General features: G+C 43.4%; 1 protein-coding gene across 1 annotated transcript; it reads right to left on the reverse strand.

Moving 5' to 3' along the window:
• Positions 1 to 2,866: 2,866 nt before the first annotated feature.
• Positions 2,867 to 104,129, reverse strand: STOX2 (storkhead box 2). The gene is made up of 4 exons (XM_068972063.1): positions 103,964 to 104,129; positions 16,897 to 17,049; positions 8,219 to 10,484; positions 2,867 to 3,062 (listed from the first exon to the last, which is right to left on the reverse strand). Exons 1-4 carry the CDS (start codon positions 104,127 to 104,129, stop codon positions 2,867 to 2,869), a joined length of 2,781 nt encoding a protein of 926 aa, XP_068828164.1.
• Positions 104,130 to 144,179: the final 40,050 nt, after the last annotated feature.

Below are 144,179 nucleotides of genomic sequence, written 5' to 3' on the forward strand. Positions count from 1 at the left end.
GGCCGCTTCATCAAATTTATGGAGGTAGTTATATGTAAAAATAAAAATTACCATAAAGTAATATGCTGTATCATAATAATACATAAGTGTGCAAAATGCCGACAGATGGGTTGACCCTTTAAAGTTGAACGCTACACAGAGATTCAACCAGATTCAGTTTTGTAAACCTTTCAGTTGATAAACTCTAAGTGAAGTCTAGGTAAGCAGCCGTGGGCCACAAAGCGATCGTTTCACCGGAGGAAAAGGACGCGGGCAAAGGTTGGAGCGGGTTACTGAGAACATCACCGCAGACCATCTGGGGTCGTACTCGTAACGTGCTTCCAGCCCCCTCTTCTCCCCCATTCATTCAGGCATCCCAATTCGATTCAGACGGGTATGCATCTGCATGGAATGTCTGCTCACACCATATCCTCCTTGAAGTCCATCGTTTCTATGCTACTGGCTGCTGGCCTAAGGGAGTTTGTTTTTTTTTTCCCCTAAATCATGTACCCCATAGCATCGGGCAAAGAGTGTACACATTTTATTCAAATGTCTTCTGTAAACCTATTTCTTGTGAAATATTGATAAATTCATATTTTAAAGCTTCTCTGTAAAGGTAATGCTTTTCTCTCCTGTTCACACAGTATTTGATTATTCTAATGGCTACTTTAGGAGGATCAACTAGAGGCTGATGTATTGTTTCAATGGTTCTACTATTTATGAACTGATTGTATGATTCACGCTGGAGGGTAGGTTTAGGGGCAAAAAAAAGAGAATTTAGACAGAAGAATTTAGTAACTGTGTGGTATACAACTCCCCAAGGACACAGACTCTGTGTATAGTCTATTGGATACGTTATCATTTCTTCTGGACAAATTTAAGCAGTGAGACCAGAGTGCATTTCTAAGCAATCAAGGCATGCCTTGGAGGAAATAAAGCGTGAGACTGAAAGCCAACTGACAGAAGCATTTTAAAGGTGTGGGAGTTTGCCAAGAAACGTGCTCACGTTTCACTATAAGCACAAAGAAAGGAAACTATACTAAACCTGACCAGTCCAGTTTGACCCAATGAAACTTCCAGCTATCTGAAAAAGCATGAGTCTCTAAATGTTTCAAGAAACAGCCCAACTGTGTCTATTTAAAGACTCTACTCTTTAAACAGATGGCTAGTGACTCAACCTAATACTGAAGCAGAAGTGTTTTGCCAATTTATGCCAATTCCTGAAATCCGAGGTGCAAATATTTTAGATTTATTTTGGGGTATTTATTTTATGGTATATGGCTCCAAACATCACATGCCACTCAGCTAAATAAAACTGTTGGTCAGACCATTTACTGGTATCAAATGAAATCCTTTTGTGAATAAATTTCCATTATCTACAGATTTATTCCATGGTTCTCCTAAAATAAGACACGGGAACTTTGGAGACATCTCTTTCCTAGAGAAATGAATCTTGATTATTTGTAATCCCTTTGTTGCTGAGAACCTTCTCTGTAGTCATCATGACATTGTAAACCAAAACCAAATGTAATTAACAAATCATCCTGAAATAGACTGGGCTAAAAACTATACATCCACCTAAAAATGCCTCCTGAAATTGGTTACCAAGTTTCTGTAAACATTACTCTGGCATAGTTCATGTATGCATAATTGTTATTCTGATAAATTTAGGGGGCATGCCGTTAGGGTTCCACCACACTTGCAGAATGATCACATTCTGTTGTTAATTACATGGGCACATGTATATTTCTAATCAAAAAGTATTTTAAAGTTTTCTCTATAGATATCTTCCCAGGAATAAAAGGCCTGAAGTTCAACTCTCCCTAAATTTGCTCTTTCCTATAACCACTAAAAATTATCTCCCACAGCCTAATTTAGGCATTCTATTTAAAACTACATAAAATAGATTTATGTCCTTCCATTAGAAAGAATAACGTCCCCAGGCCATAGTCTTCATTTGTATCACAAAGAACATTTTGCTTTTAAACAAACTAATTATCGTTTATCTCTGATAGTAAGATAGCATCACCCTTAAGTCTCACAAGGAAGAAATGCTCTTCCTTCACTATCTGATGAACACCTTTTTAAAAGTCCGCATTAGCTCTCCCATCACTCAGTGCTGTGCCCCAGCCAGGCTGGGGGACCCTTCCTTTGTCCATTTCAGAATCAAAGGCCTATATTCCTGTTTGTGACGATGGAAGGTTAAACATATCAGACAAGCATCCGTGACACTTAAAAAACAAAATCCTGAAAACAAACACTCCCAGTATTTGGATCACGACCCCTTCTGACACACTTCCATGGGCTCCTACAAAATCGTGTCAAAAAACTCACAGTGCAAAATGACTGGGGCCTCAATGATTCACACACAAAGGGCTGGGGTCCCTTTCAGTCAGTTTGGCATCAATTTCCCTCAAGGTAGACCCTTGCATTTGACATTTTATGGTGGCTTAGCTGTTTATCTTTTTTTTTGCTTTTGGAAGTGTCAAGGATCAGTTCTGTGGCACCATCTGGCACAGACTGGGAGCAACACGCATCTGTGGCATTTTAAAATGGACTTGGCAACTGCAAGACATCGAAAATGCATATTACACTTACAGTGTCTAGACTTCCCTATGTGTGCTCAGTTACAATTAGTGAAGCAAAAGTATACATATCACCCTACTGCTATTCTTGTTGCTACAGAGCCATAAATGTGAAAAGCAATACTCTGAAATAAAGATTTTTTCGGTTGTTGTTTTTTGCCCTAGCCTACTTAGCAGCACAGTTTAAGTCAACACAAAAACTGCCGTTGAGATGCTTGTCTTTCCAAAGATGTAAACACCAGCCACAGCGTCGTAAACTTGGCTGTATCGAATGAGACGGGAGGTCGGAGGCAGGATGACTATCACACACTAGTAACAGAAGCTTGCAAGCAGTTGGAAGGTTTCTGTAATTTCTCAGCTTCGTTGGTGGGGGGGTCTGTACTTGCTCGGAAACTGAAGGCTGGGCCAGCTCCGCCGTGGGCCGGGCTCCAGGTAGGGTTCTGACGACGGTTACTTTCAACAATGCTCGATGTGTTGGAAGCCAGGCTCTCCCGAGTGCTACAAGAGTAAAAAGGTTTTGTTTGGTTTGGTTTTTAACATAAATAATTATATATTGAGCCCTAGAGGAAGAGCAAATGATGGAGTTAATGGATTTCTTCTGGCAGTTTATCATGTCATGTACAGAGCATCTCATACTGATTATTCACATATGCTCCAGCAACTTGGACTCCAGAAGCTTTTCACAAGACATGTTATCATCAGCAGCACACTGAGTAAAGGGTTTTCATACAACTAAATATATGTCTTTCCTAGACTTTCACATTCAAGGAAACGCCTTCAAAATCTGATGTGATAGATGGCTCTCGTGTTCCTTTTTTAAAAAAGACTAAAGACTTTAAAAAGACTTTGTAAGTTATACAAAGGTAATGATTTCATTTCAGGCTCAAAATTCATGGATAGAATTGCTCCTGAATCAACTGCATACTTTTATCCTAATGATTCTGTTTTCATTCTTGCTTAGTAGATTTTTGACTCTGGATGTGAACTTTAAGCAGGACACTAGCCAATTTGCAGCAGTGATGGGAATAACATTCTTTTTTACAGACGTCATACCTCTGCTTTAAATACGTAACACTTTAGTTAATGTACATTCTATTTTCAGGTAAGGAATCTAAGGTTTTCTCTATTCGCATTTATTTCCTCCCTTCTTCCACTTTGGTAGAAATATTTAACTTTTTAAAGGAATCTTTAGAGGTGATTTTAGAGCTTTAGTATTTCGATTTCTCTTTTTTCTAATTTAGAAATACTTAAATCTATTTTATTGTCCCAAGAGGTTTACAACATTTAACATGTCAAATGTGTAGGACAATGACAGATGTAAGATTACTTGGCCTGACTGATGGGAACTGAGTGGGTTTCATGTTCTAGGTCCTCAAAAGGGTAATGCGAAACTTACCAGCTCACAAAGAGGTAGAAGAAACCATAATGATGCTCAAAACATCCACCCTATTGGATAGATTGAAGGTTTATAAAATATTCTTCCATGTTGGTCCCCATCACTGATTTAAAGTTAAACCACCCAGTGGACATCCTCACCACCTGGCTTTCATTCTCATCCGAAACCCATAGCAAGTCTGTCTGAACATTATACCTTGGCAGCCATGCCTGACAGGGTATTTCATCCTGACCCTTTGTGGCCTTAAGCTTGCTTCTCATCAAAAAGCCAAGAGTTAGTTGTTTACAAGGGAGTTTGTTTACCGACTACCAAAAAAGACAACTGAATGCTTCCTGACTGCAGAGGGTACCTCCAGAGCGTTCATACATTCATAGAAGTAAATCATGTTCTTTCATGATGCTTACGGTCAATCTAGGCATATCTAAGGAATCCTCCAAAATATCATCATTAAGTGATGGAAAAACACTAGACTTACCTACTTACCTGCCTTACACCTCCTCTAAGAAAATCCATCAGTGTTTTTCCAGGACTACAACTGAGAGTCAGGTGGAGGAAGGAAAAAGGACAAGAAACATGTAGAACCCCAGAGAGGTTGTGACACGCTCCTTGGGTTGCATTCGTAATCACAATAGCAACTTTTTAGGGCATTTGACTTCCTCATCTTTAAAACAGGTCGAGTTTTGTGCTGTACCTACTCAGTGAGTGACTCAGAAGAAGAAATAAGCAACCAGGAAAGATCTGTACACCCAAAAGCTAGACAAATGTGAGTTACTTCTGTTGTACATCTGGCATCGCATGAAAAAAACCAGTCACTGTGGGGAGGCTTGGAAACCTATGTATTACTAGTGACTTTTTTTTCCTATGGGAAAATGCATTTTGAGGTCCAAGGAATTCACTTCTCAACCAGTTTTTGAGGTGGGAATTTAACTTATCAAGTCCCTACTGTACGTCAGGTACCATCAACAAACATTGTAACAGATGGCCTAAGGTGGGAGCTACACGTGCTCTAAGATACCTCGGACTACCTTTGACCACGGCCAACATAATAATAGTGGTAAACACAACAGGGCATTCCAGTGTCTCCAAAGGATATATCTCATTACTACTGCGACAGTGAGTACAGTGTTTGACAGTCATATGGAAGGCGGTGGATATGACAATGAAACAATTCATGGAGATGGAGGGTAAGCAGTAACAATAGTCATCACATTTAAAATGTCACACTTTTCTAAAGAGAGCTAATGGAGCGCAATCTCTACAAATCTATAAAACCTATAAAATCTCAGAATTTTATAGGCAGAAGAACTGGACCAAGAGGCCCTGCTGTTCCGTGCCCTGCGTGCACTCCCCTTGGGCCAGCACCTGGACAGCACAGGACGCATCAGACACGTGCTGGGCAGCCTGGAGCCCTCTGATTCTCATATTGTGTTTATCAACAGGTTTTCAGCCTCGACTCTGGAAAAGCAGGCTTTGCACGACAGGAGTCTTCATTTGCAGCTTTCGATCTCATGGCATAGTTTAAATTTCTACCTCGTTTCCTTCTCTCAACGCACTTTGAAGTGAAAGTGTTAGTCGCTCAGTCTTGTCTGACTCTTTGTGACCCCACGGACTGTAGCCCACCAGGCTCCTCTGTCCGTGAGATTTCCCAGGCGAGAATACTGGAGTGGGTTGCCATTCGCTTCTCCAGAGGATCTTCCTGACTAAAGGGGACTAAAGAATTTTGGAAATGTGGCCGAACATGACTTCTGAGTCAGCACTGAAGACTTGACAGTGTGGAGATCACCTTTTTTTTTGGCAGGGGCAGTGGGGTGGTGGTGCAGGTTGGATCTTTGTTGCTCAGTGAGCTCTTTCACCGAAAGATCTGAATAAATGGCCCCTGAAGGTTCCTGTATCTGTAATGGTGGAGCCGTGTCAGCATGATAACGCTATTTGGCTAAAAGACTCCTTACACTGGAGAGTAAAACCCCCTGTAACTCAAATATTCTCCTTCACAGACAACCCTCATGCATCCGAAAGGTAACTTAGTAAATTTATCGAAGTAGAGGGGAAATATAATTTTAAAATAAATATCAAAAATAAGTTTGTCACTCAGGTTCTAACCAAAGGATATGAAAAACAAAAGGGGTGCGATCAGGAATTGTTCTGTAGATTGTCTAACTGCATGACATTTATGGGTGATCTACATATTTCCATAAAGAAAATTCTACCTAATAAGAGAGGGAAGATAGCTCCTGAGTGAAGACAGACTCCTCAGGACGACCTACCAGGACAGCACATTTGACCCTGAGTACACTATTAAAGCTATGCAAATAAGCTTTGTTCAAGAAATGATCCTGTTCATCAATTCCATAATCTGTACTCCTAATTTAGAGACAATAAAATATATTCTGTGGAGAGACTGGTTCAACAATTCCATGAACATTTCTGTTTACCTACCCCCATAACAAAAAACGTTCAATATTATGCAGTGGTCAGGTTTTGAGTCAGAACCCATTAACCTCTCAATGTCCCTCTTGCAACTATCTCTGGAGCATGGTGGTTTTCCCTCTGTGGAGGTCTAGGGGCCAAGCGTGCCCCGTGAAGAGCTGGAAACTGGTGTGGAGAAGCATCGAGCAGGGAGAGCCCATAGACTAAGAAACAGCAGAGCCGGAGGTCCAGGGCAATAACCCACACCTTCCACAAGCAATGGTAGTGAACGTCTACCGCCAATGGCAGACTTTTAGTTACGCTTATGTGCTATCCCCTACTAGGAAATCAAGAGGAAAAACGAGAGTAGAAGAGGGAAGCAGAGAGAAAAGAATATGTAAAACAACTGGTGTATAAATTAAGATTTCATTTGGGATTAAAAAACATTTAGCAAAAATTATTTCTGAGCAAAGTCACTTAACAGGCCAGTAGTCTGCTGACTGAGTGCCATGGCCCCCTGAGGTTTTAATGTCCCTGAGGGTGGACAGAGGAGACCTGGAGCTCCTGGCTTCCACGTTAACCAGGGTGCCATCTCTGTGGTTTGTTTAGACATCAGACTTCCACACGTGTTAACTCAGAAAAGAAACGTTACTTGACAATAATAATAATGGTAATGAAGAACTAGCCCTTTAAGAAATAACCAAGGTCTAATATGAGACAAACAGATGCATGATTCCCAGTTCTGGTTTTGGGATGCTCTGTCTTCAAATTACCCAGAGACAGAGTCAAAGGATTACAATGCAACTAATTTTAATTCTTAAAATTAAAATAAATATAAGAAATATGTATTCGTATCTTGGACTTGTTCAAATACAAACTACTATAAAAAGTTGGGAATCACAACTAATGGGAGATGTCAATCTCTCAACAGTATTTCTGCATCTCAGAGTCACCAATCTGGAGTAGAATTCAGAAGGAGAGTCAGGTCCCAAGTCGCTCTTGGAAGAGAAGGAAGAATTAAGGAGAAAAAAAGGAAAGTGGCATAGACTCCCTTTTGCTTCCTAACCCTCTGAACCACTTCAGTGCCCTGGCTGTGGCCATTGGGCACTGCACACTCAGCTGTTAACCCTCTGCTGAATTACCAGCACCTACCAAAAAGAAGGCACCACGATCGGCGTGCCTACAAAGTGCCAATTCTGCAGGAGGAGAAAAGAAAGTGCTGGCATGCATTTCGATCTAACAGAGCACAGGCCCTCAGTCTTCCTGGGACGGGACCAGTTCCATGTGCGTGCAGACTTTTGAGTGGTGAGAGGAAGGTGTATGAGAGCAAGGGGTGCAGGCTGCACAGAAAGTCAGGGTTGAGATGATTACAAGCTTCTAGATCCACTGCAGAGGTTGTGAGATGAGCTATTATATTCTCACTAGATGGATTCCCCATCTTTGAGTCAATCAAGTTATTCCCAACCCCTACCTCCCACCATCACACTGACTACTCATTTTACTCAAAAAGCTACTATTTTTTGAAAGACCTAAAGAAAAAAACAAAACAAAACACACAACCCTTCCTTTATCAGCATGGTGGCAATATCATCGAAATACTGGGAAATGTTGGTCTTAGATTGGACGGGAAGGAGCCAACCCACCAGTCCAGATTGGTGATCTCTACAGCTGCAGAAACATTTGTTTCAATTCCTGAAAAAGAAGTCAGAAACAGGCTGTTAACAATACAACTCGCACAACTCTTCACCCTCTTTCACAGAACTGAGATTGAAATTAGAAACTCTGAGTTAACCTGCATAAAGCCCCAGGCCCCGGTGGACGTATGTGTGTGTGCACAGACGCTGCTCCCTACCGTGGGGAGTTGAATCCACTATCCACTGTGATGCTGCTGCTGTCCATGCTGTCTAGTCGTGCCGAATGGGTGGCCCTCTGGTTGCTGCTGCTGTCGGCTTCCTTTGGGGCGAGCAGGGTGAGGTTCTTCTCAAATTTCCTCTGCAAGTCTCTTTCCTTTTCCCTCTCCAGGAGCCACTGCATGGTACCTACATCGTCTCTGTTTTTCTCCTCCTCTGCGTTCTTGTTGGCCCCTTCCTCAGACTCGTCGTCATCAGAGACGTTGTAATAGTCGAAAGAGGCCTCCTGGTTCCCCACGGACTCCTGCTGACGCTGGGAGGCTGGCAGGGCAGGGGCGGCCGAGGTCCCCAGGGACGGCTCTGGTTTCTCGCCTCGGCCTGGCAGTGTGTCGGCAGGGGACTTCGGGTGCGATTTGAGGAGGGACAGGGTTGATTTGTGATAGCTGTTTACAGACAAGGTGCTGTGAAGAGGTTTGAACAGTGTGTCTTTGCTGAAGATCTCTTTCCTCTTGTCCAGGGTGCTGGGCTCGGCGCCGTGGTGCTGGGTGAGACGTCCGTTGGCAAGGCCTTCGACTACTGCGCCTGGAGTGATTGGGCCCCCGCCCGGCCCCTTTGGTGACTCCTCCTTGTGCCCTGCAGGCTCCCTGGAGGAATGAGGGGCCTGCCTGTCTGACAGAGGCAGCTTTTTCACCCCTTCCACCAGAGTCAGAGTGTCGTGGTCCTCTTTGTTCTTCCCCAGAGGTGACGGCGCTGTGAGCACCGTCTCACTGGAGGTGTTGCACTGGAAATAGTCATCTGCAGCTGTCTTTGTTGGACAAGAGTTGAGTTCACCAAAGGATGGCAAACTCTCTGGCGCTTTGCCTGGCTCCAAGAGGCTGCAAGCGCTGGGCGGTTCCTTGCTGCCACTGACTATTTCTGGAATACACACCTCTTTATAGCTTGCAGACGAAACGTGAGCCCTTTGATGACCGACAGTCTGTGCAGGCCTTAAAGTACTGTCGTCAATGTAGGACTGGCTGGGGGTCTGGTCATCTTGGCTACAGCCTTCGGCCAGGTCTTCAGGCGTCCCCAGAGAAGAAGCACCCAGAGGGCCTTTAGAGTTATCCATTGATCTGGACCTCTCCTTGGCCTTGTTGGATCTCTCGTTCCTGGACCTTCGGTCCTGGGTATGGCTGTGGCTTCGGTGCACTTTTGAGTGGGAGCTTCCCCTGGAAGGCTCAGGAAAAGGCATCTCAGTCCTCCTTTTGGCCAGTTCCCCAGACACGTCCCATTCTGGGGTCATGGGGAAATGAGACTCGATCACGTTCGGGTTGCTATGCATGATGAAGTTATCCCCTTTGTGTTCGATGATGAAGCAGCCCTCCCGGGGGGCCCTGGTAAGAGGATCGCAAAAGTCATACTCCCTCTCGCCCGGGATATCCAGATGGGAACCATCGGACGGGTCTCCCTTGGACACTCGTGTCTTGCTGTGCGACCGAGACTTTCCATGGGACTTGCGGTGAGTCCGGCTCTTTTTGCTTCTTCCGCTGTGGTGGGCGGAGGACCCGGCTTTACTCCGGTGCGCCTTCTCTTCTTCAAGTTTCTTCATCAGGGCAGTGTGCCGCATGACGTTTTCCACGGTCAAGTCCGGGTTAATACGCCTGATGATCTCCATCTCCACCTCCCGAGGGATGGTGGTCGGCGTGTCCTCGTCTCGCAGGGGCCACTCTTCGGGAGGAAACTGGGCGGAGAAGTTGGCTAGCTGCTTGGTCTTGTCCTTCTTAAAGCTGAGCCGGAATAACTTGAGCCCGAATTTCTTGGACTGCTTTTCACCGTCCTTCGGTTTGGAGAGGGTTTCCGTTTTGTATGAGAAGTTGACAGTACTTTTGCTCTTTTCAGTGGCTGGCACCTGGCAGAGGGAAGGAGGGCAGTAAGGGTCTTTGCAGTCCTTGGCGGGCTTCCTCTGCAGGGTGGCCGCGTGCAGGCCATGCACGTCTTCCCTGCAGCAGTGGCAGGAGTCGCAGTGGTTCCTGGGCAATGTTCTTTCCCTGACGCAGCCTGAGGCGGAGGGCGTGATGGTCCCCGGCTGCGGAGAGGTACACTGAGACCGGTCAGGTATCCTCTCGTCCAGGTGGTACCATTTACTGTTAGTTCTTATGAGGGAAGGAGTTATGAAATAAGTCTGCGGGGTGACGATGAAGTAGCCATCAGGAGTCGGGTAGATCTTCCTCTCCCGGACCAGCGTGTTCAGAGTGTGCCGGAGAATTTCTTGGCTTGGGGTGGGAACACCTGAAACCAAAGGACACACTCATGAGAATGGAAGGAGAGCAGTGTGGTTGATCCTGGAGTGTTTTGAGTCTGCTTATGGACTGAATGGTGCCCCCCGCCAAAACTGATCCCCATGTTCAAGCCCTAATCCCCAGGGTGATGCTACTAAGAGGTGGGAGTTTTGGGGAGGTGATTAGGCTCAGATGAGTTAATGAACTTGCAGCCTCCGTGATGTGCCTTTATGAGGAAAGGAAGAGACTAGAGCTCTCTCTCCGTGATGTGAGGGTATGGCTGTTTGCCAACCAGGAAGGACGCTCTCACCAGACACCAAATCTGCAGGTGCCTTGATCTTGGATTTCTTGGTCCCAGAACTGTGAGAAATAAATGTCTTTTGTTTCAGCCGCCCAGTCCATGGTATTCTGTTATAGCAGTCCACGTAGACTAAGACAGAATCTTGTTAATTTTGCCCAGCTTCTAAGTCTCATCATAGAGCAACCTAGCAGGATTCAAAGGTGTTCATTAAGTTTAACATGAATCCTGGTTTTCTCTGATAACTCATGGAATTGTACTACCAACAGAACAGGAAAAGATAGAAGCTGGAAAGAGAAAAATGGATGCTAGATGGAGTTAAGTGGTTACTGTTGTTATAAACCTTTACTAAACTGAATTGCTCAAGACAGAATTTTTTTTTTGGCTGCCCTGCAAGGCATGAGGGATTTTAGTTCGCCTACCAGGGACTGAACCCGAGACCCCCAGCAATGGAAGTGCAGAGTCCTAACCACTGGACAGCCAGAGATGTCCCAAAGACAGAGTATCCTTAAATGAAGAAAAAACATTTTCAGTATCTTGTAAGTTTACAGAAAAGACTTTCAATAAAAGCAACTAGGAAGTCACGGTTGAGAGAGCCATCCTGGTATTGAAAAGAAATCTAATATATATAGAGGCTACCACATTCGCTTGAAGCTGCTCCATACTCTCATTCCAAGATTGAGTTTATTTAATAAACTTAATTTTATAAATTATATAAAAGGGCAACTAGACTTGACCACTGTTTAGGATGTACTCTCCAATTTTGAAATCATCATCTTCAAATTCAAATGTGATTATAGCACTGGTGATAGTTAGGTGAGACCTTCCTCCTTCTTGTCATAAGCCAGCAAAAGGAAGGTGGCAGCAAAGTGAATTTTTCAAATTCATAGGCAGAGAGCTCTAATAAACACACCAGTGACAGCTTAGAGGCTCTTACATCCATCTGATCGCTGAGTCTCAAGCCGCTGTATTTGCAAGAATAGATGTTCCAGAAGAAAATCACAGATGCTCTTTTGTACACTGACTGTTTTCAGACTTTTTGCTGTATTTGCTAGAATAGATGTTCCAGAAGAAAATCACAGAAGCTCTTTTTGTACACTGACTGTGTGCCCATTTAAGTGCTGTCTTAACGCGCTTAAAGAGACTATTAAGAACATACATTCTTCACAGAGTATAAATTCTCCAGGCTGTAGCGCGTTTAATTTCTTTAATGTTCTCCTTTCCTCAGTGCCACAAATCAAGGGTGATCATATTTCTAAGACTGACCTGAATGATATAATTTGGAAATAGGTCAGGTGGAATCATCCTGGCAGTACGCAACGGTGTCTGACCCACAAAAATGGCAATTTCAGGGGAGACCAAACGCTCGGGCTCCTGGGTCAGACTGCACGGATCCAAATTCCAGCTTCACCACTGGTAGCTGACGTTACTGGCTGAATTAAGTGTGAGTCCCTCTGCCCCCCATATTCCTATGTAAGTCCTAATCCCCAGTAGCCTAGAATGTCACCTTATTTGGACATGGGGTCTTTACAGAGACAACCAAGTTAAACTGAGGTCATTAGAGTGAGCCCTGATGCACACTATGTCTGGTGTTCTTCTACAAAGGGGAACCGTGGACACAGAGATATCACACTGAGAAGAGGAACTGGTAGAAGGCAGAGAACTACTAGCCCCAGGGAGAGGCTGGGACAGATTCTTCTCTCGCAGCCCTCAGAAGACACCAACCAACCCTGCCAATATGTTGATCTTGGAATTGTAGCATCCAATAGATGTCTGTACTTTGTTAAGACTGCTCTAGAGAACTACTACAGCTGGTATCTCCTTAGGCAGCTTGCTTAACGACTCTGAGCCTCGACTTAGTGTCACAAAATGTAGACAATAACAGTCTGTGTGTGCTTAGTTGCTTAGTCATGTCCAGCTCTTTGCAACCCCATGCACTGTAGCCCACCAGGCTCCTCTGTCCCTGGGATTCTCCAGGCAAGAATACTAGAGTGGGTAGCCACTCCCTTCTCCAGGGGTCTTCAAGACCCAGGAATAGAACCCAGGTCTCCCGTACTGCAGACAGATTCTTTACTGTCTGAGCCACCAGGGAAGCAGGACAGCAATAGTACCTGTCTTCAGGGGGATGATGTGAGTTTAAGTGAGTTTAATGTGTGTAGAATAGTGCCTGACACAGGGAGTGCTCACAAATATTAGCTACCAGTAGTCTCAACTTTGGGTCAGGACCCATGGAAAGGGATTACCTTCAAAGAGCATTGTGTAACTGCCTAGAATAACCGGGTAAGCTGAGAGGTTTAGGCTCCCCCAGTCCTTCCAAAACTATAAAAGTAAAATACAAAAACACTAGAAATGGCCTGCAGTTCTCAAGGGGAGAGAGTCCATGTACGATGGAATCTACATATTCAGAGACGTAACAGATGCAAGTTCCATCTCTGGGTCAGGAAGACCCCCTGGAGAAGGGAATGGCTACCCATTCCAGTATTCTTGCCTGGAATCCCATGGACAGAGGAGCCTGGTGGGCTACAGTTCATGGGGTGGCAAAGAGTTGGAGATGACTGAAGCAACTTAGTACACACCCATGCTTCAGAAGTCACCGTTCGTGACCAAGGCAGAAAAGGTTTAACAGTACTTCTGAATGATGTATCGTTTAACATAATTATTTAATTTTTGAGCAGCATGGTTTCCTTTTTGTTTAAGGCTCTACTCTTGAGAAATGTATGTTGTTTTTTATGCAAATGTATGTTGGTTATTAAGGCTGATATAATATCAAAAAATTTTTAAAACATTGTATGGTAGTTCATGGTAAATAGATGGGGAAACAGTGAAACAGTGTCAGACTTTTTTTGAGGGGGCTCCAAATTCACTGCAGATGGTGATTGCAGCCATGAAATTAAAAGACGCTTACTCCTTGGAAGGAAAGTTATGACCAACCTTGATAGCATATTAAAAAACAGAGACATTACTTTGCCAACAAAGGTCCATTTAGTCAAGGCTATGGTTTTTCCAGTGGTCATGTATGGATGTGAGAGTTGGACTGTGAAGAAAGCTCAGCACCAAAGAATTGATGCTTTTGAACTGTGGTGTTGGAGAAGACTCTTGAGAGTCCCTGGCACTGCAAGGAGATCCAACCAGTCCATCCTAAAGGAGATCAGTCCTGGGTGTTCATTGGAAGGACTGATGCTAAAGCTGAAACTTCAATACTTTGGCCACCTCATGCGAAGAGCTGACTCACTGGAAAAGACTTTGATGCTGGGAGGGATTGGAGGCAGGAGGAGAAGGGGATGACACAGCATGAGATGTCTGGATAGCATCACCAACTCGATGAACATGAGTTTGGGTAAACTTCAGGAGTTGGAGATGGACAGGGAGGCCTGGTGTGCTGCGATTCATGGGGTCGCAAAGAGTCGGACACGACTGAGCGACTGAACTGAACTGAACTGATGATAGTTTCTGTTCAAAACAAGAATGAGTTTCAACTGAATTGGGTTGTAACCCAAGCCATATATTTGCAATTTGTGAGAGCCAAAATACAACAGAAGATGAACAACTTAGCTTCTCTGCCCTGTGAGTAGCCCTACAAACTATTCTAGTTCGGCTGAACAACTTCAGGGGGCAGCAGCTACACAGAATACAACTTTCAGGATAAGACATTATTCACATTAGAGTCTCACAAACGACAACCACTAGAGCTGTGAACCACAGCACTCAGATGACAAACTCATATTTGAAACTGACTCTGTCCTACATGGTAGTGTACTTTTGATTAACATTGTTAACGGAAGTTTTTCAAAAACGGTAAGCCTTATTTAGAAGAATTCAAGATTGACAAGTTACTACGCTATTACAATAAAGGAAAGCTGAAGGGTCATTCATAAAAACAGCTATTATAACAAAAATAGCTATAGCTATTATAGCTATAAGACAAAAATTTCATTGTATTATAGAATCTGCTGATTGGAGGTCTTCAAAGTGCTGATCTTAGAAAACTCAGGAAACTACACGAAATCATGACTACAATGTAATCATGTCTACTCATCAGGAAGAACACGCTTTCTGGTTGTTCACAAATGAAGGAATAAGAGTTTCCAGAGAGAATTTACAGTAAAGTTTTGATGTGGATTTTCAAGTATACCAATCAAATAATGTTTATTTTTTTTTCTTTTTTTTTTTTGACTTTTTTAAAAAATTATTTATTTATTTATTTATTTTTTAAATTTTAAAATCTTTAATTATTGGAAAAGACCAAGTAGAAACATTCCTTGTCCAGTCTGTTTTCCATACCCTTAACTGGGAGTTTTCAAAGCTTTAGCTGAAAGTCACTGATATCTATGATTTTTATTTTACTATTAAGCCTCAGTATAATGACAGATATTTCCAATTGTCTGTGAAGTTCAGGGTTCCACTAGAAATCTGCAGGGCTCACTTGTAAAGGGATGGCTGTGATGGAGACTGTCAAGGTTTGCATATTCCATCACGTCCAGATTCCAGTCCCGAAGTTCATCATGAGTTCAGATTCTGTTGGTGTAAGGAGCAAAGGTAAGCTCTATATTAATATAGGGCTGGAATCTGACCTTTCTCCTTGCCCATATCTTTCCATCTCCCAAAGCAAAAATAGCTATTTAAATATACTGCATGCCGATGGGAGGTTATTTAGACATATATTGCTTTAATCTTGCAAATCTGACAAACTGCTGACACACGTGCTCATGTTCTGTATGGTAAGAACTTTAGACTGAAAACTTAATGGGTTTCCTCGGATGATTTCTTTGTGTTCGTGAAGGACACTGACCGAGGGAGAATTCAGTAGAAGCGATTTAAGGGGATGAATTGGAGACAGAGTACAGCACAGATCATGCCAACAGTCTCCAGCAAACTCCAAAGCCAATGGCAAGTCCGTAAGCAGTCACTTTCCTCCCAGGAAGATCCATGTGTAACAACTTAACATGTACTGGTCTGATTTAACTGATCATTCTGGAGGGATAAGGACCTATTTACTTATTCTTAATAAAAGTTTGGTTGATTTACAATGTTGCACTAATTCCTGCTCTATGGCAAAGTGATTCAGTTACACACATATATATATATATATATATGTATATATTCTTTTTTATATTCACTCCCATTATGGTTTATCACAGGAGACTAAATACAGTTTCTGGTGCTATACAGTATGACTTTGTTGCTTACCCACTCTACATATAATAGTATGCAGACCTATTTAGAAGGCTGAAAAGCAACAATTATTCTTTTCAGATCCTTTTAAAAATATCCATATTTCTGTAATGTGAACTGGTATATAAAAGTTGTTTTCAAAAATTCAAGCAATACAGAAGCATGATAAAAGGGCTTAAGTATCAGCCTACAGATATTTTCACTAGAAAACTTCTTACTAAAAACTCTTTAGAATGTGAATGTCCAAAACAGGAATAGAGGTCAAAATCTAGACTATTTTTTCGACTTTTATGCATTAAAAATAAAGTTCGAATATTTTAATAATATTCAGTTAGACTTCAAAACTTTATTATCAAATAGTAAACTATGAAAAAGTAAGTAGTCTTAGCTTTAAAAAACAAAAATATAAATATGATAGCTAAATCCTTCCAAACTTTTAGAACTGTCATTGAAATGAATTTTTCAAATAGAATTTGAAGAGTATTAAGCTTTCTAAACTGTTCTCTTCTGAAGTAGTTTAAATGACACCAAAAGAAAAGCAGAAAATCAAAGGAAGGAAAGAAAAAAGAAGGGAGATAAGAAAGGAAGAAAAGAAAGCAAGCAGGCAGGAAACAAAACTTGCATTGAATCAAGATGCTCATGTACTTTAGGAAGGTTGAGCTGTAAAGGTTAAATGGAATTGTGGTAGTTTTTACAGACTTCTTTGTGGATTCTGATTTAGTTTCTTGCCCTCAGTGCCAATGAAAAATTATCAGAAGGTGGCAAATTATTTTTGAAGTAACACTGATGCCTTGATTTTTAATTGCGGAGCTAAGAAAAGTCACTGGTTGGTTTTGGCAAAGACTTTTTTTTTTCCTATTGAATTTAATCATGGGATGAAGTGTCCATATAAAGTCCCAGGTCAGCCAGAGTGCGCATCCATCTGGAAAGTACATCACCCTTTTCCTGTTACCTGGAAAACAGGTGGTCAGGTGCTCCATCAGTGCTTCTTGGGTGACAGGTTTTCTTGCCGAGTTCATTGCGGAGATGGCCAAGCAAAGGATTTCCCCAAGTGGGATAAACTGAGATTGACTGATGGGAGACATACTGATTGGTGATACATCACCTGTAGGAAGACAATTACCAAGTAAGCAGTTCGTTAAGACCCAGCCACTTGTCACACACACACACCTTCAAACACACACACACACACACACACACACACACACACACACACACACACACACCCCTCCCGTGACTCTCACCTATTCCCTGTGCTGCAAATACAGTCAACCCTCAACCCTGAAATGTGTTACTGCCCCAGCCACGTGCAGACGTGGAAAGGCTTGCACAGAACAGCGGAAGCTTCAGCTGCCTCCACAAAGAAAACTTGCCTTTAAAACCTGAGCTCTCGTTGGAAGAGACTTACTACTGCAAGGCGTGCAACTGTGAAGCTTTTTTTCCAATGACCTGTTTTTTTTTTTAAACTTGGAGCTGATTTGTTTAATAACTGTCATTCACATCTCGACAAGTGCACTTGCGGTAACTTGAAGATTCATTCATTCAAACTCTGGGTGCCCTCTGCACATCAGCATCTTCTGGGGGCTTGAGAAGCACCTGGGAGAGTGAATAAGCTCCCTCCCACCAACATCTCTGCCCTCAAGCAGTTTCTATGTAAGTGGAGGAAACAGACGAAAAGTTCCCTATGCAGAAGGCTGAACAATAATCTGGGGCAGAAGAGGAGAGTGATGTACACACCTGGAGGTGAGGATGGGACTGAGAAGCAGGAAGTGAGAGAAGGTTTTTCCGAGGTCGTGTAGCCTGAATCTGGTGCTGAAGTGGGAGTATGCCAGCAGCCTGCGAGGTGCAGGGCTATTTTCTGGGGAGCCGCAGAGAAGGGGGACAGGTATGGAGGGACAACTATGAGCAAAGAACTGAGTGCCCAAGGGCTTCATCCTGAGGGAATTCAAGGAGAGAGAGTCAGACGTGCATTTCAGGAAGACACGCCGGTGGCCACGTGGAGGATGCGCCTACCATCCAGCAGGGCCTGTGGCCTCCCACACACATTTGGATCTGAAAGAGCAGGAAGGGCAGGGTGCAGAGCCAGCAGCGAGGGGCCCCACACGGTTCTCGGGGAGGTGGCAACATTCGGTGCATGGAACTGGCTCCCTTGCTGCAATCTTGTATCACAGTGTGATTTTCAAGTCGTGTTCTGAGAAAGGATCCCCCAGAGAGGCTTCTGGGGGCAGGCAGGGGAGCCCCCCGCAGAGGGAGAGGTGGAGGGCAGGGAAATCCCTCCTGACATCTGGGGACCACCTGTTCCCACCTGGGGTTCTGTAAGGTCTCGCTTGAGAAAGGCCGTTCAGAAAGGGGGTGAGGCTCTCCGGAGAGTATCTGTGAGCTTTGAAGCTTCTTTTTCACATGGATTTACATAATCTCTCCTCCTCTGCTTCCAAGTAGGATCTCACCCTTGTTATAAATCACCCTAACGCACCAAAGCTGGACTCAGGCCAGCCTGTGCACTGAGCAACCCCCCTCCACTGCCCGGCAGTGTCCGGGTGCCCTGGGGTGGACCACCTCCTGTGTCCAGACACGACCTCTAGCTTGACTGGGGCAGGAGGAGTCTCGAGGGCCTTTGGGAAAGAACATGAACCTTGCTCTGATGGACTGGATGGTTTGATGGATGGAACCAGGCAACAGCGCCTGGGGATGAAAACCACGAGGTGAGAGAGTAAGTCTAAGAGGTGCACCAGATGAAGCAGCGGGACCCCAGGTCGAAGGCTGAAGCCTGACGCCCCCGACCTCGCCCCCAAGCCCAGCTCGGCCCAGTGCTCCCCTCTCCCCGGCATCCCTCGGGCTCCAATCAGCTCTGCTGTGGCTCCATTCTCTGTAAGACGGGTCTGAGAAGAGGGAGACATTTCCCCTACAACCAGGGGCAGTGCCCAGGTCCAGAACAGCAGGTTGCCAATGGAGATAAAAGCCAGCAGAAACCAGGAACTGAACCCACAAACTGCCAGGGCCTGTGGCATATATGTCTCACAGATGGACAGACAGACCTTGGAGAGATTCTGGCAAATATCTGGCGGGGTAGCAGTGGGCAGAAGCTGGAAGACTGAATTTCGGGCTGTTCTCAGGATCTGAGTTTCACTCACTGGCTAGTGAAGCTCAGTTCATATCAATGACTCAAAAATGACAGAATCATGTGGGCCGGGACCATCTCCGTGGGCAAGCTTGCTACTGCCTAGAAGACTGTATTTAAGTCTTCAAAAGACTGTTGTACCCTTCACTCAAACACAACCTTATTCCAAAGGCTTCTGTGTGAAAGATGAATGACTGGTGGTGCTGAGATGCAGTGGAGTTGAAGGGTGGGGCCGCGTTTGGAGCGACTGATGTTCAAACCCCCCTCCCCACGGTGGCCCCGTAGCTCAGTCATAGATACTCTAATGATCTCTCCCGTGCATTCTTCTCTCTCCTTCCGCCTTCCACAGAAGAGGATGAGGGCAGTGAGGCAGGTTTCTTGATGATTTGCTAGGTTGGCCACATGGGGTGATTTTATAAGTCAGATGAAAACAACAATGGGGTCAGCTGACAAAGGATGGGGAGATCAAAGCGCCTTCCAAGCGTATCAGTGTATCGCTCGGGAGGCTAACCCCTTCCAGAATTTGCCTATCATAATTATCGTAGTCTCAGAAGACTAAAGATCCAAAAATACTACATATTTTCTTTTAAATGTGGGTCTATTTTCTGATTTTGTATAGGTGAAAGGGAACTTGAGTTTTCCGTAAAAAAGGAGTGACCACTAGCAAAACCAACTGGTTTAGGTCATGCTAGTCCTTACGCTTTTAGCAGAAATTATTTAGTTTAACTAACAAAGGTCGAACATTTAGCAGTCTTCTCAGTTAATTTCTTTGCAGCCAATTGTAAGAGGCAAGGAAGCCTTAAGTGTCCGAAATGCATTTATATTGAAAAAGCTCAGTTTCACTTTAAGGCTGAATATGTGGAATGACTTTAAACTCATGATAGAGAACCAAATGAAATGTGGATGCTCTGAATAACTCTTCCACATCGTCTTTGTTTTTATCCTGCACTAAGTACTTGGATGCGATCTCAAAACTGACAGAATGATCTCTATTCGTTTCCAAGGCAAACCATTCAATATCACAGTAATCCAAGCCTATGCCCCAACCAGTAACACTGAAGAAGCTGAAGTTGAATGGTTCTGTGAAGACCTACAAGACCCTTTAGAACTAACATCCAAAAAAGATGTCCTTTTCATTATAGGGGACTGGAATGCAAAAGTAGGAAGTTAAGAAATACCTGGGGTAACAGGCAAATTTGGCCTTGGAATACGGAATGAAGCAGGGCAAAGGCTAATAGAGTTTTGCCAAGAAAATGCACCGGTCATAGCAAACACCCTCTTCCAACAACACAAGAGAAGACTCTACACATGGACATCCCCAGATAGTCAACACCAAAATCAGACTGATTATATTCTTTGCAGCCAAAGATGGAGAGGCTCTATACAGTCAGCAAAAACAAGACCAGGAGGTGACTCTGGCTCAGATCATGAACTCCTTATTGCCAAATGCAGACTTAGATTGAAGAAAGGAGGGAAAACCGCTAGACCATTCAGGTATGACCTAAATCAAATCCATGATGACTATACAGTGGAAGTGAGAAATAGATTTAAGGGACTAGATATGATAGCGTGCCTGATGAATTATGGACGGAAGTTCGTGACATTGTACAGGAGACAGGGATCAAGACCATCCTCATGGAAAAGAAATGCAAACAAGCAAAATGGCTGTCTGGGGAGGACTTACAAATAGCTGTGAAAAGAAGACAAGCTAAAAGCAAAGGAGAAAAGGAAAGATATAAGCATCTGAATGCAGAGTTCCAAAGAATAGCAAGGAGAGATAAGAAAGCTTTCCTCAGCAATCAGTGCAAAGAAATAGAGGAAAACAACAGAATGGGAAAGACTAGAGAGCTCTTCAAGAAAATTAGAGATATCAAGGGAACATTTCATGCAAAGATGGGCTCGATAAAGGACAGAAATGGTATGGGCCTAACAGAAGCAGAAGGTATTAAGAAGAGGTGGCAAGAATACACAGAAGAACTGTACAAAAAAGATCTTCAAGACCAAGATAATCATGATGGTGTTATCACTCACCTAGAGCCAGACATCCTGGAATGTGAAGTCAAGTGGGCCTTAGAAAGCATCACTACAAACAAAGCTAGTGGAGGTGATGGAATTCTAGTTGAGCTGTTTCAAATCCTGGAAGATGATGCTGTGAAAGTGCTGCACTCAACATGCCAGCAAATTTGGAAAACTCAGCAGTGGCCACAGGACTGGAAAAGGTCAGTTTTCATTCCAATCCCAAAGAATGCTCAAACTACCGCACAATTGCACTCATCTCACACACTAGTAAAGTAATGCTCAAAATTCTCCAAGCCAGGCTTCAGCAATACGTGAACCGTGAACTTCCTGATGTTCAAGCTGGTTTGAGAAAAGGCGGAGGAACCAGAGATCAAATTGCCAACATCTGCTGGATCATCGAAAAAGCAAGAGAGTTCCAGAAAAACATCTATTTATGCTTTATTGACTATGCCAAAGCCTTTGACTGTGTGGATCACAATAAACTGTGGAAAATTCTGAAAGTGATGGGAATCCCAGACCACCTGACCTGCCTCTTAAGAAACCTATATGCAGGTCAGGAAGCAACAGTTAGAACTGGACATGGAACAACAGACTGGGTCCAAATAGGAAAAGGAGTACGTCAAGGCTGTATATTGTCACCCTGCTTATTTCACTTATATGCAGAGTACATCATGAGAAACGCTGGGCTGGAAGAAGCACAAGCTGGAATCAAGATTGCTGGGAGAAATATCAATAAGCTCAGATATGCAGATGATACCACTCTTATGGCAGAAAGTCAAGAGGAACTAAAAAGCCTCTTAATGAAAGGGAAAGAGGAGAGTGAAAAAGTTGGCTTAAAGCTCAACATTCAGAAAACTAAGATCATGGCATCTGGTCTCATCACTTCATGGGAAATAGATGGGGAAAGAGTGGAAATAGTGTCAGACTTATTTTTTGCGGTTCCAAAATCACTGCAGATGGTGACTGCAGCCATGAAATTAAAAGACACTTACTGCTTGGAAGGAAAGTTATGACCAACCTAGATAGCATATTCAAAAGCAGAGACATTACTTTGCCAACAAAGGTCCATCTAGTCAAGGCCACGGTTTTTCCAGTGATCATGTATGGATGTGAGAGTTGGACTGTGAAGAAAGCTGAGCGCTGAAGAATTGATGCTTTTGAACTGTGGTGTTGGAGAAGATTCTTGAGAGTCCCTTGGACTGCAAGGAGATCCAACCAGTCCATTCTGAAGGAGATCAGCCCTGGGATTTCTTTGGAAGGAATGATGCTAAAGCTGAAACTCCAATACTTTGGCCACCTCATGGGAAGAGTTGACTCATTGGAAAAGACCCAGATGCTAGGAGGGATTGGAGGCAGGAGGAGAAGGGGACGACAGAGGATGAGATGGCTGGATGGCACCACCGACTCGATGGATGTGAGTTTGAGTGAACTCCGGGAGATGGTGATGGACAAGGAGGCCTGGCGTGCTGCGATTCATGGGGTCGCAAAGAGTCGGACACGACTGAGTAACTGAACTGAACTGAAGATAAAGCATGTCCTGCTCCGGTCCCACCCCCAGCCCCATCAGCCACCCGATACCCACTGTGCCCACGTGTTTCTCTTCTCTCCAATCCATCTCCAGTGTGACCCCTACCCCAGGCCTCTGTGCCCTCTCAGCTGGTCCATCACAATAGCTTGATGATTCCTAGCCCTCCCTCCTGCTGCACACTCCCTTCTCTGCAGAGCAGCCAGGTCTTCTTAGAAAAACTGAAAACACGCTGCTTCCCTGCCTGAAATTCTCCACTGCCTGCTGTGCCTAGGAGGCGGGGACTCCAGCCAGGTCTACACTGGCCTTTAGCCCGTCCACCCACCTCTGCGAGCATCCCCCACGCCCTCCTCACCTCCGCCTTGCAAAGGGCTCACCACCGCCGTTGTTCTTTGAACTCACTCACCTTCCCCCAACTCACAGCCTCTGTCTTTGTTGAGCCCCGATCTGGGGGGCTCCTGGCACTTCTCTCCAGACGGGCTGCTTCTCCTTGAGGAGCCCTGCCCAGGGCACCAGATCTAATGCTATCTTAAAACCACAGCACACTCCCTCTCATGTTACCCAATACTACGGTTTATAATAAGAAATAATTGTTTGGTCTTCGTCCTCAAGTCTGACACAGAGCTCCTAAAACCTGTGCAATTTCCTATGTGATGAGAGAGACCAGGGTATCTTTGTTGGAGAACCAACCACGTGGTTGTATGTGCATGCTAAGTCGCTTCAGTCGTGTCCGATTCTTTGCAACCCTATGGAGTATAGCCCGCCAGTCTCCTTGGTCCATGGGATTCTCCAGGCAAGAATACTGGAGTGGGTTGCCATTCCCTTCTCCAGGGGCTCTTCCCAACCAGGGATCGAACCGGCATCTCTTTATGTCTCTTGCATTGGCAGGTGGGTTCTTTACCACTAGCGCCACCTGGAAGCCCAACTGCGTGGTTAGAGGGCTGGAACTTTCAGCCCCGCCCCCGGCCTCCAGGGAGGAGACAGGCGCTAAAGGTTGAATCAATCCCCAATGGCCAATGACTTAATCAAACACGCTTATGTTATGAAGCCTCCATGAAAACCCAAAGGATGGGGTCCAGAGAGCTTCTAAGATTGCTGAACATGTGGCAGCTGGGGCAGGGGTGGACCTGGGGAGGGCATGGAGCTCCATATCCTTTCTTTACACCCTGCACTGTGCATCTCTCCCATCTGGCTCTTCCTGAAGTGCATTCTTTTACAATCTTCTTGTTTTAAACTATTACTGTAGTAACTGAAAGGTTTCTCCCCGTAGGCTGCTCCAGCAAAGTAACTGAACCCAAGGAGGGGGTCATGGACGCCTCCAATCTACTGCCTGGTCTTTCAGAAGCACAGGCCACAATCTGGACTTGCCACTGGTATCTGAAGTCGGGGATGGGGTGAGCTGGGGTGAGGGCAGTCTGTGGACCGAGGCCTGAACCCGTGGGATCTGATGCTTTCAGACAGATGGTGTTGTAATTGCAGTGAACTGTAGGATACTCAGCTGGTGTCGCAGACTTGCTGGTATAGTGGAAGCGCCCCCCCAACACACACACACACACACACACACACACACACACACACACACACACACAGAGGAATTGGCACCAGGGCCTTACCAAGCCCCGTCTTCACTTTCTGAATGCATGCAAGAGTGCTTTTGCGTACCAGTTCACTGTCTGTCTCACCCCCTAGAACACAAGCTCTGTGGCAGAAGGAAAGGTGAACCCCACATTCCCACTACGCTCTCAGTGCCTAGAATAAAGCAGAGCCCACACTAGACACCCAGGACATGTGTGCTGAATGAATGAATTTCCATTTATAACAAAATCTGAAGGAACGCTCAGGGTACTTAAAGGGTTTTGATTTTACTCAAATATTTTGCTGAATAATTTGCAAAACAAACACAAAATTTAATGAGAGCCCAAATGTACTTAACCATGCAATTTCTAAGATTCTCCCTGTTAATTTCTCCCCCAAAACATAGCAGTTGCCAGAGAAAAAATAACTATATATCATGTGAGGATTAAGACATGCACTTAAGGAATAAAAGGAATTATAGGTATCGATCAACCCAACATAACACATTATTCAAGGTTACCATGATTTTCTTTGGCTTTTAAGTCAAACCTACTTAAGGAGCCAACTAGTCACTCTTAAAACATACTACTAGAAAATTCTTCCAATAGGTGGACCACATTTATGGTCAAAGAAGAAAACAAGGGAATATAAATACTACTATAATGTTACTGGTCACCATAATCTACAGAAACAACCACATTTTGCATAAACGATGAATTGTTACTTGTCTAATTTATAGGATGGATTTTTCTACTGCCAGAAGTAGTTCTGAACATATTCATAGAGACAACTCCTGTAAAAGCTCACAGCTACTTTGTGGGCTAGCCAATTCTTTCTAAACTGCTATAATGCTGTCCTATTGTTCTAGAAAGCGGGGATAAATAGGTTTTATTTCAGCTTTATTTTCTTACAAACATCCACTTAAGTACAGTCCTCAGGGGACATTTGTCAAATCCAGGATTGTTCAGATCAAACCAAGCACAGTGCCTTGGACTGAGTGAGCGTTGAGCAAACTTCTGTGAAATGAATTTAAAATGTGAGAAGGTGTGGCAATATTACAATTCTAAGTACACGTCTTCGATTTTAAAAGCATTTCACATTCAATTTCAAATATCTCCATGAATATGTGGCCACTGCTTTCATGTAAGGTCAGCTGAGAAGCATGAGAGTGGAGATAAACGCATCCATGGTAACGGGAGAAGGAATGATGGAGGGGCTGGACCAGAGGCAGGAGTGAGCATGCGTAAGGCTGAGCTGGGGAGCTGGGGGTGTCCTCTGGCACAGCTGGAGCAGGCTGGGGGTTGAGATGGAGAGAACTGTAGGAGCCAGATCCTGGGTGACCAGAAGGCTGAGACTTTACCCCTGATGCTGATGGGAACTCTGATATTTATACAGAGGAATTATCTATACATGACATGTTTGTGTTAGAAAATCAACTCTGGTGCAACTGTGGGGAACAAACCGGTGACCGTTACCATCACTGAGAAATTGACAAGGAGGGTCTGGGACAACAGGCAGAAATCACCCACATGCCAACTTCCTCTTTCATCTTCTACAGCTGGTGACTTATACCTCAGAAATATAAGGAAAAATGCACGTGCATTTTTACTATTTAACTCTATCTATTCTCCCTTCCAACTTCAGGCCAGTTACTTTAGCTGGAATTATTTTTTTTAAATCCTCTCTCACATAATTCATCCTTTCAAGAAATCTATTTGAGTGTGCCTCTTAAATACCCCAAACCTCTGGGCACTCGAGTTCCAAAATTATTCCTATCTTGGTTCTTTTTGTAGGGAAAAAAAAAAGAGCTATAATAAAGCTCAGTTCTCTATGAATGCCATTTTCCCCCCAGTTGCTATCTGAGGTTCTCTGGGCTCCACAACCTTTGCATATGGTGGGGACACAGCTAAGAAGGCGTGACTTCCATGGCAACTTACATTTGTCCCTTCCCAGATGACACTCACAGCTTTCCAAAAGATACCTACCAGAAAAGCAAACTTAAATCTATTTCCTTTCATCTTAAAGAACCCATGTTCACGCAACTGTACATGAAAAGGAAAGCCATAATTTTTCCAGGTGGATCACATCACAATGAACTGCAACCCTGCAAGTGCCCTGAAGTCCATCTTCTATCTTAGCCTTCTTTAAACAATCTCCCCCCAACAAATACCAGCATTCCCTTGGAATTATCCTGTTTTCCTGTTTATTTTTAAGTGCTGTTTTCCATTGTAAATGTCAACTCATTCTGTACTTAGGATTCAAAAGTTACCTTTGACCCTAATGAAGTTCATGAAACAAAGCAACCTCCTTGTAAATGTAGTTCTCAAACTGTATTAATTTATCATTAGGAAATTGCCAATAAAAAAGGCTTTCAGGAGGTACTGTTAAGTGCCTAGGCTCTTTTAACAAAATGCAATTATCCACTCTGAGTCTATTTCCTCTCTGTAAGATGAGGGTTTGGATGACACGGTTTCAAAGATTCCTTCAGACTCAAATTTGATTCTCTGTCAACGCAGCAGAATTCTGGCATAAAAGCATAATACAATACTGCTGCTGCTGCTGCTGCTAAGTCACTTCAGTTGTGTCCGACTCTGTGTGACCCCATAGACGGCAGCCCACTAGGCTACCCCGACCCTGGGATTCTCTATTTCCATCTTGTCGGAGAAAACGATTTTAATGCCCATCCAACCTGAAAAAGTAGGATTTAATTTTTTTAAATGACAGAAAAATAGGTTGGCTCTGAATTTTTTCCTTGTAATAAAGACTTCAGAATTTACTCTTTCCTAATTCAAGTCATGCTCCTTAGAACCAAAGGGTGCCTGTTTTTGTTCTCTGGACTGCCAAAATTAACACTAAAGTTAAAATTATAGATGCCAATAAAATTACCACATGCAGTAGATACCATGACTCATAAAAACAGTCAAACATGCCTGTAAAATGTATGGTGGGTATAGCGATAATACAAGTCTATTCCTTTAACAAGCTGTTCAGAGGACGCAGAATGTTGCCAAGGTTTATCTTCCATACCCTTGGGCCTGAGGAAATCATAAGCTCTCTGAGGTTAAGTGAACAGCTTCTCAAAAGCAGAACATCACACAAATCTTAGTGTTTTACAATTAAGTTTAATTTATTAACCCTGATTTTATGTATACATGTTGTTTTTGGGTCTTTTAACAGATGGTTCTCTTTTTTTTAAGCCATTCTAAAAAAAAAAAACACATACAGCCCCTTCCTATACACCCTCCTGCAGACAGAAATACCCTTTCAGCAGGGCAGAACATATAAGCATCATCAACTTACATGACGCTTCATTTTAAGCAGCTTTCCCTAGAAATCAAATTACGGTACTTGACTTTCAAATGTCTGTATCGGAAATTTAAAAGGAAACTGGCACTGAAAAAGGCTCTTTTACCAGTTTACTGCATGTCTGGCTTAATGCCATTGATGTCAGAAATTTAAGGTTGAATCTCAATTGCAATCATCAATGGCACTGACAATAAAAATTTTAAAAAAATATTTAGAAACTCTCTAAATTCTTTTGAAAGCTCCCTGGTACTTTATTTCAAGTCTTGATGGAGTTCTCGTAAAAAAGGTCTAATTCCTAAGCTATTAATTGAATAACTTGTTTTAATTCAAAAGAGAATGTAAATAAGAAGCTCTCATTAATAATACTACAGTTAATGGTGTTGATCAGATATGACTTACTAAGAAACTTCTGCTGCTGCTGCTGCTAAGTCAGTTCAGTTGTGTCCGACTCTGTGCGACCCCAGAAACGGCAGCCCACCAAGCTCCCCCATCCCTGGGATTCTCTGGGCAAGAACACTGGAGTGGGTTGCCATTTCCTCCTTCAATGCATGAAAGTGAAAAGTGAAAGTGAAGTCACTCAGTTGTGTCCGACCCTCAGCGACCCCATGGACTGTAGCCTACTAGGCTCCTCCATCCATGGGATTTTTCCAGGCAAGAGTACTGGAGTGGGGTGCCATTGCCTTCTCTGAAGAAAATTCTAATGAGAGTTAAATAAGAGTGGTCACAGTGGCAGATGGCACATGTGCACAAATACAAATGGGTTAGTGTCCACTGTTATCACCTATTTAGCAGTCCGTCTAATGCAGAGATGCACTAGGTAGGTCTAATGCAAATCAGCTGCTTCACTGGCTTGCAGAAGAAACCTGTTATCTTCCCCAAGCTACAAGCTTTCATTAGTCATATTAGCTAACACTCTCATTACTGAGATTGGACTACTGATAAAAATAAATAAATAAACTGTCTGAAGATAAGCAGAGATGGACAAACCACAAAGGGTGGAGAATCAGATAGAGAAGACAATCGATGGACAGGGAGAAGTGAGAGCTCCCTGGTTCAGGAGCTGTCTTCACCATCAGCAAGGATGATGACTGACATCTCTGACCACAAAGACAGAACACGTGTGGACCACGCCACTAGTGCAATAGTTTGTGAGCTGAAAAGTCAGGATGGAAAGAAGAGCCATTGGGCCACCAATTTATCTGTTTCTATAATTCACAAACCTTTGCTAAGAAGTCTCCACATCAACCCACGTGGTGTGTATATTTAGGCACTACAGAATAAACCTATTGATATGTCAAGGCACTCAAATGCTGTCGAGCAAATACGTACTACATATATAGTTGAGGCAAGGTAAGACCCAGCTAGCCAGTGAGATAGGGCAAGGAGATGGCAACCCACTCAAGCATTTTTGCCTGGGAAATCCCATGGGCAGAGGAGCCTGGAGGGTTACAGTTCCCAGGGTGGCCAAGAGTTGGACACGACTTAGCCACTAAACAACAACAACCACTGAGATGTTTTCCATCAGCAGTCTCCTCGCTCTCTAGTCCCTCACCCAGAGCTAGGTTAAGGCCGCTTACCCCCAGCAATAAAATCACAACGAAATATCCGTCCCAGATGACCACAGGGAATAAGAGCTCTCAGATGTCATGCAATTCTGTAAGTGAAAGTTGCTCAGTCGTGTCCGACTCTTTGCAACCCCATGGACTATACCGCCCATGGAACTCTCCAGGCCAGAATACTGGAGTCGGTAGCCTTTCCCTTCTCCAGGGGATCTTCCCAATCTAGGAATCAAATCTGGGTTTCCTGCATTGCAGGCAGATTCTTTACCCACCGAGCTATCAGGGAAGCCCCAATTCTGTAAGGCACTTGGCTAACCAGAGTCGTGTTTTCCTTTTCTTCGTTATAAGCACGTCACATAGGACAGCATCTAAATTTCTATTTTAAGCTACTTCTCTTCCGTCTCCATTCTGGATGGGAACCTAGCCTGACAACAGAGACACAGTAGATGCTCCAAAATCCATGGATGCTACTTCTCAGCTATAGTTCAATATAAATCAATCTAAAATTTCCAGAGTCACTCTTTCACTCTTTGTAAGTTAGAATCACTATAGCTAATTCTCAACCTTTGTAGTCTTTGCTTAATCTGTTTAGGTCCTAACTACACTGTGACCAACTTCTATAAAATACAATCATAATGGAACAATTAAATATAGTTCAAAAATATATGTTGATAATTCCCAAATTAAAATCAAATCATACAGAATGACTACAACCAACTCCCCAAGGACTGCACATCTATCACCCCTTCCAACTGTTATTGAAAGAACTATAGACAGGTACACAGGGACGAGAGAATACAAAAAGCCAGACACATATGCATACACACAGAGGAAACTCCCAACTCACTGTACCAGAAGTAACTTTTCTTTCAAAAGTATGGCATTACAAGACAGTGGTAGAGGCCACGGACTTTGTTAGCCAAAACTTTTAAGTTCAGAGCCCAGTTCTGTTCCTCATTAGCTGTGTCATTTGGAGCAAATTAATTCTTTTTTTTTTTTTTTTGAGTCTCACTGTCTTTTTTCCTAAGGTATACACTGTGATGCTCACCTAATAGAGTTATGGAAGGGATTAAATGAGATAATGGATGCTGAGTGCTGACATGGTCCTTGAGACATAACAGATATTTAATAAGTAGTAGTTAGTATTAAAATGATCATCACCAAGCTCACCTAAATGTATTCAATTTACTCTTCTATGATGTTTGAATTTCTACTAATAAAAAATAATTTGATCCTTTAAAAAAAGCTTGTAAGAAGTAATCTAAGGCATCAGTGAGAAACAGAGGGGGCAATAGTCATTCTCACTCTGGCATGAATTAGACTGATTAGATTGCTCACCTCTTGATTCTTACCTGTGAGCATGGGCACTGAGTGAATGGAATATTTTGCCTGGAAGGCAGAAAATTTATGATATAACCTATTATAACATATAGCATTTATAATATTAGGATGTATTATTGGGCTGGAAAGGATTGGGAAATATCCATTACACAGGGATTTTGGAAATAGAAAAACACTAAAAGATGGGAAATTGTTTGGCCAGAGTCACAGGGATATAGAGAAAGCTGGCCTATTTTAAGATTTTTGGCTGGGCCGATCTTTTACCTAAGAAAGGGAAAGGAAACTCAGCACTTCAGTACCCTTATGTGCTGAAGATCAGTGATGCTAGGAGTTAAATAATTTCTAATGGAATCTGGGATGCAAAGAGTCACCATGATCATTTCCTCTAAGGAAAACATCCCACAGAATTGAAACAAGTGACTGCCATACAAAACATCAAAACTCTTTGCAACCCTATGGACCTTAGCCTGCCAGGCTCCTCTGCCCATGGAATTCTTCACACAAGAACACTGGAGTGGGTTGCCATTTCCTTCTCAAGGGGATCTTCCCGACCCAGGGATCCAACACAGGTCTCCTGCATTGCAGGCAGATTCTTTACCATCTGAGCCACCATGGAAGCTTACTCCCTACTTAAGAACAGTTTGTGCAAGAATATTATTCTTCCTATTCAAGTAAATCATAACCAGTGTCCATATTTAAGGGACCCACCTTCACATCTGGTCTTAACAACAATCCTTTACCAGCAGTGTAAGGCGCTGTCTGTAAACATACCTCAAGGTAAGAACAATTTCTAGAGTTACACTTAACTCCTGAGGTCTACCTCAGCATTAACCCATCCCGAAGAAGGCTGTTTAAATGAACAAACAGCATTCTCACCCTCTATGACAAATGAATGCTTTTTGAACCATCTCTGTTCTTAATCAACTACTTACTGCCTGCTTTCCATGTGTAGGCAACTGCTAGGAGAAATGAATTGTAGAGGAAAGCACAAAGCTTGATCTTTGCCTTCAGCGGGCTTACAATTTATATGGGGAAACATGATATAAATGTGTAAAAATACAAGCAATTACAATATGTTCGAATTACTGTTTTAAACATCCTTAGAAGAGATATACAAAGAAAATACTTGAATAGCTAGCAGATTAACTCCCATAATAGCAATCTGGTCTAATTACATCCATCCATCTATCTATCTAGAGAAGTTAATTCTATAATAGGACTAAGAAATGACCTCCTACAATCAGAGAAACCCTTCTGTGGGAAGCAGATTTTGAATAAGGTCTTTAAGAATGAGCAGAATTGATAGGTGTGGGGACATTATATTCTCAATACGGTATGACGTGACCAAACATCCTTTGAAACTGACTCAACATCCTCAACTTTGCTTTGACGATGCCAAGTATTAGTCACAAGGAAGACACAACTTCACAATGAAGAAGGGAACGAGCATTCTTTCCTTCAGTGAAAGGGTGAACTATGGGGGTGGATATGAGAGCAAAGAGATGTCCAAGGGGCCTGCCCAAGGTAGGGTTTGTACTATTTTAAAATGTTCTAGTTATTATCACAAATTGCACTTATGACTCTCAGAAATATTTTTTACTAGAAAGTGCTAAAACCATCAATTTGATGAGATAATAAAACCATGCTTCCAGATTTGCCAAGTTTCAATTTGGTACCTTTGAGAACCAAATTTTACAGTCTCACTGTTTTTTTTTTTTTAAAAAAGAGCTTTTGTGTGAAAAGTCCATGGATGTCGTAAGAAAACAGCCCTGTAATCACCTGGATCCTAAAACAGATGATGATGAGATATGCTTACTTCCTGAGCAGTTAATAGCAACCTCTGTCTAATGTTAGTGCTGGAAACAGCTCCTGCACATATAAATCAGGGTTTCTGGGACTTCAGTGCATCGCATACAGGTTAAGAGGCCAAATAACACACGAACATTATTTAGGGATGATATCGAGAAGAAACAGTTTGCAAATAATGTTTACTGAATGCCTCCATCAGAGGGGTAAAAGAGATATACCACAGCTGATGGAAATGTGGAGCTGTTTAATTGTTTACAATTCACATATCCTGCAGTTGACTCTGGTTTCTGATGTGAGGCTGGGATGCATCAGGCTGCGGAGGTGGCATCTCGTGGTCACCTCCACGGGGCCCCTCTCCTGCCTGAGACTGACACTGCAGAGGAATTATCACAGCAAGATCACGTTTCAGGGGACAGGACACCCTTATCCAAGGGGCTGCAGACATTTGACCGTGTTTCTTTGCACACAACCACTCTTGAAAGAAAACGAGGGGAGACCTACCTGGCCCTTTCTGGACTGGCTCCATCCCCCAGGTAGCTCTGGCGCTAAAGCCTGGTGCATGCTAGAGGTTAGCATTCAGGCACAAGAAGGAGCCAGTAACAGAAACGGACGTCCTAGAATCTGGAATAAGAAGAGAGAGTAAACTTTCCAGTCATAATATTCTAAATGAGCATTTTAGAAGGGCTACCGAGGGCCCATGGACCCCACAGGGATCTGGCACTTCACCCGAGTACATCTACTTGAAAAAATAAATAAGTTCCAGAACTCTCAGCTCTTCTGACAGTTCAGGTCTGGAGATATTGGCCCAAGTTCAGTTTAAAAGCTTGGCACAAAAAGCACCTTGAAAAGGCTTTGTGAATGGACTTTTACCGGTCATGATTTTAGGGGGAAAAATAATCCTCCTTCCCCTTCTCCCCTCCTGTTTGCCCAGACAGCTGGCATCCCAGCCCATGCCCAACCCCATCCATCACTGGCCCCTGGGGGCCCTGAGCCGACAGCCCACGGCAGTGCCTTGGGAATCTGCAGTGTCACTCCCCTGCTGCCTGTCCTCTGCAAAGTGAAGTCATAGGCGTGCATCAGCCAACCTGACTCTTCACTACCCTGCCCAGAATCCTTTGTGAGCTGAAATGAGTCATCACTCCAAGAAAAGCTACAGCCTCCGCCTGTCAGTATGGGGTCCTTTGTCTGTGCGGTGCAGAGACTTTGGGGCTGGGATCGCACCCCCAGCAACGCTCCCCCGGGGTGGGGGGGCTGGGGGCGGGTGGGGGGGCTGGGGGCAGCCAGGGGCGCATGGTTCTCTCCAAGGGTGGCCCAGGCCCCCTCCCATGCACTGAGCACCAATGCAGATCTTTTCATCATAAAAACAGGAAAAAGGGCAGATGCCTCCGGACTTGGAGAAAACACGCACACATGAACATTGATCTGGCAACGTATACTCACCAGTTCGTAATTATAAACCTGACACACGCGCGCTCTTTTTTTTTTTTTTGGTTCCTTTTTTTTTTTTTTCCTAAGGCTGGCTTTTCATGGCAGAGGAGGACGTGTCTCCCTCCTGTGTGTAACAGGCGGTGCGACCCCGTACCCTGGATCGAAGTTTAGCTGCAGTGAGCTCTTTTGTCATAAATTCCAGTTGCCGGGCAAGTCCTCGCAAGCCCGGGTCGCATCATTCCGGACGCGGTGCCAGCGGCCTTGCGGCAGAGGCGGCCGGGGAGCCGGCGCGGCTTCCGCCGCCAGGAGGGCGGCGTGGGGAATGAGGTCACTGTGTCAAGAGCTCGTTCCTGGCGTGCGGAGCCCCCTGGCTCCCACTGCCACCGGAATTGCACGAGGTGGGATGAGTGCATACGATTTCTTTTACAGCGCTGCTCTCTCTGCTTTTTTCTCTTTTCCTTTTAAGAATCGCTGTGCTTCAGATCGGGAAGGCGCGCGTACACACACACACACACACACACACACACACACACACGCACACACACGCACACACACACACGATCCCTTCCGGATCTGTGCCGCACCACACGCGCGGATGAGCCCCACGCCGAGCCCCTCGGGCACAGGCACGTGTGCACACTGTATTTACACACCCACAGACACACATACACGGGGAGGAACTCGTTAGACAGGACCGTGGAGAAGAATGATTCATCTCTATTTACAAGAAACGACACAGAGATGGCTGGAGAAGGAAAAGAGGGTGGGAGGGGGGAGGAGAGGAAGAGAGGGGAGGGGAGGAGAGAAACGCTGACCATCACGTTAAAACCAGAGAAAAATGGAGTCCAAGAGGAACGGAATAATTAAGAGCGACCTGAATGAGGGTGTGTTAATTCCTCCAAACAAAATAATACCCAGGCAGGCACCTCTCACTAGCTCCATTCAGAAACCAAAGAGATGTTGATAAAGATAAATTATCCCCTACTCGGAATGGAAGTAGATTTGGGTAGCCAAGGATGCCTGCACCACAAATTCTCCCCCATCCTCTCCAGTAGCTAACCAACAGTAAGGATGAAGCACAGGATGAGACTGGAGTTGGGAAGTACAAAAATGTCATGCATCTCTCAGTAAGACTATCCCGCAGCCCTGAGTTAGAAAGATCACCAGGCTAAAGCCTCAACAGCATCACGTCATCTCTTCACTCCTGTGATTTAGCCTGTCTTTAAAATTTCTATTTGCTTATTTTTTGGCTCGGCTCCATGGCATGTGGGATCTTAGTTCCCCAACAGGGATGGAACCCACACCCCTGCAGTGCAAGCACAGAGTCCTGACCACTGGACCAACAGGGAATCACCTAGCCCATCTTCAAGGACCACTTTCCATAGAGCTCGGGCCCTGTCCAAGTCATTCACATCCTCTGGTGAAGGCTTTCCCCACGAACTGAGTTCTGTAACCCCACACAGCAGTTCCCATCCTGCTCTTGGAAAACTAAACAATGTAGAAATCTGACAACGCATCCAATGGCTACAAACAATAATCCCATCCCTACATTCCAAGCCATCTCCTCGCTCACTGCCCACCGTCTGGGACACCATAGTAAGTACACACAGTCTATGTGCATGTACGGGTCCACTGGTACTTGTGATCTCAACATGGTTAAACAAAGCTTCTTCAGCTCCTTCTTCAGCGGATCCTTCGCAAACTCTCTGCCCTCACGGCTGCTGCCTTTGCTCCCGCTCAGGCATGTCAGTCTTCCTGTAAAGCTGTATGAAGACTCAGGTAGACTTTAGCTGTGTCTCCCCCCCAGGCCCCCTCAACTCCCCCACTCTGGACTCTATGTACACTTGGTCTGAGACAGTGGTAGGCTTTCAGCTATTGTCATACTGTCAACCCCCAGATAACTTTTCTACATTATCTGTGTTTAAATGAGGTCTCATTGATCCAATTAAAAAAAAAAGAAAAGAAAACCTCATCAATGATGCCGTAGACATCAGATATGGTCTGATGGTAATTTTCCCTTCCAGGAGGTATTAATTCCCCTTATTGGACATGTGCCCAGGGCTCTATCTGTGACAATGACTCAGCCTGCAACCCACCACCACCAAGGCAGGTCACTTTTACTCAACTGTCTCCGAGCTTGGTTCTGCTGGTGGTCATTATAAATCCACCAAAATCCATCTAACTCAGCCCATTCCTCTTAGGCACAGTCTGATCACTATAAGGTCCAAGAGTGTTGTGTTAGTCGCTTAGTTGTGTCCGACTCTGTGACCCCAAGGGCTGTAGCCCACAAGGCTCCTCAGTCCATGGGATTCTCTAGGCAAGAATACTGCAGGGGGTTGCCATTCCCTTCTCCAGGGGATCTTCCTGACCCAGGGATCAAATCCAGGTCTCCCGAATTTCAGGCAGATTCTCTACTAAGTCACCAGGGAAGCCCATAAGGCCCAAAGCCATGCCTAATAAATAAACCCTGCACTTAAGAAAGCGATGACATACTGAGTAAAAGTTAAGATCTAAATTGAGCTATTGTGATCTCTGCCATTTAAGAGCATCTTGGGAAGAAGTTCGAGACACTGGACCACCTCTTGATTGCTAAAAACTCAAGTTTCCTCTAGGACACAGACAAGGTCGAATAAATGCATAAAGAAAACAACAACAACAACAACAACAACAACAACAAATGTTCAAAGAAAAGGGATAGAAAATTACCACTAAAAATATATTCAGATTTTCTAATACCAAACATGTATATTTCCATCTCTATGTGGGCCTACTCTGCCCATGTATAGATATTCATCCAGACTTTACAAGGACCCAATAAGGTAAGTACTGTTACTTAAAAAAAAAATTTAGATTGTGAATCTTTATTAATCTTTTTAATAATACTTTCCACCTTGTTTATTGGCATATAGTTGCTTCACAATGTTGTGTTAGTTTCGGCTGTGCAGCAGAGTCAATCAGCCACACATATACATATACATATATCCCTTTTTTGGGAAGATAAATATTGTTGTTATAGCCATTCTTTAAACTTTATTTTCTAGTGCATTCTTTAAAAAAAAAAAAAATGTTTGGCCTCATTTTGAGGCATATGGAATCTCAGTTCCCGAATCAGATCAAACCCATGACCCTTGCATTGGAAGCTTGGAATCTTAACCACTGGACCACCAGGGAAGTCTCTATAATCACCATTTCAAAAAAAAAGATTAATTGCCTTCCTCAAGCTTCCACAACTGATTAAGTGCAGAGACTAGATTTGAACCTAGGGCAGGAGACCTTAGAGTCTGCCTCTCAACTATTATAATAAAATAACCACTGGAAACAAATTTTTTTAAAAAAATCCTTAAATTTTTACCTTTAAAGGGAAGCCAGCTCACCTCATTAGCACATGAGACCCGCAGGGTGAGGCCCCTGGGCTGGCTCCCTTTAGCAGCGGTTGCCTCTGCTCAGTCTTCCAGCACCCTGATGGAGTGTGTTCCAGCCTCAGCTGCAGACTGCCCAATGCCATGCAAAGGAGCGTAACTGACCTACCAAAACCACAACCACAAGCTCACTCCATAGTCCTACTAGTAAGAAGTCGAGTTTATGATGGACACGCGTTCGCCTCAACTCAGAACAAACAACTGAGGCTAATGCGAAGTCAAGGCACTCTGTTGTCTCGTGTGCCAGTCTCTGATGGAGAGAGGAATGCGAGCATCTCCTGCAGACATAATTAGCACTCCTTCTCCTCTGCCTCTTGCTCCTTTGAATAATAGCTTCGGTGTTACGGTAATGATTTACAAACATCATATAGAATATCACACAGGTGATTTCGTTGGTGGATGAGATGTGGGCAGAGGCTTTGCTGGGCATGTGACTGGTTCCTCAGCAGAGGGTTAAGTAGCATCACTAGTCCTGATTCAGACTCAGGATCCTTCAAAAACACTGATGACTAATGGTAGAGCGTGGTCTTATGGCGACTGTACTTGATAAAGCAGAGAGTACTGGACGTTCTCAAATCTATTAAAGATACTTTTTGGAGAAGGAAATGGCAACCCACTCCAGTATTCCTGCCAGGAGAATCCCATGGACAGAGGAGCCTGGTCCAAGAGGTCGCACAGAATCGGACACAACTGAAGTGACTTAGCACGCACACATGCAATGAATATATTCATGAGTACACAAACCTTTTCATGAACAGATGACATGGTCTCCACTCTCAAGAAACTTCTAGTGCACTCGAGGAGCTAAGATAGTCACATATAAAAAATACCAAGAATACAACAGTGTGTTCCAAAGGGAGGAACAGGTAGCAAATGGGTACCTCTAAAAATCTGGGAGATCTGCGTCTCTTTTGCTGTCTTGCATACAGGGTCATTGTTACCATCTTTCTAAATTCCATATATATGCGTTAATATACTGTACTGCTGTTTTTCTTTCTGACTTACTTCACTCTGTATAATAGGCTCCAGTTTCATCCACCTCATTAGAACTGATTCAAATGCATTCTTTTTAACAGCTGAGTAATATTCCATTGTGTATATGTACCACAGCTTTCTTATCCATTCCATCTGGACTCTGTGGGAGAAGGCGAGGGTGGATGATTTGAGAGAATAGCACTGAAACATGTATATTACCATATGTGAAACAGATCGCCAGTCCAGGTTTGATGCATGAGACAGGGTGCTCAGAGCTGGTGCACCGGGATGACCCTGAGGGATGGGATGGGGAGGGAGGTGGGAGGGGGGTTTAGGATGGGGGACACATGTACACTCGTGGCTGATTCATGTAATGTATGGCAAAAAACACTACAATATTGTAAAGTAATTAGCCTCCACTTAAAATAAATAAATTTTTTTTTTTTTTAATCTGGGAGAAAGAACCTGGGCTGACACAGTCAGGAATGGCTTCAAGGGAGGGGCCAGCTCATCCTAGAATCTGGACAACGGGGAAAGGGCTACCATCAGGGAGAACATGAGCTCCGTGAAAAGAAGGATTTTTGCATCCTCTGTTTTTTTACAGACACATTCTTTTTCTAAAATTGAAGTTTAGTTGACTTACAGTTTTGTGCCAACCTTTGCTGTATGGCAAAATGACTCAATTATACACATATAGACATTCTTTTTAAATATTCTTTTTCATTACGGTTTACCATAGGATATTGACTACAATGCTTTGTGCTATACAGTTGGAATTTGTTGTTTATCTGTCCTACGTATAACAGTTTACATCCGCTAGTCCCACACTCCCCGTCCAAATGCTAGTCTATAGCTGCTGCTGCTGCTAAGTCGCTTCAGTCGTGTCCGACTCTGTGTGACCCCATAGACGGCAGCCCGCCAGGCTCCTCCATCCCTGGGATCCTCCAGGAAAAAACACTGGAGTGGGTTGCCATTTCCTTCTCTAATGCATGAAAGTGAAAAGTGAAAGTGAAGTTGCTCAGTCGTGTCGATTCTTTGCGACTCCATGGACTGCAGCCTACCAGGCTCCTCCGTCCATGGGATTTTCCAGGCAAGAGTACTGGAGGGGGGTGCCATTGCCTTCTCCCTAGCCTATAGCAATACTATATTAAACCTACCCTCATTCAACATAATTAACTCAACAGACATTTATGAAATACAATGTGTCAAACATTTATGAAATACCATGTGTAAGCCTCTCTGCTTGTCGCGAGGTCAGTACAAAGTTGAAGAAGTTGCAGCTCCTCTCCTCACAGCTTTGCACCAACGTCTGAGCCATTCTAGGCAAAGAGGGACAGAATACCACGAGAACAAAGAAAGATGGCTATTTCTGATACAGGAGAAAGATGGCAAGGAAGCACGGTGGCAATTGGGCAGCGCTTCAGGAAGGAGGCAGCAGGTAAGGGACTTGGAAGATGGGTAAGGACGGGAGAAGGAAGAGAGAAGTCAAGGATGCCTTTCCAAGGAGTGAAGCAGTGAGCAGGGTGATGACGTGAAGGAGGTTTTGGAGCACGGCCAAAGGTCTGTCTGGCATGGCTGGCACAGGAGGATTCATGGAGGAGACCGGTAGAGATGAACCTGAATGGTGGGTCGGGCTAGGTAAGATTTTGAAGAACATGAAATTCTAAGAGAAAGTCATTAAAGGTTTATACAGGTGAGTGATGCTACTGATGCTGAAAAGTTTAGGTTACTCTGGCAACAGGGTATGGGATGCGTCCAAAGAGAGAAGATAATTCATTCCTGAAACAAGGGAAGAGCCTGTGATGAGAGGCCAAATAAGATGCAAAGAGGGCTTAGAGGCACAGAGACGCAACATACTTCCCTGTTCCACAGAAGGACCTGTCCAAAACATCCAGCGAGAAATATCAGAACACCATCAGAAACACATTGCTAGAAGTGCTGTGCACACCTAACACCACTTGCCCAGAATCTACCCAACTGTGTGCACTACGGTCTGCCCTATGGTCTGGAGCAGAGTCCAGGGTAAAACAGTAGCTCAAACTGAGAAATAAAGGGAAAAGACAGAACCCTCTAGACAAAATCCTCTGGGTACCGATAAGAGCTCAGACTTTGCTGGTTGGCTGAAAGCTGGGGAACAGGCACAAATTAAAACTTCAGCGAAAGTGGTTTCAGAAACAGAACGCTCCAAAGTTTTCAAAGCCTTTATAGCCCTGGGTTTACTAAGTTATGGGCTTTTTATTAGGGTAGAAGAAACAATTTCAATTGAAGTTGGATTCGATGCAGCACGGTACAGGCAAGGAAACTAAATATTTAAAGAACAAATACACTTGGTATCCCTACAAGTGTTAGCGAGCACCAATATCCACACAAGGTGAAGAGCGTGGCCAATCTACATAACTTATAATTTTCAAAAGTCTCTGGATCAGTCACTTCTCATAGGATTCTTTGTCTGTTCAGTCACTAAGTCATATCCGATTCTTTGTGACCCCACGGACAGCAGCATGCCAGGCTTCCCTGTCCTTCACTATCTCCTGGGAGTTTGCTCAAACTCACGGCCATTGAGTCGGTAATGCCATCCAACCATCTCACCCTCTGCTGCCCTCTTCTCCTTTTACCTTCCATCTTTCCCAGCATCAGGAACACAGAATAATGGCATTTTCGAGCTGGAGAAGACAGAAAGTCATCTAGTACATAATCATTTGACTAAAGGTAACCTGAGGGTTCAAGTAGGGAAGATGACTTGCCCAAGGTCACACAGAGTTGGTAGTAAAGTTAGGATTAGTATCTGGACCGCCTGAGCCTCAGTGCAGACATCTCTCTCTTATTCCCCAACATCCTGTACAATCTATTCAAAGAAAATTAAATTCTAAGTCTTCTCCAGATCACTCTGGCTGTGACACTATAAATTACGGAGGCAGATGTGCAATTTTCCATACTGCACTGTGGGATGGATTGTTTTTCTGCCCGCAGTTCTTCTCATCAATGTCCAAAGAAGGCAAGGAAGGAAAAAGATAAGAGTAAAGTGAGAAAAACTGAGAGCCTGTGAGTCTTCCATTTAGAAGACAAGAGTTGAAATATGATGTCTTGACATTAACTGGTAAGAAAACTATGGAGAAGCGAGGGGAAAATGAGAGGTTACCTTTCTCAAAATTATGTTTTTTCTTTTATTACAACAGCATTTGGATTTGTAGACTGTTCATTTCTAATGCACCTGAAAGCATCTCAGACATTTCTACATCATATTTTCCATCGCACAGGAGTGACGGGATGCCCAGAAAAGTTTTCAAAACACAGGAAAAAAGTCATTGTCTTGAAGTCTCCCTGAAATTCACACAAGCTATGGATTATACTCTCTAATAGACTGCTTCTGTCTTAACAATAAAAATTATAAAAACTGTTATCCATTGAACACCATTCAACATTACTTCCCCAAATGTACAGGTGAACTCACCCTCTGGGAAGACTGTCCATGATGGTGTTGAAGTTGTAGAAACCTTCAGTAAAGGCCCTGGTCCCTGGAGGCAAATATGCCTCCAATTTGAGAAGCAACAACTACGTTTGAAAATACATCTGAAAGGGTATCTCCCAATTAGCTTTCAAAGTTATCCTCAGCGTTTCTGTTGCTTTAAAGAGATACCATTATTGAGTCCTAGAGCTCTTTTCACTGGAATTAGTTAGAAGGTCAAAGAGCTGAAAACTGAATTACTTTAGCACTGCGTTATTTAATTACGACTGAGTTATCCTTCCTCCTCTGTAAGATGGAATCAGGGGAAAAAAAATATGAAAGTCGCAAAAGCTGCCATATTTTTTCAAAGGAGACATATCTGCAGAACTAACCTCTGACCTCAAGGTGCTTCCAATTAACTAAGGAATGAAACGTAAACACACATGAAAAGAAGGCATCACCATACTTCCCCACGAAATCCATGAATAAGAGAGGAAAATGACTGAAACCAGGTCCAGATGACGGGCAAGCAAAGGAACACCGGCCAAAGCTTCCCCTCATGCAGCTGAGCTCCGCATGCTCGGTTATATGCATATTTCCCACTGGCTCCCATAGGACCCGGCAGAAAGGGTGAGCGGCTAAACCAACCCAGGCTTCAGAGAACTCGAGTCTTTCCATAGACTGCTTTCCTGACATTTCAGTATGCCCTGCTGCTGCTGCTGCTGCTGCTGCTGCTAAGTCGCCTCAGTCGTGTCTGACTCTGTGTGACCCCAGAGACGGCAGCCCACCAGGCTCCCCCGTCCCTGGGATTCTCCAGGCAAGAACACTGGAGTGGGTTGCCATTTCCTTCTCCAATGCATGAAAGTGAAAAGTGAAAGTGAAGTCGCTCAGTCGTGTCCGACTCTTAGTGACTCCATGCACTGCAGCCTACCAGGCTCCTCTGTCCATGGGATTTTCCAGGCAAGAGTACTGGAGTGGGATGCCATCGCCTTCTTCGTCAGTATGCCCTGAGCTGACTGCTAATGGCTCCTCAATCCCTATTCCTAGAATGAGAACATGGTTCAGACTGTATATGCAGGAGCCCCAACAGTGGTTGAAAATAGTAGTTTCAGCCTTTAAAATGACCAATAGTTTTTGACTGAAGAAAAAAAACATTATTTGCGTTCATTACCACAAACTTCTCATTTCCTCTAACCTCTTCTGCTGACCTCAACTCTTAGGGTTATCTCCATACAGTCTCATAGAAGTTAGATTACACACCTTTATTATTAATAAAGTGTTTATGTGAGCTCAGTCATGTCCAATTCTTTTGTGACCCCACAAACTGTATACCACTAGGCTTCTCTGTCCATGAGATTCTCCAGGCAAGAATACTGGAGTGGGTTGCCATGCCCTCCTCAAGGGGATCTCACTGACCCAGGGATCGAACCAGCAACTCTTTTATCTCCTGCACTGGCAGGCAGGTTCTTTACCACTAAGCCACCTTCTTTTTCTTTCTTAAGGAATTTTTAAAGGAATTCCAGCAAAATGCTGAATAGGATATTGCTTTTGTTCCCAGACTTAAGGGGAAAGTATTCTCTCTATTAAGAATGATTTTACTGCAGTTTTGTTTTTATCAGACTAATGTAGTTGTCTGCTATTCTTAGATTAGGTGTTTTTTCATCAGGAATGGATACTGAATTTCAACTGCTTTTTCTGAATCAATTGATATTATCCAATAACTTTTCTTCTTTAGTCTGTTAATAGGGTGGATTACACGGATTGATTTTCAAATGTCTTGCATTCCAGGGCTATTCCCAACCTGGTCATGGTTTATCATTTTTATAAACTGCTGGATTCAATTTGCTAATATTTTGTGGAGGATTTTCCCATCTATGTTTATGAGGCACACTGGTCTGCAGTTTTCTTTTATTATACTATCTTTGTCTAGTTTTGGCATAAAGATAACACTGGTTTCATAAAATGAGCTATGAAGTTTTGCCTTCTCCTCTATTTTTAGGGAAAGACCATGTAGAATTGGTGGTATTTTCCCCATGAATGTCAGGTAGAATTCACAATTCTATCTGAACCTGTTTCGGGGCTTTGGTTTCAGGGGTCGGGTAAAAATTTTAACTATAAATTTAATGTATTTAAAGGATACATGACTGAACTTCCCAGGTGGTCCAGTGATTGGGAATCCACCTGCCAACGCAAGGGACATGGGTTCAATCCCTGGTCTGGGAGGATCCCACATGCCACGAGCCAGCCAAGCCTGTGCACCATAACTACGAGCCTACATGCTGTAACTACTGATGCCTGCGTACCTAAAGCTGTGCTCTGAAACTAGAGAAGACCCCACTCGCTGCAACTAGAGAAAGCCTGCACCCAGCGAGGAAGACAAGGCTTAGCCAAAAGTAAACAAACAATTAAAATAAAAGGCTACAGGACCATTCAGGTCATTTATTTCTTCCTGACTGAGTTCTGAAAGGATGTTCCTCCTTTTAGAAAGAACATTTCTTTCCATTTCATCCAATTGCTAAATTTAAGTGCACAGAGCTGTCTAGCAGTTGCGTCTCATACTTCCAATGTCTGTGGGGTCTGCAGTGACACATCCTCTTTCATGCCTCCTATTGACAATGTGTGGCTTATTTGTTTGTTCATCTCGATTTTATTGCTATTTTTAAAGAAGCCGCTTTCGACTTCATTGGTTTTCTCCGTTAGTTTTGTTTTCCAGTTCGTTGACACCTACTCTCTATTACGTCTTTCCTTCTGCTTGCTTTAGACTCACTTTGCTCTTCTTTTCCTAGCTCCTTTAGCGGAAGCTTAGGTTGTTCATTATAGATCTTGTCTTTTTGAACACGAGCATTTAGTCTTTTTATTTCCTGCTGAGCCCTGCTTTGTGTGCTTCATAGGAATTGTGATATGATTTATTTTTATTTTCGTTCACCTCAAAACACCTATTTTCCCTGAGGTTTCCTCTCTGGCCTACAGATTACTTCAAAGTACATGGTTTAATTTCCTAGTATTGGGAGACTTCTCAGTTATCTTTCTGTTATAGATTTCTTGTTGAACTCCATTATGATAAAATAACATACTTTGAATTATTTAAATTCTTTTAACTGCTTTTAGGTTTCCTTTTCTGTCTCAGGTTAGCAGCTATCTTTGTGAATGTTCTCTGAGGATTTGAAAGGAATGTATATTTTGCTATTTTGAAGGACACCTTATAAACGTCAGGTAGATCGAGTTGCCTAATGGTATTGTTCAATTTTTCTATATCCTTCCTGCTTTTCTATTTATTTGTTCAATTACTGAGAGAATGGCTGAATCCCCAGCTATAACCATCCATGTCTCCTTTCAGTTTTATTTTGCCGTATTCACCCCGAATCTCCATTGTTAGGTCTGTACACATGTAATGTACTGTTTAAAAAAAAAACAAAAAACAATTATTTTGATGAGAACACTTAACATGAGATCATTCTCTTAACAGATTTTAAAGTGGACGATAGTGTACGATACTGTATTGTCCTCTATGGGCACAAAGTCGTACATGAAGTCTCTGGCATTTACTCACCCTGCATTACTGAAATTTCACACCCCCGTTTCCCCATTCCTCCAGCCCCTGGCAACCACCGCTCTACTGCTTGCCTTCATGACTTTGAGTTGTCTTTTATTTATATTTATTTATTTATATATTTTATATATATTTATTTATTCATTTCAGTGAAATGGCTCTTCACTGCTGCACAAGGGCCTTCTCTAGCTGCGGTGAGCCGGGCCCCCTCCCCGCCAGGTGCGGTGTGCAGGCTTCTCGTTGCAGTGGCTTCTCCTGTGGAGCGTGGGAGTTCAGGCTTCAGCAGTTGCCACACATGGGCTCAGTAGCTGTGGCACATGGGCTTAGTTGCCCCAGAGCATAAGGGATCTTCCCAGACCAGGAATCAAACCAGTGTCCCCTGCATTACCAGGCAGATTCTTAACCAATGGCCTACCAGGGAAGCCCCAGACTTTGACTGTTTTAAATAATTCATGTAAGTGAAATCGTGCAGCATTCATCCTTCTGTGACTGGCTTATTTCACTTAGCATAATGTCCTTCTGGTTCATCTATGTTGTTGCATATTGTACAATTTCTTTCTTATTTAAATAAGGCTGAATAATATTCCATTGTATGTAAGTACCACATCTTCTTTATCCACTCATCTGCTGATGGACACTTCGATTGTTCCATGTATCTTGCCTGCTGTGAATAATGTTGCAAGGAACACGGGAGTGTCAATATCTTTTCAAGATTCTGCTTTAAGTTCCTTTGGATAAAAACGCAGAAGTGGAATTGCTGGCTCATACGGTAGTTCTGTTTTTAATTTTTTGAGGAAAATTCACACTGTTTTCCATAGCAGCTGCATCATCTTACATTCCCACCAACAGTGCACAAGATCTGCAACTTCTCCTATCTTTGCCAATGTTTTTGCTTTTCTGAAAATAGCTATCCCAACAGGTATGAGGTGATATTGTGGTTTTTATTTGGACTTTCTGATGACTAGCGATGTTGAGCATCTGTCCATATACCTGTGGGCTATTTGTATATTTTCTTTGGAGAAATGTCTATTTAAGCCTTCAGTTGTTCAGTTACTAGCTTGTTTCTTTGTCTGCTATTAAATTACAGGAGTTCCTCACATATTTTGGAAATTAACTCCTTATCAGACATGTACGTGGTTTACAAATATTTCCTCCTGTTCTGTGGGTTGCCTGCCTTTTATTTTAGTTGATTGTTTCCTTCGCTGTGCAGAGCTTTTTAGTTTCAGTATGGTCCTACTTGTTTAACTTCGCTTTTGTCATCTGTACATTGGGTATAATTTCTAACTATAATCACTGAAATCATTCAATGACAATCATTGCCTAAGACCAACATCATAGACAATCATTGCCTAAGACCAACATCATAAAGCTTTGCCTCTGTTCTTCCTCCAAGAGTTCTGTAGCTTCAGGTCTGACATTTAAACCTTTATTCAAATTTGAGTTTATGTTTGTATAGGGTGTATGAGGTACATATACTTTTTAATGACATATTGGTGAATTTATCTATTTATTTTTATGCAATGTTCTTTGGTAATTTTCCTTGCTCTAAAGTCTACTTTTCCTGACATTGATAGGTCCACTCCAGCTTTCTTTCTTTTTTTTTTTAACTAGCCTGGATTAATCTGATTAATCCATTTCATGTAATATTAACTTCCATTTATTTAATTTTTATTAATATTTTCATGGTGTATCTTTTAACCTTTAAACCTACTCATGTCATTATATTTAAAATATATTCAGTTCAGTTCAGTTGCTCAGTCATGTCCAACTCTTTGCAACCCCATGGACTGCAGCACGCCAGGCTTCCCTGTCCATTACCAACTCCTGGAGCCTACTCAAACTCATGTCCATCGAGTTGGTGATGCCATCCAACCATCTCATCCTCTGTCATCCCCTTTTCATCCCGCCTTCAATCTTTCCCAGCATCAGGGTCTTTTCCAATGAGTCAGTTACTAACCAAAGTAGTCTTTGATCATTTTTTTAAAAACCCATTCTAACAATTTCTGCTATTTATTTGGTAGTTTATACTATTTATATTTGATGCAGTGAACGCTTTTATAGTGTTTATTAATAGCTAAATAATCATGTAATTATTCTATTTTATCTACTGAGCTTTTACTATATTTCTTTGTATAGTATTTTTAGTTATTGTTTTATGCTTTTTCAGTTGTTGTTATCCAGTCAGTAAGTCATGTCTGACTCTTTGTGATCTCATAGACTGTGTAGCCTGCCGGGCTCCTCTGTCCATGGAATTTTCCAGGCAAGAATACTGGAGTGGGTTGCCATTCCCTTCTCAGGAGAATCTTCCCAACCCAGGGTTGAACCTGGGTCTCCTGTACTGCAGGCAGATTCTTTACAGTCTGAGCCACCAGGAAAGCCCCAGAGAATCCCATGGACAGTATGAAAAGGCAAAAAGCTTTCCATACACGTACTTAACTTCACAATCTACTTAGATGTAATATTTTTACCACTTCGGGTGACCAACCTTACCACCACGTTGGTTTCTTTACCCTTCTCCCTTTATATGTCATAGTTGCCCTATGTATTACATCTATATATACTGAAAACTCCATCGGTGCCTATATCTGTTTTCCATCATCATATATATTTTAAAAAACTTAAGAATGGTTATAACTACATTTATCCAAATATTTACCATTATTGCTTTTCTGTCATTCCTGATGTTTCAAGTTTTCCTCTGGTTTTTTTTGGTCATGAGGCATGTGGGATCTTAAGCTCCCCAACCAGGGATCAAACCCACGCCCTGTGCATTGGAAGGCAGTCTTAAACACTGGACCACTAGGGAAGTCCCTCCCTCTGGTATTATTTCCTGTCCTTCACCATTTCATTTAGACCAGGTCTTCTGGAAGTGAATGCTTTGGTTTTCTTTTAACTGAAAATGTCATTACTTCACCTTCATATCTGCAGGATATGTTCGCTGGATCTTTTCAAAATAATAGTCCACTTCATTCTGGGCTTTGTGGTTTCAAATGAAAAATCTCCAGTCTTTTCTACTTGTTGTTCTAGTATGTGTTGTTTTTCTCTAAATGCTTTCATTTTTCTCTTTTTAGTTTTTAGCAGTTTACCATATTTCTGAACATAGGTATCTTTCCACTTATCCTGTTTAGGATGTTAGGCTTCTTGAATCTGAAAGTTTATGTCTTTTACCAAATTGAACAGCGTTTGGTCACTATTTCTTCAAACTTTTTTTTTTTCAAATCACACCACAACTTTGATGACACAAAAACTTCAGCCTCAAAAAGGTAACCATTTCAGCTCATCTATCTGCCAACAATACCAAAGAGTTCCCCCTCCCCAGCTCCATGAGAAGAGCAGATGGACATGGCAACTAGAGCTGACTTCCTTTTTGGTGGTCCTGGCCTCTTCGGCACCATATTTGCTTTAGACTCACTAATGAGCAAGCTGAAGTGATGGACGTGGGTGCCGTGCTCTCGCTCACCAAGTCCACGTCTGGCACGAGGACTAATGGGCTTGGTCTTCCGTGTCAGACAGACCGGGAGAAACGAGACGTGGATGCTGCCCACAAAGCAGACCGTTAGCATCAGATGCGATTATTGCCCCGCTCCCCCCCGACCCCTGTCTTTCATCTCCAGCGCACAGAGAGGAGCAGTGGGTTCTTCAAAGACGCCCCACTCAGCCCTGGCAGAGGCCGTGCTGCTGAGACGGGAGACAGGTGTGGCCTGAGGTTTCCACTCAAGTATGGCTAGTCCTCCTGCTGCTACTTCAAACTCTTGGCGTCTGGGGGCTTCCCAGGTGGCGCTAGCGATAAAGAACCCGCCCGCCCATACAGGAGACACAAGGGGTGCAGGCTCCATCCCTGGGTCGGGAAGATTCCCCTGGAGGAGGGCGTGGCAATCCACGCCAGTATTCTTGCCTCGAGAGTCTCGGGGACAGAGGAGCCTGAGAGGCTACAGTCCGTGGGGGCGCCAAGAGTTGAACACGACTGAAGTGACTTAGCAGCTTGGCGTTTGGGGCCCCCAGAAGCGTGCCACTCCAACTGGTTCCTATCTGAGCCCGAGCAGCTTCTGCCCTCTATCAGCTCAAAACATTGCACCAAAAGTAAAACTCTCAGACATTACCTCTCAACAATTATACCCCCAGCCACAAATAACTTGACCCTCAAACTAATGGTCTCCTCCCAGGGGGATACCATGCAATGGTTTCATTAGAAAGAGCTCTGTGACCCAGAGGAGTGGGTTGGGGGTGGGTGGGAGAGAGGCTCAACAGGGAAGGTATGTATGTGTGGCGGTGGTGGTTTAGTCTCTAAGTCGTGTCCAACTCTTATGACCCCACGGACTGTAGCCCTCAAGGTTCCCCTGTCCATGGGATTCTCCAGGCAAGAATACTGGAGTGGGTTGCCATTTCCTTCTCCAGAGGATCTTCCCAACCCAGGAATCGAACTGGGGTCTCCTGCATGCCAGGCAGATTCTTTACCTACTGAGCTATCAGGGAAGCCCGTTAATCTATGCTTTATTGACAGTCTACAGGTACCAAGCATTATCAAGGAGGCTTTCCATATCCCTTTTCATTTACCTGTCACAAGCATCTTTTGAAATAAATCCTATTATCTCCAAGTTATGCATGAAATCTAGGAGAGGTGGGTAACCTCTAGGGACCCAGTCAATAAACAGCTTAATGACAGATAGTCATGGTAACTATGATATTGACACAGTTATATCAACAGAAAGGGAAAGGTTTTAAGCAAAATTCAACAAAGGAACAATCTGCTTCTTTTAATAGCTCTCAAAAGTACTTAGCAGACTAAGTTACCATTTCCACATAACCTAGATCATCCCCTCTAATGATAAACTTATGTGCTCACATTGAAGATGGCCAACAACTATTTTTAATTCTGTGTTTCAATGTTAGTCTTTAGCGTCTTCCATCCTCCACAGCCATCTGTAATCCTTTTATTTCATGAACCGAACTGTGTGGTTTGGCCTGAGCACACAACCTCTGCTGAGCATAGCTTCTAGAGAGACTGGGTTCCTGCAAGGGGTGCAGCGTGATGAAACGGTGAGGTCGCTGATGGACTCACAAGACCCATCAGTCTGTCAGTCAAACGCAGAAGAGCTGACTTAGATGACGGTGGTTCGTTCCACCTTTGGCTTTGCAGTTCCAAACAGTGGACTTATCAATTTCTTTGGGGGAAACCAGTCATGTGTAAATCATTAAAGGGAAATCTGGACTCTAAATTCACGTCTAGGGTCTGAGTTTCCTTTGGCTGCTTCTAGAAAGGAGGGCTCGCCAGGGCGCCAACCTTCACCCCCCTCTCTGCCCTCGCTACTCCCCTACGAAGGGAGGCCCACCCACGATCCCTCCCTGGCTGTAACCCTCAGATCCACAGAGGTGATGGGGGCCAGCCCTCTCTCTTTGGTCCTAAAACTCTCCCTAGCCTCCTGACTCATCTCTCTCTCCTCTGTCATCACCGGACAACTAATGGCCCCAGCGCCTCAAACTCAACATGTCCAGAACTGAGTGTATGATCTTTCCCATAAACCCTGGGGTCTCCTAGTCCAGATTATAGCACCGCCGTCGATGCAGACACGTGACCATGAATGCAAGACTCCTGTTTTCTCGGCACTGACCATCCCTCACCAGCTCCATAACCTAAAGAGCGTCAGTCTACTCACTGTCTGGATGTGTCTAAACCTGCCACTTCTCTCCCGCTTTGCTGTTAGACAGATCGCTGCCTCACTGGACCACCAGAAACCCACCTTTGCCGGTTTCTTCCACCCACCCTAAATACACTTGAGTGCCAGAATACACTTCCTGTCTGATGTTCCTGCATTTATCTAGCATGCCTGGTTTCATACGCTTGAATGTAGGGATGTTATCAATATCAAAGACTCTAAATACACTGATATCAATGACATCCCTGATTTCAAGTGGATAAAACCAAGGATCAACACAACTGATAAAATTTTCTTATCCTATCAGAAAGATATCCCTCTAGAATAACGGATCAGAGTTGAACAACAAATCATTTTTTTCTCCTATTCCAGCAGGGACGATATCCCAGGAAGGCCAAAAGAATTTGGTCACTGGAGCAATGAAATGCCAACAGGATATAAAGTGTACTGGCATTTATTGAGCAGCTCCTACACAGCAGGGACAATGTAGCAGGCACTTTATGTGGGTAAACATAACCAATACAACCCTGTGATGCAGGGATAATCTTCATTTAAAGAGCTAAGACTAAGTAATCTGTTCCCTGTCTCCAGGAAGTAAGTGGTACAACCATGATTCAAATGGGGTTCTGTCTAGTATTCCAAAGCTCTACACCTCCATACCTGCTCTTCCCAAGAAAATGCCAAAGCTTACAAGAGCCATGTGTAGATGACAGATTTCTATACATGGTATAACTGCTTACATTTAATTCAACCATAATACTTCCTTTCTCACTGAAACTTCACATTTCGGGAACAGAAGGCTGGTGCGTTGACTGAAGGAGGAACTAGGTAGAGATGAGAACTGTTGCTGATAAGGAAATTCAACAGACAACACAGCTAAGGTTTCAGAGATCCCTTGCATCTCCTGTGATGAAGTCAAGAGTCACCTTTCCAACAACCTAAATGTCCATCAACAGATGAACAGATAAGGAAGACATGGTACATATATACAATGAAATACTACTCAGCTATAAAAAGGGATGAAATGATGTCATTTGTAGCAATGTGGATGGACCGAAAGAGTGTCATACTGAGTGAAGTAAGTTAGAAAGAGAAAGACAAATACCATATGATACCACTTATATGTGGAGTTTAAAATATGACACAAAATTCGATCATAGTTATGAAACAGAAACAGACTCACAGACACAGAAACCAGACATGTGATTGCCAGGGGGGCAGAGGGGTGGAGTGGGCGTTTGGGGTTAGCAGAAACGAACTCGTGTACACAGAATGGATAAGTAACAAGGTCCTACTGTATAGCACAGGGAGCTATATTCAATATCCTGTGATAAACCATAATGGAAAAGAATATTTAAAAAATGCATATTTATGCATAACTGAATCACTCTGCTGTACAGCAGAAATTAACACAATATTGTAAATCAACTACACCTTCATTTAAAAAGAGCAACTTTTGACATAAAAACCCATCAATTTTTTTTAGCAACCTGATAAGATATATGTAACAGTACCTACTTCATACTTAGCACTAGACCAAGCATTAGGAGGACAAAAGGAAAATAAAGACATGGTTCAATTCAGTTCACTTCAGTTGCTCGGTACCGTCCACCATGGAAACGATCAACTCGGGTGCCAAGATAAACATACAGTAATTGATAAAGGCAGCCTTTTCCAGGTCACTCAGTGGTAAAAAGAATCTGCCTGCAATGCAGGAGACTCGGGTTCAATCCCTGGGTCAGGAACATTCCCTGGAGAAGAAAATGGCAACCCACTCCCTCCAGTATTCTTACTTGGGAAAGCCCATGGACAGAGGAGCTGGGAGGGCTACAGTCCATAGGGTCAGAAAAGTGCTGGATATGACTTACCAATTAAACAACAACTGTCCGCCTCCAAGTGAATAATCTACTCAAGGATGCCAAGATAAACATACAGTAATTCATAAAGGCAGCATCTGCTATTCCACCATTATAACATTAGATATTACATACAACTTTACCATGTGGTCAATCTAAATAAGAGCTCCAAATACAAAAGGATTTGACATATTAAAATCATACACATAGGTAAATTACCCATCATGAAGGAGATTCTATATCCTAAAGACCTGAAAAGTTGTCCTTTCTAAACATGACATTTGAATATTAATTAATAATCCATCTGAAGAACTGATCTAAAGCAGGTCCTCTCCCTTGAGTATTCTCCAGTGCTGTTAACTCAACTAGAAAACCCTCTCTTCATGAATGGAGGAGAAGTACTTTTCATACTGGCCCATGTTTCAATTTTTAACATATCAAATTAGCATGCTGTAAATTGCTAAGGTTTTATTTTTATCATATTAGAAAGAACATAACATTTCTAAATGGATGAAATCAACATGTAACACTGAGTTCCCTTTACAAGAAATTGTGTCAGTTACAACCATTACTTTAATGGCACTTGATTAATGAAGTTAAGCGTTGTACAGATGCAACTTTCTGATGTCATAATAAAGTCCATAAGAACAGAGACCATGTTTTTCTCAGCTGAGGATAAGAGTTTCTACCTCCTCATGTTTCCATTGGAAAGAACTTCCCTTAGAATAAAGATCTGGGTGTGTACATGGGTCCCCTCCTTCTGACCTCTGGGAGGCAGTGACTTTTGTGACCAGCGGACAAGGGAGAAGGATCAACTTAGGATAAGTAACCAAAAGTCACACTGAAGGAAAGGAGAACAATTAGGACTTTGTCTAAATCCAAAACCCTAAGACTTTTGATATTCTATCTGGCAGAGGCCCTAATTTATTCTCCTTCTTTGTTTTTCCTGCCAAAACTTCCACTTCCACTGCTCAATAAATCCCATTTTCTAACTATGGTGGGCATGTGAAACATTTGTAAAGGGTGGATTTTTAAGGAAAAGTATTTTTAAACCTCTTGAGTCCGTCAAATTATCTAAATACATATTTTTCCCTCTGGATTTGCCCAAAGGATCATATTTTTGAAAACTTCACAAACCATCAGTATTATCAATCACATGTTCCTTTTGAACAAAGCCCTTGGCTAAGCCACTAGCTTCATTTGATAATATTAGCGATGCAAGGGAGGCCCTGCAATGCTGTATCTGCCATTAATCTCTAAGCATCGGGCTTCACACCCATCAGAAGTCATTTACTGTGGAGCCCGTCACAGGATGTAATGACTCATACTAGTTGCAACTTGCCATTCCTCCTCTTCAAGAGGGCTTTCCGAACTAGCAAAAAGCTTATGAGACACTAAATTAAACAGCAAGTTTCTTGACTTTTCATTTCATTGTTAACATGGTAATTTTGGACGTGAAATGCTCTAACATGACTTAATAACGAAGGTTTCACAATATCATAATCTGATCCACAGAGACACACGAAATCCCCTAAATAAAAGAGATTCGAATTTTATTACTCGATGAAGGGAACCAAATTAGCATACAATCCACAAAAGAAAGATGCCTTCTCCTAAAGGATGAATAAATATGATTTCTGAATTTTAAAGTATGGATCTCTCACAGCCTGCAAGATAACACGGGGTTACAAATTCTGCCAGTCACAGCCGGACCATATTCCAGAGTATCCAATTCTCTGAAAACTCTGAATCATTAATGAATTTAAAAAACAGTTTCAATTAGCAAGGCATGCCTGAGATTTGAAGCTGCATAAGTAACATAACCCCAAAGAAATGAAGGAAAGGGAACATCAAATTTTTCATAAGAGAAAAAGTGCCTGTTTATCAACAGGTGGATTTTTCTTGCACGCTTCACGGGGTCACTGCATTCTGCTTTGTTTTAGACAAAGACTCCAGCATCCATCCAGGGCCTCCCCATCTAAGGTGTAAAGGCAGGCTGCTCAGCTGCAGCATTTGAGCCACGAGACAGAATCAACATGTTGGCAAAAAGTCACAACCCAAGATTCTATTGGTGCCACAAGTATTTTGAACCCATTTATTTAAAACCTAGATACACTCTTCACATTTATTTATCCTTGGCTCTGTGTATAAGTCTTTGTTTACTTTACTTCTAAACAGAAACCATCCAGAAGAGTAAAATGAAGGCAGACTTTAAAAGCTTGGAAAGAAGAAAGCAAGCGTGGTTTGCAGCAAGACCAGATCCTGACTCGGATTCCATGAATGGTGATGGTGGGGCTGGAGAATCATCGGGTTTCAACCACATGCCCGTGGCCTGACCTCATATAAAGCGAGGGAGCTGGCAGAGTTCACTGCATTATGCAGGAGCAGCAGAAACCATTTGTTACCGTTAAGGTTTTTACTCTTTTTTTTTTTTATCCATTTAAAGGCTTATAAATTTTTATGAACTCTTTGTGAGGTAAATACAACAGGGTGGCAATACGACAGCTCAGCCCAGCAGCCAGCTCACCACCTTTCCATCTGTGACGTGCTGGATCAGGTCATTCACTTGGCTTCTCCAGGTTATACCCACAGCCTTGGGAGATGCTGCCCTAACCTCTCCAGGGCACTAGGTTACTGTTTATGAATGTGATTAAAAAAAAAAAAAAAAAAACAGTCTCTCTAACCACCCGAAAAAACCCTGGCGAGAATCCAAGTCACATATCATTGAGGACCAGAATCAGGGCTTAGGATTTTAGCTCATGTGTCTGTCAGACCAGCACCTTGATGTATTTGTTTCACAAGCCGGCCATAAACATTTCTAAATCTTTGCATCTGTAAATAGAGCTCCCCTTTAGAGCTTAAGTTTCAACTGTCAGACCATTATTCAGCATATAACTGTGGAGCAGTCCGATGTTACTTTCAATTAGTAAAGGAAAAAAAAAAACTGTATCAGATATATTAGGGTACAAACCAACTTATTTCAAGGAATCTAAAATGAACCACACACCTCCTGATCAAGCAAAGCCAACACTCTGTACAACCCCCTTCACATCTATTAAAAGACTTAAAATAAATAAAAGACTTCAGAAAGTAATCAACGCCAAAATAGTCTCTAGAAATGAACAAGTTTGCTTACCCAACATAAATGCACCTTAATACATCATTTATCCATCAATAGGTATTGCCACTGATGCCAGCAATCAAAAGAAATGTTGACTCTAAGCAGAATGACTAACATGGAGGGTTATCTCTTTTTTTTAGAATACGCTTGAGATTCTATATGCAACATACACACGTGTTATCTATAATATACACATGCACGTATAAAAGAATGAATAAAAGCAGCTGTAAAACTTCTTAACATGGTATAGTCGGTCATTAAGGCAAATAGGAATGAAAACACTGGAGACTGCAGTCTTTTGGAGGCAGGAGCTCATAATCCCCAAAGATTCAGAAGCATTACCTCATTGCAGCCTTGAGACAAGCTGAGCATTCACTGTAGGTCTTACCCAGCATCCCCTGGTTCACACAAAGACAACAGAGGCGTGACCAATCACATTGTGGCTAGCAGGCACTGTTTCAAAGCCCTCTCCCAATATTACCCATTGACATGCTCGCTGGCAGCCTGCTGAACTTGTCGTCATGGCAACACATCCCAGCTGCTCACCGAGGCTTGTTATATTACTTTCCCTTTTCACCACTCACTTAGCTAATTAAAAATTTAGGACTATGTTTTGCATGTTGGACCCAAACTGAAACAATGCAGGGTCCTTTCTCCTTTTCTCTCTCGCCCTCTCTTTTCCCCCTCCCCCCAATGGAGCTTTTAAAAATGCTGGGAAAAGCGATTTGAAGGACACTCCCATGAAGTCCCAATATAACCAATCAATAGAGAGACTGCATGGAGCTTCAGCCAGATGGAATTTGTCGCTAAACCTAGTCTGCAGCAAAGCAAAACCAAAACGTGAACGTCGCGAAGGATGGTCTTCCTGTTTGGAAAGAGGCAAGGATGATTTACGTGGAAATGTTCGCAAGCTTCTCAGCCAAAAACGTTCTTTAAAAATATTTTTTTTAATTTCTTTTTTGATTCTGATTTAAAGCAGCCTTTTACCCAGAATTCCACAATGCAAGCAGAGTGAATAAATACAGCTCAGATGAAAAGACCCTATAGAAACTGCCACTACGGCAAGCGCCAGAAGAGGGTCTCAGCAAAGAGGCATGCCAGTGACTGTGCCATATATTTCAGATTTGCCCACCAAAATGTGCCACCATGGGGGCAGGATGAAAACAGCACCTCCACAGTTGAAAACCCATGGAAAGAGAAATGCCAGCTTTTGTTCACCAAAGCTCAGCGAGATAAACTAAACCTCCCAAACTCTTTCAGAGAGGATGGGTGCCTCACAGAGATGGCCTTTTAGAAACTCCCATTCTATTTCCAGTTACACCTCATAACTAGAGTTGATACCATAGGCATTCTTGGAATTCTAAGGTCAAAATTCTCTTGCTCTTTCAGTGTTCCACTTAACACATTTAATAAAGGAGAAATTACTGGAATGGATTGCCAGTCCCTTCTCCAGGGGAATCTTCCTGACCCAGGGATGGAACCCGGGTCTCCTGCATTGCAGGCAGATTCTTTATGGTCTGAGCCAGGAAGGCCCTTAACAAAGGAGAAAGAACATTAAAATGTGAGCCTGTGTTCACTGTGAAGAAGCAGAGACAACAGATATGAAAGTGGTTTTGAAAACTCCAGTGTTAGAGTTTATAGGAAAAGTCTGCACTTGTTTCAATTAAATGGGGAAAATCAAGATATCAACATCAGACCTGGGTAAGTGGCTTGGCTTCCTCGCAGGAAGGTCAACTCCTTTCTCTGTCTGAAGTCATCCAGGGCTGCCTGACTGGTGGTACTGAGCCCACCAGGCACAACGCGAACACAGAGTCAGAGAGGCAGGCCACATCTTTTCCAGTATCGTCCACGCCTCTTTTCAGGTCTACGAACGTTTCCCATGAGAAAGAAGTCCCGCCCACTGAGATGGTTAGAAATAGAAACCTTGAGAAAGCTGTGCAGAATTCTAATTTATCTGGAGGGCTATGGGAAGAACGTCAGCTGTGAAAGTGAAGGAGAGATGACTGGCAGGGCCGTTTCAGGTCTCATCAAAGGTAAATATTGTCTCCTTTCTCCCTCCAAGCAACCAACAGATGGACCATCTCTGATGAGGCTCTTGGTTAAACATGGTAGACTGTCAACAGTAGCTCCCAGCTCCCACTACAACGACAGGAAGAGGAACAAGAGAGAAGGAGAGAGAAGACGAAAGCAGATGTCACCCTCAAATAATTCTGGAAGCTGGACAAGCAGATGGATGAGAGGTAGCTGAATTAAGAGAGTGAAGAAAGTTTAAATATAATACAAGAGGGGAAAAAAACAAACCGCGGATGGTGGTGTGGGTGTCATCATTATGAAACAACTTTGTGTGTGTGGTGAGACTGAGAAAATTCGTAAATACATTGTGGGAGAAGGCATACACAAATATGCAGTGGGGAAAGGAGAGAAAGAGCTCTGTGATGTGTAAGTGTGTGATGCGTATCTCTGTGTGTGTTTTCCCCCCTAGCTTTGTCCACTGAAATCCCCAGAGGCAATGTTACGCAAGCACCAATGAGCCAACCTAGTCTTCACGATCCTGGATTCTAAATACTATTCCCCATTACAAGGAAAAAAGGTTCCTTAGAGAAACGATTAACCTCCCCCGTGCCCCCAGGTCTGAGTCAGGAAATGCTTCAGTGCATCAGGGACATTTTTTTGCGCCAGAAAGCAGGAAAAAGGCTCAAAAACTGATGGTGACACCTCAAGTGATTCAGGGACCAAGTTGAAAGGGTTTTCATGGCTAAATCAGTCAAACAGCATGTATCCAAAAGACAATAACACAGTGAATAAAAAAGAATCCAAGAGTTCACTGTGATTAAAAAACAAAAAATTACAGAGTGTGCAGAAAAACAGAGTGCTTAGAAAAAAAAAAAAAGTGAATGCCAATTCATAGCCTCAGAAGGTATTATAGAACCAGAGTTGGCAATGATCAACACCACTGCAATAAAAGTAATCCCTGCAAGAAGTACTGATGCCTGGTAAAGCCACAGGTTAAAAGGTTGTTAGAGATTCCCAGTCTCAGAACTGTGAACGGAACAACAGAACAATAAACAGATAACTTTTTAATTACAAATGAAACCAAGCAGACACCACTGTAGCCAAATGATCAGACAGTATCACCAATGACACAGAGCCACCATGCCTGCTAATGCCACAGACTGAAAACCACAGCACAACCTATGAAGGATTCTGGTTCCCCTCTTCTGCTGGCTCATGCTCTCGGTCGTGTCTGACTCTTCGTGACCCTTTGGACTGGAGTCTACCAGGCTTCTCTGTCCATGGGATTTTTTAAGCAAGAGTACTGGAGTGGGTTGCTATTTTCTGACCTGGAGATCGAACTCACGTCTCATGTGTCTCTTACATTGCAGATGGGTTCTTTACCTGCTGAACCATTGGGGAAGCCCCTTTCTTGCCCCCACCCCCACCACAGGTGTTTAAGTCTAATTGAAATAATCAGACAACTTCATATTGAGGAACGTTCTGCAACACCACCAGCCTGGAACGTTCAAAAAGGTTAACATCATGTCTGGTAGCTCAGTTGGTAAAGAATCCACCTGCAATGCAGGAGACCCTGGTTCAATTCCTGGGTCAGGAAGATCCCCTGGAGAAGGGCTAGGCTACCCACTCCAGTATTCTTGGGCTTCCCTTCTGGGTCAGTTGGTAAAGAATCTCCCTGCAATGTGGGAGACCTGGGTTCGATGCCTGGGTTGGGAAGATCCCCTGGAGAAGAGAAAAGCTACCCACTCCAGTGTTCTGGCCTGGAGAATTCCATGGACTATATAGTCCATGGGGTCGGAAAGAGTAGGATACAACTGAACGACTTTAACTTTCACCGTCATGTAAGCCAAGAAGAGCTAGAAAACTCTTTTAGATTAAAATACTGGAGACATGCAATCAATGCTTCATGTGATGACTGACGAGAGCTTGTAATCTAAAAATAAGATTAAAAACAGCTATAGAGAACATTATTGGGATCATAGGAACCATTTAAATAAGATCTGTAGACTAGATAGTATTTTAGCAATGATCCACTTTCTGAATTTGGTAATTCTAGCTTCATTATGAAAAAGAACATCTTTGCTCTTAAGAAACAAGAAAGGATGAAATGTCATGTTATTTATGAGTGCCATGATATTTGGAACTACTCTCTAACGGTCATAAGCTAGATACATAATAGCTGGGTGGATGGATAGACAAAGTTGTATAAAAAAGTAAATGTATTCCTACAATTCTTGGTGCTTCAGAGAATGAAAGTTATATAGCCATCATACCATGAACATTGATTATTGATTTTATCTTTGAATTCCTATGTAACTGCACTGGGAGGATAAGGGGATGGGAAGTCAGTATGTAAGGACACTAAATTTTCATTTACCCTATTTTTAGATAAAAATTTTAACTTAAAAAGCAAAACACAGCATCACAAGCACATTGTTTAGAAACCTGAATAAATACCAAAGAAACAACTAAAAGAGTCAAAAGGGAGTGCCCCTGGAAAGTGAGAATTAGAAATGGTGGGAAATGGAGGGTGACAGGTGACTGTATTTTTCATTTGGAACCTATGAGGAGTTGGGGGTATTTCAGGATGACCGAAGATACCAAAATCCAAGGATGCGCAAGTACCTTACATATCAGTTCAGTTCAGTCGCTCAGTCATGTCCGACTCTTTGCAACCCCATGGACTGCAGCACACCAGGCTTCCCTGCCCATCGCCAACTCCCAAAACTTACTCAAACTCATGTCCATTGAGTCGGTGATGCCATCCAACTATCCCACCCTCTGTCATCCCCTTCTCCTCCCGCCTTCAATCTTTCCCAGCATCAGGGTCTTTTCCAGTGAGTCGGCTCTTCACATCAGGTGGCCAAAGTACTGGAGTTTCAGCTTCAGCATCAGTCCTTCCCATAAATATTCAGGACTGATTTCCTTTATGATTGAGTGGTTGGATTTCCTTGCAGTCCTAGGGAGTTTTCTCCAAGTCTTCTCCACCACCACAGTTCAAAAGCATCAATTCTTCAGTGTTCAGCTTTCTTTATAGTCCAACTCTCACATCCATACATGACCACTGGAAAAACCATAGCCTTGACTAGAAGGACCTTTGTCGGCACATATACAAAATGGCATAATATTTGCATTTAACCTTTACACATCTTCCCATATATTTAAATCATCTCTACATTACTTCCAATACCTAATATTAATATAATGCAAACGCTATGTAAACAGTTGTCAGCGCAAGGCAAATTCGAGTTGCTTTTTGGAACTTTCTGGAAATTTTTAAAAAATATTTTCTATCCACAGTTGTTTGAACCCACATTTGCAAAACCTGCAGACACAGAGGACCGACTGTACTGGACAGGGGAGACAGTGTGAATGTGCTTACTGCTTGTAAGCATGCCTTGCACTGCAAGGAGATCCAAACAGTCCATCCTAAAGGAGATCAGTCCTGAATATTCATTGGAAAGGCTGATGCTGAAGCTGAAACTCCAATATCTGGCCACCTGATGCTAAGAAGTGATTCATTGGAAAAGACCCTGATGCTGGGAAAGATTGAAGGCGGGAGGAGAAGGGAACGACAGAGGATGAGATGGTTGGATGGCATCACCGACTCAATGGACATGAGTCTGAGTAAACTCCGGGGGTTGGTGACGGACAGAGAGGCCTGGCTGTGCTGCAGTCCATGGGGTCGCAAAGAGTTGGACACAACTGAGCGACTGAACTGACTGACTGTAACAGTTGTTGTCTGACTGTATACATAACTGCCTATGTGAAAGTAAAAATTAAATTATTATAAAAACAAAACTGACGAACAGCACAGGCTCAGGTACAGCAGATGTCAATCTGTCAGTCACACCTTGACCGAGCACATCCCATGTGCCCAGCACTTCTTACCTGTGTGACTTTACAAAAGTTTTTAACCTCCTGGGGTCTTGGTTTCCTCATTGGTAATGTGAATACAGGGAATTCCCTGGTGGTCCAGTGATTGGGACCCACCATTTTCAATGCCAGGGCTCAGGTCAAGGAATTAAGATTCTGAAAGCCATGTGGCGCAGTGCCGCGCCCCTGCACCCCCCCCCCCCGCCCCCACCACCGCCAAATGAGTACAATAAAAATACATATCTCATTAACAGTACCTGGCACAGGAAAAAAACACTGAATCAAGTCACCTATGACTCAGACTGTTGTAAGTGGGGTCCTGGGCTTGCCCGGGGAATGAACAAGAGACAGTCCATCAGTGGGCAGAGTAAACAGGCACTCTCCGTGCAAGGCTGAAGAGGGAACAGGTGTGGGGTTAGGAACCACATCCCTGTACCTCACTTTATCTTGGCACACCCGCAAGACAGATTAGCATTTCCAAAGGAAGTTCCAGGAAACACTACTCCCAGAAAGCACTTCTTTTAAAAAACTTTTGTGGTCAAATCCATCTGGGAAGCACATTATACCTGGCTGGGGAGAGTCACCACTCACATTAGCATCTTTAGCACTCCAAGCATAATGACAAGAGGTGAACTTTGTTTAATCCAGTGTTTCTCAGACCAGCTTGCCCATGGAACTCTGTTTTTAATCAAAAGACCTGACTGTTCCTCCACTGGCATGTTCTGGAGCCACTGCCATAGACTTTAAGGCTGTCCAGATGGAGGAATACTCCTAAAATACGCCCCCTCCTATTTCATAGTCCTTTAAATTCCCTCGGGTTTACCCCCAATTATTTTGAAAATTTTACAAACTTCCCAATTTTTAAAGCGGCGAACATATTACTTAATAGAAACCCCCCTAACTATGCGACTTTTATAAAAAGGAACCTAATACATATTGAAGAAATCTGTATATACTTTTGACCATACAGCCAGTTTCGAATAATTTAGAGCCAAGGAAAAGCTCCAATGAAGCTTTTAGAACAAAGGTAGAATCAGTGATAGATTCTTTACTCTTACGTTTAGAAGAAAACTCTGAATCGTGGTTAATTTGTGAAATGGTGCATGTTACGGTTTCTGAGGTATATAGAACAAACCTCCCTCCTAAGCCCTCTGCTAAAATACCTTTTATATAAAGGCACATGTGGCAGCAGTTTTCCTGTTTTGAAATATGCATGACTTGGATTATTTTACAGTCACTCTCTTTCTTGTCTTTTGAGAAAACTCATACACACTTTCTTTCTGTGCTGAAGGTTTTTGAGAAAGGGAGACTAGAAATCCAGTGCTGTTCATTGCATAGAAAACAAAACCACTTTAACAGATAAGAACTAAAAAGAGTTAGAGGGAAAGCATGGGATAGTGAGAATGGTCCATCACCTACCTTTAAAAAAACTGGATGAGAGACGATCTTTTTCTAAGTCACCGACGGGAATCTCAGGGAAGAGGAAGCTATGGGATTTCCCTTTCTGGGTCTTGCTTCTGTTCCCTGACCTGTCACCCCAGGCCCTCTCTCCACACTGCAGGAAAGGGGGCTTTGCAACATGTCTCAGTGTGGTCGCATCACTTCCCTGATACGCCTTTAACCGCTCCGGTTCGCTCTTGTTCAGTCGCTCAGCCATGTCCAACTCTTCAACCTCAGGGACTGCAGCATGCCAGGCTTCTCTGTCCTTCACTATCTCCCGGAGTTTGCTCAAATTCAGCCGGTGATGCCATCCAACCATCTCATCCTCTGTCGTCCCCTTCTCCTCCCACCTGCAATCTTTCCCAGCATCAGGGTCTTTTCCAATGAGTCAGTTCTTTGCATCAGGTGGCCGAAGTATTAGAGTTTCAGCTTCAGCATCAGTCCTTCTAATGATTATTCAGGATTGATTTCCTTTAGGATGGACTCATTTGATCTCCTTGCAGTCTAAAGGACTCTAAAGAGTCTTCTCCAGAACCACAGTTCAAAAGCATCAGTTCGGCTTTATGAGGCCACCTGCTTGATGGAGGCGGCTGAGGGTGTCCCGTGGTCCTCAGGGTCTTCTCCACCACTGCCTCAGGAGCCTCAGCCACAATGGAGTCCCCACTGATTTCTGCGGCGCAGCACTCTCCCTCCAGGTCCTTGCCTGGGTCAGAGTCCCTGCTTCTCAATTTCCTGTCCGCCAGTTTCATTCCCCTCCTGGTCTGTTCTCTCTGTCGGTCCGAAGGTCCATGAGGCCTCTGCTCACCAGCATAGAGCCTCAGATAAATGCCCAGCAGCATCTAGACCTTGGCCAGGCCCACAATCAACGTGCACTGAGTATAGGGATGAATTAATTTTTAAGTGATTTAGTCTACCCGGAGAAATAAAAGCTAAAAGAATTTCAGCTACCCTTTCTAGGAAATAACAATGTAATTTAATACATGTCGTGCAGTTAGCACATTAATCAAATATAATAAAAAATCCTGTACAATGGAGAGAATAGCAGGCCTAAAAGGAAAATTTTACGATTTTTAATTCAAGTTATTACCTATCTCTGGGAGACCTTAAACCCTCTCGGAGGTACATACATGATGGGAGAAAAGTTCAGAAAGGTAACGTGGCCAGAGGTGGAGGGTAAATGCTCAATAAAATTGAAAATTTTATTTTTCAATATAAATAAGTGAAAACACACAATATAGAGTATAATTAAGAAAAATTCCTAGAACTGTAAGACCCTCTCAGCCTGAAAAAACAACTCATAAATAAACGTGACTAAAAATTATAAAAATATTTGATGAAAATCTGAAATAGTAAACTGAAGAAAGTACAGCAAATTGTAAGTCCAAAGTATCAGGACTATAAAGGCAGCTTCTGGAAATTAAAGATACAGGAGAAAAGAAGGACAGTGATAACTTTGAATTCCCATGCGTAAAGAATCAATACCGTGATTCTTTTAAAGCCTGCCTATTTATTTCTTTGGGCTTCCCAAATGGCTCAATGGTAAGGAATCCACCAGCCGATGCAGAAGATGAGGGAGACACAGGTTTGATTCCTGAGTCAGGAAGATCCCCCTGGAAGCGGAAATGGCAACCCACTCCAGCATTCTTGCCTGGAGAATGCCGTGGACAGAGAAACCTGGTGGGCACAGTCCATGGGGTCACAAAGAGTCGGACACGACCTAATGACTAAGCACGCACACGTTTATTTGTTCGGTTTGGCTTCCGAGTTTTTACGACTCGAGGTCATTTCTGAGCCCGCCCTCTCTCCTGTATACTGTATTTATGCTTCTTTCTTTCTTGCCTGACCTTTCTGTCCAGTGAGTGGCTGTGAACACTGTAAACACTCTCCCCGACTCTGATGGCAACAGCTTCAATTTCCCCACTAGGACATTAAAAACATCAAAATGAGAACACGACCACTGTGTGGAACTTGAGTAAACAGGTAACACATACTCTTTTCCTCCCGATCTATAAACATGAGTATGGATAAACTGAGCAGGGAGAAGAAAGGGTCTAAGATTTCCTGAGCACCACCAAAGAACCGAGAGCAGGATTTTACATCATCTCTCATGTAATCCTAACAGCAACACAGTTAAGCTAGGACTCATCACCTCAATTTAAAAAATAAAGCATTAATGAGTTAATAGCTTTTCCAAAGGCAACACAGTCTCTAGAGTCACAGGCCTGGGTGCACCCGAGTATCTGCCTGGTGATAATTCCCCAAACTCTGTGTGAAACCACCAGTGCTGAGGCTCTAAATTGGAAAACATTCCAGCTGCCCATTTTGAAATGCTACATACCAGCTCAAGAACAAATTATAAATGTGCATTGTAAAAACAGTCCATTTGTTGGCTTTTACTTTTGAAAGTAAAGAAAGCTCCATGTCCTTGTCAAGCATTGCTCTCAATTTTACCCTTACGTAAAAACTTGCTACAACAGAGTCTTGTTTTAACTTAGGAGAGCACAGAATCAAGTGAAAAGACAACTAATTGCAATTCAATGCACCGGACGCAATATTGTTGTGTACAAAATGGTGCTGGGACGCACAAGCAGGAACATCAGGCTCTGCTTGGGAGCACCCCAAAACATGCAGCAGAGGAGGTGAGCAGCAAGGAGTCTTCACTAAGAATAGGGGCAGAGAGGAACTTCAAGAAAGAAATATAATGCCCCCAAAGAGAGCAAACATGTACTGAGTGCTGAAGAGTAAGCAACTATCACTTTACTTCATCCTCACAATTCAGTGAGGTCGTCCTCTTGTTGGCCCCTTTTACACACAGGGAAACAGGCGCAGGAAGAGACTTTATTTTAGATTTTTTAAAACCCTGGAACACTTTGAAAGTCTTTATTTTCTGTTTTGTGTTTTGGTTTTTCTGGCCGTGAGGCACGTGGGATATCTCAGGGGCTGAACTGTATCCCCCTGCACTGGACACCACTGGACCACCAAGGAAGTCCCACGAAGAGATTAAATAACATATACAGCCAGAGGAAGAGTTGAATTCTTTGTATACTCAAAGGATGGAAGCAACAGGGCACATCTGGGGATGTACACTGCATGAAAAGCAAAAGACAGATCGGCCCCGCAAACAACACAATTAATACACCAGTAAATGCAGGAGATGGAAGCACTGGCAGATTTCCTCTTCTTGGGCTCTAAAATCACTGCAGCCAGGAAATCAGAAGACTACTGCTTCTTGGCAGGAAAGCTATGGCAAACCTAGACAGTGTTTTTGAAAGCAGAGACATTACTCTGCTGACAAAGATCCGTATAGTCAAGGCTATGGTTTTCCCAGTGGTCACGTATGGTTGTGAGAGCTGGACCATCAAGTAGGCACAGCACCAGAGAATTGAGGCCTTTGAACTGTGGTGTTGGAGAAGACTCCTGAAAGTCCCTTGGACAGCAAGGATATCAAACCAGTCAATCTTAAGGGAAACCAACCCTGAATACTCCTTGGAAGGACTGATGCTGAAGCTGAAGCTCCAGTACTGTGGTCACCTGATACGAAGAACAGACTCATTGGAAAAGTCTCTCATGCTGGGAAAGATTGAGGGCAGGAGGAGAAGGGGATGGCAGAGGATGAGATGGCTAGATGGCATCACCAATGCAATGGACATGAACTTGGGGGCAAACTTCAGAAGATGGTGAGGGACAGAGACACCTGGCGTGCTGCAGTCCATGGGGTCACGAAGACTGGGACATGACTGGGTGCCTGAACAACAACAACAAATGCAGGAGATGCAAGAGGTGGGGGTTTGATATGGGTGGGGAAGATCCCCTGGAGCAGGACATGGCAACACACTCCAGTACTCTTGCCTGGAAAATCCCATGGACAGAGGAGCCTGGGAGGCTACAGTCCATGGGTCACAAAGAACTGGACATGACTGAGCATGCACATACATAAATGCTGAGGCAAACAGTTAAATATTAGTTACTATTACCTTCTTGCTATGTGCTTGGCACTTTTCACATACATAATCCCACTTAATCCTCACATCAATCATCTCTGAAGTAGTTAGTCTTATGACAGCAAATTAAGGCTAAGAAAAGGTATATAATTGGCCTGATATCACACAGCAAATAAATGCTGGACTCAGAATGGGAAATCAAGTCAGTCTGACAACAAAAGTCCACCATGATTTTAACCACTAGGCACCCTGCTCTTTTATTAAACACAAGAGGTCATCTGCAACAGTCAAAAATCGTTTGTGACCTCAAATCCAGCAAATACCTCACATGTGTTTTAGAATGAAACCAGTTATACCTTGAAAAGATGACTGCATGCTTATCAAAATACTTACATCCCGAGTGCCCATTTGCATAGGAAATATTTTAAATTGTTCCATTTAAAAAACTGGCATCCTAAGGGAGCTATGTAGCTACATTCAAAATGTATTATTCAGATTTAGAACATTAAGCATTTTGTGAGTGAAGCTTTTTAAAGAGCTTAAAGAAATACATTCTGAAAGGAGGATAAGATGACTACAGTTCTTAGCAAGGACAGAGGAGATGACGCATCCTAAGAAAACAAACCAAAGATGAAAGAATATATTGAACAAAGCACAAGGGATCATTTCCAGAAGTCTTAGTCAAATCCTAAATTACAGAGTCCCTGTTGTTGTTTAGTTGCTAAGTCGTGCCCGACTCCTCTTGATCCCATGAAACGCAGCCTACCAGGCTCCTCTGTCCATGGGATTTCCCAGGCAAGAACACTGGAGTGGGTAGCCATGCCCTCTTCCAGGGGATCTTCCTGACCCACAGATTGAACCTGTCTCCTGCGACTCCTGCACTGCCGGTGGATTGTCACTGAGCCAACGGGGAAGCCCTGAGTTGCCACTAAAATGGTGTGCTTTGGCTTCAGGAATGTAAAACAACTTCACTACACATGGTTTTCCTCAACCTTCTGCATCATTTATCATCTTCCAAGAAAACTGAACCTTTTTGTTTTCACAAAACTTTTTCTCCAGAGAAAGGCCAGGGCTCCCATTTCTAAATGTACTTCTAATAGGCACTCAGAGAACCTTGCTCCCATCAGAACCAATGCGAGCGCTACTAACATTTGTTTAAAATGCACATGCAACCTGGAAATGATCTCTACAATCTAAAGGACAAAAATAATTTATTAGAGCGGGGGTTCCCTTGTAGCTCAGTTGGTAAAGAATCTGCCTGCAATGCAAGAGGCCTGGGTTTAATCCCTGGGTCAGGGAGATCCCCTGGAGAAGGAAACAACAACCCACTCCAGTATTCCTGCCTGAAGAATTCCATGGACAGAGGAGCCTGGAAGGCTACAGTCCATGGGGCTCTCAAGAGTCGGACATGACTTAGCGACTAAACCACCAAATAAAGAAACATGCTATAATCAAATAAGTCAGTTTGCTTTCTCACCAATGAATGGCTGTCCTATGACAGCTCTGCCCTCTGCTAAAAGGAGATCTGTCTCCCGTAACTCCCACCTCCAAATTCTGCAACTATGAAATAAATAGTTGCCTTACTCTTTCATACTCAGTACATATCATAAGGGCTTCCCTTGTGGCTTAGAGGGTAAAGAACCTGCCTGCAATGCGGGAGACCTGGGTTCAATTCCTGGGTTGGGAAGATCCCCTGGAAAAGAAAATAGCAACCCACTGCAATACTCTTGCCTAGGAAATGCCATGGATAGAGTAGCTTGGAGGGCTATAGTCCATGGGGTCACCAAGAGTCGGACACGACTTAGCAACTGAACATGCACATTATCATAAAACTTAAGAATAATTTCTATGCTTCCATTTCTCCTCATATATTTTAAATGCTCAATAGCTTTATTTCTTCATATTTTTATTCTAAAAACATTTTTAACATGGAAAATTCTAAACACTCAAAAGTTGACAGATGAATATACTGAATACTCTTATCAACCCATTTTCATCCTTTTTTACAGAAACCCAAACTGGAAATTATAGACAGTGTTTTATGGGTATGATTTTCATAAGAAAAACTGTGCATACTCATATGCAAATAGGAGTCCTTAGCCTTACATAAAAAAGGTATTTTCAGCTGAAATAAAATATTTCCAATTAAAAAGAAAAAAATGACTCCCTGCATCAGCTAAGTTTACCAATGGAAAGACTGAATTACTACTCCTGCTCATGGACAGAGGGTTCCTGGATTGTCAGCTTTGCAAACACAAGGTCATTGCCCCATAACATCCTATACCAACAATTAACGTACTTAAATGATTAAATGTGTTTAAAAATGAAGGGCTGGTGTTGTCTTGCAGCCTAAACTTCCATCTGGAATAATGAAAAGTGAAAGTGAAGTCACTCAGTCGTGTCCGACTCTTTTCGACCCCGTGGACTGTAGGCCACCAGGCTCCTGCGTCCATGGGATTTCCCAGGCAAGAACACTGGAGTGGGTTGCCGTTCCCTTCTCCAGGAGATCTTCCCGACCCAGGGATCAAACCTGGGTCTCCCGCGTTGTAGGCAGAGGCTTTAACCTCTGAGCCACCAGGGAAGCCCAAACCTTATTAAATTTAAGGATCTCTCAGCTTCTTTTGTATGCCACTCTGAAAGCTGAGCGCATCCCAGAATCATGTTTTTCTAGACAAGCTTTAACTCCTCACTGTCAGAATTGGAACTCAATGTCCCAGCAGTTGGATGAACCAACCTGTAATACTAAATAGCAACACAAAGGCCAATGCCTATTTCTTTATGACTGCTGCTACTGCTGCTGCTAATTTGCTTCAGTTGTGTCCGACTCTGTGCGACCCCATAGACGGCAGCCCATCAGGTCCCCCGTCCCTGGGATTCTCCAGGCAAGAACACTGGAGTGGGTTGCCATTTCCTTCTAAAATGCATGAAAGTGAAAAGTGAAAGTAAAGTCGCTCAGTTATGTCTGACTCTTAGTGACCCCATGGACTGCAGCCTTCCAGGCTCCTCCATCCATGGGATTTTCCAGGCAAGAGTACCAGAGTGGGGTGCCATTGCCTTTTCCGTTCTTTATGACTAGGATAATGCTAAAAAATAACTTCATGTCAATAAGAGTGCTTTCAAAAGGAAACCAACTTTTAAAAAATGAGTGTTAAAAAAAAACATGATAGAGAAAAGTCTTTATAAACATCACCTATCTCTCCATCTGAGCCTGCACTAGACTTGCAGTTCTATAAAGGTCCTGCCATCTGTTTTCTCAGGTTGAAACAACAGTTGGCCCACGTTTTACAAATAGAGAGCTTTTTTCTTCTCTTTCTGGAGTTCCCGAGAAGTAGATTTACCAATTCAATTACGCAACGTGAAATTTTTTTTAAAAAGGGGAAGAATACGATTAAAAGGGAGCTGGAGAACTATGAAAAATAAAAATTAAAGAAGGAGGTGGAAGGATTACATAGGTATGAGCTCAGAAGAATCAGAAGCCTGTTAGTGACCCTTCAGCAAATGCCTGAGACCAGATCTAAGACCTCAGGTCTTAGTACGATGGAGTACTAAGGAGTACCAGACCTTAGACCTTAGGTCTGGTATGATGGAGTGAGTCATGAATGTTCCATAATTATCTAAGGGTTTTTGGTTTGTTTTGCTGTTTTTTGCAAGCAAGAAGCTTTGCACATATGTGCATCACAAATGCATGAGAAAAGTGCCGAACAAATGTCTAAACTAAAACAAAATTAGCTGGTTGATCGATCAACAGCAAATTGGATTGTGTTCAACTGCTCTCAGTGTCAAAGTTTATTTCATTGTTGGCTGCTGATCTGTTAACATCAAAATTACACTGATTGAGCCCAAATCAAAGATTCCTCTGCTGTTTACACATTAGGCATGAAGGCTAACTACTTACTAATCCTTGAGGGTTTTAGACACTTTTGATGTACTACATACCCCTGACGACCACGCATATTTTCTAATGGGTTGAGGACAGATCCGTCAACACATGTGCAATCTAATAACTGACGAGCAGTAGTCGGCCGCCGGGCACAAAGAAGGGACGAACGTCCCCAGGAGGCTCATCAGGTCTGTTAGCACAGAGAAGTCCCCCATTCTCTCTCCAGCCAACGTCTAGAACAAAAAATTCACAATCTATTGTAGGACATCCCTGTGCTCCTTCTGGTGGAGCTTTCTAACGCACAATACGTGAACTTGATAATATTAATACGAATTTTATCTACTGGTTGCTAATAACTTATTATGTGCCAGCACTGGGCTAAGTGTTTTGTGTATATCACGTGATGTCCACCTTGCTTATCATCATATGCTCAGCAGGCTGATGCTGAACAGATCCCAGTACACAAATACTGGGGTGCTCAAGACATTTTTTTTTTTTTTTGAGAATTTATTTATTTGGCTGCACTGGGTCTTAGTTGAGGCATGTGGGACCTGAGGATCAAACTTGGCCCTTTGCATTGGGAGTGCAGAGTCTTAACCACTGGACCACCAGGGAAGTCCCAAGAAGTATTTTTTGAATAAATGAAAGAACCGAGGAGTAGGAGGAGAGCCAAAAGAATGGGTGAGAATGACTATTATGAACCAATGCATATTACTCAAAGACTCCATCTGTACACTGACCTCAGAGTTCAGGATGGTCATCTCCTAGAGTAATTAACTTGGTTCATAAAAAGATAAACTGAAGATGACTAATGCTTTTTCAAATACTAACTCATCATCCTCATCTCTGGCCTAGGCAAAAGAAGCTAGATGAGTGCTTGCTTCTTTAAAAATGTCTGGTTAGCTGTAACAGATCAAAACCCAAACAATCTGACACCAAGCTCTGTGTCTTCTGAATGTTTCCTCTCGGTGTTATCATAAATGAAACCTGGGCTTCCCTGGTGGCTCAGACGGTAAAGAATCTGCCTGCAATGCTGGAGACCCAGGTTTGATCCCTGAGTCGGGAAGATTCCCCTGGAGAAGGGAATGGCTACCCACTCCAGTATTCTTGCCTGGAGAATCCCATGGACAGAGGAGCCTGCCAGGCTGCAGTCCATAGGGTAGCAAAGAATTGGACATGACTGAGTGACTAACACTTTCACACTATACTTTAAATGAAAACTAGTTTATTTGACACAAGTTTCTTCAACATGCATTTACTGAACAACTACTTTATGCAAATAGAAAACAAAATTTTGAAGCATTAAAATAAATGGGGTTGGAAATGTACAAAGGCAATTTATGTTTAGAATAAAATATAGGGTGCCAATTATTTAAGATAATGAAGAAGAAGACATTCTTACATCCAGGCTTTTATGTTGCTGATTAGGAAGTAAATTTAGTATCACCAAATTAGAAAACATGATGACCTCTCTCGGACATCACACCAACAACCAGCTGGTGTTATCTCATGGTTTCAAATTGGATTGTGCTACATTCTCGCTGACAGCAATGCCTCTGAAGAGCTGGCTCTAGGGTAGTTACTTTGATCAAAAGCACCGTTATGCAGAAATTGGCGTGGAGTATGAATAAGGGTGACAGTGTCCAATCTCCTTCCCAGGTCTGAGAAGCTATGCAGTGCTGAGCATGTGCACGCATCTCCTTAGTAGGTTACTGGAGTTAATTAAGAATCAAAGGGGGAAAAAAAGTTTTCAAATTGCCACTAAACTGTTAGGACTTCATTTAAACACTTCTTTAGTCCTTTGGACCTAACTAATTTGTAAACACAGCAATGAGGTTAGAAAACATTAGGCATGGATGGGACTGTGAATTCACGAAGTCAGGGAAACAGTGAATGTTGAGGCACCTTGATTTCAGAAATATAAAAAAGTGCATCTTCAAATGAGGGACCACCGTATTTGAAATTATGATCACCATCGACATAGCTATCACACATGGAGAATGTTCAGGCATACTGCATCTGCGCACCAGGTCACTGCAGAGGAGGAAGGTGAGGTGCAAAGAAACTGAAAAACAGGCCCCCAGGTCACAGAGCTAGGAGATTACCAGAACCTGAAACCAGACCCAGGGCTACCAACCCCCACAATCAGCCCTTCTCACTCTACCACAGCTCACATGCCTCCAGAAACCACTGCAGCACATCAGCAGGTGCTCAGTAATTATAAGAAGATCTGTTACCATCCGTAATGGATTGAGTGGTGACCCTCAAAACCAGCAATTGAGACCCTATTAAAGAAAAAAGCCTTTGTAGGAAATTCCTGAGCTGTCTTGAGGTTAGGATCCTCATTTTCACTGCCAGAGGTTCAGGTTCAATCCCTGGTCGGGGAAGCTAAGACCCTGCAGCAGCAAGGCGCGGTCAGCAGTGGGGAGGTCTTTGTAGACGTGATAAATTGAGGATCTCAAGATAAGATCATCCTGGATTAGCTGCTCAGTGCTCAGTGTTAGTCGCTCAGTCGTGCCCAATTCTTTGCAATCTCATGGACTACAGCCCAGCAGGCTCCTCTGTCCATGGGATTTCCCCGGCACGAATACTGCAGTGGGTTGCCATTTCCCTCTCCAGGGGATCTTCCCAACCCAGGGACTGAACCCGGGTCTCCTGCACTGCAGGCGGATTCTTTACCGACGGAGTCACCAGGGAAGCTCTGGATTGGCTGGGTGGGCCCTACATCCAATGATGAGCATCCTTACCAGGGACAGAGGAGAAGACGCAGAGCAGAGGAGAGGCGGTGTGTAGACAGAGGCAGAGATTGGAGTGATGTAGCCACGATACAAGGACAGCCTGAAGCCACCAGACACTGCAAGAGGGTGACAAAGACTCCCTCCTGAGACTCTTGCAGGGAGTCAGCCCTGACAACCCCACCTTGGTTCCAGACTTCTGGCCTCCAGAACTATAAGAGAATATATTTCTGTGGCTGTGAATCACCTAATTTATGGCACGTTGCTATAGCAACCCAAGGAAACCAATACACCATCCTTAGGCCCAAGGTACCAAATGACTGCTATAAATCACTTAAAAATCCAAATTACCTGGTTAACTCTGAAAACCTTTATACGTCCAAAATCTGAAAACTGTCTTCTTATCCTATATATACCAAGGAGCTGACTCTACTTTATCACAATGGCTCTCGTTTTAAAAACAATTCATTCAAATAAAAAATATCTATAATGAGTAACCTATTAAAAGAGCATTTTAAATCAGAGCTGACTGATGTTACCATTCAGGGCTAGGAAAAAAAAATCTGAAATGCGTTTCAAAACATCCTAAAATTAGGTAGAATGTGATCTCCAAAGTCACAAAGAGTTATGGAGACCAAAGGTATCACACAGAAGCTATAGCAGTTCAAAGAGCAAACTCTGGTAATAAAATCTTACTGTATACAAAGTGATGGGAAATTAACTTGAACGAAAACACTATCATTCTTTTAAAAGAATAGGGAAAAAATGATATGATAAAAACCCTGCATGTCACAGGAAAATCACAATGTATATGCATTTCTAAAAAGTTCCCAGATAAAGGAGTGTTTCTAAGATGTGCTTACAAACCAAATGTCTGCTTGCTACCTCAACTTCAGATGGATTAATTATAACAGCACTTCTCAAACTATCTGTGGCAAAAGATACTTTTGCAAATACAATAAAAATGAATTCTTGGGGGAAAACGATATGAGAGACAAATTGCTTTTTAAAAAAATTTTTTTTTTGATGTGGACCATTTTTAAAGTCTTTATTTGAATTGCTCCTATTTTATGTTTTGGTTTTTTGGCCCCAAGGCATGTGGATCTTAGCTCCCCAACCAAGGATCAAACCTGCACCCTCTGCAAATGGAAGGCGAAGTCTTAACCCCTGGATCACCAGAGAAGTCAAAAGCAAGCCCAATTTTTTTTCTCTTTTTCCTAAATTTTTATCATGATACGCAGACATAAAATTACATCTCAATAAATATCATCAGAACAACTAAATCATAGGAAAAAAGACAAATATTAGGTATTGTTTGCTGAAAGTGTGTTCACAGACAATTCATTTACAGAAATGCTACTACACTTGTAATTCTCTTTTTGTAATTGTGATGAGACAAAATTTATGGAAGAAACAGTATTCCCCATATTAAATGTCCATACGCATACCCTGAACAAAACCAAGCATATCAATAAACCTTTTAATGTGACAAATGAGCTTGCTTCTTGCTTGTTAATTTTCTAATCTAAACTGGATGGATGGCAGCACTACTTAACAGGAGATAATACATCTCCAAAACGCTTCTGAGTTTTGTTTTAATAACAGTCATAGTAGAGACTTTTTCCAGTGATCATGTATGGATGTGAGCGTTGGACTGTGAAGAAAGCTGAGTGCCGAAGAATTGATGCTTTTGAACTGTGGTGTTAGAGAAGACTCTTGACAGTCCCTGGGACTGCAAGGAGATCCAACCAGTCCATCCTAAAGGAGATCAGTCCTGGGGGTTCACTGGAAGGACTAATGCTAAAGCTGAAACTCCAGTACTTTGGCCACCTCATGAGAAGAGTTGACTCATTGGAAAAGACCCTGATGCTTGGAGGGATTGGGGGCAGGAGGAGAAAGGCACGACAGAGGATGAGATGGCTGGATGGCATCACCGACTCAATGGACGTGAGTCTGAGTGAACTCCGGGAGTTGGTGATGGACAGGGAGGCCTGGCGTGCTGCGGTTCGTGGGGTCACAAGGAGTCGGACACGACTGAGCGACTGAACTGACTGACCGATAGTAGAGAAACCAGTCTCATAAAAGGTATGTTAGAGGGAATGGAGATTTTTTTTTTTTTTAATTCAACAAGGTTGGGATTTTTTAAAAACTTTACTCAAAGCCAGAGATGCCATACTTTCAAAATTCATCTTTAATGCTCCATCGAGAGTCAATGCCAACAATTTATCCAGTAAAGTTAGAGAGAAGTTTAAATCATCTAGCAACAAAATAAATGGTTTTCAGCCATTTGCATTACAGAAACTAGTCCTTCCAAAGAGGTGTCCACTGAAGACACACCATTTGTAGCTCAGACCACGCCCGAACTCACAAGTCAGGCCTTGGATCCCACTGAAACATCAAACTGCCATCAGCTTTCAGATGCTGCTCTCGCTTTTTAAAATATATTTTAGACCACTTTATTGAGGTAAGACTGACATACAAAAGGCTGTACATGTTTGATGTACACAACTTGATAACTTTGGGGATAAGTGTATACCCGTGGAGCCAAATAACATCCGCAGTTAACTATATTGAGTATATTTAAAATTTGCCAACAGGGTAGATCCTATGTTATGTGTTCTCATCCCCACCCCACCCCCCAACACACATTATAATAAATTAAAAGGGCAGGAGGATGCCGGAGGATGATGGATATTTAAAAATTTTATCACATAGCCTTTCAGGCATGTATCTCGATATTATGTGGCAGCCTGGATCAGAGGGGAGAATTCTGGATTAATACTTTTTTTTAAAAAGACAGGTTTTTAATCTCAGCTGAACCATCACACACATTAAATGCTTTCAATGTGCTTGGGATTTTCTTTGCATATAAGACACTTACTCCTTGGAAGAAAAGTTATGACCAACCTAGACAGCATATTTAAAAGCAGAGACATTACTTTGCCAACAAAGGTCCGTCTAGTCAAGGCTATGGTTTTTCCAGTGGTCATGTATGGATGTGAGAGTTGGACAGTGAAGAAGGCTGCTGCAATTCATGGGGTGGCAAAGAGTCACGACTGAGCGACTGAACTGAACTGAAGCTTTCTTTTGGGCTTCCCAGGGGGCGCTAGTGGTAAAGAACCTGCCTGCCAGTGCAGGAGACATAAGAGATATACATGTTCCATCCCTGGGTGGGGAAGATCCCCTAGAGGAGGGCATGGCAACCCACTTCAGTATTCTTGGCGGAAGAATCCCATGGACAGAGAAGCCGGGCGAGCTACAGTCCACCGGGTTACAAAAACTCGGACACAACTGAAGGAATTTAGCACGCAGAGCAACTTTTCTCTTAGGCAGGGAGTGACCCACAGAAAGAGAAACGCATCAAACGGAATGGAAAAAAAAGTCCATCAAATGAAATGGAAATCACCACAGTCCCCATTAGCGGATGCTTTACCTGGGCATCTGATACCCATGCAGTGTTTTGGAGTTCATTAAAATACATACAAATGTAAATTCAAGATACTGTCATGATTACTTCCCTCCTTACTCAAGATGCCTAGTTCAGAAACTGTTAAAATTAATAAGATAATACCTTTGTAATTAATAAAAAGAAGTCATCATATCTACAGCATCAATCCTTTGGCTAAAAAATTGCATCTCTAGATGTTTTAGAGGATTGTCCATTCTTATAAAACCCTTATTTCAATCATTAATTATAATGGAAATAAAGTGATACAGCATTTACAGGACACACAAGTGGTTATAACAGATAATAACTGCATGAAGTTTGAAATAAAGACAAAAAAGTCACATGTCACCAATCTTTTACAACACCTCCAAGAGTACAAGCAGGCTGGTAATTCTAAATAACAATTCCATGCACCTGCATTTTGCCCTTATATAAGTTTATTTATGATTAAATGTACTCCAAAAGCTCTTGGTTTTTCACAATCTGGTTTTTGGTCTTTTTTTTTTTTTTACTTTCGGTCTTCCAACACAGTTCTGTCTACAAAATATTCCTGTATAATCACAATATCAATGCCGTGGTCTGTATTTTTCATTTTGAGCAACTTTCTTATACAAAAACAGCACCACTACCATAGGCACTTAGAAGGTGAAATAACTGTTACACTAAAATAAAACCGTGTATTCAATAAACTCATGATCCACCGTGAAAGAAACAAAAACATGTAAAACCCTTACAGGAGAAATGTAAAAAGATATACATCAATCACAGCAGACACAGAGAAGCCAGGCTGAAGTGATAAGTGGAATCAGGTGGACACTTTATACAAGGATGACTCCAGCAGGTCAGGTAAGAAAGTTTCGAAAAGACAGCACAGAAGGACTCCAGAAGGAAGAACAGCCTTTGCCAAAACCAGGAGGAAGGCTGAAGGAGTAACAAGTTTAAATTCTACTACAGGGACTTTCTTGGAGGTCCCAGGGTGTGAGTTCAGTCCCTGGTTGGGGGAACTAAGATCCTGCATGCTGCTTGGTATGGCCTAAAAATAAAATAAATAAAACAACAACAGTGTGAAAACTGTACAAATCTTAATTATGTTGAATTGGTTCACAGTGCTTTTCAGGTATACTATATCCTTCTGCTTCCCTGCATAGTCATTGTATTAATTTTTGAGAGTTTCACATTGAAACTACTACTAAAAATCTTAATTTTTCTACTTAAAAAATAATTAGAATATATAACGAAACTATATGTAAGCTTGTTCTGTATTTTCCAAGTCTCTAAATATGAAATTATCATATTTCATAATTTAAAAAATAAAAAGAGAAAAAGAAAAAGTAAAACAATAATAAAACACCATGAAACAATTAAAAAAGAATTTAAAAATTCTATTATAGTAATCAGAAGTCAGATTGGAGTGATAAGACTTCAGGTTTAAGTTTATTTACAAGGGTAATATTTGAAGTTCCTACAACAAAATATTTCTTTTGTGATTTAAAAAAAAAATTCTTTTTTCTCCAAGAAATGTTTTGAAAAGTAAACTCCACATCTAAAATACAGAGGCTCTGTTTCAACCAAAACTCAGGATGCTTCAGTGTACATAATGTACCATCTACAGTATCAGGTTTTCTACCTCAAAAATTAAGAACCAAAAAATTAAGCACCTAGAAAAATTGCAGGGAACAAGTATTCATACGTTCCCCCTCCTGGAAATGCAAACAGCATTATTATAAACCTCTGCAGCAGATGGTGATTGCAGCCATGAAATTAAAAGACGCCTACTCCTTGGAAGAAAAGCTATGACCAACCTAGACAGCTTATTAAAAAGCAGAGAGATTACTTTGCCAACAAAGGTCTGTCTAGTCTAAGCTACAGTTTTTCCAGTAGTCATGGATGGATATGAGAGTTGGACCATAAAGAAGACTGAGGGCCGAAGAACTGATGCTTTTGAACTGTGGTGTTGGAGAAGACCCTTCAGAGTCCCTTGGACTGCAAGGAGATCCAACCAGTCCATCCTGAAGGAAATTAGTCCTGAATATTCATTGGAAGGACCGATGCTGAGGCTGAAACTCCAATACTTTGGCCACCTGATATGAAGAATTGACTCACTGGAAAAGACTCTGATGCTGGGAAAGACTGAAGGCAGTAGGAGAAGGGGACGGCAGAGGATGAGATGGTTGGACGGCATCAGTGACTCAATGGACATGAGTTTGAGTAAACTCCAGGAGTTGGTGATGGACAGGGAAGCCTGGAGTGCAGACACGACTGACTGACTGAACCAAACTGAACTGAACTGCAGGAGGGGGCAGAGGAAGCCTGCAGATCTTAAGTACAATCTGGGTCCCAGGCACAATGTCAATGACTGCAATATATTATCATCCTATGAATTCCCATATTAACCCTATAAATGAGGCATAAGTGCTCATGTGGCAGGTGAAGAAAGAGACTAAAAGAGTTTGAAAGGGTTTTTCCAGATCAGGCAGCTACCAAGTACACCAAGGATTCAGTCTGGGTTGACTTCTCGGGAGCTACCAAACTGCTCTGCCCTTTCCACGCCCCACCTGTGACTGCTCATCTCACCTTTCACGCCTCACCCCTCAATTTCCCTTCTATTTTTCTGGAACAGGTAGACAGACTTATCTACTCTAGATCTATTCACTCCTACAGTTCTCTAGGGAGTTGATCTTCAAATGCCACATTCCAGGTCTAAGGCAAAGGCAGCCCTGAACGTGAACTCGTTAATACCTTTCTCCATCTTTTTGCTTCTGCTTCCACAGGGTGGAACCCACGAGAGAAGGCCGGGACATTCGTGCGGCTGTTTTGTGTGCCACCGGGCCTGAGAGAGTGTCTCTGCGGTTCGGAGGGGGAGGTTCCCGTTTGCTCACATGCTGCAGTGCCCAGAGCAGACCCCCAGAACACGTGTTCCCCTCGTGTACCTCCCAGTGTTCACGGTGGGGGAGGGGGATATCCAAGCTGCTAAACGTTTATTTGTAATTATCTGCGCCTAGAACAGAACTCCATTCTATATGTTAACACAAAGCTGCTTCCTGAGGTTTTAATAAATGTTGACTTTTCCAGGATTACGACTGGACATGGAACAAACTTTGCTTTGTTTGAAATGTTGCCTTGAGTTAGTCCTCCTTTCAGGAAACTGTCCGCAACTGGTCATGGGGATTACAGTTTGAGCCCCGAGTGCAGGACACCTGGCTCAGCTGCCTTTGCACCTGTGACTGTTCTGGAAGGAGCAGGCATCTGACAACTCCATCAGGGCTTCTGGAGGGCCCTTTCCAAGCATATGAAAATTTTTGTGATCGACAAACTACTATTTTATTATAAATTACCTTCTAATTCCCACTTATTTTTACAATGAGGTAACAAATCGATTCTTTTGAAATTATGTGTATAGGTAAGTTTATATTTCTGGTTAGGAACAGAAGCATCACCAAAGTATTTGCAGTTAAAAAAAAAAGGAAGTCTATGAAGGCTAAGACAACTATTACGAGGCTGACAACTACTTCTCTAAATTAAGGAACTGTTGAATAAAAGAATCTGGATAGCTGTTTTAATTAACTCTGGCACTGCATGCCTAGTTGCTTCAGTCGTGTCCGACTCTTGAGACCCTATGGACTGCAGCCCACCAGGCTCCTCTGTCCATGGGATTTCCCAGGCAAGAATACTGGAGGCGGTTGACATTTCCTCCTCCGGGGGATCTTCCCAATCCAGGGATCAAACCCGAGTCTCTTATCTCTCCTGCATTGCAGGCAGATTCTTTACTCACTGAGACACCAGGGAAGCCCATAGATAGGCGATACGAAAATAAAAGATGACTATACACTTAGATCAAAGTGTCAAATAAGCCTGGTCCTGATTTAAGAGAATGGGGATAGGGCAGGGCATTCAGGAAGGAGGAGCAGTGATTGTTCACTGAAGTGCCCTCTTTATATTTAACCTTTAAATACGATGCAATTTCTTGTCGCTTCCAGTAACTACATTATCTCTGTGTGAGTTAAGACATCCTACCTTTACTTTACTTCTCCACTTTTATTTTTTCTCCCTGTGTCCATTTACTTAATATTTAAAATCATATTATATTAAAAATCTCCCTAAGACATTTCAAATACTTCAGGGGGAGGGAGAATGAGATGGAACATAAACAAATAATAAATGCTTTTCCAAACAGAAGATACTACCATTTAACTACCGTGTTCGAAATTGAAATTGTTAGGAATACCCAAGTTGGGCACAATGTATTATGACATAAAACTCCCCTGTTTTTTAAAGCTTTTTATGTAATCGCTTTGATTTTAATACAATTAAACATACTTTAAAAAAGTCATCCTCAATTATGTCTTTTGCTAAATCTACAACATCAAATTTAAAATTAATCACTATTATCTAAAATGCAATGGGGAAAGGTGTGATATTTCTGGCCACAAATTCAAATACATGTTGGATGCAAAATGGACACGTTGGATGGAAAATTCTGCTTCTGAAATCTTCTGGGATCTTACGGAGAAACCTTTATATTGATGCCCACTAAAAATATACATATTTGGAGAATATAAACATTAACCAAGTCATATTTATCATTGTCATTTATAACATGAATTCCGCCTCTTGCCAGCTTCCCGTGTATGTTCTAAGGACATATGGAAAAATAAGGGCAAGCTCTTTAGAGTAAGCGCTTTGTAAATACTAGGCATTTTTGAAGTAGTCTTCTGCAAAACGCTACAAATATTGTTCAAAGGAGGAGCTCTCAGGTGGGACATTTCTTTAACTCTAAAGGTGCAGAAACACCCAGATCTTCCAAAGTTCTGACAGGCAGCTGGGAAACATTGTTGCTGTAGGAAACTGAGCCCCTCTTTTCTTCAAGAGGACCAGGGACTGACTTCCCTGGCAGTCCAGTGGTTGAGAATCCACCTTTCAATGCAGGGGACACAGGTTCAATGTGGGGTCCAGGAACTGAGATCCCACTTGCCACCGGGCAGCTAAGTCCTGGTGCTACAACAGGAGAGAGAGGCCCACACCAGAGCCAAGACCCGACACAGCCAAACCGAAAGAAGGACCAGCTACACCCCTTCTCACAAGGATCGAAATGGGAACGAGACCATTCCAGATGGGCATGGTCCCTTGAGTAAAACAAGGCAAATCTTTGGGCTCAAGACCTCAATGGGGAATCAAACTCATACGTAACAATATTAGTATATTATGCAGACTGATTTTCAGGTTAATACGTGAGAGGAAAAACATCTATCAAACATGTCTATTGTCCCGCTACATAAGGGCTTCAAACACAACATGTCCAAAAGGGACCTCATCAATGCCTCTCTCCCAAACTTGCCGCTCCTCATCACTTCCATCTCAGCAAAGGATGCCACTATCTTCCCCAGGAACCTGGGGACCACCCTTGACTCCTGCATTCCTGCTCAGCTGGTGCATCCAGTAATAACCGAGGTCTGCTGGTTGGGTCTCCAAAGTGCCTCTCAGGACTGGCAACCACTCTGCCTCTCTGCCTTCACCACGACTCCCAGTGGTCCCCTTCTCAGGCCTGGGTCCCTGGAACAGCCCTTATTTGCGTCTCCATGCATCCCTTTAGGCCTTCCACAAAGCCAACTTCTACCACATCACTTTCTAGATTAAAAACCTTCCTTGGCTCCTCGTTGACTGCCTCGTGAATAGCCTGCAAATCTCTTAACCGGGTAAGTAAGGTAACCGTGTGTCTCATGGGAGAACTGCAGCTTCTGCCTGCTATTCCAGTGTCTTTGTTAATAGTGTCTCTTTCCCTGGTCCACACACTCCAGTTTGGAAGTAAATTGTAGGGTCACCCTCCCTACAAAGCCCTTCTGATTTGTCTGAGTCTTCAGGCTCAGTTCTGGCTTCTCCTTACCATGGACACTACCTTCCAGGAAGAGTGACTTTCTTTCTCTTCCTTTCTCTCCCAATAGTCCGTAGCATCTACTAGAGGAGGAGCCTGAGTTTTTTACCATCCTCAGACTCCTGGGACCTAAAATATTGCTTGTATATAGACGCTAGAGATCACTGAATAGACCAAGAGAAGAGTACCACGAATAGGTCACTCTATACGGAATACATTGTAGTCGATGATAAATGAAGATCTTTTAGGAAATTACAAGGAAAAGTTACTCAGCAAGCCAGGGTTTGGGTTTAATACAGTCATTTCAACAACAAACTAACAAACTCTAGTTTCAAGATTAAATATTTTAAAGGCCATTTTGATCCTAAAAGACACTTTCATTATCCCCCAGTAGAAATTTCTATTATGGCTCAAGCTCCGTCTCTCTGATACAAGGACATCTACAGAAGTCATTTGTTTCTTGGATCATCACTCGAGAAAGAAAGAAAACATTGTAGTTTTGTATCAGTATTCAGACCAAGTTTTCAGAAATATGGATGGATGGCATTAAAAAATAGCTTCTTCCTCCCACAAGAAAAAGGAAAGAAATATACCTTCTATTATTCTATTAAGCTTTAAAAATGAATACTGAAAACCAATTCCCTTCTTATGTCATATAGCTAGGATAATTAGTTGTGCTAGATGCACAAAAATAATCGGTGACCATAATGCAAACAAGACAGCTTCAGGACCTCAGAAACGCATTTCACTACAAGCTCATCAATGCCTTGGCCCTCCACCATCCAGTGCTGCTAAACAGTCTTTTCTGGGGGTACATGTGGGGATGAAATGAGATGTATAAATCCTTAGCAAAAGAGCCTCTTTGTTCATTTGGTTTTAATGCTTCAAAAGGCTGAGAAGAACCAGATGTGACTATGTCCAGAGACTCTCTCACTTTCTCAGTCTCACTTAGTATACTCGAAATATACATAATACAACCAACCGGTTATTGATAGAAATTCTGTCTCAAAGATACACTCAGTTAGAGAATGACCCAACATACCTGCATGTAATTAGTATAAAGAGAGGGAACATCTTCTAAATTTACCAGACCAAGGGCCATTCTTTTCCCTGAATTCCTAAAACACTTGTATCTAAATACGTACTGGGTTTTTTGAAGGAAGGCCAATGTCACCAAAGAATCAGAAAATAGCACTAAGCATTGAATTTAATTATAGCCAGTTACTTGATATACAGGATACAGTTCTATAGTCTTTTGGTCTCACCCTATACACTGCACAAAAAAAGACTAACCATTAGTGATGGCTGAGAGGCCAGACTGCAAAGCTGCCGATATGCAGAGCCTGTATCCAAGCTCAGGCCCTCTTCTCCAAACCGGGCCCAAAGTCACTACTTGATGTCGACTCTACGTTCAGCAAAACAAGAAAGTCTGTGTGTGCAAAGAGTTGATAACTGGCTAGGAAAAAAAGATTAAGGTCAATGATTAATACTTCTTATCATGTCCTGTTCTGATCCTCACACCGCGCTGCCATTTTTGTACTGAACACAACTCTTCCCCTTTCTGTTCCGAGGACGCTGATATTTCACTCACTGCCCAGTTTCCATCTCCTAATTCTTTTACAGATCTGGTGAAAAACATCATTTGCTTTACTCTAACTGTAAGCTGGAAGATAATATATGAAAGGTTTTTACTAAGACAACTTAGATCTGGATTTGAATCCTAGCTCGGCCACTTATCAGATGGGAAATGTCCAACCGCAGACTCCTCATCAGTATACTGATGTAATAATAGTACCAACTTCACAGGATGGGTTGTTGTATTAGATGGAAGAATGTAATTGGTATCTAAGAGGCTCCCAAACAAATGAAGGACATTATCATCACCAATTCTGAAACAGGCTTTGAGGAAAACAATGTGCTTATTATTTACTTATTACGGGATACAGTGTTTACTTACTACCATTTTAAATATTTTACTTATTTTTGACTTTTATTATTTATTTTTGTCTTAGATTTCATTTTAAACATCTTACTTTTTAAATTTATCTTGAGCAATTCATTATTCTTGAATATCCATGTCATGTGCATATATTATGCATTTTAAGGTATTATTTATGAATTTTTAAAATACCTGTTCCCATATAGATGGAAGAAAGAAGTATTTCTTTCTAAATATAAAGCAAAAGGCCCAAAATGCCTTTGTTGTTTTCATTCAGTTGCTCAGTCATGTCTGACTCTCTGCAACCCCACAGACTGCAGCATGCCAGGCTTCCCTGTCCTTCATTACCTCCCGAAGTTTGCTCAAACTCATGTACATCTCATCCTCTGTCGCCCCCTTCTCCTCCTGCCCTCAATCTTTCCCAGCATCAGGGTCTTTTCCAATGAGTCGGCTCTTCTCATCAGGTGGCCGAAGTAGTGTAGCTTCAGCATCAGTCCTTCCAACGAATATTCAGAGTTGATTTCCTTTAGGATTGACTGGTTTGATCTCCTTGCAGTCTTTAAGGATTCAGAATTACCTCATTCTCCCATAAAACAAAACTTTACTTTAATTTGAAATCTACCAATTTGGAATTTGGGGATTACAGAATCGGGTTGGGCTAAAGGTCATCTTTAGCTAGTATAAATAAGTAGCATTAATGAGGTTTCAAGGGACCATATCAATTTCTGAAGAAGGGAAAAATAACTTGCTTTCAAATAATAAAGGAGCAATGTCTTGTATGGCAACAATTGATATGCTAATTATAAATAATTTATCCATTTGTTAGATAGCCTAAGGACATGAAAGTAATGACTCCATTTCATTAAACATTCTATAAAATTTAAGTCTTTCACTTATTTAGACAAGTTTTCCTCCTAATTATCCCAAATTAGTGCAGTTCTAGTCATAGTTATATTTATTACATTGTCTAGTGTGGGACATTATATACATGGCAAGTTCCTTCTGACAAAGACCTAATTAGATGATCAGTTTTTCTTGACTAGAGCTAGAGAATAACACTGATGGTTCTTAGGAAAAAATTCTTAGTGGCACCATATTCAGATTTCAATTATTCTTAAAACTTGAAAAGTGAGTTTTGAACAACTTAGCTTGAGAATAAGATTCAAATTTTTTGCCTGTTGTATTTCTGCCAATCCAAATTTAATTTGGATTCACCTTTGAAGTATTTAGAACACTATCATCAGACTGTCAACGCTATCCAGAGGACTAAACTGAATCCACAGATCACCTTCCCATCCACTCTCAAGGCCAAACATCCAAATCAGACATCAGCTCCAGCCTCACCCACAGGTGACGGAACAGGGAGAGAAAAGATCAGCCTCCTGATCACTTCTGATCCTTCTGCGTGGCCAAGTGCCAATCTCAGAAAAGTCCACACGTCTGGTTTTTCCACTTCTGCACTCAGATTAAAGACTACCAGTCATGAAAATACACCCAATCAAATTAAATTAGCTTTAAAACTGTACTCAATCGCTCAGTCGTGTCAGAATCTTTGCGACTCCATGGACGGCAGCCTGCTAGGCTCCTCTGTCCATGGAACTTTTCAGGCAAGACTACTGGAACGTGTTACCATTTCCTCCCCCAGGAGATCTTTCCAACTCACAAATCGAACCTGTGTCTCTTGTGTCTCCTACATTGGCAGGCAGATTCTTTACCACTGGGCCACTTGCGAAGCTCCCATACTAGATCTTAGCCAAAAGGCCAAGAAGCCAGAACTTTAAAACTAAATGCCATCTAAAAGTCAACAGCCTATATTCAATAGAAAACAAAACAAAACAAAAGTCATGAATGATTACTGCGCCAGCTACATAGAATTCTTAACACTTGCCGTTGGTTGTCAGCATCATGGAAACCAAGTTTCTCACTCCTGTTTGCCCACAGCGAGGAAAGAGCTACCTGCACAGTTCTGGCTTCCTAGCCTCTCCATGGGAATCAATAACATGCTTCTGGGGTAGGGTTTGCACAGGTAAAAAAGTTATCAGCTGAACAACTGTTTCAGCCAAATAAAGAAGTTGCTTATATCCTGTGGCTAAGACTCCATGCTCCCAATGCCAGGGGCCTGGAGTTCAATCCCTGGTCGAAGAACTAGATCCCATGTGCGGCAACTAACAGTTCACACGCCATGACAATGATCAAAGATCATTGCCTTATGACCCAGCAATCCCAATGCTGGGCATACACACCAAGGAAACCAGAATTGAAAGAGACATGTGTACCCCAATGTTCATCGCAGCACTGTTTGTAATAGCCAGGACATGGAAGCAACCTAGATGTCCATCAGCAGATGAATGGATAAGAAAGCTGTGGTACATATAGACAATGGAGTATTACTCAGCCATTAAAAAGAATACATTTGAATCAGCCCTAATGAGGTGGATGAAACTGGTTGGTGAAACTGGTGGATGAAACTGCTTATACAGAGTGAAGTAAGCCAAAAAGAAAAACACCAATACAGTAATAATAACACATATATATGGAATTTAGAAAGATGGTAATGATACCCCTGTATGCGAGACAGCAAAAGAGACACAGATGTATAGAACAGTCTTTTGGACTCTGTGGGAGAGGGCGAGGGTGGGATGATTTGGGAGAATGGCATTGAAACATGTATAATATCATATAAGAAACGAATCGCCAGTCTAGGTTCGATGCAGGATACAGGATGCTTGGGGCTGGTGCACTGGGATGACCCGGAGAGATGGTATGCGGAGGGAGGTGGGAGGGGGGTTCAGGATTGGGAACACATGTACACCCGTGGCAGATTCATGTTGATGTATGGCAAAACCAATACAGTACTGTAAAGTAAAATCAAGTAAAATTAAAAAAAAAAAAAAAAAAGATCCTGAGTGCCAGGACTAAGACCTGGAACAACCAAATAAATAAATATGAATTAAAAAAAAAAGTTTATCATCGATAACGACAACAGAAACTAAATGCCATTGCAAAGTCAGGGTCTTCAGCCCCAGCTGGGCTCTTTACGTGGCTCCCCAATCCATATAGCACATCCTTCTTCTGGTACCAACTCATCCTCCTTCTGGTACCAACACGGTGATCAGTATTAGAACTCTTCACCAAATCGCCCAGCACCTCTTCCACCTCTCATAGCCAATGGCCGACTTCCTGCTTCCAGGAAGAGCAAGATACCATCATCTCAAGGTTCTCAATATTCTGACCCCATTACCCCTGCGAGCACATCTGTATCCACTCTCCTCCCATCAGCTTCTTCCTTCGGGTCCCTCAGCCCATCCTCCGTCCTAAGTTAGGATGATCCCTCTCAACTGCAAATCCCAGCGTCCCAGAAATCGTTCTGTGACTTATTACCTTCAGGATGAAACTATAGATCCTCCGTTTGAAATGTAAGACCCTTGCAGGTTGTGGTCTCTGCTCCCTTTGGTCGTCATCTCCCACCATCCCCAGTTAGCCTCCAAAAGGAGAGGTCTGCCTGGGGAACCCTACCTTTTCCAGCCTCTCTCCTCCCCACAGCCTTCACCATGTGGCTGACTCCCATCAGATCTATGAGGGCCAACTCGGGGCTCCCTGCGCCTCTTCTGAGGTCCTTTCCTGGCTCCGAGGTTTCCATTGGGCCCTCCTGCTTTGCTCTGGTACCCCTTACTCCACTCCTCCACCGTGTGGTTACAGCATCCTGCAGCCGCCTCCACGTGTCTCCAGGGAATTGTGAGCTTCTCCAAGGCAAGAACTGATTGTCATTCTCTAAAGCCAAGTCCACGTACTCAAACCTTCACACAAGCTCTGGGTACCAGTTTGTTAAATGTGAGAGGAGGTGACTGAATAAATGAGTGAATCAGCGGAGAGGCTCATAGTCCTGAGAGAGGAATGCAAAATCAGTGGCCCCAAAACCAACTGTCCATCAGGATCGCCTAGGGAGTTTCTAAAAACACAGAACCCTGGCCCTCATCCCAAAACTACAAATCTGAATACTGGAGGAATGAGGCCAAGATGCGTATCTGCTTAACAAGCTCCCTGGATGATTCTGCAGAAGGAACCAGCTCGATGCTGGTGCACAGACGGTGTCCCAGAGCCTCAGTCGGCACAGAATGTTCCTGTCTGGGCTGTGTGCAGGTGAGGATATCCAGAATGCAAGGACAGTAACAACTCAGGGCCAGTACCCACAAGCACATCACAACCCAGTGCTGCCCACGCACCAGCTCATGGTGGGAACTGGGGCCTTTTCACAAGTCCCACATTTTGCTCTCTGCAGCTCACCTCCAAGGAGATGCTGGGCTCTCAACCAGGTTTTAATAAGCAACCCCAGGGGAAGAAGGGCTCCTATCTTTATACCCCACAGCACCGCCTCCTATCACAGGCCACGAACAGGAATAGCATTTGAATAATCAGAAGTTGACATTACCCATCGTGAAGTATGTGTCTCATCTGGGGGAAAAAATAAGAATACAGCATTCAAAGAAAGGCACAAGAGACAGGAACCCTTTTGTTTTGTGTGCGTGTTTGTGTGTGTTTAGTCACTCAGTTGTGTCCAACTCCTTGTGACCTCATAGAGTGTAACCCACCAGGATCCTCTGTCCATGGGATTCTCCAGGCAACAGTCCTGGAATGGGTTGCCATTTCCTCCTCCAGGGAATCTCCCCAATCCAGGGATCAAACCCACATCTTCTGTGTCTCCTGCACGACAGGCAGATTCTTTACCATCTGAGCCACCAGAGAAGCCCCAAGAATGACCCTACAAATATGCTTGTAGTTGAAGCAGCATCTTCCTGACCTGAGCCGCAGGGCACAGTGAATCTGTCAAAGTTCTAGCTCAGATGAATGTACTTTCTGGACGTTTAACTTACTGCAGAGTGTTAAAACCCTTTTCTTTAAAGCAGTGGGTTTACTAGTCAAATCTCTCCCAGACTGCCTTCCTGGCAACAAGAAATTAAACCATAGATATGCAAATATTAAGAAACTCATCTTAGGAAACTGAATACAAGGAAAGGATCTTTTTCATCCTATGAGTTTACCTATTTCAGTGCCTTGATCCTAATGTTAAAAATACAGAAAAACTATAAATTATATTTTTTAATTTAAGAGCTGACAACTTTGTGTTATACATATTTGCTATTTTAAAGTCTAGTACATAGAGAATTAAGCATTCACTAATTAACCAGCCATAAAACATGGCGGGGGGAAGGGACTGGTTAAAAAGACATATAATTTTAACCAATTTTTGCTTTTTAAAAAAATAACTGTATATCATAAAACTTTGAGGCTGTTCTTTAAATGTTCTAAAGAACCAGAGTTTGCTCCTGTATTGCATTGCTTTAAATATTACATACTCCAAGGATTATGCAGGTGCTAAATTCTGCAAGTCCTCCCACCAGCAGACATACTAAATACGAGATTGCCCATTCGTATTGTTCACATTCATTCCGTTGCCATAGGTGACTGAACTCCTCCTCCTTGACCACTGAAAAAATAGGAGAAACTGTACAGGATTTTCTCAGTGACTCCTATAGGGAAATCACAAGGACAGTTTTCTCCCCCAAAAAAACATATCTGATGTGTTTTAAATTGGTTAACTGACTCTTGCTGTGCTTAGTTGCTCAGTCATGTCTGACTCTTTTCGACCCCGTGGACTATAGTCCGCCAGGGTTCTCTGCCCATGGAGAATCTCAAGGCAAGCATACTGGAGTGGGTTGCCATGCCCTCCTCCTCATTAAAGACATGGTTCATTTACTCAATTTTAACCATCCAAGCTTTTTAAAAAAAAAAAAAATTTTTTTTTAATGTGGACCATTTTTAAAGTCTTTAATTTGTTACACTATAGTTCCCATTTTTTACATTTTTGGGGCCACGAAGTATGTGGGATCTTAGTTCCCTGACCAGGGGTTGAACTGGCACTTACTGCATTGGAAGGCAAAGCCTTAACCAACGGACTGCCAGGGAAGTCCGCTAAATATAGATACTTTTTAAAAATCATATTCACCAAAAATCCTAGTTTATTAATATCTTGATTACCTTGGACTTCATGCTATCTTGTATCATTCAGACCCATGGAACTCCCCCTTTTTTGACCCCTGATAGAGTAATTTTAAATTACTGGGTGGGGTACTGTCAAATTATTCCATGATTTGTATCCTGGCCTTACTGGGATGCTCAGAATAAACTGCTCAGCGTAAACTCTTAGAACAACAGATGGCAAAAGTTAGACTGCGTGAAACCTCATCTTTCTCCAGCTCTTCCTAACAGAAAAAGTAAAGCAGTACAGAGAAAATGAGTCAGCGGAAGAGAATGGTTTACCAATGAATGAAATTATGTCTCCGTGGGAGAACTTCTTTCCATCTGAAGTTTCAAACGTGGTTGTCAGGTACCTTTCGTACCAAGTAAGACCTAAGAGCTGTGCAATCCCAAGGATTTCATTTCCTCCAAAAAAAATCAGGGGTGTTCACCATACTGATGGACAGCTCCTGATTAACACTGGGAAAGTTAGGACAGCAAGGAGCTCACAGCAGAAGGATGAGAAACCCCCTCTAGAGTGATAAGAGGAAGCATGACAAACAGCAGCACAGGAATATTCCAGCAACAGCCTCCCATGCACCCCCGGGCACCCCGCCAGGCTTTAGGAGACTCTTACTATTCTTTGGTCAAAACGTGGTAACTCTCAGAACATCAGCTGGCAGAGCTGGGATTCTTTTTTCCAATGACATACACAAATACTTGAGGTTAGATTTGTTAGAGTAAGCAGGAAACTCTAAAATCTCTCCTCTTAGTTCAAGCCAGGCCTCTACAGCGGGCTCCTTACAGTGAGTACAAGATGAACGAGTGGTGAAAGAAAATACTTCACATTTACTTTAAAATAAGAAGTTAATTTTGCCAACAGGTAGCACGTACACTGGGCTTCCCAGATGGCACGGTGGTAAAGAATCCACCTGCCAAAGCAGGAGATGTGGGTTCGATCCCTGGGTCAGGAAGACCCACTGGAGGAGGAAATGGCAACCCACTCCAGTATTCTTGCCTGGAGAATCCCATGGACAGAGGATGCTGGTGGGCTACAGTCCATGGGGTTGCAAAGAGTCGGACACGACTCAGCAACAGAACAACAACAAGCATGTAGACTAGTAGTCAAGCACATACAAGACTTTAAGTGTGTGTGTGTGTGTGTGTGTGTGTGTGTGTGTGTGTGTGTGTATAAAATCTCAGGGTCGTGGCCTGTGATGCTTCATATATTCATTGGTGACTGCCTTCCAGGGCTGTTCTGAGACAAAATGAGGTCATTCTTAAGCATTGGCTGGTACCAAGTACGTGCTCAATAAACAATGGTTCCCTTCTTTGGGCGGAGGGAGGAACTGAGGGTTAAAAGGCCCCCTCTTCGTGTCTACATTTTAGGAACTCTTATCTTGATAGGAAGCCTGTTCTCAGACCAACAGAGGAAACCCTGGGCTCATGGCCTGGGACCTTTGACCTCCGGCTTCCCACTGCCAGGCTGAACAGAAACCTTCTGGGACCTGTCTACACAACATGGCATGAGGCCTTCAGCATCAAGCCCAGCCCAGTGAAGCTCTGCACGGCTCCACTGGGGAGAACGCACTTTCCCACCTCCGGCTGCACTTGACAATGGAAACCTTCCTTTCTGGCCCTTCAGCTCAGGACGGTACACCATCACTCATTCTGCCTTTGGCATCCCAAACAAATGTTCTTTGAAATTTTCCACATGTTGAAACCACCCACAACCAAGCAGGGTACAGCATATGGGAAAACAAGATCTGCCGTCTCCAAAAACCATGCTTTCGCCCACAGAAGCCAAGGCTTTTGCCATACTGTGGAGCTATAATTAGAGGAGGCTTTTGAAGCCCAATGAGTTGGCTGCAGCCACAGAAGGCAAGCTACTTCATATATACTTGAGGTTATCCTGCAGCTGTTTTCCCCTGGACTGTGAAGGGAGACCTGGGGAGGGGCGATGTGTTAGAAAAACGGGAAGCTCTGAGTTCCCAAATCCTGGCCGGCCATGCTCCGTGTGTCTGCCTCAACAGTGAGGTGAGGTGGAGGTGGTGGCAGCTTCAAAAGGTGCGGAGGAGGGAAAACCCTCATCTCCTTCCCCGGCTCAGTCTGTCATCCCAGAGCCCCGAGTCCTGCTGCCAAGCCATCTGCTCGAAGGAAAGCTGCCGAAATATTAACACAAGCGAAAAGCGGATCCCAAAGGGTAGCACCCCCTTTCTGCAACCCAAGGGGACACGCTGACCTGAGATTCCAGGGCACCGGCCTGACTATTTAAAAGTCACCAAGGGAGGAACATGGGCTTCCCACATGGCGCAGTGGTAAGGAATCCGCCTGCCAAGGCAGGAGACGTTAAGAGATGCGGGTTCGATCCCTGGGTGGGAAACAGCCCTTGGAGAACCTCATGGACAGAGAAGCCTGGTGGGCAACTCCATAGGGTCACAAAGACTCGGACACGACTGAAGCAACTTAGCGCACACACACGCCAGACAGGGCAGCATTTCCCCGATTTCAGGTGGAGCCAGGTTCTCTTGATTTCTATCTCATGGGAATGTTGAAAACACAATTCTCTACCATGGTTCCTAAGATGGAAACTCAGGGACAAGTGAGCCCACTTAGGTGAATGAATAATTTTGTGAACCTTTTAGAAGATCAGATACCCAAGTCAGGAGGTAACAGAATATTTGATTTGTGATTAAGTGAGGACCAAAGTACAAGAATCAGATTGAAAGCTGTTTTTAACTCCAGTCGACCCTGGACAAGTTATCTGTCATCTCCCTTCTTCTACATGCTGAAGTATAAAATATTTAGGAACAAGTCACTCTTGTAGAGTTTTGTACCCAAAGAAATAATACAGCAGCAAAAAAAAATGTACTACGTTCTTACTATGTGTCAGGCACGATGCTTATTATTAATATTTTGCATGCATTTGCTCATTTACTCCACATGGCAACTACACATTAGATACTACTTTATCTTCATTTTATAAATGAAAAGCAGAAGATACACTGCCAAGATTATACAGGTAGCAAGCGGGTACCAGGACACCAACCTCCTGTCTCACTTCCAAGCCCAAAATCAAGGGACTTCCCTGGTGGGCCAGTGATTCAGACTCCTCACCTCCAATGCAACGGGGTGCAAGTTCAACCCCTGGTCCAGAAACTAAGATACCACCTGCTGCGTAGCATGGCCGAAGAGTAAAATCTAAGCCCCAAATCTGAAAGCCTGCCACTACCTAAAGGAACTTTATGAACATAAGAAGCCACTATTTCAATTATGGAAAAATCCACCTGAGACTACGACCATCTTCCCTGTTCAGCTCTTCTGGGCATGTCCAGATCCTTGGCTAAGGAGACTTTTTAAAAAAACTTAAAAAAAACAGTTTATCAACAGCAGTCCACTGTCTTCATTATAAATAACCAGTCAGCAAGTGTAGGAGGGAAAAAAAAAAGGTCCAAATACTCCCTTCAATTACTTTAAAACCAGTCAAAATGAAAATTCAAGTGAGTTCATTAGATTCACAGGAAGCCCCATTACAATTATAAGCTCCAGCATCTGAAGGGATGTGTTATCCTAGAAATTTGGTGGATTCCAAAAAGCTATATTGTTTTATAACCTCATCAAAGATCCATGCTGGAATGTCTGAAATTCCCGTATGGAAGTTTATATATGTACCAGACGGGTGGTATCTAGAGTGCCCCAGTTTACTCCTTCGGTGTAGCGTGTGTACGAATGGGTCAGGATTACTGATAGGGTACAAGGACCCTGGGGGCCTCTCATCATCAATCCTCAGGAGACTAACTATGACTGCTGTTACAGAAGGGAAATACAGACGTCAGAGATTTCACTGCAACTATCAGGAATGTAAGCAAGACAATGAGTCCCCATAGATGCACGTTTCAGCTCCTACTGTATGCCTACTACCGACCCAGCAACTGCTGGAACAAAACCAAGTGAGACTAGAACCAAGTGCACAAAGAGTGTACAGCCTAGAGGGAGAATCAGCCAAGAAGAGGATGACAGATGTGTACATGATGTCAGAGGCGCACAAGGATACTGCGGGAGCACAGAGAAGAAACGGCTCCATTAGGCCAAAGAGGAGCAGAGTGTGGAAGACCAAGCCGCTGAACACGAGGCGGAGGGGACACTGGGTCTTACTGAAGAGGGGACAACAAGGGCCCTGAAGTCTTTACAAAATGAAGGCAACGTGGCTGCGCAGCACAACTTAACTGCACCTTTTTTAATGTGGTTTATACACAATCTACACTTGGCAGCAGACTTTGAAGTGACAATTGTGAAGCCTTGTTGAGATTCTATTTGCTTCCTTTGGGGTTCTTCCATTTCTATTCAACAGGAACCAAAGCAATACTTTATGCATATTATTCACATAATTCACCCCAAACCACATGGATACATACATATCATTATTATTCCCATTTTACAGGTAAGGAAACTGAGGCAATGCAAAAAGAGGTAATTTGTCCAAGTTTAGCCACTCAGTACTGGAAAAGCTGGATTATGAAGCCATCTGAGCTACATGTCTGCTCTAAATCACTCTGCTACACGGCCCCTCCAAAAAGGAATTTATTGAAAAGTACTGAGAAACTCAAGATCACAGGGAGGCCTGGAGACCCAGGCTTGGAACTCAGAGCCACTTCAGTGGGGACACCGTGGCAGCCATGCTGAGCACAAGCCACTCTGAGCGGGCACTGCCTACACTGCCACACACGGGACGCTGCCTGCAGAATGCCACTGTGCTGCCACACCACCACCAGCCAGGAACCATACCTCACTGCCCTACAAGCGCCACACGCAGAGTCTGGAAAGGAGTGAAGACTTGGTGAAACCATGACCACAAGGCAGGCGGACAAGTCTCCACAGGAAGCGAGGTTCATGGGGTCCGTGGGGTCCCAAGGCCCATGGGGTGAGTGTACTGGTTTCCTAGGACTGCTGACAGAAAGTGCCACAAACTGGGTGGCTTAAAACAAAGAGAAATTTACTCTCTTGACAGCTCTGGAAGCCAAGAGCCAAAGGATTGTTTCCATCTGGCGATTCTGGGGGAGAAGCCCTTCCACGCCTTTCTACTGGCTTCTGGAGGCTGCGGGCAATCCCCATACTGCCTTGGCTTGCTGACCCATCACTCCAATCTCTCCCACACCTTCCCGGGGACGTCTCCTCTGTGTCTGTGTCTCTTTGCTCTTCTTATAAGGGCATCAGCCGTACTGGATGCAGGACCCATCCGACTCTAGTATCACCTCATCTTAACTTAATTCCATCTGCAAAGACCTTATTTCCAAATAGGGTCATATTTCAGGGTTACCAGGGGTTAGGACTTGGACGTTATCTTTTGGGGAGGACACATTGAACTCACGACAGTGGGGAAATACACAGACGGGGGAGAGAGTTCACCTGCTGGGCAGCCAAAAAAATGACAGTTATCCATGATACCTCAATCATTATAGGGGCCTTTATTTCATCTAATAACGAAATAAATGATTTCAAAGCAAAAGTTGGATGTGCCGAAGGCAATAAATGGTCTATGAGCTCTCAGAGGGGAATCGGCTTAGACAGGAATCTGCAGTATGGCTGAGGTGGGAGTGTTAATTACAAAGTAGACAGTTCCTCTCTCTGAAACTCCGGCCATCAGAAGAAGGAGAGGGCTGGGCATAAGTCCTGCTACCTCTAATGCCCATAGGCACCTGCCAAATACTTCCCTTTTATCTTCAAAAAGAGAAAACTTGGCCTGGAGGGGCCATCATGGATTTACATAGGAAGATAAATGGAGATTTTTAGCTGTGTATATGAGTTACCTAAGCCATAAATTTCCAACTGAATCGAGATATGACAGATGTTTGAAATAGACATTATTTACATAGCTGGTCTAGTCTCTTGCGCTGCTGCCTGCAGAGCTCTAAACTCTTTTCAAACCTGAACTAGAGATACCAAAAGCATATCCCTTGTATCAACAACACAAGGGCTTCTGAGTAAGTGCAAACACTAATCAAACAAATGCAAGCATTAAAAAGCACTTTACTTTTAGGAAAAGAGAGCAGATGATCTCTAAATCCTAACCTCGAGTCTGTAGGTTTTCAGAAACCCAAGTAGGATCCAACGTTAACGGAATCCAACTGACCTTCCATCTGCTGCAAATAAAAATAAGCAAGTCATCAGTTCCCCTCAAAGAAGCAGAATGGGAACCACAACGGCTAAGGTATTTCCATGTTCTCACTAACACTGCTAAGTGGGTGACCCCCAAACTACCCCATCACCTGTGTACCTACTTCTCCGCTTAGACAACCAACTCTTTAAGTCCAACATGGATCTCAGCATCTGCTCCATTTCCCCCCAGCCTCCCGGGCATGTGCTGCATTCTTCCAACAGAAATCTCTGATTCACCTTTGATTTCCTCTCCCCTCTTCAATCCAGTCACTTACGAAGGAACAGCCAGCTCCTTTCTTTTCACAGATGTTCCCTTCGCCCTTCACGCTCATCCGTCCTTTTTTGGCTGATACGAGTTCTCGTTATGACGTGTGAGTACCACTCAGGTACGTGAGTGGTGATACCATCACATTTCAGGTGGTATCTTGTTGGATCATTGTTTTTTACTGAGATAGTGATATAATAATAATTGTAAAGGGGGTCAGGAAAACAACTATCAAATGACACCCATCATTTCATATGAAGTTAAAAATGCTTCTCTTTTCATCCATTTAAATATAAAAGTGGGTAGAGTTCAACAGAACTATTACATAAATAAAAGCACAGATGGTATGCGGACACGATTTATAAGTTCTCAAGGGTGGTGTGCTAATGCCTAGCAGCGTTGGGAAACACTGCTCTGGGGTGGTCCCTCAACACACTACTGCCTGATCAGTCTGTCCCCTCCACCACCTTCCAGCTGGTCTCCTAGCCTCCCAACTCTCATCTCTTCCATCTACACTGCCAGCCACGCCCAGACACCTCTTCCTAAGACGCTCCTTTCACTGTTTCTCTCCCAAACTCACAAATCTAATTTCTGCCCCATAAATTCTAAATCTCACCTACCTGACCGAGCTACACATTATTTCTAGTTACACCCCACAGCTACAGTATGGCAAATTTCACACTGATGTGTTCCTTGCCAGCTTCATGCCTTGGTTCATACTGCTTCTACAACACCTCCCCCACCCAGTCCTGCTCCTCCTCCGTCTCTTCAACTCTTACCCAGTCCTTCAACAAGCAAGGAAATCCCCCCTCCAGGCATCTCTTCTCTAAACTCCTGTTCCACTTACACCAGCCATATCAACCACCCCGCTTAACTCATGATTATGTTCCAGTATTTACTGCTTTCGAATGGTTGACTCGGAGCTGGTCCTACCAACCACAACAGGAGGTCCTTGAAGAGTAGAATCTTCGTGAGTACGAACGGATGACTCACATTAGGAATTCAAGATTTCTCTTCAACGAACAAACTTTTTTAAAGAGAAGCCATGTTTTATTCATTTGTCCAATAAACAATTCCAGAGTCCCTGATATATGCCAAGCTCTATGGCTGGTACAAACACATAATACCAAGACTGAGGAATTCACTGGCTAGCAAACCCGAGGTGCAATACAATGGAACCATTTTGCTGTAACACACGCATAAAACAAATGTCATGTGAGTGATGTGCTGTAGAAAGAGAGGGGCTATATGAGCTTGTTCTGGAAGGCTCAACAGCATTAGCTTTATACATTAGCTAAATATCAGACCTTTAAAGATGGAGAGCACATTCTCAGTGGAGTGACATAAATCGCAAAAGGCACACAAACAGCAACAAGATGTTGCCAAAGGTAGAGAGATTCCAGAACCTGAAACACAGGGTGGGTGGGGGAAGGAAAGGAAGGAAAAGTAGGGCAGGTCACGCCGTGATGAACCTTGGTCTCAGACTTCATTCACAGGCACGAGAAACATCCAAAAGAATTGGAAAGGAATATGATCAGTTTTGCTTTAAGAGGGATTAAAAAAATAAATAAAAAATAAAAAATAAAGTCCCTCTGGGGACACATGGAGCATGAATTGGACATGGTCGGTTTAGAAGACATCCTAATAGAACAGAAGAAGATTCAAACAACTGAGAGGAAGGGGGAGGGGCAGATTTTAGAACTATTTAGGTGGCAGAAATCAATGGGATGTTCTGGCCAACTGGTTGTGCATTCCGATGTCAAATAAAAATAGTCTGGAGATTAACTACTTAAGGAAAAGTTTACTATCTACTTTAAAAAAAAAATTACCCACGTCATTTCTCTCTCATGTAACTGGTGAGGGCTACACTATAGAGTCTATAGTCTATATTCTTACAAAATGCAAGAACCTCTACTCTAAACCTGACATATCAGGCCTCATGCAGTTTCTATGGCTGATCTACAAAACCTGTCCTAGTTGCTAAAGTCGGCACGCGTTCCCACCAGCAAGGGTCCAGCCAGACTTCATTCCTTGGTTCTGTCTGCACTCAGCATAAAGAGTAAACCAGTGTCTGAACTGCCCTAACTCTCTGGGGTATAGAGAATTTAAGCCACAATTGCTCTGGAGGTATAAAAATGCTAAGGTTTTTATACAATATACTCATATTCCTTTTTTCAAATAAAAACGTTCACAAGAGTGTAAAAGATATTGAAATACCAAGAGAGGTGACCTTTTGCAACCACATTCATGTTCTCCTGGGAAATAAAGAATAAAGTCATTCACCACCAAGTGTAATATTCCTCACTTCCACAGGCCTGACGCAAGGAGTCAACACAGGTAGTTTCAAATTAAAACACAGTTAGAGCAGCGAGGCTGGAAATAGATCTCCGCAAAGAGGGAATAGGAGGCAACAGGATGCTGTTTATGAAAACTCCAAATGATCAGAACCTGCCAGGGCTTCGTCCCTCATCCCCCCTACTCCCATCAGTCTGGTCACCAGGACAAGCCCTAAAGCAGTCACTTAATGGAACACCTGGGGATGACAAGAAATAAGACTCCGTCCTCAAAAGAGCACTCTTCCCACACACCCCAGGTATGGAAGCACATGACTCCAATAAGAAGAAAGGGCAAAGGTTATTTCTACCAATTTCTGTGTTAAGCGCTCAGAAATCCTGGCCTTGTTCAATACAGAGCCTCCACGGAGCCAAATCCTGTGATGGAAACGTGGGCCAGGAGGGCCCATTACAGACAGGATAGGTCCTGTTACCCACCAGGGACACAGCTGGTTTGGGGCAGGCCCAGATTAGAACCCTGGGTGCCCATCCTCCACTCCCAGAAAACTCTCACATCTCTCAAGATAACAGAACATAAGGAACTGGGACACACCATCCACTGTGCCCCAGAATTAGTTTCTAAAAAATGAAAACTAATAAACTCATCAAGGTGGTGTCCTGGCCATTCCTCCCCGCTGATTCACATTAGTTAGATCAGACGAAACTGACTTATATTTTCTTAAGATGTCAGTTTGGGGCTTCCTTTGCAAATCCTTTAAAACTCTCTGCGTTATTTTTCTTTCAAATGACAAGCATCCATCAAAAAGTACCATGACTTTGGGATGTCGAGTTCATAAAAGATACCTTTCATGCACGTGCACCATAGAACCTTTATGGTGGAAAAAAAAAAACTGCTTACCAATCTTTATCAATGAAATGTCCCCAAACTTGGTGTCATGCCATGTGCAATATAAAGAAGCAGCTACCCCCTCTCCCGCCCCAGCACCGGGGCAGGGGGAGAGGACAGGTAAGAAAGTTAAAAGTCAGGAACATTATTTGCATAAAGAGGTCACAGTTCACAAGGTCCTAACAGAGAAAGTTCTAACTCCTTCATTAACAAAGGTACCATGCCTTGAAAATCATTTCATGAAGGTAGGTGAGCACGTTTCCATATACGAAGCCCTAAGGATTATATAGCTACTTCCCTCTTGGTGGAGAGTTTTACTTTTCTCTCTAAGTAATATCATAATTTCTAGTTTCAGAAACTGTGGAAGAATAACCCCACATTCATTTGACCTAATCCTTTTTCTTATTCAGATCATGGATGCATATTATTCATCTTGATTTGAACAAAAGGCAAGATTTTTCCCCTTCTGCCCAGAAACCACCTTTGGGAGATTAACATTCAAGATGAACAACGAACACATCTCATGGCCTGTGAACTTGCTGATTGCCAGGAGGCCTGTGAATTCTTAGGATTATTTTTGATTTGGTAGCATGAGTTGAGGGCTGAAACAGTCATATAAGGCACAGTCTTTAAAGTTTCAGAATTCTCTATCTAACCATCTGTTTGCAGGATCTCTTTAACTTTTAGATGTGTCTATTCTAACCTCTTGAGCTTATTGTAGTTTATCCCGAAGGTACACGACAAAGTTAAGGCTAAATGTCAAGCCTATTGCTATAAATCACATTTCAAACTGGTAATTATGCATTAGTGAAGAAAAGACTGTTTGAAAAGGTGCTGTCTCATTAGAAAGCTATTATGGAATGCCTGTAATTCTGCCTTAAATAAACACATTTAAACTTGAAATACCTACTGTGTGACAGTAGGCCAGAGCAAAAGAAGACCTATTAAAACTTCTAAGGATCTTTTCTTTTCTAATATTTTCACAATATTTTTAAGGAATTTTTTTTGGATGGGGATTTCTAAAAATACCTCAACTGAAATTAAGTCATTTAGTGCTTCTCTGAAGAAGCTTATCTTGTCCTTTGAACTCAACAACAAAATCTCTTTTTACTGAGAAGTACGATAAACACTAGTAGCTATTATGCCAAATGACTGGACAAACAGAAGAAATATGAAAAGCCTCATTTGTTTCTAAGTTGCTTCATTTTCTATTTCATTTTTAAATGACAAAGGCTCTGTTTGCACCCAGATTCACTAACTTGATACAAATGGATTTTCTTACATTTTTTAAGGGGAAGAGAACATCTCCCAAATAATCTCCAAGTGTCTCAATATACCACCTATTACTATCAACACTTATATTTGGAAAGGAAACTGATAAGCTACTTCCAATCTCCCCCAGAAAGGTGTGTATATAAGATTGCACCTACTCTCCCAGTGTTTATTGGAGGAGTTTGTTTAATAATTATTAGATCCTTCCATGAGCCTCAACCCCTTTTATTATATGCATTGGACAATAATCAAAACAAAGAATAAATAACCACTTCCATCCTTGGACAAAACTATATTATACCCAACCCTGCAGCCCCATGAGAATCTAGCAAGGCTCTCTGCTTGAGGCAGGGGAGATTCCATGAACTGCTGAATGAATCACACAGCTCTTCTCCCCCACCTTTGGGTTTTCTTTTCTCAACAGTAAGCTAATGTGAAATCTGCATAGACCTCCACCAGCCTGGAAGAGCTGATCCTTCAGTATTCCCTTAGGACCAGCTTACCATGTGCAGAGCAAGAAATGAAACAAGAGAATCAAAGAAAATGAAAAGCTTCTTCCTCAAGCCCTCAAAACTACCTTGCAAAACTGGCAACAGCAGAGAAGTTCTTTAGCAAAGAAGGAAACGGTGATCATAATGACGCTATGCCAAGAGAGATAAGAATGGGCTCCATGGGAATGCGCCTGAAAGCATTACAGAGTCTTGCAGGTCTGTGGAAGAAAAGAGGGCCACCTGCCCCCCTCCAGCCTCACACTTCGTATCAGTACTGATTCCTGAAGAGAGGCAAAAAGAAAAGAGGGGGAACCATTCAGAGGGGAATGAAGACATTCAAACCTCAACCATATGAAACCTGAGATTATCTGAACACCCAGAGCAGACATGGGTTTATGGACAGACGTGTTTTGAGGTTACATTTGGATTTAGCTGTATTTCAAAATTTACTGCCACCAGCCTGAAGAATAAAGCAACCACAGCAGTGATTGACTTCAATTACTGAAGCATAAACTGTAGTTGTCACTTCCTTTACAAATTTGGCTTTTCATGACCGGGAAAATCAAGGGAGCCTTATTGCCAAAACAGTACATCCTTATGTCACCAGATTTTGCAATAAAAAAAAAGATGGTTATTTTATTTAGGTTTTCTACTCATGGAAGTGTGGTCACAAGACACTTTTAAAGCATGAAATACTGGGCCTAGGTTTAAAAAAAACCAAACTCGCTATTTTAGGAGAAAGATAGCAGAGCTACACTTTAAGTACCAACTGTAAGCTTAAAGCAATCTTCCCAGGATTTAGAATGGTCGGGTACAGGATGTGTTTTCAAATATCATCTCGGTTCTTCCATGACATTTTGTTTCGAAGAAAATGAATTCATTCAGAATGAAAACCAAATCAACCAAAATTGGTGTCTTACACATAGCTACATACAAGTGGTCAACAGTAAGAAGAAAACAAGGAGAAGAGTCTTACAGTCCTCCTCCTTCAGCATTTCGGGTATTTTATCCCTGGGTTCCCAAGACACACAAGCAAAGCCATTCCACTGCATATCCAAAGGAAACTAACTAACTGGCGCCTTCAGAAAGGCTTCTATGCGTTTTAAGACGAAACCCTTTCTGAAGCCTTCATCGTTATTTACTATCTTGTTTGTCCTTCCTGTCTGGCATGCAAACACATGACACAGCCTCCATTCTTCCCATACAACCTAATTCAAAGCAACATATGTTAAATGCACGCAGAATCATGTGAGCATTCAATCCGCATACACACCATTACCCCACCGAATGCATTCAATGAGCCGCGACACAGCTCCCTGCGTGCAAGCAAGCCAACCAGCCTGACTGCAACCTCTCCCCTGACTCAAACCATTCAAAACTGTGCATGCAACCTGTTCCCTTGTAAGAAAGAAGGGCTGTTTAAATACCCGGTAGGATATAATAACTGGCAACCGAGCGGGAGCGAGCCAGCCCGGTACTGAGGGCAACCGCGGACGCCGGCTCTTCCACAAGCCCAGGGAGGCTGGGCGCCCAGGCTGGCGGTCATTTATCTGTGCAGCCAAAACGCCTGGCGCGTTCCCCCTCCCAGATTTTACCTAACTAACAGCTCTCCAACCCCATATTGAGAGGGCCTGCTGTGGATCTTGCGGAGGTACAAAATGGTGGATGGGAGCTAATTTTTTTTTTTCCCCCTGCGTTCCCTATAACTTATCTCATCCATCACCGCGCGTCCCCTCCCGGGGAAGGACCTGAGCACGCCCCGCGGCCCCGGCCCGCGGGGCAGAAACGCGGTTACCAACCTGATGTCATGTAGCCCCGCGAAGCCTGGGGCGCGAAGGCCGCGGGGAAGCGCTTGTGCAGGCGGTAGTCCTTCTCGCTGCGGGACCTCATGCGGTCCGAGGCTCGGTCCGAGAAATCCGAGCTAGGCCAGGCGCGCCGCAAGGTTGTGCTCCGGGTCTTCTTCATGGTGGAGAGGGCGACCCGCCGCCCCCGATCCTCCGGGCCTCAGCGCCGGGGCGCAGCGCGCGGCTTCATCCGTCTACGGCGGGCACGACCCGGGAGGACTCTGCGCTCATTTTCCCAGCCCCTCCTCGTCGGCGTCTACACCGCCAGCGGCGGGTCCGGCCCTCCCCACGCCCCCACACACCCCCACGGCGAAGGCTCCGATTTTACACACGTCCCACAATGCATTACACTTCATTTGCAATCCGCCCGGCTTATAGCTTCCAGATTCCTAGGGGGAGAAAGGCACGTTAGGAGGCTCCCCGGCCAGGAGGAGGCGGGGAGCAGGGCGGGCGGGGTGGGGGCGCCGAGACTTGCAGCGTGGAAGCAATGGGAGCGCAGACAATGGCCCGATTCAGCGCTGGAGTGCTTAGCCAACTGTGAGCCCCCGGCACAAAAGCCCCAAACAAATGAGGAAGCCGGGGCCTCCGGGGTTGACCCAGGATCGGGCGCCCGGGAAGCCGGAGCGGGAGGCGGCAGACCCTCTTGGCACCGGGCGGCTCAGAGCGAGGCGTGGGTATGACAGCGTCCAAGTCGTGTCCCTCTGGGCCTACCGGCCGCGCGGCCCGCAGTCCCGGGCGCGGGCTGGCTCTGCCTCCCGTTCAGTCCTCGGGAGGCAGTCTTCATTCCAGAGGCTCGGGTGAGGGGGTGGGGGCCGCGTGTGCCCACGATCCGGGGCAGGCTCTGCAGTCAGCAGCTGCGCCAGGCCGGCTCCCGCCGAATCCACGAAGAGCCCGAGTCGTCCTCGCGACTGCAGCGCCTCGTCGGTCTTCCTCCTTCCTTCCGAGGCTCGGGGTGGTGTGCGTGCGTGTGTGCGTGTGTGTGTGTGTGTGCGCGCGCGCGCCGACACGCATGTGCCCCCCCTACACATGCATGCTCCTACTTACTGGCCGTGGCGGCGACGGGAGCCATGGCCGCCAAGGATGCGGCATCTGCCAGTCGACACCCGGCACGGCGGCACCGCGGCTCCGCTGTCGCGAGCGCGCAGAAAGACTACTGATGGACCGGGAGCCGGGAAGGTGCCCGGCCTCCTGCTAATCGCCGAGCTGCATTAAGTTAGAGCACCGATCCTGTCTGGCTTCTCAGTTTCCATGCAAAACACCCGGCGGCGGCGCTGGGAACTCGGCTGGGTGCCCCAGCCTGGAGTCCTCGCCTGGATATTTACATTTTTTTGGAGGGTTAGCGCCTCCCCCTCGCAGAAAGGAGGAGAAACCGGTCAGTGGGAACGGGGCGATCCGCGGTGCCCTGCCTGGCCCCCACCTGCACCAACCCTGAAGGCAGCTAGAGCCGGGGGAAGGGGGCGCCAACCCGGAGCTCCTCAGACCGCCGCCAGCGCCCGGGCACCTGGTTCCAAGCCGCCAGGAGAGCGCGGCGGAGGCGGCTCCGACTTGTCCTCTCTCTCCCTCGAGCCCCCAGGGTCAGTCACTCCCAGCCCGACAGCCTGCATTCAGGTCCACAGGCCCTCTGCACGGCTCAGCTCTGCACAGCTGTTTCTGGTCTAACCAACCAATCGCTCAAGGACAACTGCGCGCGGCGCGGGACGGGAGGAGGGGGCTACGCGCCGCCCCGGCCGGGGCGCGGGGGTCACGCCGAGTCGCAGGCGCGCGGGCACATTGCGGCGAACCCCGACCGCGCGGCCCCGCGGCCGTTTCCCCAGCAACCCTGACCTTCTCCTTCGGGTTTCCAAAAAACGCCTAGGTGTTGTAAACAACAAAAATAAAGCCGATTTTTCTTACGCCTTTGCGCCTTTTTCCGTGAGTGACGATGCAACGTTCAAAATAGTATTTTATGCTGTTTTTTCATCTTCGCAGGTGCCAAGGTACAGAGACGGGGATATGAAATTATGAGGCCATGATCAGGCTGATACCGCAAAAAAAAAAAAAACAGCCCCTCCCCCGCCAAGAAAAAAAAAAGCCACCAAGACCTAAATGGTTAAGATTCAGGAGTCTTGGCACAATTCGGTGCTTTTCCAAGGTATTAATTTTGGGCTGGGGTGGGGGAGGGGGCAAGGTTCTTGGCGAACGACACAGAAGAGGGCGGAGCTTAAGCCACAAACATGATAGAATCTAGAACTTCCATTCAGCATCTCTGGGCTGCCCTCTGTAACCTGGGGCTAGGGTTACTCATGCCTCTCTCGGGAAACTAGGGTAAACAAACAAATAGAAATCACTAAGCAGCCTACAGAACCTGTATTTACACTAATCAAGATTTATTACCAACCCTACACCAATTAGCTAATGTTCAGTGACATTTTTTAAAAGTTAGAAAAGGACAGTTCCCCAAAAGGCATGCTAAAATGTCTTCTTTACTGTAAGAGGACGGCTAAGAACAGAAAGCCTCCAGCTTTAGAAGCTATAGAAGACTGTGTAAAGAACCATAAAGGTAATAAAAATAATTGTATTAATGGATGCATGAGATACTGACATTTAGATATCTCAATCCAATTCAACAAACAATTACTCTACCTCCCATGAGCCAAAAGTGGTTCTATGAATGATTATAATAGTTGTGGCTGAAGGCTAGTGGTGATTCTTGTGACAGCTGTGAGCTTCCCAAGTGGCTCAGTGGTAAAGAATCCTCCTGCCAGTGCAGGAGATGCAGGAGACCTGGGTTAGATCCCTGGGTTGGGAGAGTCCCCTGGGGGAGGAAATGGCAACCCACTCCAGTATTCTTGCCTGGGAAAGCCCATGGACAGAGGAGCCTGGTGGGCCACAGTCCATGGGGTTACAATTGTGTGACTGAGCATGCACATACACACTGCAACTGTGATAGTTATTCATTCAACAAATTATTACTATCTGGTATATGCTGTGATGGGTGCTGACCAAACAGAACACCACACATGGCCCCATGTAAAGGTCTAAGTAGTAAGCAAATAAATACACAGATTGTGTTGAGGTATACAAAGAAGAATCACCTCTATGAAAAAATGACGGTTAACCTGAGACCTACAGGAGGTGGAGTCATCCAAGCAAAGAGTGGGGAGAATGATGTTTCAGAAAGTGGGAACAGTGGATACAAAGGCCCTGAGGTAGGAAAGCATCTTGGTTTCTGTGGGAAGATGTGAAAGAAGGCCAGTGTGGCTGGAATTGGAGTGTAAGAGGAACGTACATGATGAGGTCATGGATGAAGCTAAGAGCCCGATCATGCAAGGGCTTGCAGGGCATGTTAAGGGTTTTGTATTCTATTGTAGTAAGTGAGCCAATGAAGGGTTTTAAGCAAAGAAGCAATGATAGTTTTAAAATTTCTATATAAAGAGGGCTTAGAAGAGGGAATTTGCTTAGGGAAGGGGTCATCCAGGGCTCTTCTGGAGGGTTTGATTTGAATTTGAATCACACGACTTAAAACTGAAAAACTGATTCATTGTTGATATGAAGGAATGAGGGTGGGTTGATAGGTATTTTGGGAGGAGAGTTACAGTTCCACTCAGCCACCTCTGAATGCTGGCCTTTGCAGAGCAGTGATATCACCCAGTGTCCATACACAAGAGAACGTTCTCGGAGCCAAAGCCAAATAGCCAGACACAGAAGAACCAGGCAGTAAATAGACTGGCTTAGCTGAATCAAATCAGTAAAGCAGGAGAGATTGGGGCTGTTAAGAAATTATCCATCCAAAGTAAGTGGCAACATCAAAAGAAGTTATGAAGACTTGAATCTAGCAAACAACATCTTGTGAAACCAATGCCACGTAAAGGTGGAGTCCCATTACTGGAGCCACGGTTAAAATCAGACTCAGTGTGTGGATCCATCCTCAAAGATTCACTCTGGTCATTCACACCTTCTAGGTCTCTAGTCCTAGTTTCAAATCTCTCAACCTACTTGAGACAATCAAGTATCTAGGTCATGACCTGTTCATTAAGTAAGCTCAACTGTGTAATCCCAGTTGTTCCTAGTAGGATGGTTTAGAATTAAACAGAGAAACGATATAGCAAATCACTTTCACAGTATTTGTAATTTTTTAATCAGGCTTAAGAATCATTTGTACCTTTGGTATTTACATATCAGATACATTAGTGACACTAATTAGACAAACATTTGCTTTGTGATTCTAATTCAAATGTTGGCCCTGAAACAACCGGGTTAATTCAAGCATAATTTATAGCTGCCATCCCACTCATAGTTCTTAGATTTCATCAACCATGGACAGACCATATAGTATTTACTATTGAAAAATACCCACTTATAACTGGACCTGGATGGTTCAAACCTGTGTTGTTCAAGGGCCAACTCTGATTTTAGAATTGTAGGTTTAAGGTGAAAGTCAGAATTTTGACTTTGATATGCTCCTCATTTAAAACTTTGGTTTATTAGATTTACAAGAGGTAAATGAATTTAATAGTTACAAGTATGTAAACTCCATGAAGGCAAGGGATACTTTAATTTTGCTCACGGCAGTTCACTGTTCTGCTTTGTTCATAGCTGTGCCCAGTGGCTCACAGTAACTGGCTCAGATGTGATGACTAAGGAAGCCTGATTAAGTACTCTGAAAGATTTGGTATGAAGTCTTTCATAATTGTGTTTTAATGATTGAATAAAGGGACTTTAGTCTTTAGTTTGAGTTGATCAAGTGTTTTTCAAAGGCCCACTGAGAGTTACAGTTTTTATTTGATCATCTTTAAAATACCAAATGTACAAACAAATAATGTTGATTATAAAAACTGAAGGAAATTTTGGTTTTCCAAGTTATAACTCTATAAGGGAAAAGTTGGTATTTTGAATCTGTATCTCTAGTACACTGAACATTCATTGAAGATCTAAATATCTATAAGTGATCTTTGCTGTACACCAAAAGTCCCCCTTTGGTATGGTAAGAGAGCTGAGTCTACAAAAAGGAAACAGTGCTTACATATTTATGTATGCTGTGACATGTGCATCGAACTTTGTGACTGAAATATTTGTTAAATAAAAATCAGAATTCTGGGGACTTCCCTGGTGGCCCAGTGGCTAAGTCTCTGCTTCCCTGATCCGGAAACTAGATTCCCACACACCACACCTAAGAGTTCACAGGCCCCAGCTAGGACCCAGCACAGCCAAACAAATAAATAAATATTTTTAAAAAATCAGAATTCTGAGTCTGATAGTCATTCATCTTTCTTGAAATATAATTTGAAAAAGATATTAACACTTTAATCTGAAAAGTGTGCTTAGTCAAAAGATATATACATATACACACCTTAAAATCGGGCGTTTGTATGGCTCAGCTTATGAACCTAAATGGAATATGGAAACAGTGTGTTCCAGGAGACTGAGGCTTTTTCCAAAGTTTTTGAAGTGGAAGACTGGGGAAATTTCTTATGCAATGCATTCAGTGTGTTCAGCCGCTCAAGCTGTGTCCAGCTCTTTGCAACCCCATGGATGGTAGCCCACCAGGCTCCACTGTCCATGGGACTTTTCAGGCAAGAATATTGGAGGGGGTTGCCATTTCCTTCTCCAGGGGATCTTCCTGACCCAAGGACTGAACCTGTGTCTCCTCCATTGGCAAGTGGATTCTTTACCAATGCACCACTTGGGAAGCCCAGGTGATATATGTCTATATTCATGTATTCGTATGTATATATGTATGCACATTCATATGACCTGGGATATTTTGGCATCCAAAAACAGCTAATAAAGTGGACTACCATGTATTTACTAGATACATTTTGTGCTCCTTCACCCAGACCCCAAACTGCTAGCTTTAATGTTATCAGAAAGCTTGAGCATTTATTGTCTTTCTTAGATGTTCTATTCCTGTGCGGACCACCTATATGGTTGCCAGCATGCTGATTACACTGCTGGCATTTAGGTTCACAGCTCGCAACAGATAATTTGCTCTGGGGAACACTTGTCCCGAGATATGTTAACAAATGTGACTTGAAAAGAAGTTTCCATTGTAAGTTCAGTGGTTGTTGTTGCTCAGTGGCCAAGTCGTGTCTGATTCTTTGCGACCCCTTCGTCAAAATCTACCAGATTCCTCTGTTCACGGGATTTTCCAGACAAGAATACTGGAGTGGGTTGCCGTCTCCTACTCCAGGGTATCTTCCTGGACCAGGGATCAAACCCGCGTCTCTTGGGTCTCCTGCAATGGCAGGTGGGTTCTTTACCACTGAGCCTCCAGGGAAGCCTCTTTTCTTCTATACGGAGAAGTAAACAAGGCTAAAAAGAACCCTAAGTTCAGAAGATGTGTTCAAGTTACAACATGCCTGCTGGACTTCTCAGAGCCTTTCATGTGCAAACACCCCTTGTAAATCTACAAGAAAAAAAAAAAAAAAAGGCAAAATTGCTCATCAAGCTCTAACCGTAGGACCACTTGTTGCTGGAGCACCTTTTGGCAAACAAATCCAGACAGGTGGTGGGAGGTGATAAATCCATGGGGTGTCTAGGAGAAGTCCTAAGAATGATGAGACTGCACATATATTTCAGTCTTTCCATTCTTACCAAAATCTAAGCTGAATTTCTCTTAGTCTCTCCACTTAGGTCCATCGTCACCTATAACCCACTTCCAACAGGGCTATATAGAATCATGGTGCCCAGTGAATTCTGCTCCCAAAAAAGCAGTTGTTTGGGGATGCAAGAACTCACCAAGTAGAAGTAACTCAAGAGGGGCCTGAGTCTTTTGGAGAACAGGGGCTGGAGCAGGTTGGCAGAATCCCAGCAACCATCTCTAGGCCAGACTAATGACAGTCAAGAGTAACAGAGGCAGTGAGGTGTGGTGATGCCAAGGAGACATGTCTTTGTTGGGGGCCTGGGGAAAGTCAGTCTTTGAGTTCTATTTGTTTCCATTGTGATGGTAATAATCTCTCTCTTAAAGTGAAGATCTGAGGTAAACCTATAAATGTACCCATTCACTGCTGGCAAGGAGAAGGCATCAAGAAAAAAACAGCCAATTTTACCATTAGTCAAGGCTATGGTTTTTCCAGTAGTCATGTATGGATGTGAGAGTTGGACTATAAAGAAAGCTGAGTGCCGAAGAATTGATGCTTTTGAACTGTGGTGATGGAGAAGACTCTTGAGAGTCCCTTGGACTCCAACGAGATCCAACCAGTCCATCCTAAAGGAAATCAGTCCTGAAAGTTCATTGGAAGGACTGATGCTGAAGCTGAAACTCCAATACTTTGGCCACCAATACTTTGATGTGAAGACCTGACTCATTTGAAAAGACCCTGATGCTGGGAAAGATTGAAGGCAGGAGGAGAAGGGGATGACAGAGGATGAGATAGTTCAACGGGCATGAGTTTGAGTAAACTCTGGGAGCTGGTGATGGACAGGGAAGCCTGGCTGTGCTGCAGTCCATGGGGTCACAAAGAGTCAGATATGACTGAGTGACTGAACTGAACTGATCCCTTTCTGGATTTTTTTGTTCAATCTATTAATACTGCTCTGCATCAGATGACCAAACAAGCTGAATACCAGGGGTAAACAGAGCTGCTACCAGCAAATAACAGAAACCGTGGGTGCTGTTGAATTGGATAGCTATAATACAGGAGATCCACAAACTAGGTTCAGAAAAGAAAGAAGACACCCAGGCACAGCAGGTAAAGAATCCTCCTGCCAATGCAGGAGACACAGGAGATGCAGGTTCCATCCCTGGGTTGGGAAGATCCCCTGGAGGAGGGCATGGCTATCCACTCCAGTATTCTTGCCTGGAGAATCCCATGGACAGAGGAGCCTGGCAGGCTACAGTCCATGGGGCCGCAAAGGAGTCGGATACAACTGAAGTATGTCATGGCATGGCACAGCGTTCCTATCAGAAGCCCAACAGATGCCTATGAATTTGTAAAGTGGATTCAGGGTTATAAAGAAAGATTATACATACTTTATTTTTCCCTCAGATCCACTATGTGTGTGTGTCTTAGTTACTCAGTCATGCCCGACTCTTTGAGCCCTCAATGGATTATGTCTTGAGGTCAGTGAGGCAAGATTTGTTATCATAATTAAAGATGAAAAAATGAAGACTTAATGGCAGTATGATTTGCCCCCAAGTCATACAGAGGTTGAAAAACCCAAATTTCTCTCTTGAGAATCCCAATCCAGGATTTTTCCTGACCCCATAATGATGAGTGTGGGCAGTTACTAGATTTGGAATTATTTGTTAATTGCTTTTGGTTAGTCCAAATGAAGTTCACAGAATTTTTTATATTGTCAGAATAGCCCTCCAATTTCTAAGTTATTAGTACGTTTTATGAATATATGTCAGAGAAGGCAATGGCACCCCACTCCAGTACTCCTGCCTGGAAAATCCCATGGACAGAGGAGCCTGGTGGGCTGCCGTCTATGGGGTCGCATAGAGTTGGACATGACTGAAGCGACTTAGCAGCAGCAGCAGCATGAATATATGTGCAGGTAGAAGAGAAGACACATTTCTTCGGACAACTCAAATGACACCCTTGACTGGTTTATATAGACTGTGCATGAGATTTATTTACTTATTACTTGCCTTTATTAATTTTTACTGGAGTACACTTGCTTTACAATGATGTGTTAGTTTCTATGGTACAGCAAAGTGAATCAGCTAAAAGTATACATACATAGCCTCTTTTTTGGATTTCCTTCCCTTTTAGGTCACCAAAGAGCATTGTTCCTGCACTCCACCATAGCAGCATGAGATTTGGACTTAAATCCACGCGCCTCCTTCAGACTAATCGATCTTGGATGTTTTCTTTCAATTCTGTTTGCACGTCACCACAGACCAGCTTCCCAAGCCAAATGGAAAACCACACTATAACACAGATGGATTTTAAAGGATGAATCTTTTTTCCAACAAATGAAATATAACTGACTTAGATGAGAGGCTAGGTATGTCCTAAGTATGCAACAATTATGAGAACATACAATTTGCTTTCACATGTCATGACAGACTACTACAATCACCACCACAACGTGAGCAACTAAAGGGGAAAAGTTTGAGAAAGTGATTTTATGGACAAATGACCAAGTTTAAGAGCTTTCAGCAGTACCCATGAAATCAGAACAAAAGCTTCCTCCAGCTGTGCACAGCTGCAGGCTTCTGGGAGGTGGCTCACAGCTCTAGGAAGGGAGAATGGAGAGGAGAGGGCTTGAATCATCCTGGAGGAACACAGTCTTCTCTGCTCCCCGCTTAGAATTTTGCTAAGGCAAGGACTCCAAAATCACTGTGGACAATGACTGCAGACACGAAATTAAAAGATGCTTGCTCCTTGGAAGAAAAGTTATGTCAAACTTGACAACATATTAAAAAGCAGAGACATTACGTTGCCAACAAAGGTCCGTCTAGTCAAAGCTATGGTTTTTCCTGTAGTTGTGTACAGATGTGAGAGTTGGACCATAAAGAAGGCAGAGTGCCGAAGAACTGATGTTTCAAACTGTGGTGTTGGAGAAGACTCTTGAGAGTCCCTTGGACCGCAAGGAGATCAAACCAGTCAATCCTAAAGGAGATCAACCCTGAATATTCATTGGAAGGACAGAGGCTGATGCTGAAGCTCCAATACTTTGATCACCTCATGTGAAGAGCTAACTCACTGGAAAAGACCCCGATGCTCGGAAAGACTGAAGGCAGGAGGAGAAGGGGGCGACAGAGGATGAGATGGTTGGATGGTATCACTGAGTCAATGGACATGAGTTTGAGCAAACTCCGGGAGATAGTGAAGGACAGGGAAGCCTGGGGTGTTGCAGTCCATGGGGTCACTCAGACGTGACTGAATGACTGAAAAACAACAACAACAAGGATTTCCCTGTAAGGATTTTGTTGAAGTGTGGAACAAATTTAGGAGCTAAAAGTGAATGGTCTGGAGCATCGGTCAGTGTCAAAATCCCAGCACCTCAACTTCCCAGCTGAGCAACCTCAGACATGCCCTGTCAACAGCTCTTCCTCTGGAACATGGGGGAAACCTAAGTGCCAATTTAATGGGGTTGTTCTGAGGATTACATGATATATGTGCCTGACAATCAGCTAGCGCTCAGTAAATGTTAATTTAATTCATTCTAATTAACACCCTCTACCAGGTCCAGGGCTGAACACACCCATATCTTCTTTCTGCCACGTCAGGGGCCGCACCCCTGGAAAGCTCAGGAAGTTCTTTACTGTGCCACGTTAAATCATTTAGGTCTTCTCTTTCTCTCTTCAAGACTTCTTTCATTCTTTTTCTTTTTTTTTTACTTTACAATATTGTATTGGTTTTGCCACACATCAACATGAAATCCGACTTCTTTCATTCTTTCAGTGATTACCCTGATATTTCAACAAGCATTCTTGAACTTGAAAAAAATCTAAGGATCACTACCTCTGTGTTCTCCCAAACAACACGAAGACCTGAGAACGATGCCACCCACCCTCTACAAACATCACTGGCCCCAGGTGACTGTCGACCAGTGATTTGTTCCCTCCTTCCCTTCCTTCCTTCTTCCCTTCTTTCTTCCTCCTCCTCCTGCTTCTTTCCCCTCCCTCCCCATCTCTCTTTCTTTTACAGTTTTAAATAATCAAACCCCGTTGCAGCTTACCCTGTTTACCAGTCTCTTTGCTCAGTATGAAAAGGCCAGTTCCCCTGGGGGTGAGTTGCTAGTGGTACTGAAAGGTGAATGGAGCTGGATTTGTTTTTTATGAGACTGAAGAGCCAAAACATGCTATGAAATATTTCACCTGGAAATTTATAGTGATTTTTTTTTTAAATCCGGGGAGACTTTTCAGAATATATGGTCTGCTACACTGCTGGAAATGGAATCAAGCAGGTCACTTTTTCTTTTGTCTCTAAACAGAAAGCATGTCTTCATAATTATGAAATCTGAGGTGTTCAACTGGAGGGGTGGAGAAGGAGGATGAATCTAAAATTTGGGGGTGGGGGCATCTTTTTTCTGCCAGATGGGAGTGGGGATTTCACTTCTGGTACAGGAGAGCTGAAAGGAAGGAACTGGCACATCGCTATCAAAACTAGGAAGGCTTAAAGGAAGAGGCAGAAAAGGGGAGAGAAACTGACAGAGATTACTCCCGGGATATGGATCTTGGGCAAAGGACCTGAAGTCACGAATGAATGGAAAGGAAGTGGGGGTAGAGAGAAGCAGAAGTGAGCTAGTGACCCTAGACTCAGGCTGAGCCCAACAGGTGCCCCTGCAGTGTCAGTCCCCAGCCGGGCCCCTCCCAGTGCCAAGGTCCTCTGATTCCAAGTCGCTGCAATACTGGAAAAAAGAAAGCTCCCTTTCCACAAAGGCGCAGGCAGGCCCATCCAACTTTGCTAAACTAACGTTTTCATTTTTATTGTTCGCTCATTTGTAAGAATTAGTTTGCATCTGTTTGTTACAGCTGCCGTAACAAAAAGCCACACGCTGAGCAGCTTCAGCCACAGAAACTCTCTCACAGTTCTGGAGAAGTGCACGATCAATGGATCGGAGCATGGGCAGGGTGGGCTCCTTCTCGGGGCTGGGAGGCCAGCTGCTGGGGTGCGCTGGCCATCCTGGCCTTCCTTAGCTGCCTCTGCATACCCCCTGTCTTCGCTTGGCATTCCACCATGTGTGTATCTCTGTGTTCAAATGTCACTGTTTTACAAGGACACCAATGACATCGGATTAGGGGCCACTCCACCTGAGGATGACCTCATCTCAACTATTTGCATCAGCAACAACTCTACCTCCAAATAAGGTCGTATTGGGGACTTCCTTGGCAGTCCAGTGGCTAAGACTCCGAGCTCCTAATGCAGGGGGGCCCAGGTTCAATCCCTGGTTGGGGAACTGGATCCAGCATGCCACAACTAAGACCCTCTGTAGCCAAATAAATAACAAAAACACACAGTAATATTCTGGGGTCCCAGGGCTTAGAATGTCAACACAGGAATGGGGTGCTGCATGCTAAATCATTTCAGACATGTCCGACTCTTTGTGACCCAATGGACTGTAGCCAGTCAGGCTCCTCTGTCCATGGGATTCTCCAGGCAAAAATAGTGGAGTGAGTTGCCATACCCTCCTCCAAGGGATCTTCCTGACCCAGGGACTGAACCCACGTCTTTTATGTCTCCTGCATTGGCAGGTGGCTTCTATACCACTAGCGCCACCTGGGAAGCCCAAGGAACTGGGGAAGGGGACCCAATTCAACCTGTAAGAATGTTATTGATGACTATCCTTGAACTTCTGCAAACTCCTAAACCAAAGTTGAATTCATTAAGAAAATAAATAAACCAAGCGAGATGGCCCAATAATGCTTCAAGAACTTCCTTGGCAGCTTATGGAAGCAAACCTTCCCTTTAGAGTAAACCTGTGCAGATCACTCAGGCCGAAAAGAAGCCAACTTGTTTTTCCGAGCTTGAGAAGATGGGAGCATTTGCCCCCTCCCCTCGTCCGAAGCCTAGTGAGCCCATGGAACAAGGGGTCAAGCAGCCACCTCATGGCCATCTGCTTGATGGCAGGGTTCAAGCACTTTTCAAAAGAAGGAAGTGGGAGAATGGGGTGGAGAAAAGTAGCCCTTGAGATGTTTAACTCTCATTAACAGGAGCAAGAATCTGTCTTGTTCCAGTGCAGACTGTCTGACCCTCTAGCTCCTTCCTTGCCAAGCCCCAGGGCCCATAAATAAGCAAGTCCCAATAAGACGTAACCACGGGGTTGGCATCGAGCAGGCAGGAGCGTGCATCCAGATCCCAATTAGGCTGCGCTGCCTCTGCCAGACGTCACGGGGGCCTCCGGGTCCAGGCTCCTTCAAGGCCAGGAGGAAGCCAACAGCACGGAGCCTCCGTGGACCTGGGACCCGGGTGGTACAATCAGAGGGCTGGGGGTGCAGAGACTGGAAGCCGCCTGCCTGGGTGAATCCCCTGGGCCACTAACTATCCCCACCGTGTGACCACCTGAGTCTCGATTTTCTCAACTGGAAAATGAAGATGCTAGTAGAACTCTTAGGGCTGCTGTAAGATTCAAATCAAAGAATCCACACGAGCTGCTCAGACAATGCCTGCTACGGAGATGTCACTGCAAATTTTCAGTTCAGTTTAGTCACTCAGTCGTGTCCGATTCTTTGCGACCCCATAATTCGCAGCACACCAGGCCTCCCTGTCCATCACCAACTCCTGGAGTTCACTCAGACTCATGTCCATCGAGTCGGTGATGCCATCCAGCCATCTCACCCTCTGTCGTCCCCTTCTCCTCCCAGCATCAGGGTCTTTTCCAATGAGTCAACTCTTTGCATGAGGTGGCCAAAGTATTGGAGTTTTGGCTTCAGCATCAGTCCTTCCAATGAACACCCAGGACTGATCTCCTTTAGGATGGACTGTTTGGATCTCCTTGCAGTCCAAGGGACTCTCAAATGAGAGTCTTCTCCAACACCACAGTTCAAAAACATCAATTCTTCAGCGCTCAGCTTTCTTCACAGTCCAACTTTCACATCCATACATGACCACTGGAAAAACCATAGCCTTGACTAGACGGACCTTTGTTGGCAAAGTAAAGTCTCTGCTTTTTAACATGCTATCTAGGTTAGTCATAACTTTCCTTCCAAGGAGTAAGTGTCTTTTAATTTCATGGCTGCAATCACCATCTGCAGTGATTTTGAGGTCCAAAAAAATTAAGTCTGACACTGTTTCCACTGTTTCCCCATCTACAAATGTTAGCTACTATTATTATTGCTTGGGGGGCATAGGCTAAGGGGGTGAAACTTGTTTGGAGCCTTGAATCCCCATTCTTTGAAAAATGAAGGTATCTCATGTGGATGGACCTAGAGACTGTCACACAGAGTGAAGTAAGAAAGAGAAGAACAAATACCGTATAATAGCACATATCCGTGGTATCTAGAAAAGTGGTAAAATGATCTTATTTGCAAAGCAGGAACAGAGACAGACGTAGAGAACAAATATATGGACACCAAGGGGATAAAGGAAGGCTGGGATGAATTGGGGAATTGAAACTGACATATACACACCACCATGTATAAAATAGATAACTAATATGAACCTATTGTATAGCGCAGGGAACTCCACTCAATGCTCTGCGGTGACCTAAATGGGAAGGAAATCCAAAAGAGAGGGGATTTATGTAAATATATGGCTGATTCACTTTGTTGGTTCAGCAGAAACTAACAGAACATTGTAAAACAGCTATACTCCAAAAAAAAATTAATTTAAAAATTAAGTTGTCTCAGAAATACAAGAAAAATGGAGCTCTCCAACACCCTATTTTTCTTCCGTGGTGAAGGAGAATACACTTGGGTCTAAATTGCCTCCATCTGCAGGTATTAGAAAGCTCCCGGATCTAATACTTATTAGATGCATCACCTTGACCAAAGTCCAAAAATCTCTATGAGGCCATCATTTCCTCCAAGGTAAAATGGAGGAAATGGCTTTCTCCTACTGTTGTGTGAAGAATAAATATGAAGAAGTACGTAGCACGTTCAGCAAGGTAACCGCAGCACAACTACTGCAGCCAAACGAATAAATAAGTAGTTTTTTAATGGATTTTTACAGGAAGATGTCCTACAAATCCCATGAGTTACACACGAAAAGGTTGAATGAGCAGGACCCTGGGAGTGAGAGAGACACAGAGATGCTGCTCACCCACCGGGCTGGTGCATCTTTATTTTTTTACATCCTGTTCTGATTTCATAAGCTGCGGCGTCTCCTCTTCCTGCCTCGGCACCACCAACACAGCAGAGACGAGGCAGCCGGCCCCACAAAGTCCCACAGATGTGGGAGAATCGCCGCATCTCAAGGCCAGGGTGGAGGACGCAAGCAGGAGAGCATCATCGCAGGAGGCAGGGCTTCGGAGAGCCCAGTGGACCACCCGAGTCACAGAAACAGCTGCTCCAGCTGTAGGATCTATCAGCGATGTAATCCTCCCTCTCTCTCTCTCTTCTCCTGAAACACTTGTGCTTAGAGCAGCCAAAACCAAAGGCAGAGAGAGAAGGTAAAACAAGCACACAACAGACACTAGGAAGGATGCGGAGCCAGGACTTCGTCCAAGTTTGGAAAGGTGGTAGGGGGATGGGAAGGGGAGGGAAGACTTTAAGCAAATCCCCAGGTGTGCCTGCGGCCCCCATAAGCACATGACATAGGTGTATTATGTCCCCAAAGTGAGTGTGGCCTAGACCGAATCTCCAGCTCGTTTCAGATCGCACTTCCCTCTGCTGTGAGTTTCAGGTGTGTGACAGCCGGGCAGCACCAAGCACGCGGCTGTGCTTTCACGGCTAGTTTCTTTCTTTTCTCCCAGCTGCCTGATTCTCTAGGGTGTTGACTTTCATGACTGCTGCCTTCAGGAAAATCTTGCTGCCTGCTTCTCACCACCCAGGACCCAATTTTCCTAATCTTTCTCTAAGGAGTAAAAAGTCTCCTGTAAACAGTTCTAGTGCTCTCAGGTTCGCCAAAGCGCCTAACTTTCTTATTCCTACAGACAAGCAATGAGATTTCTTTGTTTTCGACTTCATATCCTGCAACTTAAATTCCACACCTATCTGAAGGTGTCGAGATGGGACAGTCATGCGAAAGATGCACTTGACTTCACTGAAGACATTTAAAAGGAGGAAATGAGAGCTTCCCTGGTAGCTTAGTGGTGAAGAATTTGCCTCCCAATGCAGGAGAAATGGGTTCGATCCCTACTCTGGGAAGATTCCACATGCCGCCAAGCAACTAAGCTCAGTAGCTCCACAGCTGCTGAGCCTGTGCTCTAGAGGTCTTCTTGTTGTTGTTCAGTCTTCAGTCTTGTCTGACTCTGTGACCCCACGGACTGCAGCACCCCAGGCCTCCCTGTCCATCACCAACTCCTGGAGCTTATTCAAACTCATGTCCATTGAGTCGGTGATACCATCCAACCATCTCGTCCTCTGTCATCCCCTTCTCCTCCTACCTCCAATCTTTCCCAGCATCAGATTCTTTTCCAATGAATCAGCTCTTCACATCAGGTGGCCAAGGTATTGGAGCTTCAGCTTCAGCATCAATCCTTCCAATGAATATTCAGGGTTGATTTCTTTTAGGATGGACCGATTTGATCTCCGTGCTGTCCAAGGGACTCTCAAGAGTCTTCTCCAGCACCACAGTTTGAAAGCATGAATTCTTCAGCACTCAGCCTTCTTTATGGTCCAACTCCCACATCCGTACATGGACAAACCATAGTGTTGACTCTATGGACCTTTGTTGGCAAAGTGATGTCTCTGCTTTTTAATACGCTGTCTGCTCTAGAGCCTGCAGCTGCAGCTACGGAAGCCCACAAGCCCTAAAGCTTGTGCTCCACAACAAGAGAAGCCACCACAATGAGATGCCCACGCACCAAAACCAGAGAGAAGTCAGCGCCCACCACAACTAGAGAAAAGCCCACAGCAAGTGACCCAGCACAGCCAAAATAAAAAAGTAAACACAATTATTTTTTTTAAAAGGGAATAACTGAAGAAATGAGAAATGCATTGTCAACCATTTCCTCCAAAGAATCAATTCATCTTCCCTAACTTGTAATGAACAGAACCTGTCCCCTGCCAGAAAATATTTTATATACCATGCTAGGAAACTAGAGCTCAAGGAGCTGAAGGTATTCACGTCTGCTGACGCAAAGGAAAAATCTGTTCTGAACCTGCCACCAAAAATAGCCACGACTTTCTCCCTTTCCGTGGTGACAAGTCTCTTTCATACCCTGATGCTTGACTTGAAGGGATTCAAAGAGAACAGCTGCAATGTCTTTGGAAAATATCACATGAAAATGTACAGTTTAGGTAGAAAGAATTAAAACACGGCAAAACCAAGTGAATATCTAGTAAATTCCTTGCTGACTATAAACTCGTGACATGTTTTTATCAGTGATGTTGACAGTCATGTATAGCCCCTCCCTCTTTTCATTGACCTAAAACACCCACTATTCTTTTTACTTCATTTTATTCAAGTATGGCGGATTTACAATGTTGTGTTGATTTCTACCATACAGTAAAGTGATTCAGTTATACGTGTATATATACACACATTTTCATATTCTTTTCCATTATGGTTTATCACAAGATATTGGAATATCATTCTCTGTGCTATGCAGCAGGACCTTGTTGTTTATCCATTCCATGGATAACAGTTTGCATCTGCTAACCCCAAACTCCCAATTCTTCCCTCTCTCATCTCAAACACCCACCATTCTTAACTGAGTTTGTTTCGCCTAGGAAAAATATTATTTGAAAATAAAATAATCATATATTATTTATAACAGATTTTTAAAACAGACTATAGGATATTTGATAACACTATGGGATTACTGCTAATTTATTTCAGTTAATAATAGTACTGTGGTTATCTTTTTACACGTCAATCTTTTGGAGATGCGTACTGATCTATTTATGGATGAAATAATACTGTGTCTGAGTTTACTTCAGAAAAATATGGGGTGGGAGAGAAGGTAGGGATACAGATGAAACAAGATGAATTGTGAATTAGAAATGGTCAAACCTAGCTATTGGCTTTGTGTTTCTAGTCTCTCTACTTTTCTGCACATTAGAAACTGTGCAAAATAAAAGGGAAAAAAAGTAACCATTATATAAAGTGGTCTATGGTTTTTAAAATCTCCAATAATAACATGCATTTTTTGGAAAATGTTCCTCCTGAGTTTGGAGAGAGGTGAAAAATATCACTACATCCTATACTGATACAAATGACCAAACCACTGGGGCAAGAATTAGGTAACTGGGGTTCTAGCCTGGGTTTTGGTGACTCAGGGGGTAAAGAATCCTCCTGTGAGGCAGGAGACCTAGGTTCGACCCCTGGGTTGGGAAGATCCCCCGGAGAAGGGAACAGCTACCCACTCCAGTATTCTGGCCTTGAGAATTCCATGGACTGTATAGTCCATGGGGTCGCAAAGAGTCGAACACAGCTGAGCGACTTTCACTTGCCACTTACTTTGTGACCTTAAAACAAGTCTTTTAACTTCTGCGGGCTCTGCTGTTTCATTTCTAAAGCAAATGGGTTCAACCAGAAGTTTCCCAAGGTCTCCTCCACCTATAAGATACTATGAAATATGAAGCCCACTTAAAAATAAGCAGCAAAATATGTCAGACAAGCAGTTTAAAGGGCAACTCAGGCATAGTAAATCCTAACAGCTGCTAAAACTCCATGGCACATTTGTCCGACTACAAGAACTAAGCAGTCAACCTAAATGTTGGGAGAAAGATATTTTTCTGACATTGGCCAAAGTCTTGGCTTTCTTCCTCTTTATGCAGCCAGAATTGGGATGGAATGAAGTGATAGAATTTAACTGAATTAAGTTTTACTGAACTCTAGAAATGGTCCAGGATTAACTGATCCACTGGGAAACAGGAAAGAGTTTTATGTCTGGGAAATGCCCTGTTTTCTCTTTTATGATTGCTTAAAAAAAAAAAAAAAGCGGGAACCCAGCACTCAGGAACCCATAAAGATGGATATGAATGGAGAGTAAAGAGTCAAAGAACAGAAAGCTCCATACACAGAAAAACCACGCTGGGTCTGACACGGATCAAGGGAATGGAGTTTCATCTCAGAGATTCGGTTTTCCAAATTCCATTTGGAAGTCCTTGTAAAGAGAGAACAGACTGGAATCTGTTTCAGAACAAACAATTCCACTGTAGTTTTTCAGAACAGTGAGTCGGGTATTTATGTACATTAGATCTGAAGTTCTAATATCAGCCACTTACTCATACTTCTCAAATAGTGTAGTTGGTCATAAAGCATGTTACAGAACGGTACTTTAGCTGGGGCTCTTGTGACATGTAATTAATTCAGTTCTAGGTCAGTTTAAGGGCAAACCAGGCGAAACCGGTTATTTTAAAGTTGTTGGTTCAAAGTAACTTCCACTTCCCAAATGGAGATGCCTAAAGATATTTCATCTATTAGAATTTTTTGGTCATTATTTGCCTGTGTTACAAAGCTACAAGGGTGATAGCGCACAGGCCAGTGAGAGGATGAAATCAGATGGAAAATTTAAACTGTGGTATGAAATAGGTTTGAGTGGAGATGAGATTAAAAAAATTAAACAGAGAACAATTGGTCTTTCTGTGCACTTATGACTAAACAGCATTTTACATAGAGATTACATTGTTTTTATCAGCCCCCAGGTAGTAACTCATGTTGAATTCTGGTTTTCAAAGATCAACACTTTGATTTAGTCATTTGAACAAATGTTTAAGATCTTAAAATGTGCCACGGTGATGTCCTTTCAATTCACTGACCAAGCCTTTTCTTGTTCTCCATGATTTTGTTTAAGACTTCCTCTCCCTCTTGGTGTCTGAGGTTGTACTTCTTTCTTGGACAATCTCTGAGTTTATAGGTAACCTCAGCAGCAGTTGGAGCTCAGATAAGATAATTCACTTCAATCTCACTGAAGGCAGAAAGGATCTTAAAGGGGTAGGGACCACCCTACAGTGTTATTTCCCAAGTTTTCACCCTCATCCTTTCCCCTGGTATGCAACCAATTAGACAAACCTAACTGCTATCTATCTAATGGTCTAAATTTTAAATATCCAGCCATTGTATTCCTTTGGAAATATTCCCTCCTGAGAGTCTGTACACAGATGGGAAAGAAAAAAAAAATCACTAAATCCTATTCAGAAATATATTACCAAACAGTCAAAACTACTATCCTACAATGTTCTTCGTCTGTCAGGGATAAGATGCTAAAATCTCACACTTTGGTTGTCCAAACTTTAAAATGAGAGGAAAATAGTAAAATAATGTCCAATCTTTCTGCTGTCTCTTTCACAATTTTTTCTAGGTCTTTTCTTCTGTATGTTTCATCTTCATAGGCATAAATGCCAAATTAATCTTAATCTGAACATTTCAGTCTCGTCTTTCCCGTCTTCGTGGCATCCAAACATACTTTTCCTGGTATAGTTCATGTAGATGACAAAAGTTACCTTTGTCTCTGATCAGGCCATGAAGTTATCTTTTTAAAATTCTGACTGTATCTTTCAATTCCTCTGCAAAATTAGCACGATGTTTTATCCTCCACATCATGTCTCTTGGCTTGTTTGGATGGTTGGCTGGCTGGCTGGTTTATGCCTGGGTACTTCAGATTAGAATCAAGTAGTCTGACAATGGGCAAAGAAGACATTTAAAGCCGTCTGCTCCTACACGTGCACTGTATGGTCAGGGAACTGAGCTACAGAACAAGTTTCCCAAGCTTGCGTGGCAAGCTGGCTGCCCAACATGGACAAAGCCCTGGTATCTGACTTCTGAATTCAGTGTTTTCTGTACCGTAACACACTATCACCTTTCCATATCTCTCATCTCCATCCTTCCAAGTATACCTAATCCTTCTTCTGTTTATCATCTGTTTATTATCTCACTCCCTAAGCCTCTGATGAAGCCAGCCACACACCTAAAACAGGTCCTGCTAACCCCTCCCTCTGCAGCAACTATGCCACTCGTAACTCCTACAACTGTGCCTCATTAGTTTGGGATTAATGGGCACACACTACTCTATATCCCAGGTGGCTCTAGTGGTAAAGAACCCACCTGCCAATGCCGGGGATGCAAGAGACACAGGTTCCATCCCTGGATCAGGAAGATGCCCTGGAGGAGTAAACGGCTACCCACTTCAGTATTCTTGCCTGGAGAATCCCATGGACAGAGGAGCCTGACGGGCTATAGTCTATAGGGTAGCAACAGGACTGAGCAACTGAACATGCATGTGGGTAAGTGGTCAGTGGAGGCAAGGCTGAGGCTGTCTGAGGTCACTGCAGCTAAGTTATACCAACTCCCTCATACACACATATGCCCTTCAAACACTAATGACACATACGAGATAATTTGGGAGAGACTCATGGCTCTTTATCTTTCGTAGAAACAGGCTGTGAGCACCTGAAATTGTCTGTTGTAGGTGCCAAGTCCTTTCATTACAGCAGCTATTTTTTCAATGACAGATACCATTGTGCAGATTTCATCACAGCTTACAGCTCCAAAAAAAAAAAAAACTATCAGTGAGTAAAGAACAATTCCAGTGAGTGGGGCTTTGGGGCTTTCATTGTAATTCTTTGGGGGAAAGAAAAACAAAGCAAAACCAAAAAAAAAAAAAATTGGTTTACCCCTTACGGGCTACGCTTTGTGTTCCTAATCTCAATACAAAGGTTAGGATTAAAAGCATTGGCATTAAAATCGCCTGCAGTCCCTGCTTTGAAGTCTAATAATGACAATAGCTGAAATCTTTGGCAACTTTTGAGAAGGCAGAGTCCTCTGAAATCCTTTGAAATGTTAAATACTAAATTGAAGAAGTCGTTATAAAGGAAAATTTTTCACAAAAAGTGCACAATGAACATGCTTTTTAAATTCACACCCCTTCACTTTTCTTTCAACACCAAGACTGCATGTATGTTCCTGATTTTGCTATTCTCTGCAATTCGAATTTCAAATCAAAATCAGGAACCAACTTCCGAGATTGAGAGCAGGAGGCAACTGTTCAAACAGAACCATCAGTCTTTACAGAAGTATCAAATATTTCTTATTTTGGAGCTGCTCCCACTTTTTACAGAGCAAACCCTCAATGGAACATCTAAGAGAAAAACCTTTCCCAAAAGTAATTAGAAATTGTTTAATGTCTCCAGCAAGGTCCGGCCTTGGCCCAGTTAAAGGAAAGGAGCTTGGAGCTGGACTGCTCTCTCGGTGAGAAGCCTGAGCTCTCCTGGGTGCAAACTGCAGTCTTTCTGTCCCAGCAGGTGGCCTTGGAAGGCTTCCCAAGCTGCCCTGGTGCTCAGCTTCCTGTTGTAAAACCTTCACATGATCATTTTCATCGCAAAATACTGTTGTCAGGATTTAATGGGATAAATTATGTGAAAGAGTTAAGCAAAGTGTGGCATCAGGTAGGCGCTTAGAATTCTTCATCGAGTTTAAAAACAACCACCACAAAAATCCTTTATCCTCAACCAGAAGCTCCCAGCTTCCATGTACCCCATCCCAGTGCCCACAGGATACAAAACAACATCCCAACCAAAGTGTTACAGGCCTGTTTCCTTCCTTTGTCCACCGTGATCTTCATGTATTTGAACCCATTCATTCTTTCCATCAACGAATTAATCTGAAGACTGCATTCGTGCTCACATACTGATGACTGTTCATGTTTTCCCCCACTCCAAAATAATTTAGCAGAATCCTCCCTGAAATGATATTCTGGTCCATTGCTTCTCAAACTGTAATCTTTGGACTCGTATTAAAATGCAGATGGGCTCTAATAGTCTCCATTTCTCTGGAGCTCTCAGTTGAGGCTGATGTGTTGGAACATGGACCACACTTGGAACAGAATGGGGAACAGAAATTCAAGACAGTAAGATTCTGATCTAAGAGAGAACTTAAGAGATTGGTATTTCTCCCAAAGAGGAAAACTGGTCAAATTCAGCTCACACAGAAGGGTTTGGGTTTTTTTTTCATTTTTAATCCTTTAATATTTTTAAAAGTGGGGAAAATTTTACAGATTTACAGCATCCAAAAAACCCCTGAAGATACTGTAAAAAATTAATAAGCAGAAACCTCAATTAAATAGAGTTGGGAGACCAGAAGGGGGCACTCTCACGTCCTGTGATGTCAGCAGAGCCCTACAGGAAAAAGGAAGACGCCTCTTCTTTCTCAGCAAGGACCCAGCCAACGAAAAGTGAGGAGCCCTTTGTTTACCACAGCCCCCCAACTTCCGTTTCCCTTCTTTTATAAAAGAGTTCTCCTTCTCTTGCTGCATGGGGACTTCCCTGTGGCTCTCCGTGGTTGCCGACCCTGAGTTGCATTTTTGTGCTGACCCCAAATAAACCCATCTTCACTGCAGGGCTTCTGGCCCTCTGTTTGTCTCAGGTCAACACTAGCATAGCCCAGGGCCTTTAGTCCTGAATGGAGCTGTGCCTTGGCCCTGGGGATGGAGCCCATGGCTCCAGGGTCCTTCCCCACCTCTGTCCCCCCAACAAAGGCCAAACACCAGTGGCTGCGCATCACAGTGCAAGCACCATTGGAAACTTCTTTCACGCTGAGATCTGGTTCTCCATTCCCAGGTCACAGTGGTACCCGGAGGGCCACGTGTGTCAAGACATTGACCCACCTCACTTATTCACAGCACCTACCTGGCAACCCCTCCGATCTGCAGACAAATGAGAGAGAGGGCCCAGCATTCAAGCCACGCGGCTTAGGCCACAGCCGGGTGGCAGTGGGGTGGGGGCAGGGCCCCTGCTGGGCAGGCTGCCCTAGGAGTGGCCTCAGTCCTGGTGGGGGTCTTTTAAAACCTCTCAAATCACTTCAGTTGGCAGTCTCTCCTCCTGTCCCCCCAGCTTAACTTGACTAACTACTTTCATTTTTAAAAACCTCCTCTCCGGTGGAGAGCCCTTTCAGGTTACTAATGCTATAAACAAGGAGTACTGGGAAGACTATTCGTCATCCGCTCACGGGTCAAAGCCAGCCAGGTAGGTGGCTGGGCCAAGGCGGGCACTGCCCCCGGAGGAAGTGACGCCCAGGCCCCCAGACCTGCCACCCGCTCCCTGGAAGGCTCCCTTTGGGAGGCTGCCAAGAGCCTGGAGCCTGGCCAAGTCAGGGGTAACGGCTCAGACCGCTTGGAGTCTCCCCTTCAAGTTCAAATGATAGACAAGGTCTCAGTCAAAAAAGTCTGTATCAGGGACAGCGTTCAGGTGTCTGCAAGAAACAAAACTTGGGTCACCAGGAGACCTGGACCACCAGAGGTGCACGTGGGGCTTTGAGCATCAGCAAAATGTTCCTGTAAAGATGCTAGTCCACTTGGGGTCACTGGGACAACAATATTCAAAGTATTGATGCAAGATTAAAATAAGCCAAACACCCTCCCTCCCTCTCAAGAGCCAGGTCTTAAGTTGACCTCCAGACATAATGGCACTCGGGACTACTCAGATGGCGCAGTTGTGAAGAATCCACCTGTCAATGCGGGGGTCACAGGAAATGCAGGTGTCATCCCTGGGTCAGGAAGATCTCCTGGAGGAGGAGATAGCAACCCACTCCAGTATTCTTGCCTGGAGGATCCCATGGACAGAGGAGCCTGGCGGGCTACAGTCCATGGGGTTGCAAAGAGTTGGACACAACTGAGCAAATAAGCACACATGCACAGGGTCACTCAAGCTTCTCAGAGGCCTTTGCAAAGGGGCACCAACAACCGTTCCGTCAAAGGCAAAGGCAGAGGCAACGGATGGAGACACTGGAAGCTGGGCTCCCAGGGCATGTGAGCAAGGTTGCGCTGGGTCACAGAGCCCTGTGGTACCCAGTTCTTGGCTCTTCTCCCCAAAAGGAGATCTGGCCTGGGGCACACATATAGACTCCCTAGAAAGGCAACTCAGCCTCTGGAAGGCTATCAATAAGGAGGTGAAAACAACCCAATCCCTCTTTCTTCTACCCCATCCTCTAAGACCCTGACTGTGGTACCTGCTACCACCTGTCCAAGATCAAAGCCTGTAGGAAGAGGACGGGGAAAAGAGAAAGAAGGGAAGACCCTCTGCTTTTAAGAAAGTAATAAATGAAAGAACTGCAGGGACTTCCCTGGTGGTCCAGTGGCTAACACTCCTGGCTCCCTCTGCAGGGGGCCCCCGGTTCCATCCCTGGTTGGGGAAATATTAATAGCTCCTATATGCCACAGCCAAGAGTTTGCATGCCACAACTGAAAAAAAAAAATCACATACCACAGCTAAGACCTGGTGCAGTTAAATAAATAAATAAATAAATAAATATTTTTTAGTTTAAAAAAAAGGAACTGGAGCTCAGCTTCTTCACAATTCTCAACACATAAGGGCCCCGGATGACCACTGGGGCAGAAAGCTGGCCAGTGAATGAGGCAACAGAGAACCACTCAAAGCCTGAGGAACAGGAGCTCTTGACATGTATGTGACTCCATTCTCGAGTACGCACAGAAACCAAAGGTGCCCCACAGCATGCAAACTCAATTGTAGTGGAAAACAATATTCTCTGTGTATGTTTGTGCACGGATCTACAAATTGAGAGAAAATACTGGTAAAAGAGCTCTGTACAATTACTTGCAATGATAAGTATGCTTTAAAATGCTCAAAAAAGTCATATAAGCTCATTCATAATCTCAGTCCTCCTGAGACTCTCTTGAGCTTTCGAGGAGTCAACCCAGGATGACAGCCTCTTTGGGAGAATTCTATAAATCCAATCTCTGGCCCCATGGCTCTTCCTTTCTCTAAGAAACAGTACATACCAAAGACTTCCTTCTGCAGTTTTGACTCCATGGAGGGCTGGGAGTTTAGACAAAAGCAGACACCGCCCCCTCCAAAGAAAAGAAAGACTCACTTTTCCCAGGAAATGAGGACTTTCCCTCAATGTCACTGATAAGCCAATATCCAACTACAGCTGCAGCCCCAAGCGTGGGTAGCACGCACCCAGCCATTTTTTTTTTCCTCTCTCCAAGTCTCTGCAATGTGTTTCTTGCCATCTGCCAGGATGCTGGTGGAAGCCAGTCTGAGTCAGAGCACCCCTTTTCTAGGGAAGATGGAATGATGGTCCACTCACCAGGTAATTACAGGAGCCGCAGGCAAAGTGGGTGCAGCCCAGGTGGGAAGAAAGGTGGGTTTTTGTACAACAAAAGACACGCACCTGACCTCAGCTGGAAGAGAGAGCAAGTCCGGGGAACGGAGGTCATCCACACTCTCTGATGGAGATGACGTCATTTCAAACTCTCTGCAGAGCCCTGGGATTACCATCCTGGGAAAATGAAGCCATTCCCAACTGGAAGGGTTGGGGGGGAAAGGTCGGCAGTCTTGACTGCCTTCGGGCTTATTCAGCTATCACGCGGCCTTACCGTGGAGCTGCCCTGTGCAAGTTTTAGAAGCAGCACAATAATAATGGGGGTGAAATTAATTATATGCCTGATTGAAATAGCTCTCTTCCAAAGAACTCAAAAGCCTGTTCGCATACATTGCCTCACTCAGCCTTTCAACATACCTGCGAGACAGTAAAAAGAGTGGCATTATTCCTCCCACAGCATGTATGAAAACAATCCCAAATCACGGTGTTTCAGTAAAAGAGTTGCAGCGAGGGCTGCTAGCACAGCCCCTTAACAGTCGACAAGGCAGGCTTCAACAGCCTTCTAGAATCTCGAGCACGCTAAGAAATAAACCAGTCCTCCCCATTTTCACATGTGCACAGTCCAAAAATGCTTACGGACAGATCTAAGCAACGCACCAACGGGACGTGACATGCTGGGAAAAGACTTAAGACTCCCTTTGCATTCACAATGTAGAGACAGCTTCTGAAAAACAAGTTAACACTTTAAAAATCCAAGGAGAAACATTCACAGCTGAAGCACGAATCTCAGAAGGAGATGTTCTTAAATTTTTAGGTCTTCAGGTTGATTCCAGGGTTTTCAAGATTCTTCAAACTTTCACACACACACAAAAAGCAAATAGCAGAACCGCAAAGATGACTGACTAATCTCATTAAGCAGATCTGAATTCCAAAGTGTCAGATACACAGATATTGAAGGGGAGAAAACACAGAATTTTAAAAAAGCAAAAAAACAAGCAGATGGTCAATGAGCTGTGAGGACCACAGACATCAGTTTATGTGGGTTGATCTTGTTTGTTTACTCAGCTTTTGGCAAAAGCAGTCCCCTTACCCTAGCAACAGCTATATCATATGCTTCTTAGGTCACAACATACCCAGGTTCTAATTTTAAAAACCACCACTTCAAAATCTACAAGAGGCCCAGGCCCCTTCTTTTATTAATGTTAAATATGCCTTTCAGGTCTCTGACACATAGCTTTTATATTTCTTTCTTATATTTAAGTTTTTGGAATACACTTGTGGTTGTTTTTTTTTTTAAGTACATATAATGTTTATACATATTCTGGAATCTGATGATTACTTTACCTTTGGGGTTTATACTTCCATATAAGCCTAACTGAAGATGTTTCTGGTAAATAAGCCATCTTGAACAAGATCTGAAGGGCTCCCCTTAATAACATGCTCTCTTAGTGTAAGTTCTTGTTCACCTATATAATAGGGTTTTTTTATGCTATAACGCTTTGTATCGCATTATTGCATTCCGATACGAGGTACAAATGCTCATCCTTATGAAAGTAACTAACGTGGATACATAAGGTCCACTATCTCTCCATTATAAACCCCTATTCCTGTAGTAAATTACAGCTGCGTGCTTTTTTTTCTTTCTTTCTTTCTTTTTTTTTGTATTGAATGTTTCATAAGAAGAGCTCACGGTCTGTCAGAGAAATTTTCCAAACGATAACTTATTACATAAGGAATTCATTTTTTCCCCTAAAAAGAACTGGGCCTGAGGTGGTAGTTACAAGGCAGACTAATCGCAAGCAGATGTAAAAATACTTGCACAAAGTAAAAAAATAATAATAATAAAATAAACTTCGTATGTTTCACTCCTTTAAAAAAAAAGTCAGATATGGCAGGCAGTAAGTTGGTCCCTGATTGTCATTAATTGCCATTATTATGTGCTGCTGATGGCTCCTAATGGCACTATTTTTCTGAGCAAGGGTTTTCGATTATTTTTCTGGCACAAAAACCTGTTCACACGTACCACAATGTTCTCACACCAAAACTGAAGTGACTGGGAGATTAAAAGCAATTAGCGTAATTTTACTCACTGGCATGAGTCCGGAAAGTAGATCAGGACACACATTTTAAAGTTCAAAAACTTTTTTAAGTTTAGCAATTTGAAAAAAAAAAAAAAAAGAGCAGGAAACGCCTATCAGAGGCACTAAAAAAAGACATGCCCTCTGAAAGGCAGCCAAGAAGAGGGCAAAGAATTCCTATGCCCTGCAGGGATTTCAGACTCCTTAAAGGGAGAAAGACAGCTGAGAAAGAAAATAAAACAAAACCCCCAAGACCGTGGGCACACCTGGAGCAAAGACCTGGCCCCAAAGAGTTCCCGTGTCAGGGCGACGTGTGTGCTAAAATTGTTTTCAGTCGTGTCTGTCTCTTTGCGACCCTACGGACTTAGCCCGCTGGGCTCCTCTGTCCGTGGGATTCTCCAGGTAAGAGAACTGGAGTGGGTTCCCATGCCCTTCTCCAGGGGATCTTCCCAACCCAGCAATCTCTTCTTAAAACCCAGGCAGGAACGGTGCCCGTTCCCCAGCGTAACAATCGTTGGGGCCTCCTTTTAGGGAAGACAGAGAAGGAACCAGAGAAATAGAAAGCTCGTAAATAACCTGAGGCCTCATAAATAACCAAGCATGAAACAAGCCACATAAAACCAGTATCTGCATGACATCTAGGTCTGAAGTTAACTTTCAAGATAGAATCATGGAACCTTTCAAGCAAAAACGTTTTTACACTCGGGAAACTCCATGAATGTGGGCTTGCCAGGGGAAGAATAGCTGGAATTAATAAAAACTGTGAAATAAAGAATCCTTTTATATAATATTATAAATCATCTATACTTCAATAAAAGAAACAAGGTGCTGTTAAATATTTTTAAAAGAATCCTCCCAGAAAGTACACTTTTATATTTTTAAAGATAAAGTTCCATCCACAAACAAGGTCCTATGAACAAGCAACTCCACTCTTAATGTTCTAACAATGGAACCCCCCCCCGATCAATGTAATGAAATTATGAAATTCATAATTATGATGTTGAAAGACTTAGCATGTTAGAAATGCCATGAAGATCATAATCGTGTGATACACGACTATTCAAAGAAAGACTCTTAAATCTCTCAAGATTCTTCTTATCAAACAGTTTACTCTCAGCCTCATAAATCAAATATGTACACTGGTGTTCTATGACTTAAAATTTTATAAACTGCAATCCGCTGTAGAAGGCATTGTCCCAAGAAACATGTTATAAATGATAACGCACGTCACAGTCCAGAGTACAAAAAGCCAACATGGTCCCTCATACAGGTGAAATTACTTAATATTATGAGAGTATTAATGTACTACTTTGGTGAACTGGCCCATCAAAGGCACCTTAATCATACTATGGTTCTAGCTGTCTAGTTCTAGTACATTCTATAATAGCACACAGCTTGGAGATACTAGTACTCTGATATCACAGCTGCATGAAGAATGAAATTGGGTGGGTAGTTCAGTCTAAAAATATATTCACTACTTTAAAAGATTCTTTCCTTTGCAAACGAGTGCTGAGCTGCTCAAAATCAACTCAGAAACAAATGCTGGTGAAGATTTCCATATCACATTATGGATTGTCTGTTTAAAAGTTGTCCTCTGTTCGTCAGAGGCCATTCCTTGGTCTGGCCATAATAATGCCTGAAATAAACACATCACAACATCATACACACACAGAGAAAGCAAGGAAAAGCAAACCATTTTAGGATTCCTTTAGACTGAGGAACGATTTTTAAATAGCTTATCAATGTTTTTCAAGTAGAGGAAAACTTCCAGAGAATGGTCTCTTAAGTAGCTTTAAATAGTCACTGACTGTTTCTATTTATACAATTATATAATCTAATAAGCCTTTTCACAAATTCCGAAAATAACTCTAGTCCAACTTTTGCCCAATTAATCATAAAATTTTAAATTAGTAAAGCCAAAATGAATAAAGATTGATTCTGAGTTAACAAATTAATGATGTGATAAATGACCATTCTAAGTATTCTGATAGTTACACCAAATTCCATCTCTATTGATTTAATCTAAGGAATGACAACATTTCCTATTTTCAAACTATGTAATCATGTGGTATATAGATTCAGTAATACAAATTACCTCCGATGATGAAAATATAACTTAGCAAGTTGAAAAGGTGATAATTACAGCTTTTAACCTTCATGGGATTCCTATGGCTACAGTAAAAAAAAAGAGCTTAGAAATAACTTAGGAACATCTGTCTCTACCCCTCAATCTATATGCGCCATTGATACCAGACATGGTTTTGGAATAGCTTTCAAAGATAGTTTCTAGCCACCTTTAATTACTTTGACTGCATTTTAAGTAGTAGGTTCTATTTTTTTATTGTCTATTTTCTTTCCTTTTGGTGGCAAAACTGCTGTAAGATAACAGAAAAACATGTTTTGTGTTTGTCATAGACACTAAAAACAGCCTGCACCCCATAGTGCTGGTAAACTTTAATTTCACTAACCAGAACCTTCACATTGCACATAAAAACATAACCAGTGTCTTTTGGTTGTTTAAAGTTATACAAAATCATCTGAATTTCTGAGAGCTACATTCTCATCTGTTACTGTGAGGTATAATACCAAAGCCAAATGAAGTTGGGGAAATCCCAAAACCTCAACTAAATCTCAAAGATTCAAGGGTATTCACTGTATCATATAAAAGACATTTTCATGGACAAGAGGAGAGAAGGTGGGGGGGGAAAGGCTTACTTTTAATAAAAGGATTTCCTTTTTTAATAAAAGGGTTTACTCTTAACAAGTTTGTGTGTGCCTGCAAAATCGCTTCAGTCGTGTCCGACTCTTTGTGATCCCATGAACTGTAGCCCGCCAGGCTCCTCTGTCCACAGCATTCTCCAGGCAAGAATACTGGAGCGGGTTGCCATTTCCTTCTCCAGGGGATCTTCCCAACCCAGGGATCCAACCCGTGTCTCCTGCACTGCAGGCAGGTTCTTTACCACTGGAGCCACCTGGGAAGCTTGACAAAAGGGTTTACTCTTAATTAAGGCAGAAAATTCAGTTAAGCCAGGTACCTTATTCCCACTCATTGGAGGTTTTGCTACATTCCATAAGGTCTTGAACTGGAGGGAAAGGTTAACATTGCTTCATCCAGGAGAGAAACTGGGCATGTGAATCCTTCCTGGGCATCAGGAACTCCGTGCTCCTGGATACACCTCCCCCCAGTGTAATTATCCATCCCTTATTCCCCTGAACTCTTCCTGCACACCTGGGCCACCTTCCCCTCACGGGTGACCTTCGTCTTTGCAGAAGGTTCCGCCACCTCATCAGCCCACCTGGACACCCTAGTAAGGTTCAGATCTGTTTTTCATTATCAACCCATAGGTACAGGAAGGACTCACAGCCACGGCTACTGCAGATTCTGGTGTCTTCTCTAAAAACGTCACTACGCTTGACTAGCCAAACAGCTTCTGTGATTTACTGGCCTGATGTCCAAATGTTTTCTTGACATTTCACCTCAGATGCCACTTCAAGACTGCAGTCATGGAGAGAGAGATAATGCTAAAAGAGAGGCCTTCGGGTAAACACAGACTTGCCAAGCAAGAATCCTCGGCATGAGGTACACGCCAATGTTTGAAAGGCATATTAATTCCATGTCCTAGCCTACAGATTTCAAACAACACGAATGGAAAGCTGAAGGAGTTCTGACTCCTCTTTCTGCCTCCCCACCTCTCTGTGGGTGCCCCAGCGACACATGGTGATAAATTGCTTCCCCGTCTGTTACGCTCTATGGGTCTGTGAGATATCCAGAAAAGTGAAAGTGATGTCGCTCAATCGTGTCCGACTCTTTGCGACCCCATGGCCTGCAGCCTACCAGGCTCCTAAGTCCATGAAATTTTCCAGGCAAGAGTACTGGAGTGGGTTGCCATTTCCTTCTCCAGGGTGAGCTATCCAGAGAAGAGGCTATTTCCCTCTGCATCTCCTGAGCTCAGCACAAAACCTGGACCAGCAAAGGGGCCCAGTGATCATCAGTGGAGTAAAAGCAAAGGCAGAAGCCAAGCATTAATGACATGAGAGACAAGAGCCTGGGTGGGAGACACACCCCAGGTTCTTAAAGGAAAATCTGCTCTCCTGATGACAAAGGACAGATAATGGCCAGTCCCACTGCAAACCAGGATCTTGGTTGGCTGAGCCACTATTCTGAGCCTGTGACCATTTTATATACCTTTAATGATTATCTGATCAAGAAAGCTCATTTGGCAACACTGCCCTCAGGACCCCTGTCCAAAAAGTGACATGGATGCTGGTCACTCACCACACTGACCTTTGCTCCCTGGGCTCTTGGGCTTAATAAGTTCTATCTTTCACCCTCTCTTCCTGTATTGTATTTTTGAAATTGCTCTTCAAACCCTCAGTAGAGAGTCTCGGTAGCTTTTAAAGGCAATCTGGGAGTTTCAGAATCAATCAGGATCTTCGTGGAATTTCCTAAAGTGCTATCAGGAAGTGAAAATGGAGGTTTAGAGAAAACCTGGTTTCCAAAAGCTTGAGGGATGTGCCCATGGTGTGTGTATGGAATGAATACATTCCTATCCTGATTTACTCTAAAATCAACCAAATTGTTTATAGGCAGCTATAGAGTTGAAACACAGTGATAGAAAATGTAGTCACTGAATCCTTGACCCATAAAACAGCCCCCATTCATGGAAAAAAAGAAAAAAAGAACTAACAGCAAAAGACAGCTTTTCTTTCTTTCCTTTAATTTGCACCACAGATAGCAAACATGAGGATGAATTGCTTCAACTCTAGACATTGTTGGTTTACAAAATAAAATACAGTAATCATTTCATATACCTAAAATAGACTTACATTAGCTGCCCCCAACTATCCATAAGCTAATATGCTATACCCTTTCAAGTGAGTACAGAGTCTCAGTCGATCAAGACTACAATAAAATAAAGTCTAATTTACAACCAAATTGGCAGTCCAAATATACTAGTCATAAGAAAACAAACTTCAAAGACTTCTACTGACAACCAGAAAGTCCAGGTGATTAAATGCTTACACATGCCTAAATTTTGCTCTGTTCCTAGATTTCTCAAGTAACAGTAAAGAAAAGTTCAATGTAAAACGTAGAGCAATAAGAAGGGTACAAAATGCAAAAGGGTGCAAAGAAGGTGCAAAATGCACGCAATGAAATAATGTGTTTCTCAGTGTAAATAATCTGTTAGATCCTCAACTCCCTTTTGTCCAGGAGCATCTTTCAATCAATAGTAGGATGAACTGACAGAGTAGCACAAACATATATACATTGTCATGTGTGAAACAGATAGCTGGTGGGGACCAGGGAGCCCGGCGTGGTGCTCTGCGCTGACCCAGATGGGTGGGATGGGGTGAAGCGTAGGAGGGAGGCTTAAGAGGAAAGCAATATATGCACTCATATTACTCATCCACATTGTTGTACAGCAGAAACTAACACAACATTGTAAAGCGTTACACACCAGTCTTAAAAAATCAGAATCTGTGTTTTAACATGATTCCTAGGAGACTCAGATACACATTAAAGTTTGAGAAGTACTAGGAAAAGAAAAAAAATACTATAAGAAACCAAAGATAAATTTTACAGATCAGATACTAAATTCAGAATGAGAGTAACAATCTGATTCAAAACTCACAGCTGCTCTAACATTATCACCATCGAGCACAGAGGTCACTAGTCAGACCTCAAGTGTTGGCAAGGTATTGTGCTCAGGTTAAATTTGATTCACCAACAAATCTAACAACTGGTGAAAAAAACACAAACTCCTTTATGCTTCCTTCCTCTGTTAGCTATTCAATGGCAACCCACTCCAGTACTCTTGCCTGGAAACTCCCATGGACGGAGGAGTCTGGTGGGCTGCAGTCCACGGAGTCGCTGAGGGTTGGACATGACTGAGCGACTTCACTTTCATTTTTCACTTTCATGCACTGGAGAAGGAAATGGCAACCCACTCCAGTGTTCTTACCTGGAGAATCCCAGGGATGGGGGAGCCTGATGGGCTGCCATCTCTGGGGTCACACAGAGTCGGACACGACTGAAGCGACTTAGCAGTAGCAGCAGCATGCTTGTGCTAACAGGAAGCGGTGACAATATTGCAAACTATAGTAATCTATAATCTGGAAAAAACTCATCATTCCATAAAATGACAAACTGCATGCCAGAAAAAATTATACAAAAGTGAATCTTATCCAAAGGCAACATTTCTCCGGGAGACCCACCTGTCCCTGCTCTTCATGATGCCACAACTTCCAGCAAGGTTCTGTGAGGTCAAGTCATCCTAAAAGGAACCAGCCCTGGTCCTGCCTCTCTCTCAAGGGTTTGGTTCCGCAGTCACAACTCTTTCTCTTACTGTCCTAAGTGATGGCTTCCTGGAACTTCAGAGCTTTGCAGATTGTTTGGGTAGTCAAGTTTTCCCAGAGAAGCTGCGATTTGACAGAGGTGCAGAAGAAAAAAAGAAAATAAAGCATTCTAGATTTGCCAGGAAAGATCACTGGATGCATGGGGAAGAGAGGGAATATCATGAGAAGATCTGGAGGAATGAAAAGGTTTTCAGGATGATTATAATACAGTTAGTCTGGACAGATAGTCAAAGGGGTAATGGTACATAATGCTACAGGAATGATTAAGGAACATACAGGTTAAGATGTTTGGGTTTGATGCAAAGATTTGGGTCTGGAATCAAGATTGCTGGGAGAAATATCAATAACCTCAGGTATGCAGATGACACCACCCTTATGGCAGAAAGTGAAGAGGAGCTAAAAAGCCTCTTGATGAAAGTGAAAGAGGAGAGTGAAAAAGTCGGCTTAAAGCTCAACATTCAGAAAACGAAGATCATGGCATCTGGTCCCATCACTTCATGGCAAATAGATGGGGAAACAGTAGAAACAGTGTCAGACTTTATTTTTGGGGGCTCCAAAATCACTGCAGATGGTGACTGCAGCCATGAAATTAAAAGACGCTTACTCCTTGGAAGGAAAGTTATGACCAACCTAGATAGTATATTCAAAAGCAGAGACATTACTTTGCCGACTAAGGTCCGTCTAGTCAAGGCTATGGTTTTTCCTGTGGTCATGTATGGATGTGAGAGTTGGACTGTGAAGAAAGCTGAGCGCTGAAGAATTGATGCTTTTGAACTGTGGTGTTGGAGAAGACTCTTGAGGATCCCTTGGACTGCAAGGAGATCCAACCAGTCCATTCTGAAGGAGATCAACCCTGGGATTTCTTTGGAAGGAATGATGCTAAAGCTGAAACTCCAGTACTTTGGACACCTCATGTGAAGAGTTGACTCATTGGAAAAGACTCTGATGCTAGGAGAGATTGGGGGCAGGAGGAGAAGGGGACGGCCCAGGATGAGATGGCTGGATGGCATCACTGACTCGATGGACGTGAGTCTGAGTGAACTCCGGGAGATGGTGATGGACAGGGAGGCCTGGCGTGCTGCGATTCATTGGGTCACAAAGAGTCAAACACCACTGAGCGACTGAACTGAACTAACTGATGCAAAGAGGGATTTGCAGAATAACATTCCTCTAAGATGCTATTAAAGGGGCTGAGGTAGAGGTTCAGTAGTTACATAAGTTAGGAAAACACTGTTCTATCTCCCTTCTGGAGATTAACAATGCATGCTGCTGCTGCTAAGTCTCCTCCGTCGTGTCCGACTCTGTGCAACCCCATAGACGGCAGCCCACCAGGCTCCCCCGTCCCTGGGATTCTCCAGGCAAGAACACTGGAGTGGGTTGCCATTTCCTTCTCCAATGCATATTAGACTACTAAAGGCACTCAGAAGTCCTGCAGTAAAAAGCCCTATTTACCTCTGTTTCTTCATATTTCAAAAATTTTGTATTGAGAACCTAATTTAAGAAGTGCTGAACTCCAGGCAGAGGATTAAAATAAAGGAATGTTTTAAAAAGGGTAGACCACAGAGTTAAGAAAATGAAAAAGACAACACAGTTGGGGCTAGAACTAGGAAACAGGGAGAAACAAAAGTATTAGGAGACGTGAAAATCTGTGAGAAATTATAAAGTTGAAGCTAGAAGTGAATCAGGCACTTTTCCACAAACTCTTGCCAGAATTCAGGAGGGTTTCTGTGAACATCTATCAGAAACGTTTCCTGCAACTTCGGATATAGTTTTGCAAATCCCTGGTTAAGAGCAGGAGAAAAAAATTAAAAGAAGAGGAATCAGTATGCAACCAGGTAGAGAAGATTGGAAGTGATCTACAAACGGACTCTTTTCCACGTACACAGACATGCTTGTAGATGATAATCCAAAATCAAAGCCATGCATGGTTGAGAACATTTATCTCTTAAACCAGTTAAGACTGGTTCCGGCTTTGATAACCAAGAATCCAGAAATACAAGCCCATCCCGGCACCAGAGTAATGGAAATGCTGTGAGTTCAAAGGGCAAAGCAATTAACGTGAGTGTTCAAAACAGGAGTGGATTTATGATTTTTCAACACTTCGAATCTCCATTTATCCAGGTTCTTCATGCTAAGCATATGGAAGTGCTTTACAGATGTGGTTTCTAATCCTTTCACAGAGACGGGAGTCTCAGGAAATAACTGAACTCTTTCAAGAGACCATTTAGTAAACACTAAATAGCACCTCTCCGGGCTGGTATTTCTGAATGGCATTCCCAGAACTGACCCAGATGCTGATGGATGCTGCATATAAAGAGGGGCTCTGTGGCCAGGGGTGGGGAATGGCTGGGTGAATGTATTTCCCACTGCAGATCTTCTCAGAGCCTTTGCAACATTTGGCACTGGCACTCTGCAGGGGTTGGGGAGGGGGAGGACGTTGTGCACCGCGTCCACATTTACTCAACAGGCACCCCTTGTTTCATGAGCACTGTCTGTGACTGATGCTCCACAAATAACCTTTTGGAGACACAAGAGTCCTCAGCCCTTGCAAGAGTCAATTGGGTTCTTAGGCAAGAAGATTCTGGGCTATTATGACATTAAGATGGTGAACAGAATAGCTGGGATCCCAAAGCAGTCTGTTCTAATGGTAAAATTCACACGTGTTGCACTAAACCCTGCTTGAAAGACACTTCTAAACTCCAAACTGGTACCCTGAGGTGTCCTTCCTGATCCTTCCCTAGGACTTTCCCTACCTAGAGACTGTCACAGCCCAAGGGTGACTGATATTTCTGTCCTTCATCCTCGCGGGTACCTATGAACTTCACAGCCAGGCGAACTGCACCTTTGCATCAATCACACCAGAAATGGTCGAGTCAGGTGCAAAGGCAGACAGCAGGCAAGAAGGGCTCTGTTGGCCCCAGAGTCGCAGGGGTGGGGGCCCTGCCAAGGTGAAGTGATGGCCCCCTCTCATCTTGTGAGGGGGCGGTCTCTGGACTCCCCCCTGGGGATGGGGACAGTTCTCTCTGCACCAGGGAGCTCATGTCTCCTCCTGAACATGAAACCTGATCATGTTCTGGTGTTTCTCCCCAGGACGCTTAGAACTGCTCTGAAAGAATAGTGCTTCTACTTAGAAAGATCTGGCAAAACAAGCAGCCATGGGGAGAAAACACACTTTGTTTTTCTCCCAAACAGCGACGCGCATCACTGCACGCGTGTTTCGTAACAACAACTGCAAATGATCTGTTTCTCCAAAGAGTGGGTTACCTTGGAAGGATTAGCCTGGCTGCCAAAATATGATCCCTCTGCAAACGACTCGTGGTAGCACAGACGGGTTTCTACAGGAAGGAGCTTGGCAGGCCAGCACTGCAGGAAAGGCCCCCGCTTACACCCGAGGAAACCCGGAGAGAAACGGAGCTGTTTGCTTTTCCTTCCACGTGTCTGACAGATTCCCCAGTTTCTACAGGGGTTTATTATAAAGGTGTCAGACCCTATCAGAAATTTGATGGCAACCACACATTATCAAATGAATAAAAAGAACCCTCTTTTGTCCTACCTTTGAAGTTTTCTTAAGTTACTCTGAATAGCATCCCCCTCTGCCAAGTTTCATGTTTCTTGTATAATGAGATACATTCTAATTAGCATATCACAAATATTCCTGATATTCTTTACCCATTCAGATACATTTTTAAATGTTTCTTTTAAAATATATCAGGATTTTTCACACCCTGGACAGAGGCAGGAGAATTAAAGAAATGTGTCAGTTCAATTCTCTGATATCTTTTTCTTTTCTTTTTTTTTTTTTTTAAATAAAACTAGGATGAGGCATGGGGCAGTGGAAAGGTCATAGAACTTGGAAGCCAGAAATCCCGATTTTTGGTTTTGGCTGAGCTGCTGATTAGCTGCGTCACTTTGGACAAACTGCCTCACCTATGACTGCCTCAGTTTCCCTTTCTGTAAAATGAAGAGGTTGGACCAAATGGAAAGTCCCTCACAGTTTAAAACACTGTGATTCTATTTGTGAACACTGAATAATTTCTTGTCTCCTTGTTCAAAAACTGGAGCAAGTTATCTTTTTTGAGTTAAAAATTCACAATGAGTGGGTATAGACAGCAAGAAGGGATGTGATTTTTAAAACAGAGATATTTAATTATGGAAAGATATATTACCTTTGAACAGCAAAAAGGGTTTTCGCTTCTTCCCCAGAAAGGTAGAGTTATAGGTTAGCCTAGCTTTAATGTGTTGACAAGTATGTAAACACGCACACACACTTTCTAGTCTGCGTTAATATCAGTAAATAAAACTGCCATGAATTAATCCTAATATAAGAAATACTGTGACAATGAAAATAAAGTCTTAGACACCATACAGGCTTTGTAGTCTCTTGCTAGACTAGGAAAAAACAAATCCAGTCAGTTCAATAAAATCATCTGGAATGCCCAGTAATATATGGGTTTCCAGATCTGACTTAACAATATCAAAACCATAAAGACACAGAACTTGACCTTGGTTTCGATCATGACTTCCTGGGGTGCCACAGCCGCGCTGCTTCTCTGCGCTTCACCATTCAGTTGGCTTGATCAGAACTGTCTGCTGCGGGGTACTGACACTTTCCTGCAGAGGCCCTCCCCTTTCCAGACCTCCCATCTCTCTTTTTTTTTTTTGCTACAGCCATACCCACAATCCAGCTCCCCACCCTCCTTCCAAGGTCTGCCCCCCTCACCCCGCTGTGCAGACTTTCCACCCTTCCCGCCCCGTCCTCTCTGACCACCAGCTTAACTTGGTAAGTGCTGTTGCACTTCAAGGCAGGCTCCAGAGTCGCCCCATAGAGCCCTCTGCCCCCGTGGCAGGCACCGCGGTCCTGCCCCACTGCATCTCCATGTTGGCACAGCTGTCAAACACTCTCACTGGGCAGCAGCCAGGGCTGGGGTGGGAGGAGGGGCTTGGTCACACTGGCAGCCCCGGGACCCTGGACGGCAGTGAAAGGAGAGGATGGATGCGGGAGGAAGCAGGATGCCGAGCCAGGTGCTGGGGGCATGCCAGTAACTGTCCCGCCGTCATCCCAAAGCCCCACCGTCCGGCAAGATGTATGGTAACCGCCAAAACGTGGCCTAACCTTATTCCTGACAAGGAAAGGAATGCTGAAGGCTGACCAAGTCAGAAAAACCTCTTTACATGAACAGGAAGGGGTGTGTGTGTGTGTCCACATGTGCACACACACACACACGCATTCGGGCAACAGAAAGCCACTGATGGCTTTTTGTATGAAAGAATAGCAAGAATAAAAAATGTTTTAAGAAGATGACCTAGCAGTAGTACACGAAGGCATTGAAATAAGTGTAGAGATTAAAGTCCTAATTATCTCAAATCCTTATGCAGCCATGGAAAACCATTACAAATAATTATACAAATATAATACAAATAATTATATTTAAAGATGTCAGGGGATGAATGTTTATAGGCTAAATACAAAAAAGTAGGCTCCAAAACAATATAGAGAATAGAACCACAGTTTGTAAGATAGTTTTCCCATCTTCATATATGAGAATATTCTGATGTATAGAGAGTGCAGAGAAAAGTTCAGGAAGTTAAATACCAGAGTTGTAATAGGAATGTTATCTGTGTGATGAGGCACGTGAGTTTTCTCTTCCCTCTGTTCTCTTTGTTTACCTGCATTTTCTAAAATTTTTCCAGCAGGAACATGAACCACTTGTTAATTTCTGTAAATTAACAGAAGTTGTTTGTTAATTCTGTAAATTAACAAATTCTTGGTAATTTCTGTAAATCTCCTCTGAATCGGCAAACAGCCCATTTATACATGTTAAAGAGAGCAGGAAAGTAGTGAGGATTTGGCCGGCAGTGGCCTTGGGAATAGAAAGTCAGGAGCAGAGTGGAGAGCGATTTCAGGGGACCCTCTGACAGCAGTGGGCGAGCGACTGGGTGAGGAGCCGAGGGAGATCTGAGCTCTGCGTGATGCCCAGATTTCCAGCCTACGGGGGTGGGGGGACGTGCTGGCCCCACGGCCTGAAAGCAGACAGTATGGGGCACACCGGGAGGAAAAGATCACTTCCTCTTAGACGTGGTATGTTGGAGGTGGTGACAGGTCACCAGGAGAGACCATTCCCTCTCCACCCAAGAGAGACTGAAGTTCAAGAGAGACGTCAGGGGTCCAGGGGGCTGTGGGTTTAGGACTCATCCCCC

The sequence above is a fragment of the Capricornis sumatraensis genome, chromosome 4 (assembly GCF_032405125.1).
Source record: "Capricornis sumatraensis isolate serow.1 chromosome 4, serow.2, whole genome shotgun sequence".
NCBI classification, from domain to species: Eukaryota; Metazoa; Chordata; class Mammalia; order Artiodactyla; family Bovidae; genus Capricornis; species Capricornis sumatraensis.

Bases quoted from the DNA above. Each gene is read 5' to 3' on its own strand.
- STOX2 (XM_068972063.1), bottom strand. From the start codon at position 104,129: ATGAAGAAGACCCGGAGCACAACCTTGCGGCGCGCCTGGCCTAGCTCG. The intron at 10,485-16,896 runs GTAACAGGAAAA...CTTTGGTTTCAG, and splicing joins CCTGACCACCTGTTTTCCAG to GTGTTCCCACCCCAAGCCAA. The intron at 3,063-8,218 runs GTAGGGAGCAGC...TTACTCTTGTAG, and splicing joins AGTGGATTCAACTCCCCACG to CACTCGGGAGAGCCTGGCTT.